General features: G+C 38.7%; 2 protein-coding genes across 6 annotated transcripts; both read right to left on the bottom strand.

Moving 5' to 3' along the window:
* Positions 1-3327: 3327 nt before the first annotated feature.
* OTULIN (OTU deubiquitinase with linear linkage specificity) lies at positions 3328-16738 on the bottom strand. Of its 2 annotated transcripts, none has more exons than XM_066992481.1 (8): positions 16547-16738; positions 15464-15796; positions 12552-12628; positions 11618-11712; positions 10251-10394; positions 7757-7882; positions 6250-6519; positions 3328-4948 (listed from the first exon to the last, which is right to left on the bottom strand). In XM_066992481.1, the coding sequence occupies exons 1-8, from the start codon at positions 16621-16623 to the stop codon at positions 4754-4756; spliced, it is 1317 nt and encodes a 438-aa protein (XP_066848582.1). In that variant the 5' UTR covers positions 16624-16738; the 3' UTR covers positions 3328-4753. The 2 variants fall into 2 exon arrangements, with proteins under 2 accessions (XP_066848582.1, XP_066848583.1); XM_066992482.1 differs by having other exon boundaries at positions 15464-15792; positions 16547-16687.
* A 4601-nt stretch (positions 16739-21339) lies between these two features.
* On the bottom strand, positions 21340-53301 carry ECI2 (enoyl-CoA delta isomerase 2). 4 transcript variants are annotated; one of them, XM_013179317.3, is made up of 12 exons: positions 53145-53283; positions 39291-39346; positions 38707-38793; positions 35354-35516; positions 33996-34094; positions 31653-31844; positions 30721-30790; positions 28753-28855; positions 27253-27373; positions 23881-23970; positions 22732-22875; positions 21340-21901 (listed from the first exon to the last, which is right to left on the bottom strand). In XM_013179317.3, the coding sequence occupies exons 4-12, from the start codon at positions 35474-35476 to the stop codon at positions 21746-21748; spliced, it is 1098 nt and encodes a 365-aa protein (XP_013034771.3). In that variant the 5' UTR covers positions 35477-35516; positions 38707-38793; positions 39291-39346; positions 53145-53283; the 3' UTR covers positions 21340-21745. The 4 variants fall into 4 exon arrangements, with proteins under 4 accessions (XP_013034771.3, XP_013034769.3, XP_066848584.1 ...); XM_013179315.3 differs by lacking the exon at positions 38707-38793 and having other exon boundaries at positions 53145-53284; XM_066992483.1 differs by lacking the exons at positions 39291-39346; positions 53145-53283 and adding an exon at positions 38874-38939.
* Between the last annotated feature and the right edge of the window lie 71680 nt (positions 53302-124981).

The raw sequence follows: 124981 nt of genomic DNA, 5'->3' as shown, positions 1-124981 counted from the left end.
GTCCTGTGGCAATACCTTGGGATATGCAGGAGGCCAAGTGATGTTCCACCTGGGTGTTTTCTGGGCTGGATGGAAAATGTGAATCTGAGACACACAGCAAGAGACAGTATGAGTACAGCCTGCCACTGTGCAGGTGTTATTCAATGCAAGGGAAATTAACTGTTAAATCCCCCAGATATATTTTTCCTTGTTGTTTTAGTTATTGCTTTTCCACTTTCTTTCCAATCCTGTTAGTTAAGCAGGTCAGCAATGGCTTCAGATGAGCAATGTTTTCATTGAGTCTTCTGCTCCCCTTTACCCTCAGCAATTTAAATTCAAAAGACATGCTCAGGTGGCAGAGCAGAAATTGCTGTTAACTCCTGCTTGCCACCCTACTGAAAGGAACATGCTCCTCCAAAATACAAGTACTCTCCTGATGCAGTTAATTACACCCCAACACAGAAAGCCAACTTTGACAAGAAGCAGAAAAGCTTGTGAAATGAGCATGCTGCAGAAGTGGCAAGAAGCAGGCTCTCGCCCAAGAGGTTTCTTTAAGCTCTGCACACTGCTCTTTGAATAAAACACCAAGACCTTTTGCAGTAAAACAATAGCCAAAATGTTACTCAAACTTTATTTAAAAACAACAAAAAATATCCACTCAAAGAAGGGGGTTTTAGCAAGAGCTTGAGTGAAACAGCCGCGGTTCTCTCATGGCCCATAAGCCTGCAGATTATATACCCTCCTTGCTGTATATAATTTATAATTTCTTGTAACCTTTCATACTAAAGTAAATAAATAAATCTTATGATGTAAAGAAGTGATATTCAGAATCATAAAGAGTAAACAACAGTCTGGCAAGTGCTCCACCCCTAAAGGTATAGGGTGGCATAGTTACAACCATAAGTCTAAAGCAGTGTTTTATATTTAACACAGTCAGCTAGAAATTTTATTATTATTATTATTATTTTGTATCTGCAATTCAGGAACAACACTGTAGGTAATAATAGAAGAGTGTTATCATATTTCTTTCTGCCCCTTGGTGATAGCACATATATACTGAGAAATAAGTCCCAAGTGTCAGCTGTAGGCCAGAAAATGGGTATTTTTGGTGACTGGTCGGTGAAACAAAGACTGTGGAAATTGAGAGAGACGATACTAGTTTCGTTACTATTAGAGCAGCTTTTCCTTTTTTATTTTTATTTTTTTAAAATAAAAGATGGGTTGGTGCACAACATATCTAGCAAAGAAAATGTCTGAATTCTGTCCCATCCCAGAAAGTCACAAACTCTTCCAGAACTATCAAATTCTAGAAAGGTGAGATCATAAAAACACGTAATAGTACCTACCATGCATGGCCTGTGTGAAAGCATCGTTTGTGTGAAATGAGGTGTCATATTTTCATCCGAGCCTCGGGCAGACTGGTCTAGGGTGTCTGAATAAAAGCTTGATGCCGAAGAGCGTGTGCAGGGGCTACCTGACATAGCCTGATAAAGGCGGCCCCTGCAGCTGCTGCCCGCTGCAACAGCCTGAATGAAATACATCACTTCAGAGACCTCCTTGGCAGGTATGTGAAAACAGAAAAAAAAAAAAAAAAAAAGCATATTTCCAAAAAGGCTGCAAATCTGGGGAAACGGTCCTCTGGAGAAGACGACTGGCAATGACATTCAGTGTTCCACTCCTCGTCAGTATGCCACAACACTCCCTCGACTGCACTGATAAAACAGTTTTTAGTCAGTACTGCCTAGATCCCCAATGGCTCAAAGCATCATGTGGTTTGTTGCTTTTTTAGCATCTCATTGGCTTGAATAGAAGTCAGGAACAGAAATAAGGGTAAGTCATCAGCACTGATGCGGACATGGGGAAAAGAGGTTAGACAATCACCTTCTTCCAAGAGGCCTCTACCATGCTAAACATTCCCCACGTCACTTTTAGCTCTGTGGAGTTAATAACATTTCCTTTTCACTTATGTTGATTCTCCTCCTCAACAAATTTATAAATGGAAATGCTCTTTGCATCTGTCTGACTTAAAGCCTGTTATTCGATGTCATGGTACAATTATTCATCTAGGGGCAAGCTTCCAACACATGCTCCCTGTGGACTTCCACCATCACCAAAAAAGGGAGTATTCATAAAGCACATTTGGTCATCTTAAAACATCTTCAGTCCTGTCCTGCCAACTGGCGTGCTGGGGGAACAAATGTCAATCGCGGACAGAAGACAACAAAATGCAGACCGCGCAGAGCTGACGCAACTATTAGGGACATCAGAGCATGAACAGAGCTATGCACTTGATACACAGTGCAAGAGCTCCCTCTCCCTGCTTGCTTTAACACTTACAAAGCGTTATTTGATCACATCCACCATCCCGGTAAGAGACAAATTCCCCCTTGCTCTCCTTCAGTAGCACCTGATGGTAGGGCTGTTGCTGTCCTACAGAAACAAATCTGGCCAGGATTTTGGCAGTTGTGACTCAACAATCTGCACGAAGCTACAGTCCTGAACCGAGCACATCCGCACCTCCCCAGGCAGGCAGATTCTGGGGCAAGCCCCTACAGGGCACATCAGGCTGGTTTCAGTACAAGCTCCTCAGAGCTACACCAAGCCTCCACTGCGCTGCCTTGCACACGGCAGCTCCATTTCGATACAGCTCTGTCCACAGCTAGTGGTCCCCACAGGGTACAATGCAAAGCAGAGCAAGCCCCAGGACCACCTGGACTGTTGCCTGTGGTATAACGACAGCACTCTGATTCAAGTGTATTATTTATTTCCAAAATATCCATGGAAAATACAAAGCAACTGCTTTTCTACCATTTGCTAAATTTCTGCAGGAGCAGTATAAGACAATGCATACGTATACCTTGTGCTCAGTCCTGCAGTTCTTGGTTCAATGTACAGGCCAGCTATGTGAATTGTTTACATACGTAACACCTGCAAATCCAGTTCTTAAAAAGCCTTATGTATCACACTGCTCCAACTGTATGACAAGGATGTGTTTTCAAAGAATGGTGCAGTTGATTAAAATTAATGTTAAAACTGTGAGAATTAAAAGATACCAAGATTTGGATTATTTCAGTTATTTAATTCAGAAGTGCAACTATCTTACCAGAGTTTAGTAAGTTGGAAAAGCTACTTTAGTTTCCCCCTTCAGTATTACTTGGATAATAGGTTGTGTTTTTTTTTCCTCTTCCATCCATAAGCAAGCAGCAAGCCAACAGTTACTTGTAATTACATACATCACTATGTTCTGCAGCTTTCAAGATGTAAATAATCAGAAAGAGGACTTCAAAGTTAAAGACTCAAAAATGAAAAGCTAGGGACAAAAACATGGCATGAGACAAAGAAACAAAATACTGCCAGATGAGTTTATTTTGCTTTTGCTGTAGCTCCCAGAAACTTTTCTGGAACAGACCAGACTAGTTTTACAAGGCAAAAGTAACATACAACACTGAGTACATGACAGACCACATTAAGATGCATCTAAATAACATTTTAGAATGCAGTGAATATACATTCTCATTATCTTTCACAATAAAATAAAAATTAATGCACTAATTTTCAGTAAAACCAGAAGAATTTGAAGTTTTGCATATCATTTCCTCCAGAATAGTTGAATGAATAGTAGCTTTTGTAATCTTATCCCTTTTATATAAGACCTTCCAAAAGAAGCCAGGTGATCTGTGTATGACTGGCATTTCATCAACCTCACTCTTGTACGACAATCATCTGTAGGGCAAACTTCCACTTCAAGGTGAAGGCTGTATTTATTTTAGCTATGCCAGCACCTGACACGTTCTGTGTTCTTTCAACTGAAAAAATTTTGAACACAGAAAGCAGAAACATAGAACCTCCTACCTGCTCCTCCAACAAGCGGAGAAGTGACAGCATAAATTTACTTCCACATACAGCACTGCCTTTGTGAATTAAAACCCTGATGATCTCCACAGCAGTTACCAATAAAGCTTAACGTTACAGAAACAGTAACATTAACAGACATGTAAGTTAGTGGGCATGTGGTGGTCATCTCCTGTCACTGAAGACAGAATTCTGTGTCAGTTTTGCATTCATCACCTATTGACAAACATGGTCTATACTGCTTTATCATCAAGTCCTGCTGCCATGATCCTCTCTAGGGGCTGAAAGCAGAAAAGCTCTTCATTTTCAGTGTAACAAATGTCTGGCTTCTAAATGCAATATTCATGTCTAGAAAAACCCCCAAAGCATTAGGAAACTTTAAATAAGCATCTCTCTTACAGCATAAAAACCATGGTAGATGTAAAATTCCAACTGCAAAAGAATTATACTGTTTCCTGAGACCCAAGTTTTACACAAATTGCTTCTGTGCAGCACTACAAAAATCAGTCAGGACACTGTCAGCTTACTGATGAATTTAAGTGTCTAGAAAAGTTCCTCGTTACTTCGGAGAGCACAAGTCAGCTCATGTCCTACTACAAAGCCTCACGTATCTTCTTAAAAGAAGAAAGTCTATAGCTTTTGCATTTCTATTCAGAGTAAGCCCTTCAAAATAAATTAAAAAAAAAAAAGATTGCAGAAGTTTCCGTATTTTTACTTTTTTTTTTTGTAACAAGCCATGCTTCCAAAATTTTTACTCATTTATTCTTAGAACGGAATCTGATATTTTAGTTCAGATGTAAACTTCTAAAACAAGGGTTTCAAGTTGTTGCAGATTTAATAACACAGATTTCATCATCATCCTGTTTCAAAACAGCACTGGAAACCTCAATAAGCACAGGTGTGTCTGCTAAAAATCTCTTCTTTATAACATAGTTTCTTGGCACATTCTGACTGGAATATTATAATGTCTGTCATCTTCAGTTATGAGAGTCACCACAGGCCAGTCCTCCTCTGGGTCATTGGGATAAAGTGTGATGAACTCATCCGTATTATACTTATACAGTCGATACACTTGGATGGTGTACTGCAGAGCATAAGCAAGGAGAAACATTTCCACCTACATTGGAAAAAAGCAGAAATACGGCATGTAAAAATCAAACATAGATTTACAAAATAGTGCATATAAAAAATACTAATACTGATCAGATGTCATTTTAAAATACGAGAAACGTGAATGCCTGTATGTGACTGCCTCTCAATCAGTATCTTGACCATTAAAGCCATTCATAACTTGGTGCACAGATAGCTGTACTACCATGCCTTTAACATAGCGTTCTTCAGATGCAAAAATGTCACAGTAAGATACAAGTCCTTCGGAAACACTGGTTTATACAGAGAATCCCATTTCCCTACTGCCATGAGCAGGTAGGAAAGACAGTCTCTCAGAGCAGTACTCATCCCATTAAGTCAATAAACCAGACAAGGACCAGCTTCAGGCAACGACCCTTCCCCCTGAAATTGGAATTCAGAGCAGGTACTCTGAATTTCTAGCCAATAAACAGCAGATGGAAAGCCCTTACAAAGCCTGTAGCTATCAAAGGGAATTCAGAAGATTTTTCCAGCTTCTTCCTCTATCTTCTCTACTACAGCGACAAGCATACCCTGTTCTAAATAACAATTTACAACAACAAATATTACCAAAATAAATAAGTTTAGTCAGCATGGAATTATGCAACATCACTTACTGACCAAAGTGGACAGCAAAAACATCACTGCTGACAACAATCACTGCAGTTTCATCTTTGCAAGTCATCAGCTAATTTAACAGTAGTAGCAACCTGTCTCATCTATGCCAGGGTTACCAGATTTTTAAGCCAAGAACACAAATCAAACATAATGCTCCCATGCTCTTAGTGTTTTTAAGCTACTGAATTTAATTGATGTACCACGTGGATTTTTAAAACAGATGTTTCTACAGTCTTTAAGACTATTCATCTCATTAACTGCTAGGTTTTGTTCTGGGGTGCTTTTGTGATATGCATATCATTTCTGCAACATATGAGGCAATAAGTGCCATTAATTTATCAGAACCAGCAAGTCTATGTTCTGCACATGATCTTCATCACTTGAGTGTTAGCTTTTATCATATTTTTAAACAGCTAAATTAACAATTAAGAGACTAAGACAATAGCTACTATGAATAAATACCATACTTCCAAAGCATGATGTTACTTACCCCAATGTCATCAGCCACAGAAGAATCAGCATTTAAAAGACCTTTACAGATCCTTAGTAAAAGCAAACGGTTCTACTATACTTTTTCTAATGAAAGATCAGACTAACAAAAGCTGGACAATTTCTTAAACCACTGCAAATTCCAAGCAGAAAAATAACACTAAAAGAACACTCTCTTCTTACTTGTTCAAGGCCTCCACTGTGACCTATTTGATTCAAATGATTATGCATTAACTGACAAGGGTTGCTGGATGTATCCCGTGCAAACAGTAACCATGAGAAAACAGGAACTCTCCTTCCATTTTTATCATCATTGTATAACTCAATGGCTGTGTTAAGCATCAAAAATTTCAGAGCTTCATACAGACTGTACTCCTCCTCTTCATTTTTAAACAATTTATCACATGCTTCTTGTTTCTCAATAGGACCCTTGATTTCACTTATATACTTCCACTGTAAAAACAAACAAGCAAACACAACATGTATCAATAGCCATCACTGTGCAGGAGCTGCAAAAAGCCACTTGTGAATCATCAGATGTTGAGCATACGCACTCAGAATTTAACTTGAAAAAGGCTCTGTACCTTCTTAAAAAACAATCTAGAGTATTTCCACAGCTGTAGCTCTGCCAAGGTCAAGCTGGGTTAGTCTGTTTTTGTGTTAGTCCTTAAGAGCAAAACAGGGGGACGTTGGAAATTGTTACAAGGTGGCAAAACACATTGTCAAAAGAAAAAGGCAACAGGCTCTTTGTTTCCTGTCATAAATCCTACATTTTTCATACTCTTTACATTTCAGTTATTCAGAATGCATATTTGTATTGGGTTTATGTGGCAAGGTTTTGGCAGAAGGGAGGCTGCAGGGGTGGCCTCTGTGAGCAGAGCCCAGCAGCTGCCCCATGTCAGATTAGAGCCAGCTCCAGCCAGCTCCAAAAGGGACCCGCTGCTGGCCAGGGCCAAGCCAGGGAGCAACGCTGGGTGGGCCTCTGGGAGAGCAGGTTGAAAAAAGGGAAAACCCGCTGGGCAACAGCAGCTGGGAGAGAGGAGTGAGAAAAAGCCCTGCAGACCCCTAGGTCTGTGCAGGAGGGACACCCCGTGGTACGGGAAGGACGGCATCCTGTGGGAGGGACCCCACGTGGAGCAGGGGCAGAGAGTGACTGTGAGGGAGCGACGGAGACGAAGCGTCAGGGACTGACCGCAGCCCCAATTCCCCATTCTCCAGTGCCGCTTGGGCTGGGAGGTGGAAGAGGTGAATGGGAATAAGGTGGTTCTAGTTCTCATTGCTCTAGTCCCTTTTTAATTGGCAATAAGTTAATTTTCCCCATGCTGAGTCTGTTTTGCCCATGACAGCAGTTGACAAGAGACCTCCCTGTTCTTATCTCAAGCCACAAGCTTTATCATATTTTCTCCCTGTTCTGAGAGAGGCCGTGTAGTGCTTGGCTACTTCTGCTTGTTAATCCAAAACAGCATTTCATTCCAACCTGCTTGAATGCAGCCTTCAAAATATTCTTTAAAAGTCTTTGAAAAAGAGAATATGCATAAACACTAAAACATGAACAACTGAAGAGTTTTATGTAGGCTCCAGAGTTTCAGGGGGCCATGGAAAGGAAAATGGGGCTAAGTAATACACTACTATCAACACAACCATTTTTCTTATTTGCAAGTGACCAAGAACAAACAAGTACTTTTCCAACCTTTTTCCTTAGTAGCATTAAATATTCTTTTATTTCATCACTTATTTCTCCCATCTTCCTGCCTAGTTTCTGTTTTAGCTGCCACTGCTTGATCCAGTCATATTTGCTCAACAAGTTCTCAGGTAGCTGGAAGTAGACAAAAGAAAAGGCAGTTTAAGTCAAAAAAATCTTGAAATAAATACTGCCTTACACATTAATATATACATATATATATATTAAATGATTTTATACAATATATTTTTCACCTTAAAATGATCTGTTTTATGATTTCCTGAACAGATGTGATGCTATGACCACAACTGAACACAACTGGCTGGATAATACTTGCTGGCTAATGGTCAGAATACTGGTCTACTGCTTACTATTCCCTCATCTAAGCAATACATAAGCAACAGAAAAAAAAATCACCTTAAGTTACTCAAGGTTTGATGGTTTTTAAACTCCAACAGCAGAAAACAGTGACTGTGTCTAAAAGTTTCCCTGAACCAAAAGCAAAAGAGGCTAAAGAGGTGATAACATCCACCAGATAAACCAGAATTCTTTGTAAATGCTTAATCCAGAGCATGAAAACTGTTTTGTTTTTTGCTATTTTTTTTTTTTCAGGGAACATTAATTAGAACACCATGGGACAAGGTTTCTTGTAAGAACAACCTGAAGATGGCTCCCCAGGGATGTGGTCACAGCACTGAGCCTGTCAGAGTTCAAGAAGCTTTTGGACAATGCTCTCAGACACATGGTCTGATGTTTATTTTCTGTTTTTTGGTGGTCCTTTGGGGACCTAGGAGTTGGACTCAAGGATCTTTTTGTGGGTCCCTTCCAACTCAGATGTTCTATGATTAGTTGATGCATGAGATCATACTTTAGCCTCAGAACGGCCTTTTGTACTGCTCACATGCTACACCTGCTCACTTAAGAGCTTTTACATTCCTCTTGAAGGATATACTGGCAGTTGCATGCCCAGTTTTTGGCCCTCATTTGTTATGCGTTACCATTTCACTGCTAGAGCTTGCACAGTAATTTGTGCCTCACATTAAATTAACTGCCTGGCTAGAGCAGCATGAATACCACCAGTCACTACCAGCCAGCTTTCATTTTATCCAGACTGCAAATTAATAGTATGTTCTCTTTAATGGCAAGCAAGTACTTAATGCCAGATACGCAATCCCCCCATTCCTTCTCAGTGCTACGCTAATTTGATACATGGAACTAAATCAAAGATTATTTGCCAGCAACTCCTATAGGTAGGTATATGCACATGAATCTAAACACCATTGTCACATTTTTTTTAAAAGGTGTTGTATTGCTAGTTGTCACCACATGTTTCTCTTACATGCCCTCTGCTACTGCCTTTGATGCATTAACAGCTTATCTTAATCAGTGCCTTTTTATTAACTTGTATGCCTTTTCAAAAAGGTGTTAGTTACCATAGTATGACATTCCTTATGTGAATCACAACAACAAAATAGGTGAACATGAAAATGTATGCAACTTCTTTGAAAGAGCACTGAGAAACTATCTTCTATAGTTTGACAGTGTCTAGAGAGTTGTCAGGAGAATAATTTTACAAAAAGGAAAACTTTTTACGATGTACTGCTGCAGTATGAAACATTTCACAAATATTTTTATCAGTAATTAAACATCTGACGTTTTTGTAAAGATAATGATCACAATAAGAAATTTTAAAATAGCACAGAGTTATACAGGAAGGTGATAAGCGATAAGAATATTACCCTTTGATCTTGACCGCTGGCTACAACCGAGCGTGTCAGAGGTTCATCATTTATATATCTAGCAGCAACCTGGGTAACTGGAAACTTACTCCCTTGAAGCAGGCCGCTTTCGTATAGGCAGCTTCTTACATGTTTCTTCCATATTCAATTAGCACCAATGGACTTTGCTAACACAAGACAATTTTTGGAATATTTTTCTTCTATTCCTAACAAAACGCACTGTGTTTATCCATCAATGCTCCAGAAGGACTATTCTTCATGTCAGATTGGAGTTGCTCATATACTTATTTTAAGTAACATTTAAGACACAGGTTACACACATTCTGAAAAGCCTGCAGCATCCAATTTGTTAATCCAATTTCTAGAGAGAACGTCTATGGCACACAAAAATACATGATAATTTTAAAAAGATGTTTTTCCAGATGTGCTTAGAATAAGTTCTCTATAAATTTTTTACGGCCAGGTGTTTTAGGGGGAACCTTTCACTGCTGTATTACACGCACTAAGAAGAAATCAAAATAAAGACAAGTTACATTACATTCAGCATAATAACATTCATTCATTATACACTGGAAACTACGTTGACCTGGACTCAATTCCAGGTTGAAGCTATCGCTGTAAATCTACAACACAACCGAACACTACCACTTTTCAGTTTAAGCAATATTGAGGAGTGAGCATGTAACAGAGAAATAAAATGTTAAAATTATCCAATAGGTTAGAACCAACAACACCTACTGTCAGAAGATCTGTTTGACACATACCTTGGTAAAATCCTCACTCTGCAGCCAGGTTGGTAGCTGAGTAGCTTGACTTAGTGCCTGGAAGAGAGTTGCTCTGAGAGCACAATAGTTATCACCACGTACTCTCCTTATTGACGCAAATTTCTGAGCAACTGCTTCATATCCCTAGGAAAACACAAAATCCAAATAACATGAAAGCATTAATAAAACAATTCAAGGTACCAAGATATTTCAAGGCACTGGCATCGTAAAATGTATTAGAGTAGGAACATCCAAATGAAAATATTTTTAAAAAGATTTAATCTACTAAATGTTTTGAAAGTTTGTATGTGTTTATATCAAACTATGCTTTTTTTGCTTTTAGCTCTGCTGAATAACAAACAAGAAACCAATGAAACTGAAGTAGATAATTGGTTGTGGCATTTATTTGACTACACTGCAGAAACATCTTTGAAATGTAGGTAGCTAGCCTACTTAGATTTCAAATAAAATCCAAACACACACACAAGAACGTAAACCTAAAAACACAGCATGCTTACAAGAAGTTTCAGCAGTAGTTTATGCCATTTTACCCAATACATGTCACATGTAGCTTGCTTTTGCCTTACGGAAAATTTGTGTTTATACTGAAATACCTTGACACGTCTCAGCACATTTGTCCCCTCCCTGCTGTTCCCAGACATACATGTGTAACAGGGCGCAACACTGAAATGCAAACTCTGAAGCTTAATATGTCTCTACAGCTCATTTACAGAGCTCTACATCTCTATTCTTACTAACCTCTTGAAGGTGACACATGGATATTTTGATTTACACAAAGTATTTCAGGTTAATTCATACATACCGCTAAGTTCCCCACCCAACACCACTTCAAACAAAGAAAAGAACACCAAAACCAGTCTTCTTTATTTTATAACATTCTAGCTCAAAATTAATTAAAAAAATGTCCAAGACTTACAGAAAAAGAGATTCAGGAAAAATTAAAAGAAAAAGCCTGATCCTCATCAGCTCCCCATCTTAAAAATCAAGTCATTCACCTACTTCAGTTACTTTCCTTCTGCAAATAAATTTTGGCCAACTGCTCTGCCATCTCAATAGTCCTTGTGATTACCATTTCACAGCAATAAACCAAATTTAAGTTGAAAACAGTAATGAAGAAGAGTCTAGGGTTTTTATTTTAATATTACCATGAGTATCCTTGCCAAAAACACATTTTGAACAAGTATGAACAAAACCATCTTCCAGTTGTTAGCCACTTCCATGACTAGACACTGAAAAATATTGCTGTTGCATTTCCTGTTTTAAAGGTCTCTTGCAGAGGAAACCATCTATGAAACATAGAAATATAAACAAAAAGCCCAATAAAAGTAAGAAAGTAGAACTTATACTTTTCTCATCCTTTTCGCTACTGGTGTATTTCCTCTCCATTCTTTTCTGCAATACTCCATGATATCCATTTCGGGTGCAACACTTGGTTTATATTCTGTCAATACAGAATAGGCAAGATTACACTGAGGAGAACTGTGAAACAGAACAACATAGAGAAAGCATTATTACTTAGACTTCTAAATACATGCTATCCCTTTAAAGTCACCTTGGTGCACAAAGAGACTGGCAGCATAACTTATAACTACTATGTAGCTATTAGTATTGTAGCCAGAAAAAAAAAAGCCATTTGCTCTGAGAATGACAAGTGAACAAAAAGAAGGACTTAGTTCAACAAAACAGAGAACACTCTGCTCCTGTCTTCCAAAAATATTAACTGGCAAAGAGAGAAATTATTAAGATACTCTTCATCATCTTAGCAGAGAAATCAGAGAAAAAAATGTTCAACAGAAACTTCTCCTCTTCTTTCAAAAGCCAGACTATAAGGAAGAAAGACAACAGGTCTTCCTGAATATGCTGGGAAGAAAAAAATATGGTTCTCTTGGAATCCCAACAGCCTTTGCACCTAAACAAATAGGAGTAACGTTATCAGGGGTGCTCAACAACAGATGCTTCTATAATGTATATAAATCAGTAATTCTCAAACACAACAGTAATAACATAGGCTGTATCACCGCTTTCCAAAGGATTCACATTCTCTCGTAAAGTAACAATAGAAACAAAAAAAAAAATATACAAAGAACAACTAGATTTGCGTAAAAGTGATCTTTTTGTGAATTAAAATTGTACAATGTAATCAGTCACGATAAGTAACTTCTATTGCACAGACATCCATGCACAAAAATAATTGGAAATGAAGGTCTTGAATTGTTACAAATTAGTGCTACAGTTAATTGTAATGCTGTAATTGAAATGCCACACAACGTTAAAACAAACCTGAAGAGCTCATCTTGCAAACAAGTAGTATTTTCTCTCTCTCTATTTCTTCTGCATCGCGATACATGTCCTCCTCACTACAAAAAAATTGACACGTACGTCATGTAACAGCACTAATCTTATAGTCACTTACCTTTTACCCCTTTTTATCACCACAGGCAAACACTTATGTCTTTCTCCAAGTACTATATCAATTTCATTTGATTTCCATCTTACACATTTGCATAAAACTCTTATTTATGACACCAATGGTAGTAATGAAACTGTCTGAATTGCTCTTCTGCCGGTTGTATGGAGATGACAGAGCGCTAAAGCCCCTTTATAATTGTACTTTTTATAAATTAGCAAACAATAAAAGCCAAAATGCCTTATTAATCTGTATACATGAATACTGCAACCTGTGCATGCAACTAAAAACATATTACCCACAAGAGCTTTATATCTTTTCCATAGGGGCTGAACAACATGCCTAATAACGAGCAGAATATGCAACAGAACATCACGATAAACAGCAGCCGGCTATCTTCAGCTGGTTTGAATGGTACCAACTTGAAACAAAATTCACAACCAGGCAAATGTTTCTGCCGTAATATAAGCTTTTGCTTTTTGGTCGAAGTATGCTGTCTTAAGAGTTAAGAGTCTCCATGTGAACCTATATGCACATATTCAGAACTCAAGTTACAACCACAAAGGAGGAAAAGATGGCCTGAAAGCACATGGTTTCTGTGCACAGCCCAGTGTTATCAAGAAGAGATCTCAAATCTGAGGTGTGACCATTACTGTAAGGAATGGAGGCCCATGCAGCATTCAAGAAAAAAAGACAGTAAATCACACACTCCTCTAAACTTGATTGGACAATAATAACACCTAATAAATAAACTTTTGAAAATCAGTTTCACAGCTAAAATACTTGGAAAAAAGTGTATCACCAAACATATTACTAATCCATTTAGACTTACCACTAATTGGAGAAGGTTATATTGAAAGCTTGTATTTTGGAGAAAGTACATGTGCAAAAAAAGTGTAAGATTATTATTCGTTGCCCACTACTACTGGTGATTTCTAACATGTTACTCAAAACCCCAGTTTGCCTGCAAAAGACAAGAAAGAAATAAAGGCAGTGACCCTGCCTCATCTTACACAATGGAAGGAGGACAAGCAGTTAGGAAAACCATAAGGACAGGCTGTGTGTAGCCAGATGGTAAGTTACTCTCATTAAAGTTTAAATAATACATTGGTAAATTATGGCTCTGCGTTTCCTCTTCTTTATATCCAAATTAGCTTTTTTATGAAGGGGGAAAAAAAAAAGTAACGTTCCTAACCCATTTGCATATATTTCCCTCGAGAACAAGAAAAATGTTCAACATAAAGGGAAATATAGGTTGATACCAAGAAACTGTCACCTACAGTGCAGTCCTGTGAAGGTGCAGTTTAGTTTTTACTCAAATTTCCAACCTTCAACTTTCAAGCTGGGTTTCCTGGCTGCTCAAATAGCTGCTTGAAATCTGATGTGTAACAATACTAAAAAACTATAAATTAAAAACAGAAACAATAGATGTAGTCCCCCATAAAAGACCACTATCTGCTGAGAAGTCTCAGAGATACATATCCAAAGTCCTTATCCTTGTTACAGTGTGGCATTGGGCAAACCTTAGTTTCTACACCTGATCTCATTTCTCACCAGAAATTTAGGGCCAACAATGCTTGTGAAGAGTTTCAAGAATACTTGATAACCTTGAAAACACAATGAAAAAATAAGAACTTGTTACCCAACAACAAGAGTGATCCCTAGCCTAGCTTATACACAGGCTAAATGCAGTAAGAAATATTTAAAATATAATGCAACAACCTCATCCTCTGAGCATGAACCTGCTTCTAGAAGGGATCCAACGGGACTTGGGGGAGCATTGCTTTGGGATACAGTCTTGAATACATTTAGATTACTAAGAGAAAACAGTGCTCATCTTGGTAAACTGAGTTAGGTCAAAGAAGTTTGATGTCAAATTAGCAGTGTGATGTTTCCTCCTGCAGATGATACTGTTTTCTTTCTGGGAGTTGATAACATAACAACATTAGCAGTTTACTTGACAGCTAACACCCAGCACAAACAAAGCACTGCAATTTACCCGAGCTGTTGTGAAATCAAGGTAGCTAAGAGGTGCAATCCATCTGCACAGACACTTTCATTTCAGAGAAGAGCTCACATCTTTGCATTGTTCTAGCCTAGTGATTATTCAGTTAAGTAAACCTGTGGAACCAAGAACACAGAAACTAAACCCTTTCCCATTAATCATCACAATATTTGACAATAGTGAAAATAACAGATGGAAAAGAACAATTGAATGAAAAAAAAATGAAAAAATGAGAATGAAAAAAGTTTGAAATAAATTTACATCTTTGACTTCAGCCTTACTTCTTGTAAGGCAAGAGACTTACAAAAACAGTTTGACTTCTGAATAAAGCTATAACACATTAAGTGAAACAACAGGAGGAGTCAGGAACAGAATACAGTCTTCACTATTACAGAAAACAAGCAGTGGTTAAAGCATTAGGATTAAAAAAGCCTTCTCCTGTTATCTGCACTACACCTTGCAAAGTGTCTGCAACATTAAAAACAAGCTACCAGAATACCCACCTTTACTTTTTACAGTTTCTACCCTCAAAGAACTTAGTACTGGATCAATTATTCCCTTAGACAGGGAAAGACTAAAAAGCACTAAAAAACCCACAAAGATTAAAACAATGCATCTGGCCGAAGGGTGAAGGTGGCCTTCATAAATTTCAAGATTTGACATTTAGACTGATTACACCAACTCATTGGAACCTCTGAAAGTGAATTTCTTAGCAAAATTTCATAAAGTGGAAGTACCCTTTTTTATGGGAAAAAGATTCTATATTAAACAAATCCTCACCTGTCCAGAGATAACTCCATTGCTGAAGGATTACAAGACACAGGTAAATATATTTCACAATTTCTTGAAGCATCCTCATCTGTCACAAGCGATGTAATCCTATTTGTCTCCTCAGATCCCCCAGTACTTCTGTATACGTATTCTTCTCTCATTTCCTCTGTAGATTGCCCTTTCTGCTCAGTAACTGCGTTTGCTGAGCCAAATTCATTAGAAGGAACACCAGCTTCCTTTTCATGCTTCATCATCTGTATCGCAGTACTCTTTTTCTGCAGCTGTTCTGCCCTGGCAGAATGGCTGAGTGGCTCTGTCATCCATCCCTGAAAGTTATCCTGGCTTTGAAGAATGCACACATAACGTGAATCTCTCGTGGTAGCGCAAAAGCACATGTTTTAAGAAAGTTGCAATATTCCAATAGTTAACTTATACTCTGGACATTCAGATGTTACTTAAATTATCTAAAAGAAGGAGCAACATCCAGAAGAGCTTGGTAAAGATAACAGTTCCCAAACTATTTCCAAACTCCTCTCCGCAGGAGGAGGAGATCAGTTCTCACTGAAGCAGTTCTGTGCCAGTTCCTCAAAAACTACCTGGGGCTCAATCACCTGAACACTTGATAATTAACAGAAATCCCAATGAAACAAGGATCAGTCTTGCAAGAAGAGCACGTTGACAAACTCAGGCGGTGCTCTGTGAAACGCCGTATTAAGCAATAACCCCGGTGCAATGCAAAAACCAGCGTTGGCTGTTGACCCCAGGATATTTCCCAAACCGCTGTGAAATAAGCTCCTGTGACACCTTCTAATAAGTTCTCCAAAGGCTCTGGACGTGCCCTCACAAGTATTTATGTCAAATTGTTACGTGCCCCCCCCCACCGCAAAAAGGAGGGTTGGTGTGCAGTTACCAAATTCACGCGGCGGACACCCCCGACCTGCCATCACCAGCCGCTATACTTAAAACTTTATTTAAGTCCTTCGGCGCCCAGCTCACAGGCCCCCGCCACAGCCTCTCCTTCCCCCCGCCGCCGTGCCCTCACGCCCCTTTCTTTCCGCCGCCACCCCCGGCACGGCGGCCACCCCTCCTCACCTTCCCGGCGCCCCGCAGCCGCGGAGCCGCCCGGAGCCCCGCGGAGGGCAGGAGGCCGCCGCCCGCCCGCCGCTCATGGCCGCGGGGCCGGCCGCGACCCAACCGCCCGCCTACAGCGGCCGCCGCCGCCCGCACCGAGCCCGCTCCGCCGCCGCTTCCGCCCCGGCCGCCGCCATCTTCCGGCCCGGCGCCGCTGGTCCCGGGTCATGCGGAGCGCCCGCACAGAACTCCGGCGCATGCGCGCCCCCCGCTGTGTGGCCGGCCGCCAAGATGGCCGCGGCCGCGGGAGGGAGAAGAGGGTTCCTGCTGGGAACCCGTCCGTGACGGGCTGTAGGGGCTTCCTCTCTTCCCCTTCCAATAAAGCGTAAAAAGAAAAGGCTTGTTGTTACAAGAAGTAAAAGGACTTACATGAAACCCCCAATCCTTGCTTACAGCAATAGATTAAATACATGGGGGAGCTGCTTTCCAGTTGTCAGATGCCCCCTGTAAAATGCCAGCACTGTAAAAGATAATGCACAGGTGACAGCCATCATATGGAGTTTGTCAGAGGCAGGAAACACCTCCTCCAGAAAATCAATCAATCAATCAATAAATAAATAGTCACCACATTGATTCAAGCCTAGGCCTTGATTTTAAGGTGTGTTTTTAATGATCCTCTCTCAAACAAAGCTGTAAAATATAAGAAATCCTTGGCCTTAGAGCGCTGCTGAGCAAGTTAAAAAATAAACCTTTCAAAGTTAAAATACATGTTACTCAGTTAAGTATACCCAATACTATTAAAAACAAGTAATATCCAGAACAGTAAAAAAGTAGAAAAATCATAGATTCATAGAATATCCCAAATTGGAAGGAAACCAAAAGGATCATCGAGTCCAACTCCTGGGTCCCGAAAGGACCACCTTTGGTAGAAGAAAGTCCATTTAAGTGAGCATTTTGGAGGGACTTCACCTTGAAATCAGGACTGAAGATGCCAGGAAAAAAAAAGTATTAATCTTTCAGCAATTCATTTTCCCTCACATGAATATACATTCTCTGTGTAATGCTAAGCTATGCTAAGACTGGGGAAAAATAACCACAAGCATTCTGACAGGAGGTTAGGTAGTAATTAAGACCTATAGAAAGACAAAATGACAATAACAAGCAATTTGCGATGTTACTCGTTTTTAAGTCACATAAAACTGATGGACATTTCTGTAAAAAAAAAAAAAAACTGTTTCTTTTATTCTTGAGACACAAAGAACTATCATGAATGTTTGAGGGAAAGAAAAAAAAAGCATTACCTTATTTACCTTATTTACCTTATTTACCTTATTTACCTTATTATACCTTATACACTTCTCTTCTTTTCCCAGATTAAATCTGTGCTGGATTGCTCTTGACAATGATATTTCCTTTGAAAAATGCTTTTCTTTGAACAACTGTTTGATCTGCTGCTTTGACTCATAATGCATTCTTGTTTCACATTGGGCATTTGAGAATTACTCCTCTTCCAAAAGCCAGTCCACTTGAAATGTACCCATTTCCCGTGTTCCTTTAATGAAAATAATCTATATTCAGTAGCATTTAAGAGTCATTACAGTTGCCTGTCTTATAAGTCTTGAATTTATTTTGCATTTAGTATTTATCTACTTACAGATGTGATTTATGTCAATTACGTAACTTTTTCTTTTCATCACAAAAAGACAAAAATTAAATCCCCAAAAGTAGTCATGTTCCTGATAAAACTTTGTGTTTGCATTAATTGAAAAAAAAATCCAAATGTAATCACTGGCTGAATAAATAAATTCAACAGAAAAGTCCACTCTCTCCACCTAATGCTCCCCCTACAAAAACAACTGGAAAAAGTTAATAATCTTCAAACTAGGTACGTTCTGTAGTTGAATTGATAAAGGTCATTCAAGAGAATATTTGTCAATTCAGTCTTTATGTAAAATACTAAGCATAAGGTTTCTGCCTCTTGTCAACAACGTATTACAAGCATATGTAAAATTTGTTATCTTAGCAAAGGTATTTTTAGGTTTAGCATAGGTACACAGTATCTGGAAGTAACTGGAATTTCCATGACACATTTCACAAATGTGTGGCAAAAGAGCTGTGTACTAGTCATTGCTTTCCAAGATCCAGAGATTCAAAGAATAGCTCTGTCTTGCATAAAGATCCCCTTCTCAGGGGCTGAATACATTAGCAGTTGAAGAGAGTGGAACAATACAAAATAATTTAAAGCTGAAGGAAATAAAAATTGGTATAATGAATCTGCAGTAGGAATTTGTATAGACTATGCCAAGAATACAGTATATTAAACACAGCAACACACTTTTTTTTTTTTAACAAGTACCACCAAGTTGAAAACCAAAACGGCTTGAGTGTAAAGTCATGAAGTTTTCTTCCATGTGAGACCCTTTTGTGTGCGTGCGGTGTTTTTTTGTTGTTGTTTTTTCAGGATGCAGAGCCTGTACCTTGCAGGCACAATCATTTCTGTCAGCCTGTCCAAACAGGCATCCTCTAAACACTTTCTAACATTGTATATTTATTTTTTAACTTGGTGAAAACTCAGTATCTGTTATTGTTAGTGAGACCGATGCCAAGAAAAGATTCTAGTCTGCCTTCATTCAAACGTTCATTTATCCATTTAGATACCGTTTGTTTTCTTCACTCTAGCTCTCACTTTGTGCAGAAAGAATGCACTTTGTTCTTCTTAACTTTGGATCGTTTTACTGTATTATTTTTAACCTTTTTTCCTCTTTTTTTTTTTCCCCTACCTATAGACTTGTTATTTTCAGAATTTCTTCACAATTTTACAGAATCCTTACAACTGCTTTTGTTTGAATTTCTGCATTATGAAACTTTTTTTTGCTCAAAGACAATTTGTGTAAATAACAACTAGTTCCAAAAGGTTATCCTAGAAGATGTTCTTCCTTTGAGGCTACTTGTTTCCATTCAGTTTGGTTTGTATTCTTAGCTTTCTTTTGTTGCCAAGTCTTTCTGATCCCTTTAGCTTTGCATATTCACTTTTTATCTGAAACTCTATGAATGTGCACAGTAGGGTATCTGTCCATGCAGACATGCTCCCTACTCCTCACGTACTTGGTACTGTCAAAATCCACTTTCCTTGTTTATTGGTTCCTAGTTTTATTTTGAAGTCCATATTTTTAGCACTGTTGAAATGTACAACACTGACAATAATCAATGCAGTGAAATTTACCCAGTTCTGTCAGCCCAGAGCGAAATGCTACCAGATGACAGAGCTCAGAGGACGTTTTATAAAGCCATCTTTTCATGGTGCACTGATATATTCCCTCTGATGAAAGTCTGAGAATAACATACAAGACCCTGAGAGTATTATAAATTAATTTTGTAAGTCGAAAGTCTCTGTTTGGAGCACATAAACACAGTTTTGTCTGGATAAACTATATCTAGTAATTTGTTTCTTGATGAAACAGAACAGTATAATTCATACACCTGAACAAAGTAACAGTGCTTCACAGTACATAAAATGTTGTTCCTTATAGGTGCTCTCCTTTCAGAGGTTTGCTACATCCCCTGTCATTAAGATAGTTATACCCAATCACAAAGTCTGAAGATTTGGAATGTGTAGGATTTGAATTAATGTGCATGGCAGACAATTTACATTTTATTGGTGTTGCTCTTTATCCAGACTGAAATAACATCAAATAACTAAATACCTTACTCCGGTACCTATTACAGACAACATAATTCATAAAATGTACATTTTTCTCCTATATATGGCACACACATCTGAAGGTACTATCCCTTTTCCTGCATTAGAATATATGTTATGAATACATGTTATGCACTTCCAAAGAGTTGTTATATTTTGGTGCCTCCTACACACACATTTTCAAGTTCAGTTAGGAGTTTGCATTGTTCTGCAATCAATGCATAAACATTCAGTTTATTTCCACATTTAATCTATTTCACGTTGTTACTTTGTTAGAAAAGCAAATGCTATATTTAAAATTAGAGTATTTATTTCATACTCCATTGTGTCCATTCTGAAGACGCGTAGTTTTGATCACTACTGAATAATTATGCTACATGAAAGTTTAATTGGTCCAAGTACATAATACAAGAAGAAAAACATAACAAATACAGTTATTGCTGGAAGATAAATCAGTGAGTTAGAGCTAAAATATTTATTATATGGGAAAAATTAATCAGTTGTGGGGTTCACTATTTCAGCTCAGGCATATCATTTATATATTTATGAGTGCTTCTCTGTAGAATTTTTTTTCCTTGAAAATGATTCGTTTGTTCAAAGAGATTTATTTTTTGACAGAATATTCTTTTGCATTACTGCAAATAAGTTGCACAGTTAAGACTGGAAATAATTTGCACAGATTGTACAGCGGTCCCTGAGAAATGCTGCAGGAGCACCATGTAAATTCTATGGTGCATTAAATCTGCAGACAGAATTACGTAAAAGAAACTGAAGAGTTTTCTTAGCGTGAAAAATGTTATGAAATAGCTTGGAGAAAACTAGTGTACAAGATACATGTAAAATAAGATATTTTAGATATACCTTTATGTTTTAATTATATATATAATGACATTTTATATATAAGATTATATATATATATATAAAATATATAAGTATTCTAAACTACAACAAAATTAAGAAGATGCCCATAGTCCCTGCAAGTTAAACAGTTTATGTCACAGCCTCTCAAGTGAATACTTTTTTGTAAGAGCATTATATTAATACACTTTCAGGAGTTACTTTCCTTCTCACTAAGGATGTTTAACAGAAGTAGTAATAACCAGCACAACACTAATTAAATACTTATATTTATTTTTCAATAATACATTATTTTCTTCTCCATAGATGAATAAAAAGAATTGCTCGTATGAAATCACTGAAAAGCTGTCAACATATGCTGCATATATGTTGAATTTGTTGCTTCTTTTCAAAGACAATCTGCTTTAGTATCATTCAGAAACATCACTGCTGCCTACAGAATAATTAACCTTTTTCCCAAACCTAAATATCCATAACAGATCCAAGGCACATAACATTGTATTAATTTCATTAAACAGTTTTAATCCAGTATTCAGTATAGAAATATACCACATCAAAAGGAATTACTATTTGCAGAGAAAGTTTATTAAACATAAAGACAGATTAGGCTGCCAGAAGGTGAATTGCTATTGCCAGAAGGTGAACTGCTCTGCTGGTGAAGATTATAGTTTTGATTTCCTCTGAAAGAAGCTGACAATAGCATTTAGACATTCATCAGATAACCACCTCTCCTTGAGTACTTCACACTCTTGACTGTTAACTGCATGGAGCTTCTCCTTTTCCATACTTCTTAACAGTTGCTTTGACACTGCCAAGGACTGAAGGAGAAAGAGGAAAATAATATTTGCATGCAGTGAGGAACATCAGGAAGTTATGTTCTCTATATATTAACTTAAGATTTCATAAAAAAACAGCACAATAAACTCATTAGAATTCAAACAGCTGTATTAACATTGCACCTTCTAGCTCTTAGTCAATCTTTAAGCTGAAAGTAGACTACTACATTTAATTACTAAGACTAATAATAAGGTGGAGGTTCACGGGGAGCAAAACAGCAGTCTACTTAGTAGGGCTCATAATCAGAGTAGATGAACATAAGAAGTGAAACCTGTTCGACTATCTGCAGTGTCAAATGTTAACTGACATTATCAGGAGCTGGCATAAGTGTCTCCTCTTGTCCCACGTAATATAATACAATTGTGACTCAAGTAGTCTTGCAAAGCCTAAACTAGTGAGCAGGATGACTGAATTCAGCAAAAAGCAAAGTCAACCAGCTTCAGCTTGAGCATCCACAGTGCATGGAGTTAGTACAATAAATATTGTAGAATCAGTGGTAAATTGATTAAACAAACTAATGCTAAAATAAAAAGCTAAGATAAGGAATCCAAGCTGCACCTAGCCTGCAAATGGATTAAACTGCTAATTTTTAAGGCTTTTCAGCCATTGAGTCTCTGTGTAAAATGCATTGTATTAAATTCAGCCAGAGTAGAAGAGAAGTATCTGTCTCCTGGCAGCAGAGGGACAGATCTGTGCTTGAAGCAAAATACATTCAGCTTTGTTATTTCAATTAAGGATGATGGGATAAATTTGGCAGGAGGGCTGGGAATGCTAGAAGCTTACAAGATAGAGAAAAATTTAAAGTACTGACATTTTTGGGGAGGCTTGCATAAGCTTTTAACCTTTCCCAAACTTCCTTCTGGAAGGTCCCATCGGGGAAGACTTCAGTCACAAGTCCCCAAGCACAGGCTTCAGCTGCAGTCAGCTTTTTATTGAAAAGCAACATCTCATTTGCCTAAATAAAGAAAACAGAATGTGAGTCAACAGGACACAAGACTTGAGGAATGTGACAGGAAAGGTACAAGCTTCCAAGTCACATTTGTTTTAGTCTCTTGCTTATTACAGTCTGCCCTCTGACAAGGGCAGAGAATCACAGATGAGGATCGAAGGGATCTCTAGTTGAAACCTCCTGCTCAAGCAGGACACAGTCCTGGGAAGCCTATTAAGTTTTGAGCATCCCCAAGGATGAAGGCTTCACATCTCACTGAACAGACTATCCTTGATACCTTCACATTTATGAAGCACTTGGCTCTACTCCTTACAGACTTAGATCCTACTCAACAGAAATATGTTATATTAACACAAGCAATGATATCAGGTAAGTTTAAACCACCTGGATTTTATTCTGTGGGAACAAGAAAGCCTTATTTCTATAGCAGACAGAAAATAAGACTATGAAAGAAAATAAGAAGGCCCGCGTACATTACAAAAAAATAGATGACATCAAAGGTCTGCAAGTAAATGACTAAATCAATTGCATCACACTGATGTCTGGAGGAATGGCTGAATACACTAACTTCCCACAAGGCTGGCAGAAGCTATTTCGGCAGTTGCTCCCTTGCCTCATAAAGACAGCCTACCAGGATATTTCTTATGTGCACTCCATTTTCTTCCCCCACCCCACCCCTCCTTTTTTTTTAAGCCTTCTTTACCTCATTTCCTCCTATAGCTGGAAGAAAGATACAACCTTTCACTGTATAGAAACAGTCTCAGAAAGGTGGAGGACGCCATGAGAAAGAAGATTTCCATCAACATCACTGTACAACTTTAGAAGTGTCCAGCACACTGTTAAGGTGCCTGTGTTGATACTGTCATTATATTTTTTTTTGATCTTTGGTTCAATAGATGTGAACAGGAGTTTTCTTTGAGGACTCTTGCTATGACTCCACTTGCTCTAACATTTGGAGGATACCAACTCACAGAGGTCAGAAAGTCCTACATATATTACAGATGTCCTTACCTTAGCCAAGCCCATGATTTTTGGAAACAGGTAAGAAGAACATCCTTCTGGACTCTGTCCAAGTTGACTAAATGGGGTATGAAATGTAGCCTGGAAAAATAAAAAAAAGAACAAAACAAAGCAAGCCTTACAACTTAAGCATGACACTAAAGTGCTAGGATTTAGTTTTCATTTGAAAGCTTTACTGTAACAGAATTCACCAGAAATACATTTGAACCATTACCATAGTAGGTTTTAAATATCATCTGATAATACAGCTTCATCTCTCAAAGCACACAAGAACTGACTTTGTCTGTATAACTCAATTTCCTTAACATTCCCATTGATGAAATTACCTTATTTGAATGAAGTGCTTGGAAAAGTTAATCCACACGTGCAAAATCTTTACAGAAAGGATGTTCATACACATCTGCCCTAGAAGTTATTAAATGCATAGCCCACATAGCTTAAGATGTAAAAAGAGTTTTGCTTTCTGAAGGCATACTAAGTTTATTCTACTGCTGAAAAACTCAGGTCATTGAATCTTCTCTTAAATTTTATGAAACTTTGAAAAAAATCTGTGCCAGAAATGTGTCATAGGCTCACACAAAACAATACCCTAACTGCAAGTTAAAACTTAACTATAAAACTTCATGTTTTGACAATTCACATCAGTTTTAAGCAAGGAAGACAAAAGGCTTACCATTTTAAAATATGAACTGACACATGAAAAGCACACACTGCTAATGCAGCTTTCACTGTAATAGAAGGAATAATCTTGTACTGTAATGTGGGTGGCTATACGGTAGGACAGATCAATAGGCTTCCTAACAAAAATCGGACATTGTATCATTGAATGTTTGTAAGAAAACTTTAGACAACATTTGCAGGGATACAGGCTAGTGTAACTAGTCCTGCTTTGGCATGGGGTAATAAAATGGTACTCTAGGAACTGGAGCCAAATCCAGTGCAGCAGGCATTCTCATCTGACATTCACACCACTCCACCCCCCAGGATGACAGGCTGGGCTGTGCACTGTCCTATAAATGTGGCTGCTTTGTGAATACCTGGCTGGGAATAATACCAGAGCCTGAACATAAACTTGGGCACTTCTGGAGTAGGCCATTTATGCCTAAACCAAACTAGTGGAGAATGTGAAAGTAAAATATAATTTGCACAAGGCTGACCTTACTGTATGGAGTTCATAATCCTGCAAATGGAAGAAGATAGAACAGTCATCTTTGAGAAGACCTCAATAAACCTGTACATAGGAAAGCTTAGTGAGACCCTATGGAAATCCTCAAGCAAGAGCTGTCCCTGTGCAGATAGGAAGGTACTAACAGATTGTCCCAGCTAAATCACAAGTTCTTCACTGACTTTAAATACAAGTACACAGGAAGTGAAAACTACGTCAAATGACCAAGGATGAGACTAATATAGGCATACAGAGATTAAAAAAATATAAATACAAGGTAAAAATAAGATGCATTTACCAATGATTATGCACATGAGTAGTAAAAGGTAGTTCAAGTATGAATCTCAAACTATTCAAGATCGAATGATGCTACCAAGAGGAGAAAATATTTAATGATTATTTGGATTAAATTTTAACGAAATCTAATCTAATTTATGGATGCAGGAGATACTATGCTGAGAGGAAAGTGATTAAAATTCAAAATAGCCTCAATAAATCAGAGAAGTATGAAAAAGGTGTTACTTACTATGGACAAGTTTGGCAAGAATAACTGTATACAATATATGATAGGAACAACTCTTTAACTGGCAACGCTACAGTGAAGAATCCAGGGGTTACAGCAGATCACAAGTACATAAATCCAGTGACATTCTGGGATGTAAAAGCAGAAATACAGCCTGCAAAATGTGGAGAAGTTTTTCTGCTCTACTTTGCATCGGTAGTACACGAGCTAAAGTGATGTGTCCAGTTTCTATTATCATCAATACAGAATGGTTTGGGTTTGAAGGGACCTCAAAGCCCATCCAGTTCCAACCCCCTGCCATGGGCAGGGACACCTCCCACCAGACCAGGTTGCCCAAAGCCCCATCCAACCTGGCCTTGAACACCTCCAGGGATGGGGCATCCACTGTTTCTCTTGGCAACCTGCTCCAGTGCCTCAAAATGCCCTCAGAGTGAAATTTCTTCCTTGTATCTAATCTAAACCTACCCTCTTTTACTTCAAAGTCATTACCTCTTGTCCTATCACTACCTGCCTGTGTAAAAAGTCACTCTTCATCTTTTTTGTTAGCTCCCTTTACATAGTGAATTTATTCTGCTTAAAGAGAGACATAGAACAACTGGAAAGAGTACAGAGGAATACAACTGTAGGCCTGAGAAAGTACATGAGGAAAAACCTAAATGAACTGGGGATGTTCGGCTGGAAAAGAAAAAAGATCAAGACAGTGAATGTAAACCTGAAATATATCTAAGTACATACTGAAGGTTACTGCAAGGGAGGATGAAAATAGTCTGTCAGACCCAAGAACAAGAATCAGTATGTTCATCCTGCAGCAAGAAAAGATCAGATGGGAAGGGAGGAGGAGGGAGAATCCAACAACCTCCTGGTAAAAGAAGAGATCTAGGGACTGGAATAGATTGAATAAATTACGTACATTATGCTTGTGCATATTTCAGGAGTGACACAGTCATAGCCAATCCTGTTTTAGGGCAAGTGGGACTTAGTCCCTTGCAGTTCCATTTTCCTAAGTCTCATAGTGACAAAGCTAATCCAGCAGGAACTTTGAGGAAAAATCTGACACAGTGCTGAAGCTGGAGTCGAAGTACCACCCATCACAAACACTTAAGCAAGCAATAGCTTGCCTAAAATTAACACCTTGGGTTAAGATCTGTTTAATAACCATATATAGATAAACAACAGAGAGCATTAAAAATAAGCTATATAATGTAATTCTGTACTATGCTCTGGTTGTATATTTGGCAAATTACCTTAAAAGGAATCTAGAGATGGATAAACTGAGCTATTTATAACACAGATTAGATAAAATGCCAGATACTGCTCTTCCATTCCATAACAATCTTTTGTCTCTCCCTTCCACACCTGAGAGGGGCCCCTAAAATTATCATTTCACATCAACTACACTTTACTGTACCCAGTGATATAATAAAGAACACAGTACAGACTTTTTAAACTGGAGTCAATACCTCGATAACCATAGGTACAGCAGGGAAATTCCATGCATGTTAAGCACTGGCTGATGCACGACACTATGCTGGTAATTAATAAATATCCCTCAATGTAATAGAAAAAGCATTTACATCTGTGTGCTCTTTTCTGTCAGACCACCCTGTACCAAATAACATTTGCTACAGAAGAAGCCCTAGAGACCTTCTTGGGATCAGGAATGTAAAGTACTCACCCTGTCAGAAGCATAGACAATGTCACACAGTCCAAGGAGTGTTACAGATATTCCAATAGCTGGGCCATTCACCACCGCAATCAGTGGTTTAGGAAAATCAATAAAACAACTCACAAACTCCCTAAGAAGAAGGAGAACCAGAATGTAAGAGTAAGATACATTCTTGTCTCTTTCATAAACCACTTTCAAAACAGTCTTAGATACTGCATAACAAAAACCATAAGCTCTATTCTATACAGCACATGTTGTAGACCCTTTCCCAAATAAATACTAAGAAGAAAAATAAGAACTATTTGAAATACCCGTATCTCCTTTCTAACTGAGAAAGAAAGACATACATGTACAGTAACTTTTCAGTTACTGCAGTCAAGTTCTTAAAATGCTGTTTTCTTTAGTGTTACGGAATGCAACTCACAAACTAAGCAGTCTCTGGCTCCATCTATCCACCTGCCTATATATCCATTCCAATTCTACTCTTGCAATAGCCTTTCCTTCACAGATTCTGTTCTGCACCAAAGCCCCAGCAGGTACAAAATTGTGATGCTAATACAATGAAGAATTCCCCAGTGCTCTTCTGAAGAGGTTTGAGAAACACTGCTTTGTTTCTTTCGACAGCTACTTCTTCGAAGAAGTGCAAAATATATTCCCAAAAATATAATCTTTTGCTTCTCCGGCATCTCTGTGCATCTGTTGTAACAAAGCACTGTGCTTATGTAATATTAACAGCTTAAAAAAAACCAGTCTTCTCACAAAAGTGAGATGAAAGATCATAAACTGCATGTGAGACTATGCATTGTATTAAATACCCTACAGAACACTGCAGACTGGAATGCTTGCCAGATACTGCTAATTAATGTTTTTGCAACAGATTCGGATTGCATCATTATCACTTTAACAGGCAACTGTGATCCACAGCCAGCTTGCCTAAGCAAAAGACGCAAAACTGAGTACTTCACTTGCAGTTTATATTTGAATTACAAATCTTAAATATTATTTGCCTTTCTCTGTGTATTTCAGATTTTACATCAATTGCAAGTGCTTGAGAAAGCAATCCAACTTGCAAATATCTTTCAGATATAATAATCACACACAGAAATAACAGAGAAGATGAAATCTACTTAAATAGAAAAGGAAAAAAAGTTGTTAAGAAGTACACAGTCAGAAGTATGTCTTTGTCAATGTATCTGCATGTACTTTGGGAGTTTTAAAAAAATTTAGTCTATAGCATCACTGTACTTAAAAAGATTACTTTACAAGATTTCTAAAATGCATCTCATTTCTTCATTTATTTCAAATGATTAATGCTACTTCTCCCACATGTTTTTTTGTTTATACACGTGGTGAGCTTTTAGGCACAGTCATCTAATTGGACATATTGTAGCATAAGTAGGGCCCCGCTGTCATGTTTTCTAACAATGCCTGCAAATTATATTTTACCCATCGCAGTTATTTATGTGTATATAAAACCAAGAGGTTCTTGAGTAATTCTGCTCCAATTACTTAAGTAATTCTGCTCCATCTTTTGCCATCTTCTCCATGTCATTGGGTTGGACATTAGCAAAATTATTCAGGTCATTTCCACTAGTATAGTACTCTCCATTTCCTGCAGAGAACAGATGTACATAAACGCATCAACAGTTTCTGAGTAGGTAATAGAAGAAAAACTTTCATTTTCTACATTTACAAAATAATTTAATTCAATGCATCTAATGTTATTAAGTAATTAGAGAGAGCGGCTCAAAGTATAAACAGTACCTTAAAAGGACATCTACAGTATAAAATGTGTTGACTAACATTTCACTGAAAAACAAAGGGTTAAAAAAAATTAAATTCAAAAGATTTGAGAGGAAAAAGTTTTCTATTTTCTGTAATATTATCAGTTGAGAAATACACATCTTTTCTTTCCCTGCATACTTGCTCAGTTTTTTTTCTGAGCAATCAATTCACAATCATTCTCACAGTAACAAATTACAAACTTTTCTTTTTAAACATGAAAATGGAAATGTAATTTTACACATCTTCCTTCATCCCCCTTCAAACTGACAAAGGGCTCAATATTACCCTTTTAATATGTTGTGCAATATAACCCTTTTAATATGTTGTACAAGTTTCACCTTCATTATGACCCACTAAGAAAATGCCAAAGCGTTCTAAGGATAAGAATGACAGCACTGCATTGAAATCATGGTACTGAAAGATGTGTTTTTCAATAAGAAACAGATATCCTACCAGGGAATGTATAAGAGTTTGAGGCACCATGAAAATGCAAGGAGTATTTAAAAGCTAGACTACATGATTTAATTGTCCAAATAATCCTAGGTTCCGTAAGGACATTCACAAGATGGGACTTTTCATTGTTTAGCACATCCACTACTTTATGCTGCAGTGCTCTTACTGATTACTTAAAATGGGACAGAAATGTTAGGTGTAGGGGTGTGTGCAGTTTACTCCTAGCTACATACTTGCTAGATAGGTAGTTCACACAACTAGAATTTTTCATTCTGTAATGGCTGTTGTGCCTAGCCATCGCTACTGAAGGAAATTCAGCATCCTGGGAATACAAGGGCATTGGTAAAGACAACAGTGGATAAGAATACAATGCAATTACCTCAAAAGTAACTAAAGTAAGTGGTCTCAAGCCAAAATTCAGCTCGTGTCCCCGCTACTTAGCTAGAATTTCCTACACACCTATCTGCAATGAAGATGGGCCAGACAGGCAGCGCTTGCCTCCGCCATTCTGTCCCTCCTGCCTTCCCACCATGTCATGCAGTCAGCGTCAGACAGACAGACTAAAGGGTTCGCTACAGAATTCAAATGCTATGTCCCTAGAGCTGCTAGATTTCACAGGCAGCATGAGTTTGGGCTTCCCTTTCACATCATAGCGGCAGTCATCTGGCTGTACACATCACACATCTGGTGACTGGGATATATTTATCAGCTAAGCCAGGTTGCAGCTTCCCTGGTAAATCCTTTCCTATGGCTGCCACAGAAGAATCAAAATGAAGTATCAGTTTTTCTGATGGTCATAGGTAAATATGCAGTGTAAGCTTACTCTTGGGCATGCCACAGCAGGATTTGAGAGGGCTTCCTTTTAATGTTCCAATGTATCACAGAAGTAGAGAAAATTGACTAACCCCATATGAATGAGCTCCAAAAGCAGTAGCAAAGATGCTGCAGAGCAGATGTATTGGCTACTCACAAGTAATAAAGACCTCAGGAGTATTCCATGTCTATCTTCTCATCTCAGAAGGATGTTTTGATGTAACAGCAAGCTTGCTAAAGTATCTTAAACACCATCTTGAAAGAATTTTGCCAAAACACTTTCAAAAAAATCTTTTGTCTATACTAGAGGAAAGAATTTCCCCACTTATGCAATTCTGTCTAAGTCTAAATGTAAGATAAATAGTTTGTGTCAGTAGTGCACTTTGGCATAAAACAAATCTAAGAAAGGCATATTAAGTATTGTACCCGTAATAACTGCTATGGTAGAATCATCTTTGCCAGCTTCTTGAAGTGCTTTGATAATTTCTCTGTACATCTGCATAAAAGGTAAATCAAGAAATTACAACTGTGATGCTGTAAAAGACCATAAAAAAAAGATTCACACTGACAACAAGGAACCTGAGTGACAGTTTAACTATGGTCCATTTAAGTATGAAGAAAATTTCCATACATAGAAAGTTAAGTATTGCATTTGAGGTATTATTTCTGACCATAAAGACATGCGTTTGCAATACTCAGACTTCAAATGCAAATCTCAAGGTCAAAATAAGGTCCCTTGGAAAAAACACATTCACATGAAACAGATAATTTTAAAACCCGGGAAGTAGTCTAAATGGGTAAAATAATATATTAAAGAATTAGCTGCAGTGGGGTGAAATCCCTTTTCTGGTATCTTTGCGGTTCTGAAATAGGATGATCATGTTATTTCCAACAGGATAAATTTCCTCATGGAGATAGCAATGAGAACAGGACTACTATCTAGACCTACACACGACACTGCTAAGCCAAAGTAGGCTGCATACATGCTGTGTTACAAGCAAGGCTACAGTCAAATGTTGTCTCCATAAAAGAAGCTAGCCTTCTTGTAGTTTGCCATTTTAATTTAGCACAGACTATAATGTGCATTAATTAGTCTTGGGTAGGAACGGGGAGGGAAAGACGTAAAAAAAGACACAGAAAAGCCCAATTTGTAAAATATTAGCAGAGTAGTTTGATTTTGTACTGGATCTTCAGTCATAGGAGTCATAGGAGTTAACATACTAAGCCCTCATAAAACTCAGACCATCATGCTTCAGTCAGTTCTGCTAAACCTGTAGCAATGACTCTTGAAAAACTTAAGTAACTTAACCAGGAAAGAAAAAAAAAAATCAATAAGCCTCCCAAATTCATTTCTTTACCTGATGATTGATAGCATTTTTCCTTTCAGGTCGGTTAAACATTATCTTTGTGATATTGTTTTTGGTGGTAACAATTATGGTTTCATAGCCATCATGTCTGCTCTCTTCTGGAGAAGCATCTTTTGTCTGGCCAGCAGATTCTGCAGAGATCAGACTTGAGACAAGTTCAGTATATTTCTGTCTAGCATTATCCTGTAATAAAACAAAACAAATAAAACAATACACACAAAGTTATCAAATGCGGGAATGCGAATCACTTTGTTATGCTATTCATGAAATGAGTACCTATGACAATAAAAGGGGGGAGAGTGCACTTCAGGGCAAAACAAAAAGAAAATCTCCAACAGAAAATACACTAATTGAGAAGGGGAGAACACGTTGTATTTAAACACTGCAGACCGTGCTTAAGACCAGCTGGAAAGCAGCAGCAGCAACAGATCTGCAAAATGAAAGATGCTGGGATAATGACGATATTTGTTTTGTTGGAGAACTGTGTCCATCCATGCCAAAGATTACCTAAAAGATGTTTGTCCCTTTGTCATAATCCTCATAGTTACATGCTTCTGGGGATCTTTTGTTTCTGCTTTCCAACTGGACATTACTCCAACAAAATCAAAGATATTTTTTTTTTTAATTTTAGAACATGTGTTGCTGAAATGGGTCTGTGACATTTTTAAATTGTTTGAAGATACTAATTATGATTTAACACAAACATGATGTACAAAAGTTTAAAGTATTCTGCCTCCTTATTTCTACACTAAGCAGTGATTTAAAGGAACTTGTTTTTTCAACCTATTTTCTTGAAAAGCTAATATACTTTGAATACTTCTGTGATCTCTAGCATATGAAATTTATTCCCTCTCTACAACAACTTTAAGAATAAGTTCTTTTCCTTAAGTGTTTCTTGGCTATTACTAAAAGAAAACCAAACCAAACAAATAGAACAAAAATGCAAAACACACAATCACAGAATCACAGAATTGTAGGAATTGGAAGGGACCTCCAGAGATCATCAAGTCCAGCCCCCCTGCCAAAGCAGGTTCCCTAGAGCAGGTTGCCCAGGTAGGCGTCCAGATGGGCCTTGAATATCTCCAGAGAAGGAGACTCCACAACCTCCCTGGGCAGCCTGTTCCAGTGCTCCGTCACCCTCACTGTGAAGAAGTTCTTTCTCATGTCGGTGCAGAACTTCCTGTGATCCATTTTTTGACCATTGCACCTTGTCCTATCCCCACAAACCAGTGAAAAGAGATTGGCCAAATCCCACTGTCTCCCACACTTAAGGTATTTGCAAATACCCCCCAAAAAACTTTTGTAAATACCCCAAAAAACCCTATTTGTAAATACCCCAGAAAACACCCCCAAAAAAAAAAAAAAAAAAGATTTGTGAGGGCTTTTTGAACTTCTACTCTTTCTCAGAAACCCTCCCCAGTAGATAGCCTGGCCTCCCTGAATTCCTCTCATACAAGAATGTTACGCTCATGAAATTATGCAAGCACATTTAAAACAAACAAATGAACAAACTACACACACACACCCAAAAAAAAGATCACAAAAAAACCAATCCTGCGTTAATTAATATCTTTGACTGACCAGTCAGTCAAACTATTCCTGAACAGCAGACGTAATGCAGTAATGACAGAGCTGTTTTATAAACCTTAAGTTTCCTTCATTTACTACTAGATGAAGAAACCGTGGTAGCTATGTGCAACGTCAGACTTATGCGAGTCTGCATAGAAAGAGAACACTTATTTTTCTTTTCATTTATGTTCTTCCTGCTTGCTTCACTTGAAAGATACTTTTCTAAAGGTATTAAGGTATGAAAGGTATTAAAAGGGTATTATTAAGGTATGCAAGGTATTAAGAACGTCAGGATATACTGAGCAAGCATGAAAAGAAGCTCTCAATACATCATTTTTATAGCCACTTTTTTCTAGTCTTAGTCGGCGGCATAAGAGACCAACTACTTAAAATGACAAAATTTTCAAAATCATACTGGATTCACAAATTTGTTCTTTGTTGTAAGAAGTCGTAAGAAGTGAGAGACTCAATCCATTTTTCTTAAAGGGAACAGCAGAATACAACATAATGTGAAAAACTATTTTTTATTAAAGTCACCATATATGTAAGTCCTTTTATACTGACATAAGCTGTTATTGGTAATTTAAATTTTGCAGTAAAAAACCCTCCAAACTCTTTAGTATTGAAATGACTGTAGTCCAAAACATTGTGGTGTCTGAAGCAGAGTCACTCAAGTAATGTGATATGTTTAGACATCAGCCATTCATTCACAGATCAGGCACTTCAAGACAGAGTTCAGCCAAGTGAAATTATAGGTATTGTCACCTGAGACAAATTGCCAAGAGAATTCCATGCATCCCATTTGGCTTTCTTGACAAAGTCCAGCATACCTGGCTTTGGAGAATTGCAGGGACCCTCAGTAGCCTGAAAAGAGAGTGAAACAAACTTATTTAAACCTCTGGTTACAGTTCAGGTGACTTGGTAGAAAGAGATGATGACTGTTAGGACTGTTACGTGCTCACAATACAGAATTCATCTCTGAGACGGAAGGAATTCCTAGTGGCCAGGCAATATTCAGACAGTTCACATACCACGAAACAGCCACTGTCTGCTATTTCCTAACACCTGGTATTAGGCCTTCAGATGTACCTAACCAATACGAAACATGGGTTTCCAAGATGCCCACACATGTAAATTCTCATCAACTTATTTCAAAATTGTGGAATTTTTATATTTAAAAATAGAGTTAAAAACTTGTAAGTTTGTGTGAACAAAGAAACCACTGGATAAGATCTATGAAGTTGGATCCCACTTCAAAGTTAGCCTTACTATGAGCAAAAGCATTGGAGCAGTTGACCTGCAAAGGTTCCAGTTATCCTGAAGTATTTTATGACCCATTTTCCTGAAGTGAAAGTACAGTATCAGAGAGGTATTTAGAGTGGAAGGTGAAAAAGAAAGGACACATTTATGAGCTCACTATTATTAATTAGTGAAATTACCTGGAACACTCTACTGTCTCTAAGTTTTTATTTTAAGGAGCAATTGATTGTCTTCTTCAGCATAAGAAGCCACAGGATGTATTAACCCTGATCCACAAATGCTTCCCCAGATACTAGTACAAATACCCTTACGAGCAACTACTTCTACATAGGTCTGCTTCCATGGGTAGTAAAGAACAACCTTCACTCAGGATCAATGTGGGAGAACAGTTTATTGAATTAAAAACAAAACAGACAAAAAAGCTTTCCACAACAACCAAAATCAACCTTCAAATATTTACATCACTGTAGTATAGGACCAGTTGACTGACAGTAGGTCAAGAATTTAAGAGGAAGCATGTGGCATTATCTTTTTTTTTTTTTCCAGGCACAAGCAGTTTTCCTGTGTCGTTGCATCAATATATGCTACATTGTATGGAAGACATCACAAACTGGATGTAATTTGGCTCTATTTCTTTGAATAACAGTTTATATTCAAATCATGGTTTATAAGATGTAATAGCTCTGGCCGCATGTAGAATTCAGGCAGAGTCTGAGGGACTAGCATTTCAAGAATATAATTTGAGCACTTGAAGAAACTGTTAAGACAATACATTTGAACAACTTGTATTTTAATCATATATTTTATAGGTCCATCCCCTCAGCTTACAAATGCCTCTTACAAAAAACAGAACTTAAGCCTACCTGTTTAAACAAAGCATAGAGTTTCAACTTAGTTTCATTCCCTGGATCCTTTTTCAAAAGCTTCAGTTGTTCTTGAGCCTTTTCAAAGTCTTTCTGGCTGACTTGCATGGTGGCTGTAGTCATGTGCAGGTGAACTGCTGGAATACAAACAGCTTGTGCTTGCCTGTTAGTAAGTGGGAAAAAAATATCATTACTTGTTTTTTGTTTAAGACTAGTAGAGAAACAAATATGTTTCTTTCTAAGGCAGTTAAAATAAATGCAGAACAGCAAATATTTTACCTACACTGATCAAAACAACAACAAGAAAGCTAAGTATTAGAAATTACAAGCAAGTTGCTTTAGTTCAGCTTCAACATAATTAACCTTTGGAGATCACCACACTAGCTCTCTCTGGTATGAAGAGTGCTAGATTCAATGCTGCCAGATGACAACGAACAAACCCATGCAGTAATACAGCAGATGATCGTATACTGCCATTAAATGGCAGTAGCAGTAAACTAATGCTTTGCTGTTTCTAAAATAAATCAGAGTCTACAGGTTATGTCCATGACAAATGAATACAGAATTAAATATATATTTAAATCTCTGCACACAACAGTAACAGCTTTACATGTCTACGAATTAGAGTATGCAGCTTGTCTAGTTTTTGTCATGTTTTCAGATTTGTGTGCTTCTATCTCCATGTACTATAATCTAAAGGCCCGGTTCTCCAACGAGGACAACACAAATGAAGACTAATTTCAAAGTGTACTTCAGAAAAGGACTGGCTGTAAAACATCCCATAGACTTATGAAATAAGAATAGGCCTGAATATTCTCGAAGAAGAGCTTTCCATCAGGAAAATGGTAATTCCACCATAAAAAAATAAAAATAAAGAATCAAAAACAAAGTAGTCCAAGAATTTTGACTTGTTTCAATATGTCAAAAGCACGCTGTCTCAGCCTTCTTTGGTTAAGTTGCAACATATGTAAGTATATTTACTATTTTAAAATTGTGAGCATTTTATGTTATCAATGTTTCTTCTCTATGTTAGTAAAAACAAAAAAAATCTTTTCCCATTCTGTTTTATGGACACAGCTATCATGCTAGAACATTGTACAAGACAGATTTCATAAATAGTTGCATTCAAAAAAGTAATGATTATCTCAAATGCACACTTACAAAATGCTTAATCATTAATTTGTTAGCATTTCAGTTACAAATCTGAACTTTAAAATCATACCTATCATGAAAATTCTGCCATTTCATAAGCACATAATGAGAATTTTAGAGAAATTTAAAAGTGCTACCTATTTGCCAATGAGGATGCCAAAGCATCCTCATTGCTCTTATAAATACAATTTATTTTCTGTTGCAAGCCAAAAAGTGCAGGCAAGAAGTGTGAAGAATGGCCACTATGTGCAATTAATTTTATTATTCTTCCATTTCATAAAGATACAAGGTTTTGTAAAAATGTTTGGAAGACCTACTGGTTTTATTACCTATTAGAGCCCTTCTGTATAAACGAATCCTAGGTTCCCGCTATTTACCTGTCTGGGGCTGCTGAGTTTGAATGACAGAAAAGGAAAGAATACTTTGTATTCAATATATACAGAATACAGCAATATATACAGAAAACAGCAATACAAATCTACACCTTCAATGAATAAAAAGAATTATAGTTAACACCTTCAAAGTCTTATGCCATTAAAAAGAAATATATCTGAATAACTTAAAATGGAATAGGCTACCAAAAAAAAAAGGCAGTGGGCACAGGAAGTGTGTTTACTTCAGTTGATCAGACTTTATTAAAACAGACAAATGTGGTTTAACCATCTGCCAGTTCAACTGGCATTCAGGCACACTGGTGTGCTCAAAGACAGTGGCAGGATTTAAAAATTTATCCCTTACCCAACGGAGAAGCTATTCCATTAGCCTGTGGACTTCACGTTGAGCATCAGTACCAGCACTTTGACAGGAAAAAGTGTGCCCACATGGATACAGACACAAGTTTTTGAATACAAAGTTTCTTTGTGTGGTCTGTCCTGAAGTCACAGAACATGATGTTCACTTTCAGATCCTATCCCCAAGTGTGTTTTTAAAATCATGTTTACAGGAAGAACAAAATGAGAGTGCAGAAAGAATTTTTTTTTAAGCCACGTTTGGAACTATTTGAATGCTACTGCTCTCAAGATGATCTGTGTATGTAGTACAATTTTTTTTTGATTTAGGTTTACACCATGTATGACACTCCTGACTTCACTGTAGCTTGAGTCCAGTCACACAATGCTTTAGATATTATAAATAGGCTTTAAGAAGCTGTTTAATATACAATCTGATAGTGATCATGTTTTTGTGACCATAAATGAACACAAGTTGAGAATGGGGGGAGAGGGAGAGGGCAAAGGTACAGCTGCCAGTCTGAAAGTACGTACACACGTATGTTCTAGGTTAAGGGAATTTCGGATTTGGCTTCTTTATTAAGGACACAAAGTGGACAAGTTAGAAGAGGAGAAGCAACCAACTGGGTGAACAAAAAAAACCTGGCTGGGGAGAAGTGGAACTATCTTTCAATGAGTCTAGACTCAGAGTTACACTCCTTTGCTGTTTTGGTTATATCCAGTTTTACTTCTCAGCAACAATATTTTTGGGGGGTAAAATAAATAATCTGTCCACCTCAAAAACTCTATCTTTCAGTGCTGTTTTTTTTTATTTCCTTACCCACTGGTTTGCAATAGGAGATCGTGCAACTTAGCTGTTTATTAAAGTATGGCTATAAAAAAGCCCTCTTCTTTTTATCTCTTTCCTACTGCTTGTATCTCAGTTCTCTGCAGGGTATCCATGATTCATTCCTTTCTCTATGCCTTCTGATCTCAGAGGATGCTCACCATACATCAGTGACAATCACCAGTTTTCAAAATGTTAAGGCTAAGCTGACTGCTACTGTTTCTCTATTAAAATAACAAAGGATGAAAACACAAAGGAAAAATCAAGTTATTTCACACTTTACTCATCTTGGGCAGGCCCTCCTTCCTCAGAGCGCCACACAAATGGCAGGAACATAGCTCCTGGGCCCCATGCAGATGATGCGAAGACTGGGGAGATGACTGGACCACCTGCCAGCACCCAGCAGCACGGCCGTCACTGGGACCACACAGCAACGACCACAGGGACAGAGGAGCAAGAGGCTGCTCAAGCACGCCACAGACAAACTGCCTGCCTCCATCCACTGCTCCCCTGCTGGGGCACTGAATCCTTCCTACTCCCTCAGTGAGCAAATCCGTGACTCCTTTTAGTGTCCTAACTGTACAAGACTTCGCTGAAACAACTTGAGGCAGGTGGAGAGAGCCAGCGAGAGAGAAACAAGGACTCACAACTTGGCAGAGCAGCCACACAGTCCACTACAAACGCCTCCGTGCTCCTGCAAGATGATTCAATTGATACTTCGCAAGCTGTATATTCTGAAAAAAAAAATAAATCCTGAGTAACACTGCCTGAACCTGCAACATCCAGGCTGACAATCATAAACTTATTTCCTTGCCTCGAATATCTGCTTGTTCCCATTCAGTCATTCATATCTTGCAGTCCTGCCATTCATACTGTTCTCTGTATTTTTCATGTACGTGTCCCTTACCCTGATAAACATTGAGACATAAGCTCTTAATTAAGACCTTATATGTCAATTACACTGAAAATCATTTCTCACTGTTTCAGTGATTAGCCAAGACTGCAAAGCCTGTTAAAGAAAGAGCCTCTCATTTCAGTATAGTTTTGTTACTTGTATAAGGACTTCTACAGAGTTGAAAGTGCCAACTTTTTGTAAAACATTGGCTGCTCACTTTCTAACTTTGAAAGCAACTCAGCAGTTTACTCATTAAAACACTAAAAACGGAAGCTCAGAGACCTTTTTGCATAGGAAACATGAGATACGCTCAGCAAAACAAATGAACGGATATACCTGAACTCCATCTTGCCTTTCCTTAATAAAGGTGTTCTTTTAAATGGTAGTAGTTCCTGGGGAAATAAAGCACAGGCAAAAGCAGTTAAAAATCCTATTAGGATTAAAAGCAGTGGGTGGTGCTAGAAACTCACGGATTTTAAGCTCCTGACAGAACTAGAAAATGTTCACTTCACATTATTGTAACTAGCTTTAGGGAGAGAAAGAAGAAAAAGAATATGACGTGTTATCAGACAGAAGTACGTGGTACATTACACTGTCACTGGGATGAATCCTAGAACATATGTTTAATCTAAAGTATGTCTCTCCCCTCTATATTATGTGTAGTACTTCAGATAATGTATATGACATCTCTTCTTTGCCATGATTGTTATCACAAGGTGCTGCGATCCTTTGCAACATTCTTTCCACACATTTATCACACAGAATAGTACCCACCTCTTGCCATTTCATCCACACCTAGTGTTACCCCATCAGAAAACGGCAATATTTCTACCAGTGTTCTTCCCAGGTAGAGAGGAAATTGAACAAAATACTGCTTTGCTGCTGCTGCCACTACAGAAAGAGTTGTGTGGGTTTTGTTTTTCCAAATAAATGAACAAAACCACCAACAAAAAACTGAACCAAGGATCCAAAACAATCCACTCCAACATTAGTTCATTGCCTTGAAGGGAAGCAAGAGCAGAGCTGGTGGGAAAGGTTGCAGTTGGAAACAACTGCAGCAGCTGTTAGAAGTGAGGCTCGTGAAAGGAACAGAAACCAGTATTTAAACTTGAACACTGAGAAATCATTAGCCCATGTGGAAAAAAGAAATTCAGCCTGAGACACTGACTGCTCTCGTTCTTGACGCATCCCGCGCCCCCCCCCCCCCCCCCCCCCCCCCCCCCCCCCCCCCCCCGGAGATTTCATTTCACCATCTCTGAAAGAAAGGTTCAAAAAAGCAAAAAGAAAGGTTGATAACCAAGAATCAAAGGATCAGCAGTGCCACTCTTTTGTAGCTTTCTTGGTAACTAGGAAAATAACATTACTGTTTTTCATGTTCGCTTGCAGTAATTTCTGCATGCAATAAAATTAAACTGTATTTCACTTTATTTTGCTAAGCAAAGGAAGCTAATGTCTATGCTGTTAACAGAAAAATCATTATGGATTTTAACCTGGAGGTTGCCCATATCACCATTCATCGTGCCATTTGTTGCATACTACTGAACCCAAACACATTTACCTACACAATAATGTAACATTAAAGACTGACAAATTTGAACATAGCCTGGGTGCTTACACAGCAATAAAAGGGCTTTCCCCATATAGCCAAAGGTGGACAGGGGTAATCTCAAATTTCTGACATATTTCTCAGTCTTCCAAGTCCTCTCTCACTGGGAAAAGAAGTGGCACCTGACAGTGCTAAACGAGAAGGCGAAACTTGTGACACGGCTGGAGCAATCACTCTTCCTCCTCCGCTTCTGGAGGAAAAGGGACTGCTGTGTGTGGGGTGGATGGTTAATACATGCAGAAATCCTGGGCAGAGGTCCTTCTGGATGTAGAAGCAAAGCAACCCTCTTTTTCTTTATCTCACCCTGTTTGTTACAGGTTTCTATGCACACTCCACTTTTTTTTTTTTTGTCCCCTGTGGAGTGACTTTGTTTCTAAATTTATAGGCCTCACCAGTGTCTATCAAAGGAGCATCAACTCTGCTACAGTATCCTAACAGACTTTAGGTAGGAAGTGGCATCACTTCAAGTTGTACAAGCTCTTTCCTATAGGTAGGAGTTCTGTGGTAGGTATTACAATGTTATACTAAAGAAACCTCAGCTTGACCATTTTTATACTAACATAAATCACATAACTTCAGCTCTTAATTTTTAGTCTTCCCCTTCTAAGTTTCCCCTCTTACACTGGGAGATGTGGAGCAACTGTATCTGACACATGAACACCTTCCTTTGCAACTTCTGACATCTTGAAAAAGCCTTCCTCTGCTTCCACAACTACCTTGTGTAAAAACTTCCACTTCCCCTCATGTGTATTCATCTCTTTCAGGACCCTCTGTATTGAAACAAAAAAACAATTCAGAGCACAGACCCATGGAATTCAGCCTCCATTCAGAAGGTGGAGAAGCAAAGACTGTCTCAAACAACTCTGCCTGCTCAAATCTCAGTAACTGGTACATTTTCCAGTATCTAGAAACTACAAAAGAAGGAAACACAATTAAGTGAGTTGCTGGTTCAGCCCTACACTGCTCACACCTGCTAGCAGGCACCCTGGCAGCAGGTTAGCAGGACTCCAAGTTAGTAGGTTGCAGCAGATCAGCAAGCAGAGCTGTTCCGTTTCTTCCTGCAGCAAGAAGCAAGGCACAGCTGTGTTTGGTAAAGCTTTGCTACCGTTCACCAGGCTCCTGCAGAGACCTATTGGAACAAACTCATCACCTTTTGGACCAAAAACCAGCAGCCTAAAAAAAGTCTTATCACTACCAAAGCTTCTCTCACAAAATCAACACATTTGATTTACTTCGTGAAATAAAAGGTTTTGTTAACCATGGTGATAATACAGGTGTTGATGACTCAGTAGGCAGAATTCAAGTTCAGTTTTCCTAAAACCCATTAAAAAAACCCTACCCTCCCTGTTCTGCCATCACAGTCCTTGGTAATCCTCCATTACGCTGTGGCTAACGTAGAATTACTAAAATGCATTACTATCAGATTATAGGAAAACTTCTAATGCTCTGGTATTTCCAGTATATCTAGTTAGCAGGAAAGATCAGTGCAAATACTCTACAATCAATTCACTTACTGTTGTTTTAATAAACAAAGAAATGGAAGACAAATTATTTCCTCCTTTACATCAGAACATTTCAATAGTTGTTCTAAAGACAAGTTTGGTGTACAAATCCTTATCAGCTTTTAATATTTTATCCTCCTATACTATTTTGACATACAAAAACCAGAAGATAATGATGTGTCTGCTGGCAAATTGAAGTACTGAATCACTGTTGTTGAGTGTAAGTGGCTCAGCTGTGCTTGATAGGATTTTTTCAATCTTAAAGAATAGCTGAGAATCAAAGATCTAGATTACCATTCACTGAGACCTGAAATGGGCTGTTCTTTGCACTCTATACAGGCACAGTTAATATTCTCTCATCACAGCTGCTGGGAGGGAACCTGGGATCATCTCCTGAAATCTCTGTAGGAGCTCTTTTTCTCTCCAGCAGACTTTATGTTAACTGGACATGGTGGATGACAGAAACACCAGAGGATTTCTTGTACATCCTCAGACCACGTGAAACATCTCTCCCAGCAGGAAGATTTACAGACAGATATCCTCTGAAACACATTTGAAAGTCATAAACATGAATGTTAGCAGAAAAATACAAAGCTGCGATACTCATCTGTGTGACATTGGGTGAGAATCAAAGTTTATCGCAGTATTTGGAGACCAACAAACTCAAATAGGTTCTTTGTACATCCAAGGTGACTCTCTAACAAAACAAACACTCAAATCATTTTGTTGCTAATGGAGAGAGGAAAAAGCCATTTTTTATTTGGCTTCTGGGGACGAATCTTGCTGACTGCGTAGAAAGCAAGAGAGTGTGCTCATTGGTGTTAATACCTTTTGGCCAAGGCAGCTAGGTTTCTGACAAGGACACAGCCAGCTACTGAAGCCCCCCCTGCATTACAAAATCCACCGACACTACTGCTAGCTCAGCTGAACCAGTGTATGAAGACAAACTGTTTGTGTGAAGCTTACTTTCCCACGTGAATCCCTGACACCTAGGTACAATAAGGACAGACACAAGCAATACTGATCAAGCTATGTGACGATAACAAAGCAGTATTTGTCAACAGCTTATGCTGGACAAACTCAGGATTCTTTCAGATAATTTAAAACCAAACATATTACATCTAAACACAAGATAGTACACTGCTTTTGGTTCTGGCATTATTTCTGGAACTCAAAACCAGACAAACTTACGGGTGTCCCACAAAGACTCAGAGAAATTTACCTAATAAAAATCCAATAGTCAACTGGATTTAGAGCTGGAGCTCTCTCAATATATCTAAGACTTGCACATACGTTTGTCACAGCAGAATTTACAGCTTCTCAATGAGTAACAATGGTATTGGAGTCTTACCCATTTCCGACTGATAGGTTTCTCTTTAGATATCCTCTGTAATATTTACCTTGCTCTTTCTTTGTTTTACCAGAGAACCCGATGAGCTTGTAGATATTACGCACAGCTAATTCTTGTGTTCAAAATAAAACACGGAGAATGTTAGTCACAGTTAGAAGTGAAAATGATCTACATTCCAAGTGAGCTCAATTCACGTCTCACTACAGCTCTGTAACAAGCTTAAATCACAGCATTTTGAAGACTGCACCTACAGCAGTAGCTCCCAGCAGTTACTAGTGGGGACGTTACTAACTCTCCTCCCAGCAGTTACTAGTGGGGATGCAGCGTGCCGAGTCATATTGGCTTGTGCTATCATTATGGGGATTGAGGTAAACTATAGGTCTGGAAAAGTAGCTGACAACCAAAATAGCTTGGAAGTTCTCACCCAGAACAAAAGTGTTTGATCAGACATCTTACTGACAGTTAAGAAAAACAACACAAAAACCACCCAAAAGATTCTTCTGTTTCAGGAACAGGGTTGCTATACTGATGTGTTGAAGCAGGAAGCATTTTACAAGCATATTTATCATTGTATAGAATGGCAGCATATTCGAAATGAAAATGTCACTCCATTTTAATAATACACAATGAACCTAATCCTCAAGAAATCTTTTTTAATCCCAATTAAGAATTGAATCCCCTCTGCTCAGCACTGGTGAGGCCATACCTAGAGCACTGTGTCCCATCCTCAGTACAGAAGAGATGGAGCTAATGGAGAGTACAGCAACAGGCCATGAGGCTGACAAAGGGACAACTCTTGGTATAGTTTCTTTCTCCAGCCTAACCATATTTTCTGCACTGGAATAAGATCATTGGGGGAAAGGGGGGGGGGGGGGGGGGGGGAGGAGGTGGAAAAGGGAGAAAAAAATTGGAAGCGAAAAAAAAGAGAAGAGAAAAATGCTTTTCATCTGGTGAGCCAGATGCCAATAGATGACACTTTTGTGAGCAGTTTAAAAGGACAACCATAGTCAGAAAAGAGAAATGTGGTTGTTGGCTTTTTCTTTCTTGGCAGGGGCGGGTTGGAGGTTGTTTGCTTGATTGATTTTAAATACAGCATTGCACTATCACCATCAAAAAGCTACCATGAACTATAAATGAACTATACAGTCAGATAGCACCAAGGGCAAAGTTGTGTTTGTTTCTAAACCAACACAGTGATAATTTTTATTTAATCTCTGATTAAAGAGACATTAGTCATTGACTGGATCACAGAAATTTCTACCTGGACTACTCCATGTTATCAGTTAAAGAGGTAGCTTTTATACACATAGGAAAATAACAACATGACAAAACTTTACATAAGTTCTTTGGATATCAGCACAAGTGCAATCCATCTATCTACCAAATTTACTGCTGTCTAGTATTGTTACACTTTTTGTATGTATTTATGAAAGTCAGTACCTTATGAGCAAAATGACAAAGTTATTTGTTCTGTAATAATGCTTATGGTCTCCTTTCCATGGCTGCCTAATCTGCACTACTTAAGACTGGTCATAATAAAACCACAAACTGATTAAATACTATTCTGATGATTGTAAGAATGATTTTTTCTTTGATATCATTGCTTTCAGTGAGAAAAAACTACCACCAGGGTATTTTAATAACCAGGATGTTGGCATATTATCAAGTTGTTTCACATTGCTTTTACATGTTAATCACTGCCAGACGTCCCCAAAGCTAAACAAATAGCACTATTTATTCAGTGACTTAAAGCCTGAATTTTGATGGAAAATAGAAGCCTTCCAGAACCCATTCCAAGAGAGCTTTTCTTTCCTCTTTTTGGGGGAGCATATAATACCGAATTACTTGGCAATGATTTCTGTTCCTTTGTGAAATAAAGGATGGCTTAACAAGACCTTTAAAATCTCAGCTCACAGTTTTTGCTAAGTTTTCTGATTACAGTCTAAATTTTATTATAACGAACTTCCAGGGAACCTGAACAATGTTCACTGTAATCAGTGTGTGAGTCACAATAGAAAGACTCCATCATTTACTACATCAGAATAATGAAGAAATATCCGATCTGAAGTGAATATCAATATATTTGATATTTGGGCAGATTACTTCACATCGATCATCGTTTAAATTTTGTTCGTTTGTTTTTAACAGAACAGCCAGGAAAAATGAAAAAAACAAATATCCATACAGTGAATACAGTAATAAAGTGGAAAAGAGAATAGACTGACATAACCAGTTTAATCTTCCATATGTATTTACTCTAACGGCAAAACATCTGGATTTTACTTCGGCGTTATCGTAAATGGAGGGGTAGCTGTAAACAAGGCTCATTACAGTGAATTAAGTCTGTATATTGAGCCCAGGTAGAACAACATATTTTGCACTAAGAAGCCTGAATTCCCAACATTCAAGTATTTTTCATTCCTTACTATGTGCAATGTTCCAAAAGTTTAGTTAGAAATAAACAGACCAATTTCCAGACACCTTGGCTTTATATTAACTGTGAACTCTCAAATCTGGCTCAGTTACATGCAGTTAGTAGACCTAAGTTTGTTGAGTTTCTTTTCTGGACAACTGCTCAGTCATTTCACCACTACCTTTTGTCTTTTACCTTGTATTTATAAACCAGCATGTGCAAACGTACAGTAGCTCATAAAATTAATGTTGGGATTTGCAGGAAAAGCATCATTAAGAGATCCCCATGCAGCAGCCTGTGGGTGGGCAGCTACTCGGGAGGCTGTGGGACATCTGCTGCCTGTGCCACGCTCAGATCAGGGGGAAACGGCATCAAATGCAGAGGAAGAAAAACATCAGGTAAAAAGTTGCAGGCACAAAAGCAATTTCCACTGCCAGTAACAGAGAATTCTGGTACAGATCCGAAGAAAACTCAGGCGTGTTAGCAAACTGGGGTTTTAAGGTTTTAAGGATACATTCTGATATATTGCTGAGGGCAACACCACAAAATTCCAGTCTTCCTCCCCGTGTGAGTGAAGAGGACTGCACCAGGGAGCAAGGGAGGGCAGTAGGGAAGCAAGTGAAAGCAGCTGCTGCCACACAGAAACAATGTCTGCCAGCAAGAAAGAGGGTGGGAAGGAAGGGGCGATATTATCCGAACGAAGCTATCAAACTGTGTATGGCCATATCCAACCACAGCTCTCTGAGTAGGACTGGCAGAAAGGACTGCCACTAAAGTGACACAAGGCAGTCTGCCTCTGAGGCCAGCAAGCTCCCTGTGGCCAAACCTGGGAGACCAAAACAGGACAGAACAAGGGAGGCCACCACGCTTACAGGTCACCTCCCAGATGGTAACATGCCTCAAATGGGTTTTGCACAAGGTGAGGCTTGGATGTGCTCTGGGTGTACTGACACCTGCAGTTAGCCCCAAATTAGCTCTCCAGCCTCCTCACTGGAGGAGTTTCCTCACAGCACATGCAGTCCCAGGGTAAAGACAAAGCCCCTGGACCTCTTCCCAGAATTTTAAGACTGTCTGGCTTAGTTAACACGATAGGAGGCAGGGCAGAAAACAGCCATGAGGACTGCAGGAAGAGAAAAGGAAGAGATGGCACCTAAGCCACTGGTGAAGGGACAGCTTTCAAGGGTTGTAATATCCTGCTTTGCCATAAATGTATCAAAAGGCCACTGATATAACAATCAAAGAACACAGCTGTGCTACCAAATAAAGGACAAGCAATTCAGAAGGCAGGTTCAGTTAATTCCCAGCCAGAAGTAGAAGAGGGCTGCAGAGACCGAATAAGGACATTGCTGTTATGCTGGGACTGTCAGTATTGTGCTGCGCTCCTGCCGTGCGGGTGGGCTGTAAGCCCGCAGATGCCGGGTCAGAAGATGATGCTGGGAAGCAGAGGAGAGACTTGGGACACTGTTCAAGAGCCAAGATGGAAGTGAACTCTAGCCCTTAGACTGCTGCCTCCTAAGCTGAAGAGCAGATACTGTAGTAAAAGCGGATTTACTGGAAGAATTAAGTATTCCAGGCATCTGCAAAGATCAGTAAGGCCACACAAGCAAGAAAAAGCCAGCAGCTTAAGGGTAAATTAACTGTTTTTCAATCCGCATTATTTGAAACACTAGTACTTAATAGCACTCCTTTGAAAAAGGCTCTTCAGTGTTGCTGAGAAATGAAAATAGTATGTAGAAAGCTCAGTCTTTGATAGACCCTGACCTCCTTTAAAACTGCTGAGAGAACCGTACCAAGGAACAGGGCATGTTGTTGGGGTGTGTCTACATTACTGTCTCAGTTTGGATCAGGAGGCTCTTCACAGAGTAAATCTACGTTGTTTCCAATGTCACTCCCCTGGTTTCTGTTGCAGAGCTGTCTTACACATACATGACAGATTGCTTCCAGATTAAATGATCTCAGATGTCCTCCAGCTGCTAACAGGCACTCAGTGCTAGGACTGTAATACAACTAGTATGAAGTAAACCCTCAAAACAAGGCTAGCACAGATGCAGGTTTCCTACCAACAAATGTTCAGCTCCTACTAGTCTACCCAGCAGTGACTGCAGATAGACTCTCACAGAGTGTGTTGTGGGGCCTCCAACCTTAAACAGCTGGATGTGAAGACTGTTGGATGTGTACAGCCTCATGTTCTGAGCATGTCTGTGTCAGCTTCCCCTCCTCAGACAAATTCAAATTGGAACACTTTCATATCATGATGGAGAAGGACAAGAAGCGGACAAATGGGAGACCTAGCCTGTGGAATGCACAACTCTGTATCTGGAATGATTAAGAATGCCCTAGTTAGAATAAAAAAAAAAGAATTTAAGAAAAATTCTTGCATTTTGTCCTTATATTTGTATGACTGTTCCTCTCCCAGTGCTCTAAGGATATGCCTTGTTTTTATAGAATCGCTAAAGGATTGCAAAAAGGGTGTCCTAGATTCTCTGGCATGGCAAGGCTGTAAATGTCTTTGATATAATTCTTCCAGTATGCCCATCTGGTGTTTATGGCCAGATATAATGCACCTTTTCTCTGTATTGCCAAAAGCATTAAATCATTATTAATATTTAATTATATGACATTTCTTCACATGCAGAATCTTGCTGCTTCAAACAAATACTAGCCTAATAATGTCTAGTAGTCCATATTTTTGTTTTAAAATTTAGGATTTCTTTCCCTCTCTCTCATTGTAACAACTCAGCTATATTAACATTATTTGTCTGTAGAAAAAATGCCTAAAGAGTTGTTTTTTATTTTTTATTTTTTAAATGAAAGCAGAAGTCACATTGCTCGCACAATTTGCATTCTGTTTCTCCCTGTATCTTAAGATGTTCATGTACATACTTCAAAGAATTTCTCACAAAGCTTTGGGAGAAAAATATCACAATTCAATGGCCAAACTACATAAATGACTACAGTTTCCTGGTCAAGATGCACTCATTCATAATTGAGATGCTTAGATACTTGAGTAAAAGCATTCCACTCACAAAAACATGCGTTATAAAAGTTGAATTTGTATGTTGTAGCAAACACTGCATCAGTCTTTAACCTACTGTTATGATCATGTCTGCTTCACTCTCTTACTTCTGAGCTCTCTTACCCAGTATACTTAACACACCTAATGCGTACTTCTCTTTAACTGAGTATTTATTAAGCTATTTTTGATAGGAAGACGAAATTCTACAAATTAACTTTGTTTGTGATTCTTATTCATATACAAGCAATTTAATAGTGGGCTTTCCCATTTAACCATTTTCAATAAAAACAAAGTGTAAATTGCGAAATTTTAAGTCTACTTGCAAGTCAAGCCAAGTTCTGCTTCACACTGGCCAACTAACACCAAAGATGCACAGCTGCCGCAATGCGTACTACTGCATGTGACACTTTATTTGGAAACAAGTAAAAGAGATATGTAATAAAGGCACACAGCAGGCAACATTACATCAGTATTTGAAAAGCTGTGCTAAGCTGGAGTATTCCCAGCAAGGAGCCTTAATTAGTTGGACACACAATTGTGCTCGTTTTTAATAAAAAACACAGAATCATTCATTATTCTGCATATTACAATACAGTTTCAGATGTCTTACCACCAGCCTAACTGGCAGTTTCTTTGGTAGTTGAACATTTGCCACAGGAGACAGAAAAATGAGGGCAAAGACTCTTTAAGAGAAAAGCATCAAATGTAGGTATTCCACTTCCACTGGGTTCAAACACCTAACCCAGAAGCACCTCCCTTTTTAAAGGAAAGTGATCTCCCTGGACTTATGATGAAAGCAACATCTCATCTTGTGCATTAACCATGTACATACAAGTCAAAGAGAAAACTACTCAAGTTCATTAAGTAGCACAGCTTAATGGCACCGAGTACCTGACCTTGGCAGGTGAGAGATGAAACTGCCCAGAACTGAGGAAATGGCAAGCATTTGAAGATGAAGAACTTCACCAAGCTTTTGAGCAACGATGGGAGACACTCAGAGTTCAGACTTCCACGTACAGGCAGCAGTTTCACAGGGGCATCTAGATCTCAGTTTTGTATTTAAAACATATCTGGTAAACATATCTTTCAGACTGTCTACAGATTTTAAAAGTGGCAGTTCACAGTATGTGAGGACTCTGACATGAAAATTCAGAAGCAGTTTTGCTTATCTGGCCTCATTCCTACAACCTAACTACAGAAAGCATGTACACTTGCACCAAAATCCTCATTGAGTTTTTCAAACAAAAATCCTCTGCTGTTGGTGAAAGTGCACCTGAGCTTCTCAGCCCAGAAACCTACACAGAAACATAGAATCATTAAGGTTGGAAAAGACCTCCAAGATGATCTGGTCCAACCATCCCCCTACCATCAATGTCACCCACTTAACAGTGTCCCTAAGCACCACATCCAACCTTCCCATAAAGGCCCTCAGGGATGGTGACTCCACCACCTCCCTTGGCAACCCATTCCAATGCCTGACTACTCTTTCTGAGAAGAAATGTCTCCTAATTTCTAACCTAAACCTCCCCTGGTGCAACTTTAGGCCATTTCCTCTACTCCTATTGCTACTTATCTGCGAGAAGAGGCCAATCCCCAGCTCCCCACTGGGGAGAGCAATAAGATGTCTTCCCCCAAAGCCAACTGGTTTACAATAGTTTTGCAGCCCATACATCAAAGTGAGGGAAGTGTTGTGAGTGACAGAGATATCCTACCTGAAGGAGCTCCTAAATAGTCCTGAACAAGCGGAGGGCAAAGGACTGAGGGGTCCTTCCCAAGGGGTCCTTGCACTTACTCCATCCCTTTTCTTCCCCCACATCAGGCCAGCACCATCGATACCTTACACACTGAGCAATATGGGTGTGGTGTGGCAGTCATTTCTCCTATGGACAGGCCCACGGGCCTACCTGTGACCTGCACCTGTGGGTCTGTATGTACACACACACAGCGACCACAAACCCTATGGAGAGGAGCACCAGCTGTACACAAACCCAACCACAATCTCTCAATACAACCTTTTTCGCCCTCACATATTTTCTCCAAGCTTTTCCCTCTGGATTTTCCAGCAAGGCCCAGAGCCTCAGGCTCGGCCCCAACCATAGAGGAGGTCAGCCCACTAGCATCTTCTGGCCTCGGAAAGTCACCTACTCCTGAGGTAACCTCAGAGCAGAGACAGCTTCGAGATGAGGTTACCAGGGGTCCTGTCTAGCCGAACTAAATAATCCTGAGAGAAAAAGTTCCACAGCCTCTCTGGCACTGTGATAGTCTATTTGCTGGGAAATAGTCCAAAATCTTTTAGAAGGACATTTAGAGAGAATCAAGTCACGTCCAATTCTGTGCAGGTTTTAAGGTTTTTCCATGAATAACTAACACAACAAAGATTTCTTCTGGAGTTGTGGTAAGAGTCTCCGCCACCCACCTTATAGGGGGCTTACACAAGCACTGCTCAGTGGCACTGCCTGCACCAGAGCCTCAGCACTTCTTTGCTGCTTGGCTCCCTTCTCCTCTGAAAGCAAGACCGCCAAGGCACAGCTGCTCAGTACTTGCAATATCTATTGCTCTGGTTTTAAACTAACATACCTGAAAGATGCCACCAAACTGGACAAGAGGAAACTTTTTAAAGGACAAAGTGGAAGCAGACAAAGTAAGACCACTGTTCAGAGCACTAGATGTACAGTGAAACTTTAACAACAGTTTTAATGAAGTATTTCTTACGTTGATTCAAGGTTTTTCAATATAGTGAGAAGATGTAGTGTTGTTTTTGAGTTTAGCATTTGCACATTTGAAATATGCAACAACAAAAAACAAACAAACGGGCATTGGGGTGAGTGAAGAAGGAGACAGTAAAAAAAACAGCAAAAGTTAACTTTTGTATTTTGATATGTACACAGATTCCCATAGGAGAAAAGCTATTAATTATACTTATAAGCTATTAATTATACATAAGAAAAGAAGCAAGAGAAAAATCAGCCACTGAAATGGTGAATAACTTCCCTCAGAATTTCCAGCTCCAGTGTCTCTTATGTCAAGAAATTCAAAGGACAAGTTTGAGAGCTTCTCATTTCTGAGAGTTTCATGGCCAGTCTGAAGACAGAGACAGAATTCTAAAAAAAGACAGGATGGATTAAAAACTACAAACCCAACTGACCTCTGCATAAGCTATCAGTTAGGAATATTATAATAAATATTGCTGGGAAAGACCTAGGTGTGCTCTGATGATTCGTGACCAAAGAAAACACATCACAAATAAGTGTTTTAACCAGTTCTCCATCTTCATGCAAGATCCAACAAAGGTGAGTTTGGACACCGTCCCACTGCTGGAGCTGTGGTGCTCTGTAAGTATGCTAATCACTGTTTTATTATCAGGAATGGTATTTTGTAATGCTGATGAATTGTGCCAAAGGTTACGAACAGCTGAACTGCACTCCTTCTGACAAGCTGCCACAACTGCAACAGTACTATCATTTGGTGTTAAACAGTGGTTTATTTTAGAAAAGGGGAGAATCTGCAGGTACCACAGCCAGATTTTTATGTGAATATTCAGCAAAGCCTTTCACATCATAAGCGTGTCTAAGAATATAACATCTTAGTAACTCCCAGATCAACTGCCAGGCATACCAGTAAAAGAACTGATCAAAGCAGCACAAACTTTAACCCTGCTTTCACACTTCCTAGTCACACCTAATATCTGTCCAAAGCAAGACTAAAGGAACTTTCCAAGAGATTTTTGCACAGATGTGGGTCAAGGAAGTCAAGTCCAAGGCTGTGCCTCTACTTATTTTTAATGTAGTGATACTATTCAGTACACAAGCAACACCAGTAAGTAGGTTTTTTGTCACAGCACACTAACAGCAGTATTATTCTGCAAGCTTATCTACAGCGTACTTTGGAGAAAAGCACCTTTCTTAAATGCTTCTTGTCTTGGCGTTAAAGCTGCCTTTTCACAGTGACACGCAAAAACAGGAGTCCACCATTAATGCACTCCTTTCTAACTTAAGAAGTTTGGAAGAGATTTTGTGCAGCTTTCTCGGCATCACCACGCCGAAGCGGCTTCAAGGCCGTGCAAGAAACACGAGTGTCATCAGGAGCTCTGTCCTATAAACTTCGGAAAGAAAAACCAAAAAAGGGGGCAGGAGCGGCCAAAGGGGGCTGCAGGGAAGGGCGCAGAACACCACACGCGGGTTCTCCCCGGGATCTCCCCGCCCTGCTGGCCCCTGTGAGGGAGCGCGGCGGGAGCACCGGGCAGGGAAATGGCGGCGCCAAGCCCCCGGCTGCAGGGCTGGTGAAAGAGCGGCGGGGGCTCACCTTGCTTCGCAGAGAGACCGCCAGCACAGGCGCCGGAGAAAGGTCAGGGCCGGGGCCGCCATGACATATGGGCGGTCGGGCGGGAGGAGCCGGCAAATACCGGCAAATGGTGGCCAACACCGCCTTACCAACTCCCTCCCTGCCCGGGCACGGCACCGCCTCCAGCGCGGAGGGGAGGCCGCCCGGGAGCTGGGATGGGGCCAGCGGGAAGCAGAGGATGGGAGGCGGCGGCGGTGGGCACGGAGAAGGGAGAAAAGGGAAGGGAGAAGGTTGGGACGACGCCACAAAACCGAATCGAGCCGATCCTCGGCTGGGTCTGGTAGCCCTGTGAGAGGAGGTGGTGGTGCCCTGCCGAGCCCCCAGAGCTGCGCCTCAGCGTTCTGTGGCACTCTGAAGCGATGCCTGCAGTAGCTGTAAAAAATGCAGTTTTGATAAAAACAAACATAAAACCAAACAAATGAACACAAAACAAATAAACCAAAACATGTACCGCCAGGCTGTGATGAAAAAGTGTTGTGCTAAGAGACCGAAGCCGAGCAGTGTGGTAACTGGTGCACGTCCTGTCAGCCATCTCACCCCTAATGTTGCAATGCAACATTATGTGGTTTATGAACAATTATGACCGTGAAAGCAGAATACTCAACAGGCAACAGTCATGGGCTCAAATCAGCCCCCAACAAATCACCTCGTACCACCTATGGGCCTAATCTGACCCCAGTGCTTCAGGAATAGCTGGTGTGGTGCAAAGGTGGGATAAATGCTAGTGTCACCCTGACTAACTTCAAGGCAAGAAACATAAGTATTTATTGCCAAGGTTTTGTTCTTTCAGCTTCAGCTCCTGACAGTATATTTAACTTTTCCTCACTAACATATCTGCTCAGTGGAAGATGTTTCTGTGTTCTGGCAGGTGCTGGAAAGATCTTCCCAATTTGGAGACAGCTCTGTCAGTCTCCTTTCATAACACGTCCATTGAAATCATCTTTTAGTCTTGCTATTTTTTTCTCCTCCAGAGTAAATGCATTTAAGACTTTGAGTTCTCCCTCAAAGATGAAGATTTCAAAACCATTAATTAATTGTGGGGTTATGGGGTACAGTTTTCCAAAAGAATATGTAACTATTTGGCAACTGTCTGCTACACAGGACTGTAACGTGAAATTAATTCATGTTTGTAGAAGACATTGAAAGCATCCTCCAGAAGGTGGTGTGATACATGCTATCGATGCTAAATCCTTACTTAGCCATAATCAAGAAAAACTCATGGTTTTTAAGTGTGTACCTCATTTGACAGAGAAAGGGTTTTGGATTCATAAAACCAAAAACTATGGGTTAAATTTTGCTCCAAGATATAGGAATGAGGCTTTCTGTGAATAAGAAAAATGAGAATTTGACTCTAAAATACCAGCATTTGCTTTGTCAAATAATAACACTTTTCTTCTTATACATTTTTGATCTTGTAGTTTGAAAAGGCCAGAAAAATCTTTATGGAAATGTAATATAATGAACTTCAGTTCAAAGTTTACTGTAATAGTGTTGTTAGCACTAATGTAATGAAGCTAGAGAGGACTCCCTAGAGAACTCATTTGGTAAGTTGCTTCAGATTTATTGTTTGACAAACAAATCCCTAATGACAGTGCCTTCTCTAGTATTGTATTGTTAATGGTAAGAAGAAGGGTTTTTCCTAGCTGCACTTTTATCCTTGTATAAATTTGAATACTCTTTTCTTTAGTTCAAAATAGTGCAGCTTCACATTTTATTCTGCTGTCTAGAAGCTACATGAGAAAAAAATAATATTTTTTCTGAAGTCTCTTGCTTCTAAATTATTACCCGGTTAAAAGCGTAAGAGACTTTTATGTATTTGCTAAGTTAGAGATAACTAACAGTAGTGAAAGAGACCCATTAGACCCAGTTCACTCATTTAATAGTCCCTTGTGATATGTATTCCAGTGCCTCTGTGTGGGCAAATAGAAAGCACAGCAGCTGCACTTTATTTGTGAGGTTTCTTCTCACCCAATACCACTCACTTGCAGAAAGCTTTTGCTGTTAAATATCAGAGATAAATATCTTAGATTTTATTTTTCTTATTTTCATTCTATTGAATATATGTGTGTTTAAATAGATTTGCCTTTGTAATAAAGTCACGTTGGTACCTTTGAAAATGAAAGAGCATTTTCAAGTTTAACCTGAAAACAGCAAAAAGGCATCATTGGGTTCAGTCAAAGATGGATTGTATGCTATAGGAATGAAATAAAGACATTGCTACTATGCAGTCCTTACCAGATAGGAGCACAGAGAGACAGTAACCCTGGTGACTTGTTTTTCTTATCACTACTCTAAGATACATGTCATGATCCATATGTTGTGTCTACAAGAGTGCAACTTGCTGTATTTGTCTCTAGAAGCCTATACCTTCAGTTGTCTTCCTTCATTTTTTCTTTTCTCTCTCCTTCTTTTCTCTTTCTTTCTGTCTGCTTAGGTGAGCTAAAATATTAAAACAGCATTTTGTGAATTGCATGTTACAAAGATATCTTCCTATTCTATTGCTGTTGTTACCTTTTCCTCACATATGTGTTATTACTTATTTTCTTAGCATGCTTTTAACTTTTGTTCTTGTTGTTGTTGTTGTTTGTTGTCGTTTGTTGTTGTTTTGTTTTTGGTTAGTTGGTTGGTTGGCGGGTTTGATTTGTCTTTTTTCGCCATGTATTCTTACTCTGGGAAGCAGTACCTTGGAGGAGCTAAGTCACACACCTGTTAAAATGGGATTTAAATGTGATATAATATTGCATACCATTTTTCTGGTCCTTTGTATATGTGCCTAAGTGCAATTTACCGTATATGTCATGTCATAATAACTATAAACTATGTGTATGCCAGAGAAGCTGTTGCACGCTTGTTATGAAACATTTACTTGGATCCAAGGCAAAATCGCTTGGTAAGTTTTCAGACCACTGGATCTTGATGTTTTGATTGCGGAATGAGTGGTTCGGCTATTGTAATCTATACCTATGTGCTGTGTATTTCAGTATAATTGCAGGTTCTTTGACATGCTGATACAAGCCTGAACAAAAAGTGTTTTGCGTACCTTCTTGTTGAAGGGGGAACGAAGGGGGAACGGTGCTATTATCATGGGTGATGGTTCTGATACACCAAGGTGATCAGTGCATCATCAGCTATATCACCAGTTTCTTCAAGATTGCAAAGTATCTCACAATCTGATCAGCACAATCATCTTCTTAGCTGTAATGGTAATTCCTGCACTTTTGCAATAATTTCTGCAGTCTTTATGTCACGTGTTTGCCATTTTCCCCATAGATTATCTGCAATATACTTTCTGTAATGTGAACTGAACTAAACTCAGGATTAAGGAGCTGAATATTTGCCATCCTTTACCATGACAAGGCAGCTGGTCTCTCTTTGATAGAAATTGTTTATCCAGGAAGCAGATGTGTTGGGTACTTTATTATTCAGAATTTGATTTCCATGGCAAATAGTATGGCATTATCACTACAGAGAATTTTAATACATATTTAACAGAAAGTTATCCTGATGATTTGTTCACCTTCCCCTTGAAAACCAGTCCAATAAATCCTGAAGGACTTAGTTGTGTGATGATATTACTATGTTTTGTGGTAGTGTTTTTGTTTGTTTGTTTGTTTGTTTGTTTTTTGGCATTGATGATGACAAGCAATTTTGAACATGTGAGATAGATTTTCATAGTTTTGCTTCTACACTGTAGGCAACTACTGTTCTTTTACTGTTAGTAAAGGACATTAATCACTGGTGTCTTTGTAAGCCTGGTTTTGGAACCCCCCTGTTTATGTGAACCATCTTCTTACCTCAGCATGAAAGGCATGTGCAGTTCCCAACACCCAAGAAGAAATTAAACTTCAACCCATTTATTTAAGCAGAGATTTTTACTGAGAGAGAACTTTAAGTGTGAGCTCTGAATCAGCAGCTAACTAATCATACAGTGCTTTTCTCCACTTTTCTTGGCTGGATTGTTTGTTTATTCTCAGGCAATCAGTAATTCTGGAGGAATCACTCTTTTGCAGCATTGTCCTTAGTCAGAATCTAACATACCAAATTCTAAGTCCACAGTTTTCAGTAATCACCACCACTGACTGGTGCATGCTCTGTCGTCTCACACTGCAACGATGTTCCATCCAGAAACATTCTTACTACTCCAAATCAATGCAATTCTTTTACCATTAATGCAGATTAATTTACCCCATCTAGCTGCAGATTATCCTCATCTAATAAAAACATCATGTGTTCTACCTTGAATTATGAACCTTTCCAAATGTCTCAGAATTTAGTACAGTTGGACAACATATATCATTCTTATGAAGATCACATGTGCTGGGCTACAAGTTTAGGCTTACCTCCCTAAAATATTTTCACAAATGAGGATCTGAAGGGCTAAGCTTATGTCTGGAAAATACTCTAATTATTTAGGCACTGTGCCACTATTGAAGGCCTTGCCTCAAGCGTGCTGTAAAGTTAGCTGACGTATTCTTATTGCTTAGTCCTACTCCCTGTGTACTATGTTGTCTCTTAATATTTTCTCTCAGAATTTTACTGTTCAGCCTTTCCGATCCTTTAGAGTATGGCTGCATGACATGTCTGTGTTGAGCAGGGTCTTGTACAATTTTCCTTAGGTAGATCATGGGCAGATTCCTATTTGCTTTGGTCATTCACCATTTGCTTCCAGTGCTCAAAGGCAGGGGAAGGCTATACTCTGTAGTCATGATTACTTACGTGCTTCTTGTTAGCAGCACTTAGCTGCTCTTAAAAGTTACTCCGGCATGTTTAAATAAATAATTTGGTAGTCTCGTTTCGAGTCTTCTCAGTGTAACTGGGGTGTTGGTGTTCAGAAATTACTACATTTTCCTCAGCAAGATGTTCAATGTATTGACTGAACAATTAAACTGCACAGGAATATTATTCTTAGTGTTTAATCAGAATAGAAACAAAAGTTCAATAACAAATATTTTTTTTTTTGAGGAAATAACATACAAAATAACCTCAGAGAGTTTTTGTAGACATTTAGTTGGTAACCAGTAAATCTATATGTTTAGCTTTTAAAAGACCTGTAAGTTTCAAAATATGTTTTGGATTTGCAACTCCTATTAACAATCTATGGAAGTTGTACACACTCAGCATGCTTTTTGAAGTGCTACTCTCATTTGTGTAAGGTTACATATCATATGCTCCTTTCCAGGACAGGTAAGATACCTGCTTAAATATAATCTGCCAAATGCAGGAAATGAGAAAGTAAAGTACTCTCTGAAAGCATCTAGAGTGGTACATTACGTTGCATTGTTTTTTTCACAGCAAGAGCACCTGGGAAAGAAACATTGCTGGCACAAGTTCAATCAGGAGATGTGGTTACAGGAGTCTTACTTTACATATGAATCAACTAACAACAGAACTGTTGTTAATTAAAGGAACTGAAATCTTCCTAAATTGGAGTTCTTTATAGATTCCTGAACCATTTAATGATGCAGGTGCTGGCTGTGGACTTTTCAAGCATTTTTGCCAAGCAACTATCAGTCCTACTCTTTGTTGTTCTTTCACTTTTTGGAAAAAAAAAAAAAAAAGTATTTCGGGGCATCATTTCACAGTTTAAACTTTAAACCAGTGTGTGCAAATGCTGCTACTGAAAGGAGCAGTCTATTTTCCTAAGGCCTTCCCTGTTCACTCCCATGCCTTCTTTTCTGCTGACACAGATGTTTTCACAGTCAAGCATTGAACCAGCTCAGGGTTCAGATCTAAGTTACAATTAGCCAGGCAAAAGCAAGTATGTAAATAAATAAAGGTTAACTGTGACCCAGATCAAATCTCTGATCCTTTGCATCACACAACTCAATGCACAGTCCTATCAGTGCAAAGGATAGAGATGTAAGGGAATCTGACAAGCAGTAGAATTGCTTCTTTCAGCAGCAGTGCTTTATTGCCTCAGCTTACGACATTAAAGCATTAAAGTATAGCCTCTGAGGGATTTGTTTCACTTTCTGTATTGGTCTAATTATATTGCTAAAATGTTTTACTCTCATATCACAGAAAGCATCTGTGTAAGTAGGTATAAATGGGGCTGTTAACTTGCTCCTCTAAGAAGTGAGTTATAAAGCTATAGTAATGTGCATCTATTAGTCTGTTAAAACCAGAGCTGACAGAGGAAGATAGTAGGTCCTTACAATTTTATTTTATTTTTTTTTGGTCGTACAGAGGAAAGTGAAACTGTTAATGGTTCCACTAAGCAAAAGACCACATCACGAGCTTCACCCTCCATCAAACAACTATCCTACTAAACATTTTTCTCATGTGTGGGATTTTCTTGGCCTTGATGTATCTCAAGTGTCAGCAATCTCTGCTTCTGCTTGTGTTGACCCTTGCATAACCCTTTGTGTTGTGCTGACATCCGCATTTGTGTGGGCATTCTGGGAAGCAGGTGAGACAACTGATCCAGTTAAAAAGTAACCCAGTCTAGAAGACCCATCAGCTGGACCAGTTTGCTGGTTTGACTTACACTGTTCACAAAAACAGTGGAGCTGGCACAGCTCAGAGCATAGCGACTGTTTAAGACAGCACTATTGCTGAAACGTTTATCTTTAGACTACACCCCTACGTCTAGCCAGACAAAGCTGCTTCACTAGGCTATATCTCGCTTTGCGTATGTGTGATCAAAGCCTACCTGGGGTAATCTCTGCCTGGCTTTGTTAACATGAGCATCTGTGGAAAAGTTACCAGATATCTAATGACTCCAAGCAAGTTGCTGAATTCAGGGCAGCATAAACTTAGAGGAGTTAAACCTTTTAAGACCTGGATTTACCAGAGTTGAAGTGCATCTCCTACAACTTCACCACTTCATCAGGCTTGGTTTGTCTGGCCCAGCGACCATCTTGACTGCAGGGTGTACTTGTTGCTTTTTTGGCAGCTCAGCGTGTAAGGTAATTTGCTTTCCAGGCTGCCTGTTGTGCAGGACTGGTTTACTTACCAAGGGCAGAGGTTTTTTGGAGGATTTATATTGCTAAGGAATTCAACGTGTTTTTTTCTCAACATGTTCCCCAAATACTTCAGCATGTACTTAATACATTCTTTTGCTAAGGGAGGATATCTGGTCCAATTTTCTTCATCTAGGGTAATTTTGTTCCAGTAAAGTCAAAATTCACCCCAAAACTTCCCATTTGGATCTCTTTAAGATAGTAATGTCGTTCTCTGAATTTGAGGGAGGGCAGATCCCTTTCGATCTCTCTCTGTATTAGCTTATAATAGGTCATAACTAACTTCATTTTCTCCTATTAAAGTTTAACTGTTGGTGTTCTTTCAAGCTGTAAGTTTGCAATCCAGCAAAATGTGTTTGTCTTGCTTTGGCCTTTAGTCTGTTCCACTATCCTCTTTTCTCCCTACAAATCGGGTAGACAGTAGCTCATGTAGATCTTTTACTGTGTGTTCTGCAATTTCTCACGTTTCGTGCCATAAGATAATACATTTAGACAGATAATCTACAGAGGGAAAGCAAAAATTTAAATAAACCATACAGTAATGTCACTTCAGTAAATACGTTTCATACAGGGCTCTGATGATTATTCCCTGATACCTACATTGCATCTCCACAAGCCTTAGCGTGTCTCTGCTTTTGTGTAGATACCACCTACCGTTCCTCTTCCTTGATAGCATCTCTCCTGCTTTCATGTAGAAATGTTTTTGGTTAAACCAAGCAGACAAAGTAACCACAAACAATGTCTGTGAAAAATACTTATTCGTGTGAGTTGTTCTGGATTTTTTTCAGAAAGAATATCTTCTAGATTAATCTTCCACAGTGCAGCTTTCTGGAATACAGCCAATTTGGTACTTATTGCTTAGCGATAGCCTTGAAAGGTAGTGAATTTCTGGTTAAGGATTTATTATTGTTATTATTATTTTATTTTTTAATAAGGACTGGCATTTCTAGATGACTATGCTCATACTTTCTTCATTCCTTAGGATTTAGGTACTTTTACTTACTTACTTGATTTATTCAGGGTCGTGCCTAAATTGTCCCTTTTTTATCATTTTTGTAGCCTCAAGGTATTTTACAGTGAGAACTGGAACAATTCTGAGGCATGCTGGTCATGGCACTAGGAAAGGCTAGTAAAATGATAGTTCTGAAGAAGCAGTGGTGGATATGCACATGAACTCTCACAAATTCTTAACCAAGTAGAAAAAAAAGCAAGAAAATTCCAGGCCCTGATCTGCTAAAGCACTCCTGGTGGAGAAGTATCTGTATCCACAGTCATATTGGCAAAGGGATCTGTACCTGTTGATATAATCACATCCCAAAATGGCATATAACTTGGCTGCATTTTATTTAAGAGACATAGATATAAAAAGGGTTGAATTGCCTCCTACAGTTGCCCAACTTTTAATTTACCATGTCCATGTACAAGAGAGAAGGACCTCGGTATGATGTCCTAGCCACGGCTGGGCTGGCTGGAGGCCACGGCAATGAGGTATGAGGCACTAAGAGATTTGGCTAGTGATGCAGACCTGAAGGAAGGCAACTGTTCCTTGTTGTCCTTCAAGGTAAGCGTTTTTATGTTCTTTTGGAAATAAAAAGTGCCAGGAGATCTTAGTTAAGCCTTTTTCACTTGAAGACACCAGTCTTACCTTTTGATTATAATCATGCTGTGTAACTCTTCATTTCCAACTGATTCATTATCCTAAGTCATCAATTTTGTAAGGTGCAGAACTGTAACGTGCTTTCTGTTGTTGCTGATCTCAGTGGGACCATTCAGCTGAACAAAATAAAACAGGTGTGCGCTGGCAGCATAGCAACTTTGGTATAGGTTTATTTAAGTGCTGTTTTGCAGTCATATTCTCTCACAGAAAATAAATAGTCATCTTAATAGAAACGACATGTTTATTCAAAAGTATACAAATCACCTTATAATGGGTCTTCCTGTGGCTGCAGTCACATATCAGTATCTTCATATAGCTATAAGCTAGAAGACAGGTATCAGAAATCTAGGGAAAGAAGAAATTTAAGCAGTCCTTCACAAGTAAAATATGGTGGTAGTCTTGTCACTGCACCGTGGGCTGCCTGCAGCTAGGGCAGGGCGTTCAGCCAGTCATTCAGTGTAACTAGGAGACTGGCTCCCACTGTAAATTGTCTTTGTACTCCCTTTTTGCTTTACGGCAAGTTTAGTTTTGAAATGTGATGTTAGTATATATTAAAAGTCTTCTTGATTATGCAAGAGTGATAGGACCTATAATAAGGAATAGAATTTGTGGGCACAAAGAAAAGCGTGCCAAAAGAATATATCATATTTTCCTAAAGAGTCGTAGAGGTGTTAAGTTTGGAAGGGACGTCTGGAGATTGTTTAGTCCAAGTGCCCTGCTCAAAGCAGGGTGAATTAGGAGCAGGTTGCTCAGGACCATGTACAGTTGGGTTCTGAGTATCTCCAGGGATGGAGACTCCACAACCTTTCTGGGCAACATGTTCCACTGTTTGACTACCCTCACAATAAAAAAACTTTTCTTCTGTTTAAATGGAATTACCTGTATTTTGATTTGTGTCCGATACCACTTGTCCTCTCTCTGGGCACCACTGTGATAAGTCTTCTTAACACCCTCCATCAGGTATCCATGCACCTTTATAAGATCCCCCTGAGCCTTCTCTTCTCCAGAATCTCCCAGCCTCTCGTTGGATGTCTGATGCCCTGACCCCATGATCATCTTAGGAGGTGGACCCTCTCCAGCGTGTGCATGTCTCTGTTCTATTGGAGAGTCCAGAACTGGACACAAAACACCTAATGTTTCTCTTCTGTGCTGAGCAGAGGCGAAGAACCTCCTTCAGTCTGCTGGTAACACTTTTCCTAATGCAGCCCAGGATGTTGTTGATTTTCCTTGCCACAAGAGCACATTGCTGGCTCATGGGCAACTTTTAGTCCAACAGGATCCCTGTGTGCGTTTCTGCAACAGTGCCTCCCAGCCAGTTAGCCCCCAGCAAGTACTGGTGTGTGGTCCTAGGTGCGGGACCTTGGGCTTCCCTTTGTTAAACTTGGTAAGATTCCTCTCTTCCCGTTGTTCTAGCCTGTCCAGGTCTGATTGGCAGCTCCATCACTTGCTGTACCAGCCATTCCTCCACGTTTCGTATCATCTACAGACCTGCTGGGAATATTCTCAGTCTTGTCACCCAGGTTAAGTAGTATCGATCTTACTGGTGTAGCACTCATGCCTGCAGCTGATTGCAACCATTTGAGCCTGGCAGTTCAGCTGATTTTCAGTCCACTTCACCATCTATTTATCTAGCCTCTACTTCATCAGTTGATGTATCAGGATATTAGAGGAAACAATGCCAAAAAACTTACTATAGTCAACATAGGTAGGAATTAATGAATGGTTTTCTAGGTTCAAGGTTATTACAGGAATTAGACTGGGATCAGGAGTTTGGACAAGATGTCCTCCCAATGTCTCTAATAACCTGAATTATCCTGTAATTTTATTTGGAGTCTATGCTCCACAGCATATCCCTAAGTGACCACAATAAGGGGATTAATGTGCAACCAGATTTTTATTTTATTTTTTTGATGTTACAGGGTTACTCACAGTAGAAGGGATGAGGGCCAACAGCAAAGATGTGCAGAAAGACCTCCTGATATTGAGTGAATAGATAATAAAAAGTCGGATGAATGCAGTCCAGATAAATGTTAAGCAATATACATGTGAGGAAGAAAATAGTTATTTTGAATATTTGAATAGAGATGCTAAAGTGTAGATTTCTACTCCAGGTTGGAATATGAATCATAATAGATAGAGTTATTATAGATAGTTCCATGGTAACATCGGTTCTGTGCTGAATGGCAATTAAAGCAGAGAGCTGACTCTCTGCATATTTGTTCTACATCTGCATGAAGTGGATGGAAATGCCTCTACATCACAGACATCTTTGGATGTTAAGTTGAAGTATACTTCCTACCTAGATGCTTTGAGAATAGACGTGCATTACTCTGAACTGATGAGGTATTTTGTTTAACTAGTCTAACTGATTTCTTTCATTTATTTTAAAACTTTTTAAAAAAATGATTAATTGGGTTGATAAGCAGTTTGTATAAAGTAATCAATCATTAGAATAATAGCAGTACTTTCTTAGGGGAAAGTACTGCCCACTTGATAAAGAGTCCTTTAACTTGAGATTCAATTAAAAAAAAAAAAAACACCTTACAATATTAGGTCCAAATTTTCAAATCTAAATACTTAAAATGTAGTACCCCTTCCCTTTCTCTTAAGTATTTTCTCTTTTCTTCTGTAGTTTTTTCTTCCCTTTGTCTTGTTTCCTTCTCTCAGATTATTCCCTCTGTCTTCATGTTCTCCCACCTCCCAAGCTCAGACCTGTGCCTGTGTCACTAATTGTTTTAAATCAGTTCAGTCAATAATAACCTAAGACAGGGTAGTCCACGTTGTGGAGATGCTTTTCTTAAGAGGGGAGTGTTTACGAAAAGGCCTTTTCCCAATTATGTTCTAGAATGTTTTATTTCTGATGCAAATCCCAGCCTTCTAAGACCATGGAGAAAACCTTGAAATTATGAAGTAGTTGTAGGTGAAAACCAAGACATTTACCTGCATTTATCCATTTGGCAATGATCAGACCTTCCAGAGCTACCTAAATCACCACTAATAGAATCAGAGGGATATCACAGCTACTTGGGCTCCAGCTTGGTTACAGAATGGACTGGGAAAATCCTGGGGCACTGTACTTCTCATTGAGAGAACCTGGGTGTGTCCAGGAAATGGCCTTGAGTTGTAGGTGAAATGAAAGGCAAGACTAGTTCTGCTCAAAAGGGAAGCCCAAGCTGCATGAAGTAGATTTGGCATTGCCAAGAGAGGAAGTTAGTATCTGTCAGTCTGTGGTTCATAGACTTGCCAGGTAAAGGAGAAGGCCAGCAAATGACCATGAGAGCAACTTTAGAAGAGGCAAAATATTAAATTCTCTCTTGAGATCCTTTCAGGTCTCAGCATCACCATTATCATTTTTTTTTTTTTGACTTTCTCAAACAACTGGATAAATCCTGCTGAAAAACATGATGACTCCTTTATGCACATCTGCACTCAGTCAGTGCATCCCACCAGTGCTATGAACACTGAGAACCCTAAGCATTGCCTCATTCTTAAAGGGGGGAACCAAGCCTGATAAAGAACCTCCTGTTGTTGTTTCAATAAGGCAGAAGAATTCTATTTCCTTTGTCACAGTGGAAAAGCTTGGTTGAGGAAAGGATAATGGCATTCTTCCCCAGTATACACTGGATACCCTTTCATTGCCCAGCTCTGAAATGTGCTTTTAGTCATGTGTGGAGAGTATTTCCCAGCTATTTGTCTTAGCATTGAACTATTATTTATTTGGAAGGTGTAGAGGCATAATCTGCCTCTTGGCAGATATGAGATAATTTGTCTTTGGAGACCCTAAATCTGTTGTGGAGTTCGGATTTGTTCTGGCAATACACAAAGACAATGAGGTGTTAGTTTATTGGAAGAGTACATGGTGTATGCAGTTATATTCGTGGCAGCAGCTTTTTTTTATGTATAGCTCCAATGCATATGAGAGCCTAGAGACCCTCAGTGTAAGTGATGAAAGCAATTAGTAAAACATCTCAGTGATCCAAATTATCATGTTTATTACATCACTGAAAGCAAATTTGTAAAGTTCCTGCAATTAAAAATCAAAATTCATTATTGACTGAATGCCCGGTGATGATGCATTTGAACAACATGTTAAATTTGGAAAGTAGGGATTTCTTTTTCAAAGTAAAATGCAGTCCTAAAGAGGCACAAAATGGAAATAGATAAAGCTTGCTTCCAATTCCTAGCAAACAGATGTCCAAATCATGACAGTCACTGGCTATCATGCCTGTAGATAGGTGCAGTAGAGACACAAAAGGATGAATATCCATGAAGAATGAATTGATTTCTACTGCTCTTACATTTGGGGAAAGCTTGGGACTAAAGAAACATCAACAACTGACCAAAAAATCTGATTCCAGATAGAGAAGGCTAGATGCTGAAACACAGAAAACAGGATGAAAATGAGAAGGATATAGTGGTGTTATTTCACGTATATGCTTATTTCCTGTTACTTGGTGAAACATTTGTGCTAATTTTCTTGTCCTTTTCTGCTTCATAAAGAAAAGTATCGTTAATCTGAATTAGGATAAAAGTTAAAACATTTCAAAGTACGATTGGCTTGTAAAGTATTTGTTAGGATTATGCTTTGAGCAGTGAATTCACAGTATGCTAGTGGAGCTTTACATCTCTATAACAAAACAGTAAAACTGCTGTAAAAGAGAGCAGGAAATAACATAAAATTCCACAGGCTTCAGACAAAAATCTTGACTAATTTCTCCTCTAGGATTTAAAAATAATGTGTACACTAAATTTTTAGAAGACATTAGGATGTAATATATGCTAATCCATTTTCTCTACTTCTCTGGAGATACTCAGCCAGTTTTACTACAGGCTTCAGCTTGTGGTAGACTTGCCCGCTTTGAAAAACCCTCTTGTACAAAAGAGACCTTTGCATGCATATACACATGTGACTGCATGAATCCCACTGCTAACAGCTGATTCCACACACCCTGCTTCTGGGAGAATAAGAGGCTAGGAACAATAGCTGTGTCTTTGCATCGGTAACTTCAAAAGTGTTTGTTAAAATTATAGAAATGTCATTGGACAATTTTAGGAGACGAGACTGTAATGTAGCCTTTGCTTTCAGCTGTGCGAATTATTCTGATTGTAAATGTTTCTGTAAGCAGTTGGCTAAAATCAAATGATGTTTCCAGTAGTTGCTGAATCTGGAGCAAATGTTTGCTAAATGTCTTCGAAGATGAATTAGCCAGGAGTTTTCTACCTCCTTACAAGGCACCTTACAGCTCCTCCTGGTGGGGAAGCTTTGCAAAATGAAGACAAGTTTTTGAGAAAGTATCCTTTGTACTGGAGCAGTACAGATAATCAAGCACAATAAAAAAAAAAAAAAAAAAGTCAAATTATTCATATTCATTTGACAAATCTCCAAAGTGAGAGGAATTCTAACTTTCTAATATTCTCACTCCAAAGTGAGAGGTTCCTAGGGAGGAATACGTGTTGTATATGCTTTCTTTCCTGCAGAATAGCTTTCAGATTGCAAGCTGCAAAGAATAGAAACATGGTCTTAGAGAAAATGCAGGGCTGAATGCAACCCCAGTGAGTAAATGAAGAAAGATCAGAACCATTAGCAACTGGTTACATTTAAAACATAAATTCTAATGATGTTTTCTGAAAATATGTCTCTGTAGTCAAGGCTTATGTGTCTTTGGTAACCTGGGACATAGCAGCATTGATGTATGTTTTTAACATTACATTCCCCCTTCCTGGCAAACATGAATTGTTATGCTTAAACTGTACTTTATTAGAAATTAAAAAGAGATTCTTAACGCAATCTAGGAAATATAACACATAGGTAGTGTTTTATAAATAAGCACATTATCTTTTTTTCTGGAAGAAAAGGCTGCTAGATGTAATGTAAGTTCCTTGTAGGGAATTAAATGTAAAGTTGAGGCAACTTATTAATCCTCCTCCCACCTATCCACATCAAAATGATCTTCAGTGACCTATCTTAACTGGTCTTTTGAACAGTATATGTTTATAGTTGATACAGCTCTATGTTCTAGGTCTTACAGTGCAAGGCAGTCAGGTATTTGCAGCTGATACAGTAGGCCAATACTGCAGAATCTGAAAAATCCTGCTTTATTTTTGCATAGAGCCCAAGCTGCTGTAGGTGGGTTTTGCACAGCAGGAGGTGTCTGGAATGAAATAGCAGCTTTTTGGAGCAGAAGAATTGCTAATGGCTTTCACTAATATCAGTTGCTGCATTTTCAGGGTCATACAGCTGATGTGAATTTCTCCAAATTCTGAAACAAAGCTGGGAAAAATCCAGACTTGCTCAAGTCCTGAAGAGGCCTGCAGATAACTTCATCTGCTTGCAAAAACTGTGGTGTTTTCATTTTTCATTTGCACTGCTGATCCAAGTAGTAAACAAGAATCGTGCAAAAGCCGGTCAATGTTTTGCACATATCCATTCCAAGGACACATACTATCTTATTAAAACTTTGGATTGGTTTTCTCCCTACCACCTCCTTTTCTGGTAAGTTGTGCAGGACTTCATTGCTTTATTCCCCCCAGTGGAGTAAAGGGATATTTGCATCTTCAGGAACAACCCATCTATCTGTACATATTGAGAGTAAAATAACAGGAGGGCACCTTTACTCCACAGATAATTTAAGGAGCTAGGTTTCCTCACAATGATCGTTGACTAGCTTGAAACAGAGGAACTGGTACTATTATAGATATCTTTGTTACGCTTATGCTTGTAATATCTGTCTTTTGGTCAAGCATTTGATAAAATGCAGTTTATTGATGAAGCTATGCAAAAAAGTATTTGTCTATCATATTGCGATCTACAGCTGTGTTCTTAAAAAAACACTTTTGCAAGCCTCTGTTGTACCAGTCAGCACGTTACTGCTATGCCCCAATACATATGGATTACCACATCAGTTCTAGCTTTTTGCACCATTTTGCTTTGCCAAAGACAGGCACTTAACACAAACTCTGCAAATTACTATTAGCTCTGTTTGTTCTTTGGTCAGCAGTTTTGTGATACCTAGCTCTTTCATACAAATAGATCTTTTAAAAAGCCCCCAAAGTCTGAGAAGCATCATTTGCCATCTGGATTATGGGATTACTTTCAAAAGGACTTTGAAAAATGACCTGAGCAGAAATCCTCTATTTCAGTATGCATGTAGGCAACCAGATGGCTAGCTGACAAAGGTATTGTATGTACATAGTAGACAAAAAGGTATCACGGATAGTTCAGTTTATGTGGCCCTCTCTGTCACATAATTACAGCTGTGGCATCCAGTTGCCTTTAGTATATGCCTCTACTTATGTGGATGTTTTGGACATTATACTGAGGAAAAACATCCAAAACACTATTAGGTTTCCATTACTACTCATCTCTACTTCTCTACATATCACTTAAGTCATGGGTGAGCAAAGAATACTTGAATAAATGTATGACTTGTGATAATGAGTAACTCTGAAAGATGGTATTCAACTTTTCTAGGTAGATGTCATTATATGTACATCTGGTAGGTTAAGTGCCCATTTCCAGTGGACAATAGCAGTGATGTAATTAATTTGTGATTCCTTAAAGCATTTGCTTCTCATCTGACAAAAGATACAGTCTATCTCTGTATCATTGTTTCACGTGGAATATTTCTGTCACTTCCTAGAAACTTCTTCCTAGCTAGAGTTAAAGCTGCCTTGCCCTTTTGATACAATAATATTCAAATGCTTTTTCAGTAAGAACAGGGGTGTAGTATTTTACTGAATCTGTTATACTTCATTCCGGCTTAGGTGTTCAGGCAAAATGTGGATTTACAATATGACTGTAGCTCAGAAGCTCTCAGGACAGCTTTCTGTGAATAAATGCTTTGGAGTAACACTAGGTGGACATCTGGATCTTCTGAAGCTATGTGAATTTTATATTACTTGTTCTCATTTAGAATGTCATGCACTAGATCCCCCCTTGTACTGCCATACCTGTGGCACTTATCCTTCAAAATGTATTCAGTATTACTGTAAACAGCATAAATTGTTTGCTCATAACATGGAAATGAGTGCAGTACCAGTAGGTGCAGGAGCAACACTGAGTTTGCAGCACTCAGCGTTGATTTCAGTGACCATCCCAGAAGAGCTGCTCACATGGAAAGGCTACTCCTAATACCCTAAGACTCATGAGACTGTACAAACAGACTTGGCACCAGTGAATTCATTGGACTTCTATCGCTCTGAAGGACTAGATGTTGGCTAGGAAAAGGCAGCACAGTCAAGTCTTCTGTCAAATGGGATGTCCTGTTATGGACAATACTGATGGGGTCAAGTAGAAGACTATCACTGCATTAATTTCTTTCCCCTTGTGAGTCCTCAGCTGAAATACGTGGAGTACTACACGATGGTAGAGGTGTGAGGGATTCTAACATTAGTGTAAGAGAAATAAGAGAAGTCAGTCATGTAAGATGAGGCACAAGAATCCTTCATTGTTTGCAGGATCACTTAAAAATGAGCTCAAATTTTCTAGCTGTTTCTGTAAGTTTTTCACAAGTGGTAAATAAATGGAAGTCATGTCTTAAAGTGGTTATTATGAATGTCTCAGATAAACTAGCAGACTTGAGAACAAATTATTGAATGATAAAAGCGAAACAAACTCTGACAGAGTTTGAGGCAGGCCTCAGAAGCACATGCAGGCTGGAAGAGCTTTGCAGTTGTTCTTCAGACATAATGCTGGTTCCTTAGTTCTTTGGTTGTTGTGGTGAATTTGCTTCAGGAGTGTATTACAGACATAGTTGGGTTTTAATTCAGTTTACAGGCCTAAATTGCAGAAATTTTAACAGACACATGTATCATAAACCCAGGATTTGGAGCATGAGGTATTCTCTCAAGAAAAATACACACAAAATATGAAATATTATATGTCAAGTTTCAGCAGAAGTTGATTTTTCTTTGTTTGGCAGTTGCTCAAAATTGTGGAATTCATTCATATAGCTGAAAGAAGAGACTAATTTGTTCAAGTCATTCTCAGGATAGAGTCACTGCTGGGTCAAAAAGGTGTTCCACCCAAAGCACCACCACAGTAAAATACTCCTGGCATCTAGACACAAAATAAGAATATGAAGTTGTTTGTCAGTACTCCTGAAATCCTCTGATACCTTGATTATGCTTGTGAAGAAACAACATAGCTGTAGACTGTGTTCTTAAACACTATGGCTGTTGGGAGGAGAGTTACTGTCAATACTCAATTGTCTGAAAAATATGGATCGACTGTCTGGTAGTTGGACCACTTCTGTGTTGACCTGAGGAGTGTCATCTCCAGAGGCAAGAGGTATACGTTTTGTTGCCTCACCCCAAGAAGTAGTGTCATTTTAGTTAGCACTTGCTAAGCTTTGGAAGGAATTCAGTTTATCAAGTAGTTATAGAAGGAACAATGTGTGTACCTATGAAAAGGAAGACAGGAAGAGGAAACAAAGCCTTTAGAGAGACAGGGTGTGCTTAATTTCTTCACCATCCTTCAAGCATGCACCTATGCTTGGTGGGTGTTTTGTCTTTTTGTTTTTTTGGAAGGTGAAGTTTTTTCTACATGACTCTGTGTCACTGAAGGCATGACAAAACATCTGGTATTCCAAAGCTTTCAAAAATAAAATGTAACCTTTCTCTGGGCCCAAGTGCCCATAAAGAAAAATTATGTAGAACTATGCTAATTCTTCAGTGATAAGAACCCTCATCCTCTCTCATAAAGAACAATATCATGGTCTTTCGAATTTGTCTTTCTATTGTTTTTTGGAAAAAGAAAAAAGACTTCCTATAACAAAGATAGTTTTGCTCCCTCTGGTAATAGTGCCCATAACTTGGTCATCTCTTTGTGCTTCTGTCTCTCTTTAAAAAGTTTTTTTTTTTTTTTTTTTTTTTCTGTAGATTACATATTGGGTATTATTTGTCCTAGACAAATCTGAAGAAGATTATTTATAACAATAATATACTCACTGTAGCTTTAACCATTATCTTTGGGAAGATGTCTATGGAACAGTTCCTGGAGTTTGGCTGAGTTGGGTGAAAATGGTCTAAATTGTCACCTAAAATATATAAAATTAGAAAAAAAATGGATGAGCATTTGTTTCTTGGTATTATGGTAAAGCTTGGGAACTTCATTCCCTATTGTGCTGGGTGATATCCAGCAACAACACCCCCCCCAAAAAACCAACCAACCAACCAACCAAACAAACAAAAACAATGAACAAAAGACTTTCCTGCCACAAAGCTTGCAATTTAAGAGACAACAGGGTGGAGAAAGACAGCGAAGCATAAAGAAATAAACAGCTGCCTCTGAATTCATAGGAGACTGGTACTGTTGTCATTGCTGGGTTTTTAAAAGAAAGTAGATAAGAGTACAGCTTCAAAATCCCCCAGTGCCCTATCATATAAAGAATAAGTGTATTTATGTGACATATCAGGATTGATAAGTGTATCTTGTAAAAGCTGATAAATTCTCCTTAATAATGAAATACATACATGCACACAGTATAGCCTCTGCCATTTCTTACATTTTTAAGAAGGAAAATAAAATAAACATATTTTCTGCTGCACAACGAACCTTCCTCTGTAAGCATTTCAAGTCCTGAGACTCTAACCTCACAGGGGTGATCCCTACTGTGTGTGTTGTAGGACTGAGTACGTCCTCCCATAGAACGTTATGGTCTGAGATGATGTGGTTTGTTGATGAGAGAGATGGCAGCCTTGTCTGTATTGACCACAAAACAGTGATGCTCAAGGTCCCAAGAGGAGTGAGGTAGGCAATGAATAGGGAACAGACCCTGGGCTTCAGAAGAGACGAATGACTTATTCAGGGAAATGGTGGCTGGGATCCTGTGGGAGGCAGCTCTGTAAGGCAGAGGAGCTCAAGAGAGATGACTCATTTAGAATATATCGTCGAATAATATGAGTAAAGAGTTGTCCATTCCAGTACTCAGGAAAATAAGTACACATACCACAAGACTGGCTTAACCAAATAGGGAACTTGGACTGAGCTCCGATGGAAAAAGAAGAGGTGTAAGTGGCAGAAGCAGGAACAGAGTGTAGAGAAGGATTATTGAAGTTGCCCAGAATGGGGGGTGACATGAGGACAGCAAAAGTTCATCTGGAGTTGAAACTGGCAATAAATATCAAAGTATCTGTTCCCCCTGCCTTGGTAGTAAAAGAACAAATGAGAAAAATGTAGGCCCACAGCTAAATGAGCTGGATGGACTAGTGACAGCAGATATAAATAAGATGGAGATACTCAGCACTTTCTTTGCCTCTGTCTTTATCAACATTTCTCAAGCCTTTGTGCCTAGACACAGGTTCAAATAGGAGGCAACTACTGGTAGTGGAAGAGGACCAAGTTAGAGTTCTCTTGAGAAATCTAAACCCATATACGTTTGTGGAACCAGATAGGTCAGCTTCAGCTATGTCTCTAGGAAATTCATGGCACAAGTCCTCTTGGAAGCCAGTTTTCAGCCCATGAAGCAGAAGAAGGTCACTGAGAACAGACAGCATGGATTTGCCAAGGGTAATATGCTGGATCAACCAGATTCATTTTGTAATGAAATGACTATATCTGTGGATGGGGGATGAGGAAGGAGGAATGGATGTTGTCTACTTTGACTTCAGCAGGGTGACACGGTCTCACATTGCATTCTTCTGCCCAGGTTGTGGTGTTACAGTCTAGCTGGGAGAAAAACTGTCATTTCTAATAGTTTAAATTCATTCCTTCAATTGATTTTGGACATTTTTAGTAGTGCAGCTTCTACAAATGGTCTTTAGGCTGCCCCATATTCCAGCTGTTCCTATCACCACAGTTATCATGCAGAATTTTTTTTCTGTAAATGTCCCTTTTCAGGTGTAATGATATGAAATAACTTGCTCTGTCCTGTCTAACAACTTATAATCTATCCCTCCTCACCCCCTGCCCCACTTAGGGTAGATACTTTCTCTCCAAGTTTTTCGTCTTTGTTTGTTCGTTGTTTGTATTTCCCTGTTGCCTTTTTTTCTGAGTTATGTGTCATTATATTTTCTGGCTCTGCAGTGTTGATTCATGCAACACTTTTATCATATTTCTAATGCTCTCTTCTGTGAAATGCCTTCTCGTTTCAGAATCACTTTTCTTGTTGAGTTGCCAATTGCAGTGTTTATTTATCAATTCTGGACAAATAAATAATATAATTTTACCAGTCCTTAGAGTTTAAAAGAATAGTTGTATTGCTTAAACAGCAATTAGGCTTAACTTCTGAGATTACTCCTACACATGTTTTTCCATTGTTGCGATGCTACTGATATAGACACCTTGATTTTGATGTTTTGCATCATCTATATGGGCAGAAACATCTATTAAAAGAATCTGAGAGTGGTTAAATAAATGGAAAAAAGTTGCAGACTGGAAGAACAGTGTTGGATTTCTACCTCTTGCTATTGAAAATAACACTATGACCAAATGCAATGCTCTCTTAAAATACTTTTGCAGAACAGGAACCAAATAGCGATTAGTTTTTCCTTTCTTCTCTGAGATGAGAAGAACATCTGCAGTTTCTGGAAGTACTCTCTGCAAAAATGTATCAACAAAATGTCTTGGACCACGTAAGTCATATCACAAGCAGATGATTTCATGGCCAAGTCAACTTGGAGGGGAACTCCATGGACTTGGGTTTTAAATGGACTGGCCACTGGGTTTCTCATTGATTTTTAACACAGTACGGCAAATGCCTGTATGAGTGCTTTAACTTAGAATTGTTTTCACTGGTGAGAATCATTGCATATTCAAGATTTGGCACAAGCATGTTTTTTTTTTTTTTTTTGCCTTTTTCTACTTAATAAACATATCTGAAAACTCACTTCTCTTTGCAGTTTTCCTTGATGTTAATTTACACAGTGTTAAGGAAGAAAATATTCATGAATATCCTATTGGTTATACATTAAGATTGACTTCTATGTTTTTACTATACCAGAGACACTTACAATAATTTATACATTATAGAACAGGATTGTTTTTTGAAGAAAACAGTTTGCTTTTGACAGTCCTTCACTGTAAAGAAAACACAAAGTTCATAGAATTTACAAATGCCTCTTTAAACGGCTTCAGCTTTAAAGGGCTTTCACATTTCATTTTCAATCTGATCTGTATCAGTACCCACATTCACAAATGTCAGCATGAATTTGTCTCCTAAATTAATTTAATTATCTAAATATCAAAAGTAATTTCACACCTGCAACTCTTATCTAATTTGCAAGACAACATAACTATCCTGGCCATGGTTTTCCAAACAATCGATGGCTCTTTTGTCCAGCTAAAAATATTGTTTTCTGAAGTCTTTCTTAGTCTTCCTTCTCTTGTCTTAGCAGACTTGGAGGCCATGCAATAATGTTGCTTTTAACACCTGAAAAATGTGTTTAAAAATACCTGTATCACAGCATACAATGGAAAGAATACTTTACTATCTCATATAATATGAGTACCTTATTTGAAAAAAAATGGTTGGCAGACAGAATCAAAATTGTACTAATTTTTTGCTGCGTCCTGAAAGACCAAGTGCAGAGATGTATCACATCACTGTCATGCTGTATCATTTTAATTGAAGTGCTCAACAATGATGTGGTACTGTTATGACTGCACTATAAAAGGCTTTTCTGGTACCTTCCTATTTTTAAGTTTCACTGTCATTTGAAGAAAAGTCAAGATTTTTTTTTGAACAACCTTTTTTAATAAAGCAAAATTGAAAAGAAGATCTTGACTATTTTTGGTTTGTCTTTAGATTTTCGGGAGGAGGAAGGGAAGTATAAAAAAGGAATTTAATTAGATAAAATGTTGTTTCAATAAGAATGAAAGAAGCATCTTGCTTTATCTGCCTTTATTATCAATGTGCAAGCACTGAGTTTTAAAGGAGGGGAAGGCACATACCTCTTCCTAGTCTTGTTCCAAGAAAAAGTACATATAAACTGGCAATCAATAGAATAAGCTTGAGGTTAGCAGGAATGCCTTAGCAGGGCACTTGGACACATTAACTGATAATGTTCCATCTAGATGTTTCTCTGCTAGAGAGGAGAGATTTCTCTTTTTCCTATCACAAAAAACAGTGCTCCCCTCTCCTCATCTCCTTTCCTCTCTCCCTTCTGCATGCCCCAGACCTTCGCTGCTGCTTTAGCTGAAGCAATAAGAACTTGTCCTTCCTCTTTCAATCTATCTCAACCATTGTGCAAAGGAGTAGCAACAGAAACCAGATACCTCTGAACTCATTGTGAGTGGCTCAACTTTTTGTTTAAATACAATGTGCAGAGCTTTCAGTAAAGTCTTATTCTATGTAGAAAGACCCTTGTAAGTGGAATAAGAACTCATTTTTCCTGAAAAATGTTACTAAAGTTATGAGTTATAAAAAAGTTATGAGAGTTGAGAAGAATGCAAAAAGCCTTTATACAAATCTGAGATGAGGCTGAAATACAAATACAAAATCTATTCAAATCTAAAATGAGGCTGGATATGTGAATCATTAAGATCTGTACCAATAGAAGATGCTAAGAAGGGTGTGGGACTAGCGCTGCAAGTAGGCCAATGTAGAGACAGTCCTGTTTTCCCCTGAATTCTCATAAATTTTCCTTGAAACAACTACTGTTGTCAGCTGGCGTGATGATACAAATTCTGTTTCAGAATTCTTCCATATCTGTCTCAGAGCAATGTCCATATATTGCCTATATCACAGGCAGCAATGCAGCAATCTCCAGACTAGTACTGAGCCTCTCTGTCCGTGGGCTGCGGCTCAGTGTACTGCTCAGACAATGAGACCTGAAAACAAGAGTAGCTGCTCTGGCAGAGGTTTTGCACCAAGGCTTTTTGGTGGTCTTTCGCACATATTCTCAGGCACTAAAGCTGAAAAGTGTCCTTTCTTATTTTATCTACTCACCACAATTTTTTAGCACTCGCTCTAAATTTCCTACCAAGTTGGTGAGGTTGTTCCCATGGCACTAGTAACTGCCACTCCCAGAAACGAGGAAGTCTCTTAAACACACCAACACAAGCTGATGCCGTTCATAAAAAGTGGGATTCGGCCACTCCTACTGCAGGTACAACTGGATGATGGAGCAGTGTCTGACAGGCACAAAGGAAGTGGTAAGGGATCCAGACCGGTCCTCATCGTGGTGGGGAGGTATAAGACTGGACTCAGATGTTTTGTAGGTTTGTTTTGTTTTGTTTTGTTTTGTTTTTTAATCAGGGTGCGATTTGATGCTATATGTATGCTTCTGAAGACGAAACTTAGAGCTGTTTTATGATAGTTTCTGATTATTTTTCATCTGAAGAGTGCTAAAAGATGAGTTCTTAAGACTGCTGTTCAGAGGAGTTCTTTCTCCTAATTGAGGTGCCATAATCTGAAATGAAATCCAGTGTAATATACCTACTCCCAAAGACAGATTTCCTTCAAAGGCAGAGTGAGGCTGCATAAATCTTCACCGAGCCTGCTGTAGAGTTGCTTGGATTTTACACTGGTGGGGAGATCTTGTTCCCAAAGAGCTGCTCCTTCAGCGCGCTCTGCTGGAGTCTGTGGGGGTGATTCTTCCAGATGCTGGCCTACCGGCTGCTAGCAACGCAGCATTATGAAGGCTGAAGGGGCTCTGAATTATAACAGAGCTCACAGACGTTTCCCTGTTTCCCTTTTGTGACTGGCCATCGTTCTCTGCTGTCACTGCCCAGATCCCCAGTGGCCTGGCCTTTAATAGACCTGTCCTCTTCACAGGCCTACTGGTTCCTAGAGTCCCTTGTTGTAGCCCACAGCACGTCCATGAGAGGGTGGGAGGCAGAAATCAGGAGTCAGTTTGGTGTGTAGTAACTCAGTCTTTAAAAACTGGCACTAAATGCCCACAGAGAGATTCAAGAGATGCAAAAGATGCAAGCAGTCAGCTTCCTGCCTGGTTTTCTAAGGTCTGAAGCTCCTGCTGAGGGAATTCCCATGAGTTTCAAGACTGGAATGTTTCCAGGGAAGTAAACTCCTTGCATTCACATCAGCTTCCTCCTGTGATAGCTTTGGCCTGGTAGATTGCTCTCTCCTCCTCTCACACATGCCAAAGATCATCTGATTTTTCCTGCATTACATCAAGGCTGGCTGGGAGACACGTGAAATGTGACGCCTGTTACAGCGCTCCTAGCTGAACTGTCCTTGGCAGCTGCTCTGAGTGCTGCGTAATTTCTGTGTACCTCAGAGGAAAAAGAGTAAAAGAGAGAAAAAGAAAAAGAGAGACTGTTATTCTGCGAGGATTTCTAGGAAGAAAACTGTAAAATGGATCAACACAACTTTTGTTTTAAATACAAGTTGTGAAGATGTTGATACTGGACTCAGAAGGCATGATTGCAGTCTCGCCTATTCATTTTACACTGTCTCCAGTTGAATTACGCATCACTGGTGCTAGTACAAGCATAGTCAGGGCCAAGATCTTCTGAGCCAGCAGACTTTATTATAAATGATCCCATAGTTTCAATCTGATGACTTTGTTGTTTAGCTTTCCACGAGTATTAATATTTTAGATAAATTTAAGGCCCAGTTCTTTGACTTGCACTTAACTCCAGAAGAATTACATGAATGCAGCTAAACAGAACTTGGCTTGTACTTAGTTCAGCTATTGAAATCTGTAATAAATGTATTTTATATTAATAGCTCTGTTAAGAAATAATAGACCAATTTGGGCTCTTTCATCCTTCTTGAGCAAGCAAGAAACAGAATATTGCAATTGCTAAGCTACCTTACCTTCAGTCAATTGCTAATCTGATGCACACAGTGTGTTATAGGGCAGAAACAAACTGAGCAAGCAAAACTTGCAGTGCTCCAGCACCATCAAACAGCCCAACACAAATTAATAGACTACAAATCCTCTAATGTTCAGGTCTCTTACACTGGACAGAAGGTGAAGAGGGATATGCCAAGGGATATGCTCAACACTATCTTTCTGCAGCAATCACTCATACTATTCTCTGCCTTCTATTCAGTCATGGCAGAGACTAACAGGAGGTATGAAGTTTTGGTTTTTTTTAGAAATGCTTTATATTTCCCTTGGAAAGATTATTGGAAATAATCTTGGAAATAAAGATTATTTCCAAATAATTTATTTTCTAGTTTTTCAAGAAAAAACTTCATCAGAGATGTTCCCAACACTTACATTAACTTTTGATAGGATCTCTCAGAATACTATTCAGAATACTATTTACACATTAATAAAAAAGGGGGCAGAGAGATGACAATAAATAATTCATATTTATATATACAATATACATTGTTAATGAAGTAAGAAAAACAAAAGGAGAGTGACAATTTTAATCTAGCTTATGCATGAATTACTTCTGCAACAGAAGCACTTCAGAACAGTGTATGAAATCAATGTGAATTAGACACTTGACTATTATTAATATTAATAATATTAAAAATTTGAGCGGTCTTAGATATTCTTGATGATCCCACCTACCTGTTACAACTGCTTCAAAGTAAAGAATACAATCCTAGAATTCTAAGCTTATATCCAAGGAAGCCATTTGCTGGAAACCAGAAAAGATTCCTAATCTGTGACTAAGTACTTTAACATACTCTCCGTGGTAATTCCTCAAAATCCTGGTCACTTCTGAGTCTTAATGCTGATTCTCAAAAAAATGAAGAACTAGATTTTCTCCCTGCTCTGAAGGGTCTAGGCAGATGAGTAGAAAATAAAGTGAGGTCAATATAAAGTAAGTTCATTTTGTACACTGGATGTGGCTTGCTCTATTTGTTTATGCAGCTATTTTACATGCTTTCTAATGGCATCAGTCAATAGCATCACACTGTATGTCCATTTCCAGCCCGGATGCTCTATGGCCAACACCATTTCCTCTTGCTAGGAGCGTGTTGGTAACAGGCAATAGTTGGTTGTGTCCTGTTTGTTAGTGCAGATGTTGAGCAGTATCAGTACCAAGATCAACACTTTATAACACAACATCATTAGCAACTGGCTGCCCTTTGGATTTTGAGCTCTTTAATGCTGGCAGTCCACCTAGTATTCCACCCACAGAAGCCATACCTTCCCAGGTAGCTGAAAAGATGCTTTGGGAAACCGCAACAAAAGACTTACTAAAGTCAAGGTAAATGACATCCACTTTCATCCCCTTGTTTACTGAACCAGTCATCTCATCACCTTCATCTCCTTCACGTGTCCAGAAATGACGTTCAGGAAGATTTGCTTCATGATCTTCCCAGGAAACTGACTGGCCTGTGTCTTCCCAGATCCTTCTTCATTAAATGGAAGTGATGTTTGCCAAAATAGTCTCCTGCCATGCCTGCTTGATTTAACTGCACATCAGAAATGTCTGTTGCCTCTGTTTTGAGTTTGCCACAGGAGATCAACCCTTCTCCTGTTCTCTTTCTTGTTAGAAGACATAGGAGGTAGGGTAGTATTTTGACATTAAATGAGGTCACTACGAGGAATCCCGTAGTCTTATTAAAATCGATGAGACTGCTCACATGCTTAAAATTGGGCAGAGTATAAATGTGTGTTCAGCTGAGATCTTAGTAATGGAGCATTCTTCTTCAATTTCTAAATGGCGGCAAAACAGGTATTAACTAAAATTCAAATGTCTAATTTTGTTTCTCATTTTCAGAAGTCAGCAAGAAAATCAGGAAACCAAACCAGAACATTTGCCAAATTTTGAGGAAAATTGATCTTTGGTTGCAGCCTTTGTTCCTTATGTCTGTCACTAGTCAAGAGATGGATTGGTAATACTTCATTTCTAAAAGATATAGCAGTGAGAAAATTAATTTTAAAGTTGTTTCAGACAATCCACTAGGCTTTTCCTAACTGGATTATTTGTACCAGTGGGCATCAGGCCTTCTGCAAATCATACAGCCAATATTTCACCCCAAGTAATTTCAGTGGGAATAGTGCAAGTTTTTATCCCATCTAATTCCAGATTTAATACATTCTTCTTCTAATTGCTGATAGTACTTCCTGAAGTTGCAAAATGTTTCAAGAGCACATATTTATAGCTGCATGAAGCTCCTGAATAAAAAGATCAGCAATACTCCTCAGCAAATAAGAGTAACTTATTTCATTTTATAAAATCCCATTCTTTCAAGGCTTCAGAGAATAAAAAAAAATGCAAATGAAGGAGCCCCTAGCTGGTAAGGGAAACGTATATACATCAAGGATGAACATGGTATATTTTATATGCAGTCAATTTAAAGTATATGCAGCAGTTGTTGGTCTTCTTCCCAAGTGCTGTCTAATGAGTGTGGAATTAAAATGCAACCATGATTTTATTTTTATTTTTTTTTGGGGGGGGGGGGCTGTTGGTTCACTGCCTTACTTTTTCATTCATCTTCCCATATTGATCACAGATTTCACACTTGGATACCTTTTATCTTGAAAGAAAACATTCCCTGCACCTTATGTAAGGCATCACTGTTTTGGAGCTTTGCCATTTGTGGAATTGTTTCCATCTTCCCTGGATTTGGTCAAACATGTTTGGTGATGAGTATACGGTTTAAGTACTTATCCCATTCATTTCAGCTTAGTAGCTCTGTCTCCACTTTTTTTCTCCTCTTTGGCAGACGTTTCCATTGCAGAGTCCTGTGTTGGGATAGTGACTGTGTACTAGACATGAGAACTGTATCACCTTCTGATGCTGATGTGAGAAGTGATGTTTTGGAACTTGTCTACAAAATGACATAGCTTAAATGTATATTTTTCAATACAGAAACTCACCATGCAAAGTTTTATACCTTCCATGTCAGGTTAAACCTGCCAAAGACATGGGTTTTCATCAAAACCTGAAAATATTTGATGTTTACCTGATTATCTGGAATGCTGTCATGAACCATATTAAAATCTTTGTACAACATTGTGATCATCTCCACATTTACAGTAGGAAAATTTATACCTAGGTATGGCTTACGTCTTTATCATTACTATCATTTAGAAGGCACAGTTCTTAGGACTCTTGCAAAAAGCAAGCAAACAAACAAACAAACAAAAACACTCCTCCTTGAAAAATTCTATCTACTTCTCTCAGTAGTGTTACTTTGACCAGTTAGGCTACAAAAATATTCCTTCCAAATCTGTATTCTTTACTGTTATTTTTTTTTTTTTCACACATCTGTAACACAATGGGAATACTCTTGCCAGGTAGCTGATTCCTCCTAAAGAAAAACACTTTTTCCAGAAAGAACTTTTTAACAAAATGAAATCACACTTTAAATTTCTGGCTGACTTAATTTTGAAGTATTATTCACATTCGTACTGGAATATTTTCTGGATCTCTAATTGTGATCTGGTTACCAACTCAGCTTTTGCCTTCATACCTCCTTCTTTCAAAGAAATTTGGAAGAGTGGGAAACATTTTTATATCCCATTCCAGAGGATTTAAGTTCATTGTCCCCACACCCCGATTATATTAAAAATAATAATAATAATAATAATAAAATTCTGATCCCCACCTGTTGTGGTTTAACCCGGCTGGCAGCTAAACACCACACAGCCGTTCGCTCACCCTCCCCCCTCCCTCTCTGGGATGGGGGAGAGAAACGGGAAAGTGAAGCCGGTGAGTTGAGATAAAGACAGTTTATTAAGACAGGAATATAAGGAATATAATAATAACAATAATAATAATAATAGTGATAATGATAATAGTATTAACAATAATAATGTGTAAGAAAACAAGTGATGCACAATGCAATTGCTCACCACCCGCTGACCGATGCCCAGCCTATCCCTGAGCAGCCGGCCCCCCACCCCTGCCAGCCACCCCTATATATTGTTTAGCATGACGTCAGATGGTATGGAATACCCCTTTGGCCAGTTTGGGTCAGCTGTCCTGGGTCTGTCCCCTCCCAGCTCCTGCTGCACCCCCAGCCTGCTCGCTGGCAGGACAGAGCGAGAAGCTGAAAAGTCCTTGGCCTGGTGTAAACACTGCTCTGCAACAATTAAAACATCAGCATGTTATCAGCGCTCTTCTCATCCTAATCCAAAACATAGCACCCTACCAGCTACTATGAGCTACTTAACTCTGTCCTAACTGGAACCAGGACACCACCCCACCCTGAAAATGCCAGTTCTGTGACTCCAAGCATTTAATTTGGCAGAAGCTGAGTTTGTTAACTGTATTTCTGATGTACCCAAGACAGTGTTTGTCAGATATTTGGAGTTTATGGACTCTGAAGGGCCAGCCCTATCCCCCTGGAGCTTGGCATGGAATGATCCTTACAGTCTTTGCATGGGGACTGAGCGGGGAGCAACCTGGCTGGGATGCTGCCATGCCAAAGACTCAGCTGCAGTAATGAGCCAAAGGGCAGCCTGAATAGGGTGCCTGGGGATAATGGCTGTTTTCTTCCAGACATTTTGTAAAGTAGATCCTTGTTATTGTGTCAAGTTGTGAATAAATGACATTTTCCCATTTGAGGTAAACATCTCACTGTTCAGTGCTGAGGACCAGCCCCTTAACTGTGCACAGGAGCAAAGCAGACAGGCTCATTTGGAAGCTTCCATGAACGGCAGACTACATGAAATTCCCAAATACATTCCTGTGGTACAAACTCTGTAACCTCCCTACATATATTTGCAGAAAACTGTGTGGTTATGATCCATGCAGGAGGCTCCTCCAGCAGCAGGTGGAGCTGTACGTTATGCTTTATCTCCATGGCTCAAAGCAGGTCTCTGTTGACATCAACAAGTTATAGCAGGCAAATGCCGAAGTAATTTGGAGCTTGTTTTTGGACCCAAAAGATATTCATGTAAATACAAATTATACCTTTGCAAAACAGAAAGGTGTCTGTGGGGCCCTTGTGAATAAATTGTCTCTAGAAGAACGGTTAAAAGAAACAATGTTAGAAATATGGTCAAAAGAAGAAGCAGAAAGGAATAAAGAAATAGGTGAGATGTAGCTAAAATGGGAGAAATACACACAAAATATTTTATATATATATATATATGTATGTAGTGGAATAGGCTGGTAAACCAGGAGCTACAGAGATCTTTTCCTATAACACTCATGTGAGAAATTGAGGCATATATACTTTTATGGCAGTGGGGAAAGCTTGTCCTACTTCTGTATCCACGTTTTTGTTTGTATTCTTCTTCAGAGGATTTTTGCATTTTCCTTCGTATAGTGTCTCTTTGAGTGCAGACAGCTCTGTGTGATTCAAACCCATCAGCAGATCAACTAGTTTTTGTTACTCCACGAGTAGCTGCTGTCAAGCACATGTAAGCCATCCCAGCCATCTGTCTGCTGTTCAGAAATAACTTTCAGAGGTACTTCCCAATCCTCCTCCTTTTGTTTCTGGTTTGTGATCTGGAAACTTCATTATTATTAGCTAAAATCCGTTTCAATGCAGAAGTTGTTCTTTTTATTAACTTCAGTTCTCATTCTCCCTCCAAACCAATTTTTTGTCCTTATATTATCTCACATAACACTAAAACACATTTTTACAGGGAAGAACTCATAACACAACCCCACTACAGATCATATCCTGTGACAATATGATTTTCTTCATGGCTGTGTGTAACAGGCAATACTCCACTTAAAAAAGAAAGTTTTAATGTTAGTCAGGCAGAGCCTTGAGATGGGTGAATCGATGCAGCTATACAGAAGTTAGTGGAGATTCACTGCCCATGTAATTCTGAATGAAGTCTGTTCCCTCTAGCAATGGGTGTTACAGGCTGATCTATTTTATTGCCTTCACTGTGTTATCAAGTTGTCTCCTTGATAAATTAATAATGTGGTTTTTAAAGAGCTAATTGATATTACTGTACAAAAGCCACAATTTAATTAGGAATACTGTAATTGCTTCAAGAAAGATTCTAATTCATGCATTTAAAACATGATCTTAGGAACTATTGCACTTATAGGATATACATTTCAAGTTTATACATTTTCTAACCAATTTGAACATTTTTTAATACTTTTTTTTTTCCTACTGAGTCTACACTTTTTTGTTTGTTTGTTTCTTTTTTCTTTTTCTCTTCCCTTTTCCTTTAAGTATTTTTGGTTTTATACTGAGGCTGCCTCAGCTAGACAATGGGATGAAGGCTCATATTGTTGCCCTTCCATCCCTCAGAGTCTTTAGAAGATAGAGTGATTTTGACATAAGAGCAAATCAGAAATTCCACTGTTGGTTTTAAAGGCATGGCTGCAAAAATGTAAAAAGTTATGTAAAGTTATGTAAAAAAAAAGTAACTTAGAATTTCTTATGTAAAAAACCATAACATTGAACTTTAGTATAGATAGAGAACTCACGCTTCAACCTGCATTTAAGTGCCCAAAGTGAGCTGTCAGGATAGATCTTTCACCCATGTTTTGAGAGTCCTCCAGATTAAGACCTCTGTCTCTACTTCCTAATTGGGACTTCCCTCGTTAACACACACGGTATTCCCTGATCTAACTTCATTCATTCACAGATAGCTCTTGAAACAGCTCATACGATTATGCAGAGGGAGTAATTTACTACAGTCACTTACTGTAGTGTGTAAGTGTCAAGGGAGAGGGGAAACATCCTTTGTTTAATTTTGCATTGATATCCGTGTTGGCTGCAGTAAGGAAATAAAGCCCATTGTAGCCTCCCAGGCCGTACCAAACTGCAGGCCTGTTGGGCATAACAATGCTTTATAATGGAGCTTCCCAGCAGGCTCCACAGACTGATTAAAATTTACTGCTTCTCTCTGTGTTATAACATAAATTGGGGAATTCCCCCTTGGTCAGAGTGCCAGGAGCCTTTGCAAATTGTGTTTGACAACTGGCCCGCAGGAACCGCTCAGCCAGAATAATTGGAAATGCCAACTTCTGTGCAACTTTGGAGCACTTCCTAACCGAACTTTTGGGGTTGGCCAGAATACAGAATCAGAGGCTGTGCTCTGCATGTTCTCCAATACAGTTTATTTGCAACCAGGAAGTGCACAGCCTTTTTTTTTTTTTTTTTTTTTTTGAAAATTGGGACGGTCAGGAGGGGCTTTGGTTTTCACTTGTAATGAACAATGCTAACTAGACACACTGCCAGAATTTCAATGTGCTGAAACAATGCAACATATACCCAGATGTCCTCATGGCTTCAGCAGTTGTGGTGAGACCTGGGGACTGAAACTGCCTGCCTTAATATCTCCACGTGTAAAATGAACTTGCTTGAAATTGTGCTTTCAATAACTTAGTAGAATTAAAGTAATTAAATATTCATTTCCTTATTGTTGGAATGCTTCATGCACTAGTGCATTTGGGAGTTTGGGGAAAAGGTCTCCTTTTTCAAAGAAAAATGTAAGACAAAAGAGAAGAATAAAAGAAGGTTGGATGTCAGCTGGTCGATGAGTAATTCCTAGCATAGCGTTGTCCAACCAGTAGAAGTCTCTCCATCACTTATGTCATCTGTACTGATAGCTTCAGAAAAGAGGCAAAAGAAAGGGTTGGCATGGGGAACGTGCTGTGTTTATGTCCCTGTAAGAAGGGAAGAAGAGGCTATTTCTCAAAGAAGGGAAAGGAGGGTTAAGATGCTGAGTGACTGAGACTTAAAAGGACCTGCTGATACTTATATATAAGGTGTATAAGGTATTGAACGAGGAAGAAGAAGGATGAAAAGCAAAACAAAGGGTATCAGTTAAATCACGTGTTCTGGAAAATGTTGCACTCTGAAACCAAGACAGATTTAGGAATGACAGTGGAATAGCATTGACTTTTCATGTTTGTTGATGGCAAATCCTTTACAAATTGTCACAGAACATGACTATTTTCTTCCTGATCATTCATATTAGATAGAGCCTGTAACGAAAGTCCATGATTTATCTGTTGCATTACTTAAATAAGGGACATGATGATTAACAGATATTAAAAGAAAAATGACCCATACCGTCAAAGTCAAATGCCCACTCGGAGTTGATATGGGCAAAAGGCCGTTTCCTGGTCCTTCCAACTATCAGTGCAGTATTGCTGTAAGAAGCGATCACTACAGAGAGGAATGGTAACTGCCTGCAAAATGTAACCATGATGCTGCCAATCTGCGTTTGTTCCAGAGCAAAAATGTATTACAGTCAGGGGCATGATTATCATTCAGTAGGAGGTATCATAACAAGACCCAGTAGTGTCCACCTAGCTCAGAGGGCAGCCTGGAAGATGAATGACAGACACAGTTTGGGCCCCCAGAACTGGGCAGTTGTGGTCCTGGACAGCATGGGTTAGGTAACAAAAGTTCTGTGCTGTTGATACTTAAAACAGATTAAATTAGCATCGGTAGGCCCCTGCAGAGCAGTCATGCCAACTGACTGTCACGAAGATGTATTTTGAGATTATACAGTGGTACTTAATCTCCAGGGTTTCCAGTTCAGCACTTCTCTCAGGCAGAAATGTTTTCTTTCTTTCTTCCTTTCTCTCTCTCTCTTCCTTTCTCTCTCTCTTTTCCTTCCTTCCTTCCTTCCTTCCTTCCTTCCTTCCTTCCTTCCTTCCTTCCTTCCTTCCTTCCTTCCTTCCTTCCTTCCTTCCTTCGGATTGCAAGCAGTAGTCTTTGAAGATCTCTCAGCAGTCAGGCACACTACACTTGCACTTCCTGTACCTGCTGACACAGCCCAAAGAATTAAATAACCTTTGACATTCCTGCTGTGTTACCTCCACCCAGTGTCTCGGCATGACCTGTTTAGGTTTCTTCTTTCCATTGGCAAAATTTTGGAAGATAATTTTCTTTTCTGTTACTGCTTGAATGCTGGTAGAATTGACTGTGCCAAACCAAAAACAGCTACTGAACAAGTGCGCTGTTTAAGATACTACCTCCGGGGAGATGCTTAGTGCTGGGTGCTATCATTATTTTTCACCCAGCAGCTTGTTAACATCATTTGGCAGTTTTTTGGGTGTTGCTGTGATCTCAAAAGGGTTAACCGAAAGTCAGCGGCGATGCTGTAATCCTCCAGGACTACCAGCATGCTGCAGTGTTGTTGTGTCGGATCAGGGGGTTTCGAAGGAAGGAAGCTGCGTTAGCTCCTGCAGCTGCCTCAGTCACGTCTGTCATTTTGGGTCTCTGTTCCTAACAACATGGCTGACGTAGCAGGTAAAACAGATGACTGCCATAGTGTGTACAAAGCCATATTCTTTCACTCCCCACTGGACTCAGGAAATGCACTGCCCTGTAGTAGGAGCCATCACCTCCTCAGAAAACGATTGCCATGTGTCAGGAACGTGCAACCTAGTTGGGGGGAAAGCAAAAGCGTGTTTGACAAACAACCCTCGTCCTGACTGCAGCGATGAAAACAATGAAGGTAAACCCAACTGCCCTCTGCCCTACTTCTTGTGTGCTGTTGGCAATGAATTCTCTAGCAAAATAACCAGAGGGAGCACTTTTTCCACAACATTGCTATTTTCTAAAATCTGCATTGGGTTTGTCCTTACATTGACATTGCAACCATCTGGTATGAGCGGTTTGATATGAAGTGGGGCAAATCCACCCTGTAGCTTCTGAAGAATTACTCTTAGTGAACCATGCTAGTTTTCCCTTTTATTTTTAGAAAGACTTCATGCTTTAATCTGGGGAGAGAAAAAGTGATTTGGAAATATCAGCCCTGGAATTTAACTTCAACTGTGTTTGCAGTCATGTAATGCAGCTTCAAGTTCTTTTACTTGGACACATATTGAAAAATCTGATATATTTAGATACATAAAATCCTTGCAGGTTTAAAAAATAAAATAAAAATAAAAACGATTTTTGTTATCTTCTAGGCAGAGAACTGAGGCACAGAAAGGGTGAATCCAAAGTCACAAAAAATGTCCATGGCTAGGCTATTGACCTAATCTCTGGATTAGTCTCCTCTGCCTGTCTCTCCCAAGGTACTGACAGACATGATAGGAAAAGCTAAATTTTCTTGGTAACATTTTTTTTTTTCCTTTGTAAATCTCTGTTGCACTGAATGTACTCAGCTTCAGGATAATCACTGAGCAAGGCAAGCAGCAGGCCAAGGGCAAAGCTGAGACAGTGACCTATATATTCTGGGGTGCATTGTATGCATGTAGTGATTCAGAGTGGGTTTGCTGGGAACTCAGAACAAGGGGTCTGTTATGAAGTGTCCTGTTTGCATTCTTTCCTCTGGGAGACTCAGGGAACACAAAACTTCTGCCACATCTTCCAGTCTTACTGGGAGACACACAAAACACAGAGATGGCTCCACTGGATGAGACTGCAAGGCCAGCTTCCTGCTTAATATAGTGGCCAATAATGAATGTTTAGGGAAACGCAGTAAAAAAAGGCATGTATGCTCTTCCCATGGTGTACCTTTTCATCTTCTAGCAATAGGTGGTGATGGATTTTTAGATTTGTGGTTTACCTCCAGACTGTCACATTTAACAGGGCTCAGGAGACATTTCTTCTATGAACGTGTCTTGTCCCTTTTAGTCCATTTTTCCTTTTGACCTCTGCAACATCCTGTGTCAATGAGTTCCACTGCTTCTTTCTGCACTCCATGGAAAAACACTTCCTTTTGTGATTTTTTAATCTTGAGGCTCCATAATTTCCACTGGGGGCTTCTTGGTTCATTTTCCAAGAAGCAGTGAATAGTTGTTCTGCTTGCCACAGATTCTTTAGATACCTGATAATTACCCTAGGTTGTATTTTCACAGAATCACAGAATGGTTGAGGTTGGAAGGCACCTCTGGAGAACAACTAGTTCAAACACCCTGCCAAGCAGGGTCACCTAGAGCACGGATGAAGGGCCCTAGTCTCTGCCTCAGGGAAACCTATTATCTTGATCATTTTCTTCTCCTTTTCTAGTTCTGCTATAATATTTATGAGTTAGAATGACCAAAAGTACATTCAGTATTCAGACTATGAGTGCACCATGGCTTAATGTAGTGGCATAAAAGTGTTTTCTGTTGTATTCTTTACTCGCTTTCTGGTAGAACTTAACTTTCTCTTTATTCTTCTGACTAATGCTAAGGATTCATGTAACATTTTCTGAGAAATATTCACAGAGGAAGGAAGAACATTTCCTATGGTCCGTATCATCTAAAGAAAAAACAAACTCATTTGAACAAGAAAACATCAATGTGCTTTTTGTGGCTTTAAGCCTTTCATTGTTGGCTGAAGCAAGCTGACCCTTCTCATCCCAATACTTGGAGGGGTATGATGGAGTGGGAGATATCACAGATCAAGAAAGTCGTGCAAAGTGAAAGCAGATGGAGTGAATGTCATTGTAGCCCAAGGATTTCACTTGAAGATCTGGAATGTAAAGAAAATGTAGATTTAGTGTGGTACAGAAGAGCTGTGGGTTCTTAGTCTCACTTGAAGGTAAAAGAAACTTGCTTAGGTCACTGCATTTTACATGGTGAGATTGGGCAGGGGGTGAATAGATTACAGGGCTGTGGTATTGGGAAAGCAAAGGTAGTTGTATTGATTGTTTATCTGACAGTGATGTGAAGAAGAGTAGGGAAATTCTCCCGTGTCAAACAAAAAGCTTGGATACTTTACAGCTGCCTTAAAGCTTAAGCTATTAACCACACTATTAAAACATGATTTAAATACTAGATAGGGTTCTGGTGATTTGGATTTCTCAGTACTGATGCTGAGCTAAACTGGTGTCCCTCTCCAACTGTAGTTTAAAAGCAGGGCTTTCTTCCATCTCTTTCCCTGGCTAACGGCAACACGAGATGCATTCATTCAGATTCATGACTGCATAGATGATCGACCTCGCTATCACAAGGTGATCATGAAGCAGGACATCCTTGGCTGGTGTGTAGGTCATGTCATTATCTCTCTTCTAGCCTCCTTAAAAGTTCTTGGAGGTACGTGGCAAAGTGCTGCAGCGTGCCCACCCTGCGTGCAGCCCCGAGGCAGCAGGCACATAGGGCAGGCCATGCTTTCCTTTGCCTCAGGGTGCAGCGGCTCATCAGCCAGCCAAGGGCAATGGAAGCAGAAAGGCAACATAAAGCCATCCTTGTTTTCCTGTTCTGCCCTACTGAATCCTGTTTTAGGGGAGGGAGGATCTGTGCCAGAGGAAGACCAAAGGTTTCCTCCTGCAGATTTGTCAATGCCCTTTTTATTAATTTCCAAGGAACACAGAGACAAGCATTTCCTGCACTCAGCAGCATCCCCTGGCTGCCTAATGAATGAGTCACATAATGCAGCTGCCTGAGCTTTCTTGCAAGGTGTGGCAGCATTTGCCATCAGGACATCCAGGCTCTCTCTGCAGCTCTCCTGTAATTTATGCGTCAAACAGTTCTTTTCACCATTAATAGCTGTCTTGGGGAAAGAAAAAAAAGAAAGAAAAAAAAAAGACATTAAATGAGAAGTCATTATTACTCATTCATATGTGCTTGGAGCTGTTCAGCTGGGATGTGGGCTCAAACAAACATTTGAAAGGCAGTAGGCAATCACCCCGGCCAGACAGCATTTTTAACATGAGCTCTTCCACTCTAAGTTCCTGTGGTGCTGCACCATCTTCACCTTGTAAATTGCGATGAGATAGCAGAATCCAGCCCTTAAAATAGCATATGATAGCCCTGTTTCTACCAAGATGATTCATGCAGAAGATAGGGCAGCAACCATTATGAAGGAAAAGTTGAGGTGGTGTTTGTGAACTGACACAGCTCCTGCTAGCTTGAAATGCTGTCAACAAAGGGGCTGCATTGACAGCTCCTGCAGCAGAAGGGATCTGAGGGAGACTGGCTGGTAGGAGAAGTTTTGTCGTATATGAGAAGAAATTTATTTTCTTAAAGAAATGCACAATTTGTCACAATTGTAAAAGTATAAAAAAAGACTATTGGCCCAGTGGCAGGAAGCTCGCACTCCCCTCTTCACAGCACCCAAGTCATCTGCAGACTCTTGGTCCCCTGAGCCTGACCTACAGCTGCAGCTGCAGCAAAGCTGAAGAACTGAGGTGAATTAAGGCTGATTTCTCATCCAGGGAAGAGCACTGACCTCCTCAGACACTCTGGGCCAAATCCATCCCTGGTGTGACAGCACTGGAGTTACATCGGGCTTAATTTTGGCAGAAATATCTGCACAGGCTTTCACAGCAACAAAACTGTGCCTTTCTGAAGTAAGGGTGGTGAAATGAATCAGGTCAAAGGAGACTAAACAGTGGGTAAAACCCTTGATCCCAGTTAGGAGTTTTGCCTGCTCGGGGACAGGGTTTGGCTGGCTACGGTAATCATGGGGTGGTTACTGTGTACTCCAGACATTGCATAACTGCCCATTTAAATTACTGCGAATGTTATTCAAAGCTCAGGATTTAATTCTTTTGAACATTAAAGTGTACAGCCCAGTTAACCTCTTCTTCAGAAGTCACTGCGTATTATTTCCACAGAAGTGTTATAATCTTATTTTTTTTTTCTGTTTTAAATTACAACTTTGGTAATTCTTTTTCCCTCTTAACTATTATTAGATTTTTGTTTTCAACATGCTTGTGATGTGCATGTACTCCCTCAACTACTGTCAAATTTCCCAAGTCTACCATCAACTCTTCAAAGATCTCCAGGCATCAAGTTAAATATCTGGATTTGTTCTTAGATAAAGTACCAGGTTTTGGTCTCATGACAGAAGTCAGTATATAGTCATTCCAGTAGAACAGGAACAATTTTTAAAATTCTGACTCTTAAAATTTTTTACACTGCCTGTGTTGTGCTGTATTTCAGATTTAAATTCTTGACAGTTCTGTCAAATTTGGTAAAAATAAATCATCACACATTTTACTCCATATTCATTTAATTATTACTTAATTATCATAGTTACAAACCATTTAAAAAATCCCCCCCCCTTTTTTTTTTCTGAAAAGTTTTTGTTCTTAAAAGGTACTTCAGTGTTTTCGATATATACTTTAAACCCACCCAGTTCCCATTCTTCATCATTTTATTTTCTTGCATGCTCTGCAGGATCCCATTCTTCGCTTTTGCAGTTTGCTCAGCTGAGTTCTGGCCACTGGACCAAGAAGTGTAAAGATGCATAGTTGCAGAACAGCTCATTTATTTTTCCACTGGGTTTGTTTACTTTACCATTGCTTCTTTGCTCTTGACTCGCAGAGGTACAGATTCTACCTAGAAGAACAGCACCAGGAGGTAAACTTGTCTTTAGTTTAAAAGTAGACAGATGGCTTTTAGTGCTGTCCCTACTGGGATCTGAAGGTCAAACAGGGTTGCTTCTTACCTCTGATGATCTGTTCCAGCTCTTCAGTTTCATAAAAAATTATGTTGATTATTCAAAAGAAGGAATTTGATTCAACTGAGCTCTCTTATCTCATATCTCATATGTGGAAGTTTAACTGTTAGTAGCAGTAGAAATTTTCTTCTCATTAAAGCCATTAAATGGCTTCTGAATACACTGAAATGGCAGATCTGTTGGAAAGAAATAATTTACATAGATTTTACTAAAAATATAATCTACCACCCTTTTCAAAAAAAGGAAACAAGTCACACTCAAATGACAATATAACCTGCTTCAGTGATATCAAATAGTTTGTTTTGGATTTGTCTGGATTTTATAATAGTTGATGTGTTAAGATTTCCGGGATTTGTTAAGGTACTCTTTTTATTTCACTGGTATTTATGTTTCTTACACACTTTGTAAAGAAAGAATGGCTTTTATTTAATAATGCACATAGTAATTGGAATATTATTCTAACAACATTTGTCTCCCTTTGCCAAAGCAATTACATCATTGTAAACTACATCACTTTAAAGCCTCCCCGGTAGAACAAAATGAATAGTGTAGCTAAGATTCCCTTCAGAGGAGATAGTAACACTACCATGTTTCACAAACTTACCAAACTGTTCATTAAAGTAACGCAAAGTTTTATTTCAACATCCTTGACACAAAACACCGCAAGTTTTCTCTTGAAAACCTAGTAATTTTTTTTTTTGAAAAATACTACTTGTTTATTTATTCATTTTTAAGTGGTTAATTCTGAAACAAAACGTTAAGTGCCCTATGGAAATCTTTTATTTTTTGACTGAATGAAATGCTGTTTCAAAAGTCACTTTGGGCTAACTCATAATTAAATTCCTTTTTTTTTTTTTTTTGTTTTGTTTTTCCTTTTCAAAAGTGCCTGTGACATGACAAAATAAGCTGTTGGCAAAATTCTGCTCTTTAGATTGCCGACGTCATGTAAAATGGACTCCTTAAAAACAAAAATTAGACTCTTGTGTATATCACTGATTTTTTTCTTCCAGTTATCAGCAGCATTCAATGCTTAGTACTTGTATACCCATCTTTCATTTTCAAATGCCTTGCTTGAACATACAAATGGATCTGATTTAAATCTTCTGCACAACCACAGCTGTAGCATGTGAGACTGTGGAAAGGAGGAAGGAATAGCCTTACAGACTTGTTACTTCTCCCAGTAAACCCAAAACTGATGCAACTTTTGTATGAAGACCTAAAAACTGTTAATGAAGGTACTGACTCATCCGTTCTTGAATCAAGCCTTCAAATCAGTTTTAGTGCCCAATAGTGCCAAGAAAAGAACTTTGACTATTCCAAAGCAATGCCCAAGCTGTTTCTTCCAGAGCTCAAACAAACTGAAAAGCATTTCTGTGAAACAGCAGGAGAATTCTGGGTAATGATGGATGAATAAATATGCTCAGCATCCTGCTTTCCTTCAGAATTCCTATGTACAGTGCACTGTAGTGAATATTTACATTTCAATACCCAGCATGCTTCCTCTGCTCTTTCAAAGCTGTCTTGAATGAGCCCTGAAGCTGCCCAAAGAGGGTTTGGGCTTTACTGGGTATGCGAGTATGATTTAAAACAGGGAGGTTTGTTCTATTCCCCTATCCCAAAACTGTCAGGAATGTAACAGTATAACTCCTTTGCTAAGTAAGTAGTCAAAGATGCCTCTTTCTTGACAAATCTTCTCCTGAAAGCCGTAGCATTTTAACACTACTTGAAGTTATTTAATTTATTAAAAAGAAATATGACTTCATGTGACAGATATGAGTTGATGGTTTAATAATATATGCTATTGAATGCAAAATGGTGATATATCTCTACTGTCATGTTTTTCATTCTTTTGAAAAAATATACCCTTATGCTAGAGTGATCTCTTGTTTGTCTATCAAGGTATTAGTCAACTAACTGACTAGAAGGAGAAGGTCCATTTAAGACTAGGCAATATCTTGGATTGGATTTGTTTGCAGAGGCTTACAAGCTTGCATGAAGAACATCAGAGTTACTTAAAAATGTATGTAAATGTTGAAAACATTTATTGTAAGAATCTCCCAAATAATGTGATTGACTTGCATGTCTTCTAAGTAGTCAGTGACGCAAGGTGTGTGGCTATGCATTTGTCACTGATTAGACAAATTAGATCCTGTTAATGCTTCTGTGTTACAGAAGCATTTCTGTTGCATATTGGGCTAGGCACAGTGGGTATATACATTCCTCTGGGAAAAAAGCACGTGTCCTAAAGAATTTATGATCTGGGAAGAAAAATTTACTATTGTAAAAAAAAATGGAATTAAGACAATGTTAGATCAAGACAACAGAGAGAAAAACACATAAACCCATCAATCCTATGTCATTGTGATTTAAATGAGTTTGAATAATGCAATGGTTTAAACATTTTAGTTTAAAAACAAACAATCAAAAAATAAATAAATAACCGCAGCAAGACCTTCAGTTCTGCATCCATGAAGAATCACAAGCCATCACTCCCTGCACCAGCACAAACATGTCGGAACCTGTGCAGAAATCCAAGGGGTGCACAGGTTGCATGAGGAGTAACGTGGAAGAGGCACCGTAAAGTTAGTTATATGCACATGGATAAAATATGCATAAAATAAATGCAGCTGTGATCACTATAAATAGTTCTTTTAATAAAGTTTTAGTTTGATAAGTATGAAACCCTTTCATGTAGTAACTTAGTATAGGCAATACTAAAGAGGATGAATCTCTCCTATATCCAGGAGCTGTGGTGCTCTGTGTGAAAGAGAAAACTGAAAACTAATCAGAGACTGAAGCGTTCTGAACACACCATGTTTTAGTTTGGAAATAAGAAGGGAAGCCAGCCTAAACATTATATAAAATGCAAAATTCCCAAGTAAGTTTTAGCTTGGAGTGAGTAGGCATACAAAATGTTGGAGCTGAATCCATTTTTTTTTCAAGCAAAGGGAAAGAGTCTCATTGTCTTCACTGGACTGTGGTCACTGGATTTGGATTTTAGTAGACTGTAAGAATTGGAAAAATGATAAGCTTTACAATATATTCATTAGATTTCCATTTTCAGTTACTGAGATCACTTAAATCTCTTTGCATCAGCCATACCTTTTTAAAATGGTTATTAAATCTAAGATTTCTCTTTTTCTTCTCTGTGCCTACCTGTTTGGTCTATTAACATTTCAAGGAAATTTATTAAATTATGTAGGTCCAATATAAAGCTCAGCAGGACTCTGATGCTCTCTGTGGTATTGCGACATAGATCACATACTGCCATCCTACTCTGTACAGTGATATAATGCTCAACAATAAAGAAGGGAAACAATGTCTAAGGGATCCCAGGCAAGGGAGTGAGAAGAAGGTAAATGCTATATTCCTCACATTAGAAGTGGTTAACTTTTAATTTTAATGTTGGGGTGGACCATTAATTTCACTGAAACAGCCTGTGTGTTGAAATAAGATCCTTCATAAATGTTTGAGGGATAAAAATTCCTCTTCTCTCTGAATATGTGTTTACATATTTTAATAGCAAGGTTTACAATTACTTATTTATATAATTCTGCCAGGAGTCCAGTGTTGTGCAGAAATGAAAGAAATCCCAAATCTCCATGTTGAATCATTATTTTAAGTATTTTAAGAACGTTGTTTATCCACTTCTAACACTTGCAAAGTAATTCCATTTGATAAATACAAAATTCCACATTTTATTTCAAATGTTAAGGCAACAAATTTCTGAAACAGCAAGACAGAATGATCGTTGTGGTGTCTAGGCTTGTTAGGAATAAAAATGGATGATTGTCAAACATTCATCAGTGTTCACTGGTTTCCATGGAATCTTTTTCTGTAAGAAGCAAGATTTTTGGTGTCCTGAACATAGTGGCACCATTTAACTTCTCAACAAAAGACGTTGCATTTCTGCTTTGCAGTGCAATTGGACAAAGCACAGTACGTTGCATGAAGAATGTTTTATTTTAAATTGTTGTTAAATCTGCTTCTGATACTCAGAACCAAATAAATTTTGTTTTCTTCTAAATCTAATCACCTGTTAGGTGGAATTCTCCTGATGGTATTCTTTTTAATAGGGGTTAAAATTTCTTGTTTCCTGTATGAACCTCTTGGTAATAACATGAAAAAATTTAGTGCCTGTAAAACCAAGTTGGCCCCTTTATTATGAAAATTATTTATACAGATGTAGCAGCAGAAGCTCCACACTTCTCACTGCAGATGAAGCCTTCCCTGATGCAATCTCTTCTTTTCCTTTTGAGTTTCAGAAAAGTAGCAACAATCTTGTTCCTCAAACTGCTTATTTACATTTGAATCGAAAATTAAATAACATTTGAGGATTTTTTTTTCTGCAAAAATGAGGAAGTCATTCCTTTAACTTCACCAAAGGCACTCTGCTTTGTATCAATGTACAAAAGGGTACAGTTCAGCTCAGGTTAGAAATGCCCTGTGCATGCTGGCTGGATTTGTTCTGCTGAAGAAAGAAGGGGGTTTTGTTGTTGTTTGTTTTTGTCCTATATAAAACCTTAAAAGATGGCAATTATAAAGGAAAAGATCAATATTTTTTAACAACAAGGCCTATTTTACAGAGCTGGTAACTATGTTTATTTCTAATTGAGACCATTTAGCTGTTCTGAAAATTGGTCATTATCTTTAGCCATCTAAGCACACGGGACTGATTTACAGACCTCTTATATTAAGTATCTGGAGTTTCTATTGATTTCATGTCTGAAAATCAGGCATTTTTTATTTAGCTGCTAATTGAAGCTGAGCCACTAACTTAAAGATCTCCAGTTTGAAAATTTGGCTTTGACTTTTAAATGCAAATGCTTTATGTAAAGCTGTAGTAAAAATGGAGAAACTGGGGTATCCTGGGGTATTTCACTGTTTGTCTCAAATATTTCTTTTTGAACAGTTTCAGTCACCTTCCTGCAGTGTTTTAAAAAGGTACATGTGTTGTGTTACACAAAATACAACAAAAAATATCAGGAATAATTTCCAAGACACAAAACATTTTGTGAAAGTTTGAAAGCATCAACATATTTGAAAATATGTTGAAAGAGAATGGATTTATATGACACAGACACTGGTCTGGAGGCTTGTTAATATGGCATTAATGTCCCAGGATGTTTTTCTTCACTGTAATTGCAAACATTCCAAAATATCTCTACCTGAATCTATCCTAAAAATTGAAGAGTCAAGGCAAACATTCTCAGGAATACAAATGCTGAGCAAAGTATGTTGTCTTGAATATTTGCTTCTGAAAACAATCAAGTGATTTACATTAAAAGGCTGGTTTCTATGTTTTTCAGATGGTGTATTTGCCAAGTAGTGAATATGTCCTAAGGCATCTTTAATTTGAACTGTGTGGTTTAGATACATAATGGTATTAAATGGAAAAACCTATGCTAACACAACATTCAGGCTGAAATCATTCAATTGGTACACGCAAAAATTAGGGTTTCCCATAATGTCAGCATATAAGGTGTTCATGTTACAGTAGCTGTATGTCTTGTGGAACAGATTTAGTAACAGTAGTGAGTAAGACATTAAACCAAAAGAGAGAGAGAATAACCAAAAAGAGAGAGAGAATAGCTGGTGACATGTCCTAATCCTGCAGTCAGATATTTATGCTTGACTGCATAAGCAGGTGTTCCTGCTCACGTCAGTGGAGCTATACAATGACATATGGAGAGACCTTTATCACGATACAGCACTGGAGTTTGTCTCTCTTCTCTAGATAGTTACATATTTCTTATTTCCATCTTTACAAGTATTAATCTTTAAATTAATCTTATATAGTAGAGAGATACTATTATCCTTGTAGTCTTACATTTAAAATCTTACAGTTGAGAAACAGGAAGATTTTAGGAGGGGAAGAAGGAGAATTCATCCCTCATCTGAAAATTGCCTGTCTCTTTAGGTTGGTCACCTAGGCTTGCACCATGCTTGAAATAGCGTGGGTACTTATTGCATCTTGTGGCAGGCAGGATGAACTTTGTGTAGAGGCTGGTCTCTCTTATTCTACTTTAAAGAAGAACCTAGATGACTTTTGTAGACTAGATACTGAAAATTTCAAAGGGTTTAAAATTGAGAAGAATCCTGAAATGACCGATCTAAGGTTGCAGAGAAAATTCTGCGGCTCAGAGTCTCATCTACTAGAAGCTTACGTTCTCCCCTTTGGATGCCATGATCTGTCTTAAGGATGGCCACCTTAAGTGATGTTCCCATCACTGACATCTAGCATTTCCTGAGACTGTCAGTGCTTGTAACTATGCAAATTTAATTGAGGATTTAATAATAGACTAACCACATGTGTGTGTGTTGGGGGGGGGGAGGGGAGGGAACACGACGTGTAGATTTTGTTTTTCTCCTTAAAGCTAGATATTCTTAAAAAGAAAATGATATTTCCAAAAGTTCTTCAGCTTGAAGAACTAGCTGGTCTGGTACTTTTACTTTTCCAGAAAATTTGAAAGCTGAATGACTATTCAGCTATAAGTGTTATATTTCTGGTTCACATATGGGCTAAAGGAAAAAAAAAATGTTCAGAAGTGCCAGGTATTAGTCTTGCCCTTCTCATAGTGAGAAAGAGTGCCAAGTAACTTCAATGAGAGAAACATTAATTCATTGTCAGTAAGGACTTTCAGATGTTCCCTGCTTCTGATTTGTACATGTAGGTTTTGTACCAATGTGACTATTAGTTTAGAATGGTGTAGGGTTTGGGAAAGACGTTTTTGTGTTTTTGCTTTTTCAATCTAGGTAGACCTAATTGGACCTAATATAAAGAAATTTATCCCACTGTAGTGTATTCTCTTCCTTTGTAGGGATCATCTATACTGATGTAAATAACAGTATTTTGTGTTAATTAACTTTAACAAATGGTAATACAGCTTCTGTGTCTAGACAAGACTTTTGCAAACCACATATACAGGTTTAACAAACAATAAGTCCACTGTAGCTTTCTGTGCTACCTTTGCAACAGTAGATTTTTAGGCTATCATGTCTCTGGTTCAAACCCAAATGTTATTTTTTAAACAAATAAGGATAACTGTATTTGTTAAACATGGTGCATCTGATCTAACGCCTACTGCAGTTGTTGTGGGTATTTCCCTTAAGGCCCCTGGGCTTTGGATTGGGTTGTAGGTTTTGTAAGTTTCATAAAACACTCTTTTAGAAATGGTTGAGTAAAATGACTCACAAATACAAATATGTTTTACTGTAGCTTCCTTTTTCAACACATTTGAACACTCTCATAGCTAATCTCTACGAAAATAGACCACCATCAGGCAGAAATTAAGAATAAGAAGTTTCACTTCAAGAAGTGAGTGTTTTTAGAAAGTTGTGAGCACATTAAGGTAGTGTCATAACATGGAAACTATCTTGCAATCTGAACCACTGTGGTCACTGATGTTACCTGCTATAATTAACTTAGCAAAGTGAGTTGAAATGCTTATTCATCTGGGCACTTAACAAAAACAGATTTAAGCATCAATTTAAATAGGCAAAATAACTTTGCACTCTCTTTTTGTGATGATCTCAATATTACAAAACCGATGCATTGCAGCATGTTTTAAATTCCATTTTGCATCTGTGAAGTCATACCCTGTATTAAAGACTAATCACTTGCCAATTTGATTTGAAGAACAAAAAAGAACAAGTGAGCATCTGGGAAGAAAATATATAAATGTTGACTTAGATTAACCAAAGAAATCCCCGAAATGATAGAGGAATCATTTGGCTATGAAAAGTATTCACAGCCTGAGATCATGCATGTCATAATTGATTGTGGAAAAAAATGTATCCTAAAAAACCATCAAGAGCATTCATAGTTATCATATGCTCTTACATCTTAATTCCAGAGTCTGTCCATGTGTGTCTGTCAATGTGTAGGTATGACTCCTGTAACAACGATCATGAAACATCCATCCCCAACTGGAACATTTTGGGACCGTATATCATCATTCAGATTTACTGAAAATTCGTAACACTGTAATGTGGTCATTGCTAGCTTAAGTAGATTCCTTTTGGACACATTCCAAAAGGGGTTAGCTGAAATGCTAGGGTTTTTCCGTAAGGTGAAGAAAAGATTACTTAAGGTTGTATGAACCAAAACCAAAAAATATTGTGTTGGCAAAGCAAAAAGTGTCAGCAGAGGCAGCAGCAGTTACCATTTGGCTAACCAACTTGCTCAGTCTAGTGAAGTCTGAATGGCAGAGTTCCCCTGTAATAGCACCCATGTGTGATGTACATTAGTATTGTTGAGTAGTTTAGCCAGTGTGCTATTTCAGAAAAAGCTAGCAAGGATCTCTCTTAGCAACCGAGGGTGCAGTTTCACATTACACCTAATACAGTGTGACTGCAGGCTGCTAAGAATATGAGCAATCCCCATCCATTACCCACAGCTGTAACTTCCCACACTCTTCCTTCCTCTGAGTCTAGCAATTGTGTGGCCATAGGGCAAAATGGTTCAGCTTTCTCATCTGAGGGAAAACAAATCTTTATCTTTCTCTCTCTTCTTTTCTCTCTTTGTTTCTCCCCCACCCCTACCTCCTCCAGTGGTGGATGGATATTTGTCAGATCAGCAAACTGAGCCAACCCCACTTGCAGCTGTGTGACTACAGGATCCAGTGTAAATGCAAGGCAAGGGGTGGGAACCCACAGCTGGGCCAGGAGGATTGTTTGAAGTGGTCCCAGATAACATACCAGATCTGCCAGTTTGGGGAGGAATCAAGTTCAAACCTAGCCTGCAGCTATACCGCAATCAGTAGCTATCATTAGATGACATCAGATAAAGCTGTATTATACTCAAGTTTAAGGTCAATATTATACTCTTTTCAGCACATTTCCACATCAGGCTACTACATGCTGCTTTGATTCCAGAGAACATTCTCATACGAGAGGGCTTGTTATCATATTTTTCATCCCCAAAAGGGGACTGAAACACAGGCTTAATGCTTTCTCCAATCAGGGTTCCAGAAATATGGTTTGCCTGGTTTCTCTGATTCATCTGTGATCAGTGAGTCAGAGTGGCTTTGGGAAGTGGATATTTTTTAAACGATCCAAGTTTCCTGTTTTTTAAAATGCAAAGTAATTGAGATCATTGAAAAAGATCTTGATACTTCCAAACATGGCTAGCTCAATAGATCTGCTGGATTTAAGATCTCATGCAATGCTTCTGTTCACATATGAAGTTTGAAATATGGCCTGAGCATGACAGATTTCTTCTTAACACTATCTAAAAGTCCTGAGTGTGACAGCATACTTCTAAGAAAGGACAAAAGGTTTGTCCAAATTCAGAATCCTTTGAGGAAGACAACACAGAAACTCAGAATTCCACGGGCAAAGAGGCAAATTGGATGTCTGGTAGGATAAAGGAAATATTCCCATTTTTTACAGCTGGAAGAATGCAGGAGAATAAGAATTTACAGAGGAAGCCTGTAGGAGAAGCAGGAATTGAATAGAGGTGTTCTAAATGCCAGTCCAGAGGTTAATCTTCCCTTCTTTTTTGAGAAAAAAAAAAAAAGGAACAGGAAAAAATCTTCAGTTTTATTTAAGTTTCTGAGATTTCAAAATGTTTTCTATTCCATACAAGCCAAAAGCTTTAGATTTTTTTTTTTTTAATTTTCATTATTTATTTATTTATTTATTGAAAAAGTCAGTAAAATCCTGACATCTCTCTTCTGGCCTACTGGATGTTTAGTTACTTGTAGTAATTGAAAGAGTTTCACCACGAAAACCTGACCTCTGATTTCCTCTCTCTGCTGCTTTGCACGTAAATGTCTTGGTGTGACTTCCAGGGCCTTTTATGTTCTACCCCTACTCTACTTACTTACTCTCAGGCTGTATTTAGAGGCACGACTGAGGTGCCATGATCATATGGCACAGATCATTAAGCAATATACTCTTGACAGGTATTGTCCTGATGTAAATCAGCTGTAGCAGAGACTTGGAACTTTTATAGCTCATATCCCACACCAGCAGTCCCATCACTAGACCATATGCGACCCTAAGGTAAATGAATCTGGGCCTCCCCTTTCAATCGGAGACATCATTCTTGTCAAAACTAAGAGCAGTCTCAGTTGCCACAGTGGGGACTGTGAGTGAGGGGTTTCAGAGGAAATTTTCAGATATGCTATTCTAAAATGAAAAGTTTGAGTCAGAAAATGCCCAACAAGAGATGATAATAAGCATTTCTTCACTTTTAATAAAAAAAACACTGATTTGATACTGCATGTAGGGCATGGGGAGACAGTCAGAGAGCTGCCTGTCTAGGCTAGAGCCATGCAGAGTCCACATCCAGCCTGGGATATGCAGAGAACAAGAGATTATACGCTGTCCCTGATCGGTGTCCTTTACACAGGGAGTTGCCCCTAAAGTGCTCCTTCATTTCAGAGGAATTATAGCTGTTTAAGGGTGTGAAATAGCTGTGAACAAGAAAGGAATGTGATACAAATTGTTCTATGCAAAATTCAAATTTAGCTTGTCACTGCCACTGCATGTGCTTCAGCAATAGCCGTTTGCATAGTCCCACAACAAAACATCTAAATTATGCATTTTTACATTCCCTGGATAGCTAAACCCTGCCACTGACTTCAGCTGAAGTAATTTTGACCTCACGAATGCATTACAAATGCTTTGTTAGGTGACCACCAGAGATTGTGGAAGCAGATGGCTACTCAAACTGCAGCTTTAAGGAGGAGACGGTCTGATTTGCAAATATCATTGCTCCCTGTCTTCTTCTGTTTAGGGGACCAGCCTGAAGAAAACTATCCTATCTCTCCTCCTACCCCCTCACCCCCTGACCAAAAAAAAATACTGAGATCTTTACCCAGCACTGCACACAGTGCCTGTGCTATCAGAGCTGGCTGTTGCACAGGGAAAGAAAACATAGAAAAGGAAAATAACAAAAATGAGCTCAGTTACCAGAAGGGACTTTGAGGAGTTAACACCAGCCACATATCAAAAAAAGCAGATCTCTAAAATCCTCCACAAGAGTGAGGATTTGTATGGTTATATCTGATGGAAGGATTTAATGGGCAGGGTCACTGGCCTAAAACAATAAGAAGGATGGAAAATCTTGCAGCAAGGAACAAAGCTGCAAAATAAATCAAGATTTGATGAAGAATAAAACCAGGAGGAGATTATGGAGAAAAATAATGAAAGAAAAAATAATATAAGAGCGAGGAGAGAAAGTTCACAAGAGGTGTAAAGAATGGAGTTCCTTTTAAATACTGCAGGCAAGATCTTCACTTCTTTGTGCAACTGGAAACAAATCCAGCAATCGCTGGAGACTGAGCCCAGAAAGCTCTTTGTACCCCTGCCAACAAATTCATAATGTGAAGATGGTGCTCTTCTAAACAGAAGGATAAGATTCTGAAGAAGGCTGTAAAATTTTGGGGGCAGGACATGAAACAGAAATGTTTCAGGATCCATCACTGGCTACTTTAAGGGAGAAGGAAGAAGTGAGCAGCATTAAAACCTGCTTTAGAACAGTAAATATAAAGTACAGAGTTTTCCTTTCAAATACAGTTTTAAATATCAAGGGCACATCATAAAAGAGAAAAAGGAAGAGATTAAATCCCTGAAGAACTGATTGTGGTTGGAAAGCTGTCTAGAAATACAACCTGAGTCCAATGTAGAAAAGAGACAGCGCCATGATATTGCATAGCAAATTCTTATTACCAACAGAAAGGTGAGATTAAAAGACAGGGATAAGAAGACAACAAACAAAAAATCACAAGCATCTGAGTATTCAAGAAGATTTGATTAAGTGTTAAAAATAATATGAAGGAGAGAATAAGATGTAGAAGGCAGAACATCACAGCAAATAATAGAAGCAGAGTTGAACTCCTGGAAATGGAAGTGGGAAAAGGGGAATTCTGAGGCAGAAAGGAAAACACTGGGCAAGAGAAGGTGCAATTGTAGCAGAGGAGAAGTGAGCCAGGATACCAGCCTGTGACAAATATGTCGCAGGGTCACAGATTCGCCTGTGTTTGCAGTCAAGAATTTTCCACTGCTCCCCTGAGGAGGGGCTAACCACCCCTCTCCAGAAGAGGACCAGGGGAATTGAATTTCATACTTTTTCTGCAGTAAGGAATATTTGGGTTTCTAGAGGGATGACAAGGGAAAGTGACTAGGCAGTCAGGGAATGCTGAAGGGGAAATGCTTTGAAACCAAAAAAAAGAAAAAAGAAATGATACGTTGAGAAGACCTAGAAGAAAGGTAGATTTTCAGTGTCTCTTATAAGGAGGTAATTATTTTTAAAATAAGATCCTATTACTGCATATTCAACCATTTATAATGCTTAAACTGAGAGAATACTTTGAAAATGAGGAAGAATAAAATAATCTTCGTAGAATAGGAGAACCAATGACAATTACTCTCATAAATTTTTAAAGACTTTGTTGAGAGAGGACTTTACAAACAATAGAGTGCTACACCTGCCATTGTTCCATTACAAGAAAAATACATGTGAAAACCATGGGAACTGAGCCATTCCTGTTTGTTGAGTGGGAGAGAGGTGGAGCAATTTTATTGGCTTAATATATTGTGTTTGTCTTTGAAATCAAGTTGCTAGATGAAGGAGGCAGATGTGTCTGATCAAAAGTTACCTATAGGTAACAAAAAGTAACAAAAGGTAATGAAGGTAACAAAAATTGCTATCATAAACGTTTCCTCTTTCCTTTTTCAATTTCCTTGTATAGCTTTTTAGATTTCTGGTAGCATTCTAGGAAGTGGAAGTTACCTTCCTGGGGGAATTTGTAATGAAGTCCTAGATCCAGCTGATGAGAGATCAGGATGGTTGAGAACTGTCTGGAGCAGGATATTTAGAAAGGTTACAAATATGTTAAAAGAACTGGATCTGAGTAATATTTGGAGGGTGATGAATCATGATTTTAGAAATTCCACTTACTATTTCATACCAGAAGATACACATTCTATAATGGGTATGCTATACGAGTTGTGTCTGTCTACAGCAACCTACCTGTACATCTATAGCAGTGATCAGATGGTCTGAACACTGCTTTGATAGATCTGACCTGTGGAGCAATTTGGGTTCAGCCAGCTGCTATACATAGAGACTAGAGGCAGTTCCTTTATATGACCAATTGAAAGTACAAGAACTAGGGAGCAATTCTCAGAAATATTTAGGAGACAATGGTAAAAGCCATGAAAAAAAATATATACAAAAAAAAAAAAAAGGAAATGTGTGCTGGCAAGACCAAAAGAAGAGGTAAGAGGCATCCTTGTCAGTAAAGCTTCCTCCCTTTAGAAGTCCAGAATACAAGATGAACAGTATTTAACAAAGGCTTGTTTTGGAGAGTGTAGTTTTAAAGCAAGGAGTGGATATGCCTTTAAAAATCCAAGATGCTTAAGGTTTTAGTCCCTGGTGATTTAAAGTCTGAGTTTTACAAAGGCTTTAGTGAGTTTTCACTCCTGCATTAGTAGGCATTTAATGTGATCAAGCCAGGAGGACAAGATGCTTCCCCTAGGAGAGAAATAGGGAGAATTGTAGCATGTAAAGGGAAGAGAGAGTACAGCAACTACTTGTTGTATAGATCTGTATCATTAATAAATAGTAAAATGAAGTGGAAATACGTTGGCAGATTGAGAAATGAGTATAATACAAGTGACTATACAGTACCAAGTATTTCTCATCTTATTTGTTAAGATTGCTATAGGTAGATGGACTGCGTACAGGCAAATGTCCAAACAGGCTATAGCACTGCATAAAAACAACATATCTCTGCACCCCCCAAAAATTGTTTGATCAAATAGAAGGGAATATATGGAAGATACGGCTTGAGAAATACCTTACAGTTTTCTGTTTTGTGCAAGAACTCCTTAACTTTGGAAGAGTCAATGGATCTTACCACAGATTGATTTAGTTTGATAAGAAGAGTTATGTAAAACAACCTGTACCAAAGTATGCATTTTTGCTATTGTACTTTCTGTGTTAGAACAGGATTTTCCTCAAGGCAAAAGGCAGTAAATATAAATGTGGTGAGGCAAAAATGCAGGCTACATACATCCAAGAAGCTGAACCTGGAGTGTTAACTTTCAAGTTAGAGGTATTCAAACTGATGACAATAATAATCAATAAATATATCCTACTACTTCAGTATGACAGTATCTGTGATACTAATCTTGTGCCCTGCTGTGCACAGCTGGGCACAGCTCTGGCTTTGCTGTGCCTCTGGCCATCCATCCGTTGTCCTCAGGAGGGCTTTGCTGGGACATCACCGCCTGCTGGGCAAGGCTGAGCTTCCCCTCCCCTCTTCTGTCTTGTGGCTCTCCTGGTTCTCCTGGAAAAGTGTCATAACAGAGCAGAGGTTTCGTGTTTGTGGCCACTGGATACCTGAAGAAAATGGCAGAGGGAAGAGCCTGTTCCAGGGATTGGATTTTTTTGTGCCCTGAGTGAAGGAAAGGAGAGGAGGAAGTCACTGCACACTTCTGTAGCTTGAGGGGAACCTTAGCCAGTCCCTGCTGAGCTCACACTCCCTGGGTGTGAGGGCTCCTGGGAGAAGAGAAGACCCCTTTCTACCACCTTTGGAACACCACTGACCTCTTATCCAGAAAGTTTGAAAATACTGTGATATTGTTTGGAGGGAAAAGTATTACAAAGGACTCAAATAACCTTTTAGAACTTAATCGAGCATTGCCCTGGGGAAAGTCTACTACTGGATGGGAGAAAAGATGTCAGGTCAAATTGCTAGAGAAGAAGCAAAGAAGAGGAACAGATACTGAGAAATAACAGATCACATTCCCGACCACTGAGGTAAGCAAAAGTTCACTGTGCGGCTTGCCTATGCTCCTAACCATTTTCTTTGATTTTTTTTTCTTCTTTTTTTTGAAAACTTTTGATGAAGATGCTTATATCATAAGGACTGCTGCTTACTGAAGGTATGACCTGCCATACCTTCAACTCCATGTAATTCCTGTGCAATTACTTCTCTTTGGCCACCATTGTGGTTTGTTTGCATTTTAGTCTTCTAACACTTATTTAAAATGTCAATTCACGTTTCTTCTTTGCACCCTAAAGACTTTCCTCTTGCAGTCTACCAGACCCTGCTTAGGAGGGTGTAAATAGCTAGCAGTGGCAAGTGATAGCAAAATGCAGTTTACAGCAATTATTCTGGAGCATGGTAAAACCTTGGGCCCGTTCCAAACTTGCAGACGGGCAGCTGAAGTACCAGCTAGTCATACCCTTTAGAAAAAAGATTGTGCACTGTTGAGCAAAAACTATATATGAACACTGCAGTGTGGGACAGGTTCTTGGAATAGTTTCCTGTGGAAAAATTGATTGCTAGTGCACACTGTCTTCCATCCAAAGTATCCATGGCAATATAAAATATGTTGTAGGTTTAGTATGGAGAGAGAAGTTGAGGCTGGAGTGAAGACAGTTTAAACAGGAAACCCACATTTCAAAATGCTGTATATGTAAAGCAACTCCTTTTCCACTGGTTTCTTTTGCAGAGGCTGCTGTTGTTTAGTTTGACTTCTTATTATTTGCTTTTATAATAGCCTATATATTTACGAGGGATCAAGCCACATACAAGCCTCATTTTATGTCCATTTGCTACCATTTACACCACATTACAAACTCATTTACAAAGGGAATGTGAAAACAAATGTGAGCCCTATGGAAAACCTCACTGAGCCCCTGTGTGATTGCAGCCGTATGTAACAGCTCATAAATGGTGTCGGCTAGAGACTAGGCTTAAGTACTACAGCACAGGAGCTTGTCATTTCCTTAACCAGATTGCAGCATCTGTATTTCCCTTGCCCTTTTCCTGGTGCTGTTAAGCCAGAAAATTCTTTCTAGAGCAGTCATCTTAAAAGCCAAATAGCTCCTTTGGAACAGTTCATAATGCTGTCATCTTTAAAATATGCCATTGTGCTGTAAAGAGCTCTTAAGAGCTGCAGTGTTGCTGGCTTGCATACTACACCGAGATACAGAGGAAAATCAAAACTAGAGCCTCCAAAACAGTCACTCCATCAGGTGAACTGTCATAGATGCACAAGTTCGGCATGTAAGAAATTTTTATGTTCTCACTCAGCATGCTGAAATCTGCCACATCCCAGTCTGTCCACATCTCCAGATATATCCGTTAGCTGAGTCAGTCCCTGGAGCTCCATTTCACCACAGTCAGATATGCCCTGCTGAAGATAATACTATCATTTTCACACGTATGAAGGAATACAAAATGGGGGAAGGTGCCTGTGTTCATAGAGATCCAGCCACGCTTGTCAAGACTGAAGCCCTTTCTTCCAGGTTATTCACTTAGACACAGGAGTATTGCATCTGAGGCATCAATCAGCTTGCAAACCAGAGCTGCAGAATACTAACGTCAGAAACAGCCTTCCATGTAAACAGCGTTGATCTGTTTTGGGGGTAAACCATTCCTTTTTTTGTTGTTGTTGTTTAAATCTAAACATAGTTCAGGAAGTGTTAGTTCTAGAAGGCACCCGTGTGGCTGAGCAACATATACCACTCGCAGCCTCAAAAATAGCTGAGAAAGCAAAGGAAAAACTGATCTAGCTGTTAAGAGTAGGAAACTTACTGTTACGTGTCTTGCTCACTAGAGACAATCTGGAAGAGAAAAAAACAAGGCCAAGAGAAAAAAAGAAAAAAAAAACCACACAACCAAAGCCAAGAGAACAACTAGAGCAATTAAATTAAACACTCATTCTCTGGTACGCTGTTTAACTACCTTGTTTGGTTGAATCTCCACGCACATTTTCTCTGCTGCTTATAGAACACATAGGAAACATCTCCAAAGCACTTAGAGTGTACAAAAGAGCTTCTGTTAACTCCATTAGATTGATACTTGAGGCCTTGAGTGAAAAACAGATTTATACAGTCAAATTAGGGATAATAAGCACAACACTGGCTTTACTCTTAACAAATGCCCTGTGAGCATCAGTAACCATCGTGCCCGAGACATCACATGGGACTTGACCCCCAGTTTAATGACAGATTCTTGCAATTATCAACAGTCCTCCCATCGAGCAACCTGCTAAGCTTTCATCTGATGCTTTTCTTGTATTCATGGACAAAATGCAAAGTCAGTTTTGTGGTTTTATGGCTGAATATAAGTTCTCTCTTTTGCAGCCTTTTGTGTTGGGCTTTTTATTTTCCAGTCAGAAATTTCAATAGGCCCAGTCATGACAGAGGATGCAGGCAAAACTCCCACTGTCTTCAATGCTAAAATATTATTTAGGCACAGTCATGACAGAGGATGCAGGCAAAACTCCCACTGTCTTCAATGCTAAAATATTATTTAGTGCTTATAAAAACTTGAGAAAATAAAATGTATTTCCAGTTATAAAAAGAATAAAGCAGGGAAACTCCCTTTATTTTCCATTTCTGTTCATAGATGAGCATGTAGAGTAATCTCTAATTGATGGACTGCTACACACTGAAAGGCAAAAAAAGAACTCTGCCAGAGGATAATATTATACATAAATTTCCACTAAGTATTTGCACAAGGTCTTTTGCATAATAGTCTCTAATATGGCTAGGAAAAGTTATAAATCTTTCATTTCATTCTGCTGGCTGAATTGTTTTCTCTTTTGTTCTTACTGCTCTGATTTTTTATTTTTTAAGATAGTATTCTCATCTATCACACAGTGATGGTGAACTTAGTAAAGTTTGAATTTTGCTTTTTGGTTTTTGAAATTTATCTACAGTTTTTGACATTTCATGCAAGCAGTATCTTCACCTTTTTCAGTGATTGGGATGAAAAATGTGGTAACTGGTCTGTCTTGTGGGAATTATTGTGCCTGTTGAATTCAATTTAAACAAAATTAAAAATTTCTTATATTGCTTCTCAGTTCTTGCTAAATCAAGATGTACTGAGGTATGTGAAAATATTTGTGGTGAGGGGAACATGTAAAGGCTGGCTGAACTTCTTTGAACTTCAGTCTGATGGTGTTTTGAGGTTAATGTTAAAGGTCAGGCCAGTTCTTGTATTATTCAAATAAGTTTCCCTGTCTTTAATACAGTTCTTGAAGCAGATGATTTAGCATGATATGATGACTGTCTAAATTATTTCAGGATATCAGAGATTTAATTCTCTGTGGAAGCAGACAAAAGTATATGTGCCTGATGTTTGGAAGTGTGATTTTTTAAAACAAATTCATTTGAAAGTAGGACGCTACTTTTTTGGAAGATGAATTAATTTATAACGGGAGAGATAATATCCCATGAGCCAAACTGATGTCAAGCATTGCATTATAGATCCAAGTGTCACAACTCTGAGACAGAACAGGTAATCCTGGGATATGAGAAAATAGAGTTGGAACAGATGCATGGCACCCTATGGGAGAAAGACAGCCATTTGTGAGCCAAAGGAGTACATACATTTAAACCCTTTCTTGCTTTTTTTTTTTTTCCCCTGCATTTTGATTTCTACTCTTGCTAAATCAAGTCAGTTTCAAACCAGCTCTTACCTCCTGCTTGATTATACAAAGACAGAAGGTATGATAACAGTTTATCAAAGACTGAGTTGTAACCACAGTGAACAGATGTGGGAGATTGGTTTTAGAAATTGTAGTTTTGAAGATGCAAACATCTCCAAAGTTGAAAAGCAAGCAGGAAGAGAGTAGTCATTGAAGGGAAATTATAACAGTGGTAGTATTTTCATGTTTTATCACTGTGGGACCTTTTAACAGTCTTCTTTTAGACCATAGACAATGTGCTGAATTTTAAAAGACACCTGCTTTGCATGGTATGGTTGCAGGTTAAAATGTTATTCGATAAAAAGGGTTTACAGCTTTTATAATAAATTCCAATGTTTTTTCTTCATATTATCATATTAAACTTAGAAAATGCAAGACCTACTTCAGCAAATATTTACTCCTACAAGCAGCTTGATATATGTAACTGTGTCCAACTCTCCCATACATTTAGAGCTGCTGGTACTAACTCTACTCTGAATAAATTATTTTAAACCCTGAGACTGGAAAATTTCTTAAAACTAAATAGATTTTGGGTGGGAAAATGCAAAAGGGGGAAGTTGTGCTTTCAGCTCACAAAAAAAAAAAAAAAAAAAAAAAGATTGTCACTCCTCTGAAGACATATCCATAGCTGTATTAACAAGCTTTGAGACAACTACCACATGTTTAATATCTTGAGAAATCTAAGCAGTCTTCCTGCTTTTTCTGCCAGAGGGAGTGACATAACAGGAACCATGCACATAGCTTTCCATTTTAAACCTAATTTCCATTCTCTGTTTATGGTTAAGGTCATACACTCTGGTAGTCACAAAAATAGTAAAATTACATTAATCTGTATATCAAAATACTGCAGGCTCAAGATGAACTGTTTGTAGTTCTCTTTACCATTGTCAGCCTCCCTAATATTTGCAGGGGATTATTTCCTCTTCCAAGTCCCCTCAACCTCTCTTCCAAATCACTTAATTAAACTTTGAACACTAGCAAGCAAGGACAAGGAGGAAGCACCATCCAAATGTCTCCTCATGGGTAGCAGTCATCTTAATGAAATAACATGCTTTTAGACTGAATACATACAGCTTCCCTAAGAATAGCTGGTTTTGCTCTCCAGAACACTGGTGTTGGGGAAAAAAAGAAAGAAAGAAAAAAAAAAGGGAAAAAAAAAAAAAAAGGAAAAGCCGTTAGCTAGCTTTAGGGGTAAAAAGAGAGAAGAAAGGACAGAATAGTAGGAAAGAGCTAGAAAATGAAAGAAGTTGCTTGCAGAGCTGAACAGATACAGAGACAAACAAACCACCAAATGTGGATTAAAGGGTCTTTAGTGTATGTGAGAGAAAGAAAAAGGGGGTGGGGGTGGGGGGAGGGGGGTAAGCACTGGCACCAACAGAAAGTGAAAGATAATGATAACACACAAAGAACTATCTATGAATTTTAAGTAAAATACACCAGGAATGAACATCAAAGCTATAACGTCTGTGTATAAACTTCTCAAAGTCTTGGTAAAGAAATATTAAGGTCTTGCTTTACGTAGAGATAAGGGAAATGCCCTAGAGTTTGTATTCACATTTTCACACCTCAGTGGATCAAGCTAGTAAATTTTATAATATGAACAACATTATAGCACACTATTGAAAAGCAGGAAGAAAGTTTGAAGGAAACTATTAGCATGGGGGAGTAGGAAAGATTGTTTTACAAAGTCAGAACTGTGTGCACTTGTACCTAGGTATGCACCTGCAGACCTGTTCTAAAACACCCACCCAAACTTCTGAACTGAGATAAAATGACTGAGGTGCATACTTGTCACTGCTGTCACAGTGACTATTAGATTAAGCAATCACTTTTGGTCAGACTTTGCCCTCTCATGGCATTGTTTATGTACTCATGTAGGTAGTGTTGTCTAAATCCTTGACTGAGTTCCTCAGAGAAAGACTACCTCTGTAAGCATTGTGCTGAGCCTCATACAGTGGATTCCCAGACCCTTAGGCATCTGTGTGCTATCAGAAAGGTAAAAACAATAATATGAAAGGAACCCTGCACTAATATCTAAAGGCCCCCAAACTCCACCTGAAACTTATCAATACAAAGACCTATCATCTGCCTTTACGTCTGACTTCCTATCTGTTATAGTGCTTGCAGAACAAAACCAAACCATAGCATGACTTGAAGTGTCACCTCTGTGTAGATAATCATACATTTTCTAATATATCATAAAAAGAATTAAAAGCAGAGCATTAATATCTACATGTGTTTGGGGGATACAAAAGGAAAGAAAATCCACAGGGTTGCAGAGCAGATGATTGTATAACCAGGAGCAACTGACTCATGCTAAAAAAGGAAAATTTAGGCTGCATGTTAGGAAAGCTTTTTGTCAGTGGTGATTTTGGTGCTTTAAAATAGTCCCTGGTGAGAATGAATGCTGACCTTGGATGTCCAATTTCCTGAAACAAGGAAAGGGGGAGCTCGTCACTCCTCCTCTGTCCTCTTTGCTATTTGAAAAGTCTCTTCCCTCCAGCTGAGGAAGAAAGCCTGGAAAGGCCAGAGAGGAGCAGTGGCCAGGTAGGGATGGGTTGGGCAAAAAAGATACCATCCCTGGGCCACAGTACCACAGGGGTTCCTGGCAGGGCTGTAATTTGTGTTGTTGAAAAGCTTTCTGCTGAGGAAATGTCTTCATCAAACTCAAAATAATTTCTGATATGACACACTCTCAATTTGCCTGCCTATGCCAAAATGTTCTCATTGTTGATGCTATTGCCCGACTCATCTCAAAGTGCTTAACATTATTTGAAAGAATTTAGACATTACGGTCCCTGGCTTCTCTATAGTTCTGTTGCTTAAACTTCACCGAGAGGGAAGGACTCTCATTGTGTTTCAAGGCCTTCTGCGTGTGGCCTCCATACCATGCAGACTGGTGGAATTTATGCTAGAGGATACATAGATAAATACTAGAGGGGTGTCATGTCTCATAAATCTGATAAAACGCCCCAAAGAAGTCAGTAAATTCACATTTTTAAGATTCTCTGGTTATCAGTGAAGTGTATTGCATTTTAAAGTCATTCAGCAGTGACTCTCACAAAAGACTCCTGTGGAAACTAAGCTCCCGCTGCATGGAAGGGAAGGCCTTTTTGCGTATTAGTAGTTGACTAAAAGGAAATAAAAGCAGATGTTTGAAATGGTCTGACGTTTCCAAGGGAGTTTCTCAGGCACCTGTGTTGGGACCACTCAGGTTCTGGGAAGACCTGGGAAAAGAGTCAAATAGCGAGCAAAGATGCTGAGAGAAGAACCTGCAATATCACCTTAATAGTTTGAGGCACCTGAGGGGAAATATCAGCACAAATATCTTTCTTTCTTTGCTCTGTTTCTTTTAATATTTCTGAAATATCTGCTACTGACTGCTGTAACAACTGTTGAACTAAGTGGCCGTTGACACACCAGTCATGTTTCTCTGAGTCAATTTGGAAACATATGGTCTTTTTTCTTTGTAGTGTATGATCAGTGTTTTTGATTCACTGTGATCTTGAGGTACAAGCCCTGTCACATCAGGGCTCTTCACGGAGATTTCCTTGCTCTGCCTTACTGTCCTTAACCTTGTTCCCATTACCAGATTCTTATACTCTTCATTTCTGGGGCAGTATTTCCCTTCCTTCAGCAGGTTTTATCCATTCCAAAATGCAGAATAAATATTTAAATGGAAAAGGAAAAAAAAAAAAAGCAATCTTCTATGACAGGGGAAAGGAAATTTTTACTTGCTGAGAGTTGAATAGATCCTTTCAAACACATTTAACAAGCCTCCCACTAACACAGATCTTAGTGTTACCCAGGAATAATGCCAAGTGTGTGTGTACAGATAGATGTATAAAACGGTGGTGGGTCATGTAAAAAGAAATCGTAGTTCATATCTGCTGTAATGGTGGCATGTGAGTCACCTTTACTCCAGGACATTAGTGAGTGTCAGACAGGAGCTCCTTCAGCGTCTCAGGAATGTCTTTTTATTCTGTTTTCTTGGGACTTGCACATTTCACCAGCCTCCTGGGTCACTCAGGAGTTAGCCAAATCTAGGCTCTGAGCAGGGCTGTTCACTAATGCTAGCAGTGGCAAATTGCTGATAGGGATGTTTGTCCACTAATAATGTTGAGTCACCAGTGGCGACAAACCAAGTTAGAAAGAGCAGAAGCTGTTGTCACCTCCCTGTGTAGCAGGCCCTCCTGTTAAGGAAGATACGGCAGAAATAGTTGTTATCTTCTGATGGTAACAGTCTTGTCCGTTGCAGCAAAGCAGCTCTGATTTTAATTTACCCTAAGTGTCCCCTATAAGCCATTATGAATATGAGGGTGCGGGAGATGTCACACAGCCTTTGAAGCTCTCCTTGCATTTGGAGCAACAACCTCCAGCAAAGAGTGGACAGCTGGGAGCAGTAACTACTTCAGCCATCCTCATTTAATCTGCAATTGCACGTGAGCTGACATCCCGAGCTCACTGCAATCACTCCACATAAAATGCGTTCCTAAGCTTTCCAAAGAGCTGCAGTCTCCTCACTGTTAGCACATTTTCTGTTTCTTGCTCTCTTAAGGAAAGTGAAAGAATGAAATAAAACTATCCCTGCCTACAGGCTAGAATCCCACTGACTTTCAATCTTTTTAATAATCAATTACAGTCAAGAATATTTGTTTTGCTCCTCCTCCATATCCTCACACATAGATCTGACCTGCTACAAATCATGCACTGTGGACTTAAAGAAACTGCACACACAACTCCCAACTTGGCCATTAGTGTCACCTAATAAGTCATTTATAGCCTTTTATTAATTGAATATTCAGATAATGGAGAAAAAGTGAGCACTGTTAGTATGTCTTCAGGTCTGTTTCAGGGATTGTGTGATAGATTACATGCAGAAAGGCTTGTGACCTGAATATGAGCCAGTTGTCACATGAATAACGATATCAGACTTCAGCCTTTGTAAACAACACCATATCAGTGAATTCTGCTTTGATTTTCTTGTAATCAGTTTTAAACAAACCTTCTGCAGCAGTTAAGCATCTGGTGGTAGAACTGAAAGATATTGATGTTAATAATGAAGCAAACCACTCACTGCCAGATTCTGATAAACTGTACTGTATCTCACTCTAGCGGAGTCATTTAAGGAATAAGATGCTATTTAAACAGAATGAGAGTTTAAGCATCTGGATCAAAGTATTTAAAATGTATACTTACAGTTACCAGTCCCTAGAAATCTCAGGTATGAAAGATGTGCTTAGTAAAAGCCAAGTTTATGCACAAATAAATTATATTCTGGCAAATATGAACAGAAAAAGTCCCTCTGAAACTGTTTTTTTGTTTGTTTGTTTGTTTTTTTGTTGTTATTTCCATATAAAATTACACATGCTACATTAAAACTTCACTGGAAACTCCTCTCTGAAGTAAACTAGTTAATAAAGTTGATAAGCATCTACTGACTCTTACTTTGATACGTGGTGCTGTTTTTTTTTTATACTTTATTTTGGATAATTTAGTGTCTTTTTTAAATAAAGCGAAGAACTGATCAAACACCCGTCCTTCAAGAAATACCTCTGTTGCTCAGGGTTATGCTTCCTTTGGAACAGTTATCTGCTTCAACTGTTACAAGTGAGTACCAATTACCAGCAGAAAAAAATAACAAACTGACTACATTCTGATGAGTAAAAATGGTCATTCCAATTCTGTATTCATTTTGATAATTTTCATTGCTGTGTAAATAGCAACAGACATTATCGTGATTCATGTGGAAAAAGTTGTCAACTGAACACAGACTCCAGAGAAATTCTTCCTAAATGTAAGTTACATAATTGGAGGCAATGAACAACAGAAATATGAAGACATTTAGTTTCTGCTTCTGTAGAGAACACTCCCTCTACAATATTGCAAATGCATGTGTGCATCAATACGAATACCTGATGTGATCAGACAAGTCTAGCAATGTAAATATAAGTCTTTATTCACTATCTTATTTCCTCATGGCACTACTGGCCTCAGACCAGCTAAGGTTAAAGATGTGTGTAATTTTCAGCACATTTGTAGCTTCATTGTAGACCTTTGAGGGTAAATTACAACTTGTAGTTATTTTTTCACATGTACTGTAAATAGTATTGCAGTAACGTGAAAACTAAATGATACATACAAGGAAGTTGTGTGTTGCTTGTTTTAGCTCACCATACTATTAAATATCAGTTACAGAGGCCTCTTTCTCCCACCTTCCGCCTCTGCAATTGATGCCTGAGTGATTTTAAACTAGCATTGATGGGCGAGGCAGTATGAAGTCGTTAGCACCCTGTAAATTGAAAAGCCTGCTTTATTTCACAGCAACATCCCTGTACAGATAGGACTCCTGTGGCTCCTTGAGGAGCCAGATACACTCACTACCCACGGACCTGCTAACCTACTAAAAATGTGGCCTAAGATAATGTGACCACCCAACAGAGTAGCCTGCATCTTGGTCAAGAGGGCAGAATGCTTGATCTGAATGCTACTGGGAAATGAAGCTGAGATATTGACCAACTGGACAGTAACTTTCATCTTTAAGCCATAATGGTTTCTAAATTCTGATGCATATTCATTCTCTTTGAAAACACCTGTTTGCCTTAGCTTCTTCTAGTTGTTTAACATGCTCAGTGATGGTCATGTAAATAATATTACTAGTGATACTAGTGTGTGCAGATCTGGCCATATCAGCATTTTCAGAAACAGAAAGTGGTGCACTTAGACCTCATCTGGTTAGGAAATTTATGTTGTATGTTGTGAATCATAGCCTGCACCTGCAGCTCAGGTTCTCCTTATGCCATAATAGAGTCTGGTTGCAGCATTCTAGCTTCAAGCAATCTGGAAGTATTTTAGGAAGATTACAGCATAAAACATATCTGTCAAATGGAAGAATTTTCAACAGTTCACTGCCAACAGGGTCTATATTATCTACTATCAAAATGCCACCATATAAGAGGGCTGACCATACGAATTGTCAGAATATTAGGCAAGTTTGACAAGGGCTAAATAGATGTTTCAACTACAGAAGAAGGTTAGGCAAAATTTTGATGTTCATGATCCTTTGGGCTCCAGTGCTTTCAGAATAGAAGTGTGGGAGGACGTTGTTATTCAGCATGGATAACCCAAAGTAATGGATGTAACTGCATACAACTTCTTGTTGGCCAACGTAGCATGAGACTGGGAGGCCAAAACTGGAAGACCACAGTCCCAAGTAACAAAGTGCTCGCAAATGTTTGAAGATTCTGTGTAGTAGGTCCAACAATGTTGGCAGTAGGTTGTTGCAGGTCTTGACACTGACAATCAGTTTTATCAGATGGGCAAGGTAAATCAGAGATCTATCAAGAGAAACTATGATATGGACCAGATATAGACAGTATTTCAAGAATTGAGAAACTAAACTTAATTACAGAAGGAATTACGATAGTGGAGCATTCAGCTGTAAATGCCAGTTATGACCACATTACTGCTGAATCGGGTTTCAAGTTATTTTCAAGGTCAGAAAAGTCCTAAGACCGAATGCCCAAACAGTTGTCATCAAGTTAGATTATTTACGAGCTCAAGTTTCAGGCAGATCATTGACATACATGTTTAAACGGGTTGGCACTATTTCAGAGCTTAGAGGTAGTCCTTTAAATTAAGGTTTGCTGAGTGCCATTCATGAAGACTTCTGAGCAGTAGTCGAAAAAATATAAGCCCCAAATTTAAGTGAACTAACTTGGGACTATTTTAAGCAGTTTCACTAGAGACTCGGTGAGCCGTGCCATGTTTGTAGGTGGAAATCAGATGCAGGAGCATAGCTTTGCATTTCACCTTTTTCATTAGTTTTCAGTGTGGGTTGTCAGTGGAAGAACTTGATCATGCATTCTGCAATCATAGTGAAAATCAGCTAGTTCTGCAATGAGAAAGATGCATATTGTTGATAAGATCCATTGAAGGATGAGATATTCTCATGCTTTGTTGCAAACAACAACCAGTGCTGCAGTATGGTAATTACCTGTGTAGGATAGATGCTACCTGTTATTTACAGGCTGGTCATTCTGTATTTAGCAATCTGGATCGGAGTGCAAGGACCAAGATATTTCATGAATTGCCTTGCAGTGGTAGCAGTTTTTAAGTCCTTGCATGCTTTCTCTAATCTGCTCATCAAAATACATTCTTGAGTATTAGTGTGCACAATATTAATGCATGGATTAATAGGTGGGATCTTGGGCTGTGACTTAGAGGATGCACAAGTTATCTCAGCTTTATCTGTGGTCTCTTGGTGACCACCCATTCAGAGGTTAATGCCCTGTATAAGGCTTGTAGAGCTCAGAGGTTAATGCCCTGCATAGGATTTGTGGAGCATTTCTGGTCTGGTTACCAGTGCCTCACAAGGACAATCTCAATATGCTAGTTTTGTTAAAATAAATGTCAGGAAGAGAGTTGAAAATGAACAAGATACCAGGGTCTGCATTCATTTTAATTATGTTTACTTTTCCTCATGCAGAAAGAGGTAGTGCTTACCATCTATTTTAGTCACTTACTAACTGCATAATTAATAGGGCTAGGTTAACCTTGACTGTGGATTTCCTTTGGAAACTGGATGCCAATGTGTTTGAAGTTTCTTGTTCCCATCTGAACAGCCTTGTAGAGGGAGTTCCAACCCGTTTAATGAGGTGGTCATTCGTGTCAATTTATTCTAATTTATTTTATAAACAGAGAAAATAGTACAGACTAGATTGATCTGGGATTGTACCAAGTAAGAGGATTTAATTTGCATGTAAAAGGATTTTTATCTTCTAAACTCTTGTCTTTAGCCCACGTACTCCTTATGAATACAGTCCCATCAGAGCGAGGTGGAATGAGACACCCCCAGATATCTACTGTGGTTTGGCACAACTTTGTCCACTTTAAGGACAGATTTAAAGAATTTGTTTCCTGTAGGTTATAATCTTCTGCATGTTGTCTAAAGAGCAACTTACAGCTTGAAGCTGGGAGATTTCTTGAGGATTTGGTGGATTTCTCCAGGTACAGCAACAGATCTAAGAGCTTTGGATCTGCTCTTTTCCTTCAAAGCCTTGTTTATCTCTTCTGGTTGAGGAGAAGAGCTAAGCCACACCTATAGTTCCACTGTGGGAGCTTGCAGTTGTTACAAAGCCACCGATTTCCTCTGTGTTAGGTGGTGATTCATTTTTGTAAAGTGCTAGTTAGAATTTCAGAAACTGGTCGGTGATTGCTTTTTGATTAGTAATTACTCACCTTTGATCTAATTCAGACAACTGGTTTCAGATCTGGTGGGTTCTCACATTTACTCTGTATGGAATAAGTTTTTCTTGCTCAAAACCCCACATGACAGAGTTTAGAAAAAAAAAAAAAACGCAACTTCAGCCTGAACTGAGAGAAGCCTTTTTAATTCATGTCAGTGATACTTTTTTACGATTGTACTGGGAATACCTGCCAGAGAAGTCTGGTATCGAGCATTTTCCTAAATCTGACATGATCCTAATGGTCCTCCTCCTCCTCATCCGGGACGGAACAGTGCCCGATCCTTGTAAACCATTTTTGCAAGTCCTACACACTGACATTTCTTTTAAGGAAAATAACCCCAAATACCTAGAGTGCTTATCTTCAAAAAAAAGAAAGGGTGCTGGTCTCTATCTTTCTACGTGTGGAGTATTTCTGAAAAAGAAAAACAAACAAAAAACAAAACAAAACGAAACAAAAAAATACACACACACACAAAAAAAAGAACACCAATATCTTTGATGCAAGTAAGACATTATAACTGGCTTAATTTCATTATTAGATGTTGAGCCCCTTTCATTTTCAGGAGTGGTGCAGAGGAAGATATGTGTAGAAATGAGAGAGGGAGAGAAAAACAGATTTTTTAAGAGAGGACTAGCAATCTCAGATAAAAGCTTTAGTGGCTTATAAATATTGTCATGAATGAGACTTTGGCATTCTCCTCACAAAAAGCAGGTGAACTGAAAAGCTTCTCCAGTAGATTAAAACTAACACTGTATTACTCAGGCATGGATTCCCTTATGTGCTTTTGTTTTACACAAATAAACTGGATGTTTCCAGATTTATAGCAAAGCCCGGTGCTAGGAAAACAGTTCAGACACGAGGTAATGACATAAGAAAGGCTGAAGGAAGGGTTGGAAGTAGTGTGCAGCTGAATTTAACATGTCATTGGCTAGAGAATTATGCCACGATTTTCTGCTGAATATTGCCAATCCAGAGGGATGAGAGGAGAGCAGGACCAGTGGAACAGCCAGGCTTGCTGCCAGGAACTGTAAAACGGAGAAGGGAGAAGTCAGGCGAAGCAAGTGTATCCATGTTGTGGATACTCTGACCCACTAACAAGAGCTGCTGAAACTGGTCCTTGTTCTTGCTGTCTGGAGGAAGAGCAAAGATCAAAGTTTAATTGAAATCAGTTTCTTTTCCGTACACATTTGCTCTTCCACCTGCTCCCTCTGCTGGCAAAGTCAAGGAGACCTAAAAGAGGGAAAATGGAAGTGAAAAAGGAAGACAAAATGGTGGGCTGACCCTTTAAAGTTTGACAATTTACCAACAACTGAATTTTAGTACAATAGTAACCGACCATTTAAAACAATTCATGTCATCTTGTCTTCATTATCTCCAGGGGGAGGGATCCTGCTGTGGGAATACTGAATCTCCTTCAAACCTTCTTTTCATAAAACAAAGCATCCTCTTCTCCTTCTCAAGTTTAAAAGTTGCACGAAAGTACCGACTTCAGTGACTTTTTCACACGTTGAATTCTATCCTGTTTTCCATCATGTTTGTAAAGCACATTGTAGAAAATCACCACCACTTGCCTTTTCTATGTCATAACTGAATTTATTTATTTTTAATTAAAAGAAAAAAAAAAAAGGAATTCTGTTATTTCTTTTTAAAATCTTAAAACCTGAACCAGAGAATCAGTTTAGAGGCACAGTGACTCTCCTCTTTTCTAAAGGTGAATTTTCACAGTAGAGCTGTCATAAAACAAATCAGTCCCTTCTGCACCTTTCTCTCCAGCCCCCTCTTCAGTTGCATGTCCTATTCGTTCCTTCCTTTGTGCTGGCTCTCCAGTTCTCTGCAATTCCTCCAGCTGCAGAGCAAGCCAATTTCAGCTTTTCTGCTTTGTTTTTGCTAGCTTCAATTTATCCCATTTTAATGAGATGGATCAGCTGAGCACAAGGTCAGAAGACAGACAGAGACAACTCCAGAGATGGGGCAGTAGCATGCAATGAGCTATTAGATCTGCTCAAGCAGTGTGGTGCAACTTTCTTGCCAAGTTCTGGTTGAAAGAAACAGCAAACATTGCTGGTAGATAAAACTCTCTCAAGTTTCTCTCCATGTAAGCAATTGGTCCTTTAATAGGTCTGGGATTAAACGTAAGATTCTTGGAACATTTTCATTGAAGCTAGTTGCCGGTAGCATTAGCTAAGGAGCAGCATGACTGAAAAAGGCATAAAAATTTCTTGCCCTCCTCACTCGCTCCTTCTAGTAGGGTTTGACAGATTACATTACTAAAGATGACCTGTTGTTCTTACTGAACTCTCCCTAATTACTGGCTAACAACACAGTGCTCCTTTCTTTACACCCCCTCTGAAAGATCACAGTTCTCAAGCTGTTTCTTCCTGATCTTCCCTCATTCTCATTTTGTCTCAATAGTACTCTTTCTGGTGCTGTATTTGAATTCTGTGATGCTTCTTTTCACAAGGGGGTTCTATTTTCAGCTTCCCTTGTTCTCAATGACCAACCATGCATACTCACTTGATGAGGTAACACTTGTTACCTCAGCAACATGTTCAGATATTTTCTCAAAGTAATTTTTGTCATGAAGTAACATGAGAGGGTCAGGTGCTCCTTGTTCAGTTATCTCAAGTACAGGGGGAGCGAATGGCAGCCTTATTTTTTGTAGTGAATCTGGCAAGGAAGGAGCTCCCATATTACTCTTAACAAAAAAGGAAAGGCTGCAGAGAAGTATTTGTCTGGTGAAAGATGAAGAACATACAATGCAACTGTTCATGTGTGTGGATTTTAGGAGGCAGAGAAGGGAGCCCTGGAGCTCTGCAATTACTGTTTGTTTCCTATCAAATTGCTGTGTGATTCCTGAGCATCATATTAATCTTTCACACAATAACTAGGTGAGCATGCAGAATACCGGGGAGTTTAATGTACAACAAGCAGTGTGAGACAACTGCTTCTAAAATTCACTTTCTGCAGACATTTTATAACCTATATGTTCTTAGACAGCAAACACAAAAGGACATGAGAACAATCAAAGTTAGTTCTCTTTTACATTTAAAAAAAATGACTCATGGAAAATATTTTCTATGTGGAATAGAAAGCTGTCTGGAAAAACGATTTTGTGCTGTGAGGAACCCTGTACAGGATGTGCCTTATTATGGATAAAACTGTCATCCTACATGTTGCCACCTGTGTTAGACATATCCGTGATTTAGTGATAATTTATATCAATCATTTTAAACAAGCCTATAAATTTACATTTCCTTTCTATCTCTTTTATTTATAAGTAAATGCCTATGTCCTTATATGGAACCAGAAATGCTACTGCTACACTGGGGCAAAATGTTACTCTATTGCCTAATTTTTGATATTTTCAACACTTTTTTTTTTTTTTAAGTTTTCCCATTTGGCTATGTATCAACTGTGGATGATGACTGTATTGAGTTTCTTTACCCTAAATCTTCTCCTGCTTTTAGATTTCCTGTGTAAACTTTTTATAGTGTGTATGCCATCTCTGTCCCTATGAATTCAATAAAGGTGGGATTTTTTAATTTGTTTTTAGCTGAGCTGTTTCCCCACCTTCTCTCAGTATGCATTTATAATTTCCGCCTTCTTGTTGATCCAGTTAAGCTATTTACTGTATACACCATGCAGCAACTCCTAATTACCATATAATATGTTTTCTAATGTTGAATTCATGGCGATCATGAAGATGAAAGGATGAACCTAACAAAATTATGACCATCTGAGAAGTGATTAAACAGGAAACTCCCCTGCATTGTGATAGAAAGGAAATGAGTGGGTGTCAGCCTAGTGAGTTGTTCCATATGAATCAAGCTATAATGGGTCTGTTTTTCATGTGTCTTAAAGGAGGGCTCAGAATCATCCCTTAAATCTTGTTTGTTGACAATTTAGGGAAAAAAAAAAAAAGAAAGAAAAAAAAAGTAAGCTCACAGTCTTGCACTCCCAGCCATCAAGTAAAAGTTGACGTAAGTATGGAGCAAACATGAAAAAAAGAGCAAAGGATTTCTTATGGTTCTTAATTCTTCTGCTGAGAAATTAGTGTTTTCTTATCAACTGCTCTTTCCTTCCTCTAATTGTCTGATGTAATAGCCTCTTGTCTTAAATTTTTTTTGTAGCTCATCTGTTTCAAACATACATTCTATAGCTGACCTATTTCTCCCTTTTTAATCTCAGGTGAAGAATGTTTTCCTTCAGTAAATTATTCCTTTTTTGTTGTTGTTGTTCCCATACAATATAGCCAAATTTTACCACAAACTGTGCTTTAACCTTTCAGTAAATTGTCCCTTAGTATAATACATGTTCAAATTATTTAATTTGATCATTTTATGAATTACCTTTCCATCCAGTATTTAAGGA

Source organism: Anser cygnoides, chromosome 2 (genome assembly GCF_040182565.1).
Source record: "Anser cygnoides isolate HZ-2024a breed goose chromosome 2, Taihu_goose_T2T_genome, whole genome shotgun sequence".
NCBI lineage: Eukaryota > Metazoa > Chordata > Aves > Anseriformes > Anatidae > Anser > Anser cygnoides.
The sequence above is the reverse complement of the archived record's forward strand: the minus strand, read 5'-3'. Positions and strand labels throughout refer to the sequence as shown.

Bases quoted from the DNA above. Each gene is read 5' to 3' on its own strand.
- OTULIN (XM_066992481.1), bottom strand. From the start codon at position 16,623: ATGAGCGGCGGGCGGGCGGCGGCCTCCTGCCCTCCGCGGGGCTCCGGG. The intron at 10,395-11,617 runs GTATAAGTTCTA...GTGTTTTCCTAG, and splicing joins TAGCGAAAAGGATGAGAAAA to GGATATGAAGCAGTTGCTCA. The intron at 6,520-7,756 runs GTTGGAAAAGTA...TTGTTTTTACAG, and splicing joins TAATGCTACTAAGGAAAAAG to TGGAAGTATATAAGTGAAAT.
- ECI2 (XM_013179314.3), bottom strand. From the start codon at position 53,206: ATGGCGGCCCCGGCCCTGACCTTTCTCCGGCGCCTGTGCTGGCGGTCT. The intron at 31,845-33,995 runs GTGACAATACCT...GTTTTATTACAG, and splicing joins CTCTTGGCAATTTGTCTCAG to GATAATGCTAGACAGAAATA. The intron at 21,902-22,731 runs GTCAGTACTTTA...TTTCTCCTTCAG, and splicing joins ATGCAAGCCTCCCCAAAAAT to TCCTTGGCAGTGTCAAAGCA.